This window comes from Anser anser (genome assembly GCF_964211835.1).
Source record: "Anser anser genome assembly, chromosome: 24".
Lineage (NCBI taxonomy): Eukaryota > Metazoa > Chordata > Aves > Anseriformes > Anatidae > Anser > Anser anser.
In genome coordinates, this window is record NC_139745.1 from 4,937,939 (window position 1) to 5,067,816 (window position 129,878).

The following is a 129,878-nucleotide window of genomic DNA, read 5'->3' on the forward strand; positions in this document are numbered from 1 at the left end:
GGCTTTGGCCCCGGCGAAATCAAGCACCGTGAGTCTGCACAAACCGGCAGGGATGCTCCCAATGGCCGCAGCACCTGGTGGGCGTGAGATGCTCCTGGAGAGCACCAGGAGCACGAGGATAACACGGGATGAGCATGGGCAGGGCGCTGTGCTGGGCGCTTCCTGCCCTGGTGCATCAGGAGTTGTGGCTGCGTGACCACCGCCTGCCCACCGGCAGCCCCACCAGCAGCCAGCGGGTGCCGTGGGTGCAGCAGCCCCATGGCTACTTCCTCCCTTTGGCTACTTTCTCCCCTTGGCTGTGGCCACCATGCATGCACCTGCACATGCAGGAATGAGCAGCCCCAGGGGCTTTATCCCCTCCCCGTCTCCCCCTACCCCATTCCCCTGTGCTTTTGGGTGGCCGTGGGCTGCTCCCCGAGGCACCCCCAGCGTGGCTTTTCATAGAAACCATTTTGGGAAGACTTGGCTGCGCCTTCCTGCCCGCTGCACGGCCGGTCTGGCGTTCCAGCAGCCCTGGTTATTAACAGCCGTGTCACTTCTGTGTCCCCTGGGCATCAGTCAGCCCCGTCTCCCCGCTGATGGAGGAGACAGGGGAGGAGCAGCCCTGCTGCAGCCGGCGCTGCGACTGCCGGGAAGCCTGGTGTTAGCAGAGCCGCGCGGGGAGGTGGCAGGAGGAAGAGGACCCTGGCTCCCAGGACTGATTATTGCTAAAGTCTCCGCAGGTTCCTACATCTTCTCTTTTATCCCTTCTTTATATATATTTCAGAATGATATAAATTCTCCGCTATGAACCCCGCTGTGTGAGCACAAAGGAAAAGTTGCAGGCGGGCCCAAGAGAAAGGGAGGATAAAAAAAACCACAGGAGAAAATTAATAAAGCATTTGAGAAAGGGAGGGGGCGCCTCGCTGGGAAAGTGTGTAGCACACAGGGCTCCCCAAAGCACATCAAAGCCTGACTCTGAAATTAGCCCAACTGTTGGGAATGTAAAGCAGGGGATTCTCCCACTGGGCTGTGGATTGAGAGTCCCCCCACGGGCTGCGAGGCACTGACATTTGTATTTATCCAGCCTAGAAGCTCCATCATGGAGCTTTTCAAAGGGCACTGCTGGGACCCAGCAGGCCACCTCCCCAGCACGGCAAACACTGCGCTTTTAATTACTGCTCCGAGACGGCACATGTGCCCGACCCCCACACTAATTCTTGTTGCAATTACAGCGATCTAATTGAGTTTATTCACTCTCGGCAGCTTTTGTGCCTTTCTTCCTTGCACTCCCTGCCGGTGAGAGCTGGGGCCTCCATTGATCCTCTAGGTAGTAATACGGGCAATGTCGGCGAGCCTCCCCTGGGGCTCCCGTGGGGCTTTATTGTGTGCACGGAGCTGGGGAGTGCGGGAGCCTCTGGCGAGCGGAGCCCTGCCCCGCAGCACCCGACCCCTGCGCCGGCTCGGGCCAGCGCCACGCTCGCAGCATTTCACCACGTCAGCGTGCAGCGTGCGCCTGACGTTTTGTTTGGAGAAGCAATTTTACATTTTTATAGGAAAATTACTTCCAATTAGCAAAGAGATGAGGCCTTTGGAAGTTGCAAATAAGGCTTTCCGCGCTCGGGGATGATGAGTTGTCCGACGGGGACAGCGAAGGTCTCCAGCTGCGCTCGTGCAGCGGGCGCGAAGCCGAAGCCCCCGGGCAGTAAGTGGTACTGCTGTCCTCTGTCCTGACCCTCCTGCTCGTCAAGGAGGTCTGAGACCCACCAGATTCCCAGAGGCACAGAAACTGCACCTGCCCCTCAGGGAGGAAAGCACCGAGGTCACCCAGTGCTGCCTCCCTCCCTCCTCCTCCTCGCGAGCATCGCCTCCTCCGCAACCACCTTGCAGGAGGCTGCAAAGAGAGATACCAGTGATGTGGTTACCTGTCAGGTACCCAGAACTCAGTGCCAACTGGATGCAATTCCAGTGCTGAATAATTATCTCGTTACAGCCCCGTGGCTGGGACTTGCACCAAACCCTGGCATGAGTGCTCTGAGCGAGGATGCGGCCGTGAGCTGCAGCGGAGCCGGGTGGTATCAGGCAGTCCCAGGCGTGGTACTGGAAATCAGCCCCCAAATGATGCTCCTCTGGCTATTTTTTATTTATTCATTTTTATTCTGGCAAACGTTGATTTCTGTTGGAGGAAAAAAAAAAAAAAGATTAGAAATCAAACTCTGTTTAGTATTTTTGATAACAGTGATCTGTGCAGCAGTGATGAGACATTTTGAGAGCTGATGTCTCCAAAGGCAGGGGGATAGCTAGGCAAAAAGGCCAGAGATGGAACAGGGCATAGAAAGGCTGACGGCAGCTTGAGCTGGGTCTCCCTGCTTGGCACACCAGTGGCTTGAACGCCCAGTGGAGCTGGGCCAAACTGGGACTGGGGGGAGCAGCACTGCCTGTCCCCCGGGTGCAGGGCAGCATCCTGCTCCTGCTCAGCTGGGAAGGTGCTCAGCTGCAGGGATTTTCTCCTGTCCCTGCCAGCCTTTCTCCGTGGCTGGGCACGGAGGCACGCAGGACGTGCTGGGGGGCAGCCAGCACCCCCAGCACCCAGGGGAGAAGCCCTTCTTGGAGGGCCCTGGTGGAAACATCTGCCCTGGCTTCTGTGGATGCTCTTGAAAAGGGAGCTGAGCAGACACATGGTAACTGGCAAAGGGCCCAATGAGGGAGGAGGGGGAGGAATTAACTCTCATTTAAGTCCACTTTTGTTGTAAATAAACTATAATCACTTCAAACCTTTTGCTTAATCAGAAAGGGATGTTAAACATTAAGCAAACAGTCGGCAGGCTTGTCTTACTGCTGGATTAAAGATATTAAATGCCAGCGATACTTGCTTTTTTTAATCTGTCCTGCAGCTGTATTATTAAAACAAACACATTTGCAGACCTGCAAAAAAACTAAACGAAAACAAAAGATGAGATTGAAGCTTTCCCAAGGGCAATATCTGAAATCTGGACAATTTTAAGATCTACGTTTAGTCTTCATCTTTTGAACCAAATAATGGAGGGAAATGACACATAATAAAATTAACCACTGGAATTAGCAGCACATTCTTTAATGGAGCCAGGTTAAAATCCCTGGGTCACATCCTCGTAACCTCTCTACCGCACCTCCAGTGCCCAAGCACTGCGTCTCTGAGCATGACCCAGGACTCTCAGAATTTTCCTTTCTCTGTTGGGAAAGAGAGCAAATAGCCTTTGACCTTACAAAGACGCAAATTTTTGCAATAACCGATGTTTTTTTCCTTAAAGCTCCAACTTCTGGACTCGAGTGAATGCATCCAGAGACGGGGAGATTCACGAGAGTTCACAAAACTCTTACCTTTATTTGAGAAAAATGAAGGTTTCTAGCTTCCTTGGGAAGAGAATAAAGAGGCTTGAAAATACGATACCATGAAAGACTTAAAATTGCAACTGGAGCTAAGGAGAAGCAAATATCCATTTTTCGAAACTGGGGTTCTGAGCACTGGTAGGGGAGCACCAGCCAGGCTCAATATGCTTGAGAAACCCGAGCAGAGTTGTAGCACGGGCGGGAAAACGTGGCCGGCATCTGCCACGGCTGGAAGCTGAGGTGCAGCCCTGGTGCACCCATGCCGTGCCACGCATCGCCCTGTCGGGGCAGGCAGCCGGGAGCAGCGGTGCCTTGCCCTCGGCCCGGGCTGTGAGCTGTCCCCTCCTCTCCCAGCTGGGATTACACAGCTCCTGCCACCCTGCCCCGAGCGCTGGAGTCCTTTTGTTCCTCCCTCCAGCCCCAGGGACAATAAAACAAGATTTTAAAGGAACCAAAGGAAAATGTCAGCTCGGTGGGGCTGGGTAGGCTGAGACACGCAGCAGTCTCAGGGCAGCAGAGTTAAAGTGAGTGTCCATCGCTGACAGGGATGCCAGCCAGCAATTTATTTTCCACATTAATTTTGATTATGAGTTCTTATATGGTTACGAAGCCCAATTTTCACAAGGGAAATTTACCCCCCCCACGCACAGGACAACAAATCAGATTGACCTAAAGTTGTTCTTTCCTAAATTTCTTGTGGAATCTTGGCTGGACACAAGTTGTCTCAAATGCAATTACACTGTCATAAATAATTTTCCACCTCTTTTTTCTGTCTCAACCATCCTGCTCCCCTGGGGTCAGTGGAAATTTCCCCCTTTTATTAGGTTAGACCAGTTGGCACGGAGAAAAACTCTGCGCTCATGGCATCATTGTCTGCTCTGAGCCAAATCCTCAGAGATCTCCCTCCCACTAACACAAAAGCCGGCTGAGCCGTGGCTGGGCTGGATAACGAAGCTCGTGGCTGGGGGCCAGCCTGCCCCCGAGCATCCCAAGCCCCCCAGGTCTCCTCGCCCTGCCCTGGGAAACACCAATCCATACCATTAAGTTTAAGCACCCGCACCAACCAAAGTGGAGTTCACGACCCTGGAGCATCAGCTCGGCTTGGATGAGGAGGTGCAAGCAAGAGAGAGCTCAGGATTCAAGGCAAGCACGCACTAAGAAATGCCTTGCTGCCTTTAGACATTAGCGAAGGGCTATTATACACGTATTTCTCAAGGTCTGTTGGCTGAAATACTCCATTTTTTTAGCGCCTGCTCAGTTCACAAGCTGTCTCCTGTCCTTTCGTGGTGGCAGAGCCAGGCAGTATGTGACCGAGCCCTTGCAGACAATGGGCTCGGCAATGTGACTAACATCTGCCACATGTGGACACGTCCTCCTGCTATTTAGTACCAGACTGTGCTCTTTTTTACTGTGTCTTTCATACAAGCTGCATCCCCAAACCACTTCACAGAGCAGACTAATTAAAATCATGGGTACAAAGCCATGCAGGGAGAAAAAGCCCTCTTTAAGGCATCCAAAGAGTGAGGGGATCACGTTCAGCCCACAGGCTACTCTGCAGGGTGACCGGCGGGTTCCTCCCTGGTCTCAGTCACACCCATGCGAAATCTGGGCAGATTTCATTAATTTGGCCCCCTCAAGGGCTGGTAAACAATTTTCAAGGGTCATTAGAAGCGTTACTGAACCTAAAATCCCTGGGTTGCCGGTAGGACCAGTGCGCTCGGGCTGCCTGCAAGCCAGCAGGAGCCGGGGCACGTGGCGGAGCAGGACGCTGCCGGTGGATACGGCGGGAGGCTGTGGCTTCCCCCGGCTCCTTTTGCACGTCCTCAAACATTTTGAGATGCTGGGAGGATGCTGCCTCTGCCCGCTGGCCGGCAGAGAGGGAAGGGCTGAGTGTTCCCAGCCTCCCCCAGCCGCATCTGGTGCCTCTTAGCAGTCCACGGGACACGAGCAGGGTGTCTCCGGCCACAGATTCGACCCAGGCCAGTCCTGTAACGTTGTAGGAAAGCCTCAAATGGCTGGACGCATCTTCGGCAGCGAGGAGGAGTTGGTGTCTTGACACTTGCTTCCCTGCCCTCGCAGAGGAGGGCTGTTCTACTCTCCGTCCTTACGTGGGCTCTGGTTTCTGTCCAAACGAAGAGCGCTCATCCTCGTCCCATTCCTGCGACTGCGTGTTTTGAATTAAGTCATATCTGAGGCACTCGGGAAAGTGTGAAGCAATTTTTATTTAGAGGATGAAAAAACGGTGGGAGAGCAGAAAGAAGATGACCCAATGAAATAGCCTGGTCCGTTATTAGTAACTGATTAACAGGAAAATGGAGAGGAGCCTGGAACCATGAGCCACGTCAGAGGGCTGCCAGGACTGCGAGCCACATTACTCAATAAGTGGAAAGTCCAGGTAAAACACATCCCCTGGCTACACATGTGGTAGTGATTTGGGCAGATACGCTGTCAGAGCAACGCTGACATCATAGCGAGAGGTATTTACAGCCGACAAGGAGAGCTTGGAGCAGACCTTGGCCCCGTTACCCCCCCACACTTTTTTTTTTTTGTTTTATTCTGAGCTGTTATTATGAAGAATTATTTATGAAGTGGTGAGAGCATGAGCAGCACAGGCCTGCCAAACTTAAAGCACTTTTCATTTAACAGAATGAAAATTATTTTAACATGAGTATCTAAAGCAAAGATCCACAGATTCTGGACAGCTTTATGGAGGCAGGCTATAAATTCTGAGCTCACAAATGTATTTTCTTCGCTGCAAGTTCATGTCACCAATAGGCTTCTCTTCACCTCTGAGAGTTTATTTTCAATAAACACAAGCTAAATCTCCAGCAGTTTCCAGAGGAGGATGTTAGCAGCTATTACTGTATCTAATCAACTGCGATCCACGGACTGTTCCAGCAGGACACTTAGGAACAGGTTTTAATTCTGTCCCGGCACTGTGGGATTGCACGAGGCTCACCTTGCAGCCTCTGAGGTCAGCGGGGAGCATCACGGAGGGTCTCGTTCATTACAGACCTGGTCCCAGGCCACCAGGACTCCCTCTGTTGGCATCCCCAAGCCCCACTTGGGCTGCAGCAGGATGGAGCTTCTCTGGAGCACCCACCCGGCTCCTCCGCACAAGCTCCCAATGCAGAGGATCCCCAGCCTGGCTCAGCAGCACTGCTCATCGTGATGTCTCTGCCCATGCTCATGCAAAGCACCATCAGAGCACACTCCTGCTCCTCTGTTTATTTAGCAGGATATTTTTCTCTTCCCTGGTTGCCTTTCATCGTTGTCCCTGGGATCGCCGTGGAGCAACAACCCAGCTTTGCGAACACAGAGCCATGCACCAGGCTGCGGGCACACCCCAAGGGGCAGAGAAACCCAGCCAGAGGGTGCCAAGTGCAAACCTCTTCTTTTCATTTGGGGGGGGTGAAAACCACACCAAAGCCCCCTCCGCTTCCTTCCTGCCACCCACTGCAACCTGGCTGCTGCCAGCACCCACGGTCAGTGGAAACATGCGGTGGTTTTCCAACATGCAATCGGGCGCTTTCCGCTCCTGGGAGCCAGCGCTCAGTTGTGGGGCGGTGTGGCTGCAACCCCCCCGGTCCACCCTTGGCCATAATTCACACGTAGATGGAGACCGAGGATCTCGGATGATCTCAGTTTCTGACGGCTCAGAAGCGACCTGCTGACATTGGGATGTTTTGCTCTGCTTCCTTCGTCTGGGCCAAACTCAGCCAGCGGGGTATTTGTATTTCTTTTTCACATAGTTTAGAATGCCAATTGCTGTCATATTATTTTTGTTTGGAATTTCATGTCAGTTCAGTATGCTACTGAAATGTATCCTCCCCACAGACGAAGGCTGTTGGGAAACCACAAGCTTCGTGAAATTCAAAATTGGTAAGCAACAAAATTATGAAACCACAGGAAATGGAATGAGCAATTCCTGCAATTCTTGCTTTTCCCCTCAACTCCTCCATTGCTCTTCGAAAAAAAATAATAAAATAAAATGAAAATGCATTAAATGGGGTGTTAGCAAAGGCTTCCTGTCCTCCAGTAAGATTTCTGGTTTTCTGGGTGCTGAGAAGGATGGAGGGGAAGGGCCGCGGAGGGCAGCCATGACTCACGCTGCCGGCCACCATGGGGCTCGCAGCAGAGGAGATACATCAGGGTCAGCGAAGAAAGGATGACAAAGACCCCACGATGACAATGGGCAGCGGCACGCGGGACCCACCAGCATGCAGAGGGCAGCCTGGAGAGCAGCCTGCCTCTTCGCTTGAAATTTTTTTATGGGTCAGCACTTCATCTTGCTGTTTGTGGGACAGCTGAGTGCTGCCGCTGCCACAGCCAAGGGGCTGCCCAGCGAGCAGCGCACCGTGCCGCTTCTGTGCCTGCCACCAGCCTGCTCGGCCTTGTGGTTGGATGGGGATGTTGGTCTTTCCCCAAATCAGTAACTTTTTCCCCCATGAGCTGTGGACACCAATCACTACCATGGGACCCAAGCCTGTGAGCACAGGTCCCAGCACACCTTGAGCTGTGCCTCACCCCATGACGAGGAGCCCTGGAGTCCTTCAGCCTCTCTCAACCATTTTCTCGTTTCAGTTTCAATTACAGGCTGAGCGGCAACCCGGCTAACGTGACTCTGACTATGGCTGTGCTTCTCCAGTGTAATTTGGTTTGCATTTCACTGTTGACATGTTTATGGGGTGATGATGCTGGGGCAACGGCCCGTGATGGTAAGCGAGAGACATCGGCGTTTTTCCCCCTGTTTGAAGAACGCACAAGTTGCGGGAACAGCCAGAAGCTGGAAGTTGTGGTATGAGTGAATCCAGGACCCTGCGATGCTCCAAGGCATGATTCTCACAGCTTCACTAAAAGGTCTGAGGCCACGGCAGCCCCAGCCCTGCTCTTCTGATCACCAAGGTGCAGACCTAGCCTGGCTTTGGAAAAGTATGCAACAGCCAACCCCTTACAAGCAAGCGAATCAGCAAGGTACTTGCAATAGTTACTCTTCATCTTGGTTTTGGAAAGGGAGGGAGTGATGGTGGGGACTGAGATGAGAATTAAGCTGGACCGGGAGCATCCACATGTCCTTTCCAGACCTAGGGGTGTGCAGAGGGGCTGGGAGGCTGCCCATATTCACGTTCCAGCACGCAGCTCAGTGGCTCACCCTCCCAGGGCAGACTTATTTCACCTCTGGTGAACAATTCCAGCCATGACGTAGATGTCCAAGCGTCTGCTTGCACAATGTGGTGGATGAGATACGGTGTCAGGTATGGTGTCTGCTGGGTACGTGCTGCAGCACATCTCTCCCGCAGCCTCAGGGTGCCATACACCAGCACGTCAAAACCTCAAGCCGATGGATGCTGAGCTCAGTGCACATCACTCCTCTGAGGCTACCAGCTCTGTATGGCCATGGCAGCCCCCATGGGGTGGGACCTACAGGCTTTCCTACAGCCAGAGGAGACCCCAACCCCAGCACAAGGCCAGACTCATTAGCTCAGAGCATCTTCTTTGGTGAAGGTAGATGAGCATCATGCTCCGCGGGACAAAATGGAAATGACAACAAGCCCTGGTCTGCAGTTTCCTCCAAATCCTTTGTCAGCTGGCCCCGTGAGGACCAGCTCCTTTCAGAAACACACTTTTCCTTCAGCAGACTTTCACAGCAAAGCCAACAACCCGCCGGCACCATCAGCTCTTGGTGGCTGTACAGCCTAAAACAGGAGCTGGCAAGCCTTGACCAAGCTGGTAGCACAGACGATGCTGTACCAAGAAACCAGCCGAGATACTGCAGAAATTCATCCCCGTGGCAGCTCTGCTCCAGTGCAGAGCAGCACCAACCGTGGCTCCCGAGCACTCGGCTGCACATCGGGGAGAGCAGCTGCTGCAGCGCTGCTGGCTCCAGCGGGGTGTCCCGGTGTCTCAGACGGGTTACGAGTCTCCAGTATTTCCCCGTGAAATGTCAGGGGACAGTGTAGAAAATGATGCTTTTCAATAACAAGGAAATATTCCTGAATGAAACCAGATCTGTTTATTTTGAGTTCACTGTTGCAAATCATTGCAAAGAGAACCCAGTCCTGCAGAATGGATCCAACGTGGATGTGAACCACATGAGGTGCAGGTTTGATCCAGCACAGAAACATTCTGAATTTGCTTTTTTTTAATCTAATTTCTTATTGAAACAATGTGGTTTGCGTGAAGGTTTTGATGTTTTGTTTTAAAACCACACATCTAATTTTAAATGTTTAAGGCTTATAAATAATACAGTAATTTTGATGCAGCCAAAGAAGATCTCATGCGAGAAACAGATAAATCAGTAAATCAGTACCTCATTTACATGTTTAACATGTGCCACATTTTATTCACTATCCTCCTTGGATGGGACTCAAAGGGACTCTCCAAAGAATTTGCCCCCACATCCCTGCTTCATCCTGAGCTAGAAACAAATTCCACTTTGGAAAACAAAAAACAAAACAAAAGAAACCCTGAGCTTTTATCACAGATGTCAGCAATTAATCCCTCCATTAAATAAAACATTTGCTCACCTTATTTTGCCTTTTTCTCATTTGCTAAGATGAGACGTGTCTCTCTCCAGAGCTGCATCCGACTAGGGAAGCTTCCCGGTGCATCCCTGGGCAGTGGGAGAGCTGCCCTAGGAGAGAAATTCCCCAAGTGAGCCCTGAGTTTCCCTAGGTAAAGGGGATTTTTGCATGTGCAAAACCTTTAGAGAATGAAATAAAATTGCTTTAACACCCCTGCATGCACCTCTGGTCTCTATGCCCCTCTCCCTGGTGGGATGCACAAACTAGCACTGCTGCTCCAAAACTGCTCATTTTCACCTGTTTTTGCACCTGTTATTAGTCATCTGATAATCACTGCAGTAGTCGCTAATTTCCTCCTTGCTACCGTCCAGGATAGCTGCTGTCTCATGCAGAAGGGTTAATCTCAGTCAATTAATTCAGCCTCTCCAGCAGTGCAAATGAAACGTGCCCCAATTACTGCCATCTCCTCCTCTGGTGTAAGAGTGAAATCTCATTAGCACTTGAGTACAACCAAGAATGCACTAATGGGGGTGTTAGATGTGTTAATGGAAAACATTTTCCTTTATCCTTTGGCAAATCAAGCTGTTTCCACCAAGTGTGGGATTTGATCTGGAAGTCTGCATGCAGCTGCATGGCCAGGCTTTGAGGGCATTAAGTCTAAAAAGAACAGAGCACGGAGAAATGCACTAATCCTGGCCTCATTCAGCTTCCCCTGCCTTCGCCTGCCTCTGTCCCTCTCCTCTCCTGGTTTGCACAATCCCATATTTGCAAGGACCTAAATTTTGAGCCAGATGAGCTGCTGATGTGTGCCAACACGAAGCCCTTGGCCTTAGCAGAGTGGCACCTTTAACACCAGCTGAGGATCTGGCCGGTCTGAGGAGGGTCCCACACTCAGAAAATGATATTAGGACTACAAGCGACGCTTTGCGTTGCCAACTTCAGTATGGTGCTGTGAAATGGATAAGAAAAATGTGAAAAGCACAAGTGGAGTGTCTTTACATCCCGCTGAATAATGATTGTCCCATTTTTCTTGACATCTCTGTATGAAAATAATGCCTCTCTGAAGGCTGGATTCAAAATTAGTAGGAAGATTTTAGCTTTAACTTGTCTCTGGGAATGAAAGCTCCTTCCCGGCTGGGACTTCTCACCTGCTGCCCAACCACAGCAGGCGAGGTAGATTATGAAGCCACTTTAATAAGCTTAAAGAATTTTTTGGGAGCAATACTGTGGATTATTATTTTCAGCAGATGCAGCCCTGTGCAGCCTCGGGAAGGGTTAAGTGAAGCCCGCTCACCCAGCAGCATTATTCCCTGCTCTCAGATCTCACACTACAAAACCCAGAGGTTTTCCTCCAAATGGGAATCCCAGCTTGTCGGACACAACCGTGCCAGCCCCAGAGGGCCGAGTGCAGCGGGGGCCCAAACACACTTAGCACACCGCGGGCAGGAGGAGCAGAGCAGTCCTCAGACAGAGAGAAAAAACACAGAGGTGCAATGATATGAGGAAAAAATAAATCTCTTTATATTAATATGACAGCTCAAAATTTTTTCTTGTTGGATAAATCACAGAGCCAGGGCGTACCCGATGATGCAGGCAAAAAAAGCATGCAGAAAACTCCCCGAGGTCTGGGGACTGCAGGTTTAGCTGCACACTTGAATTTTAAGAAACCCAGTAACAAAGAATTTCAGGCAATTCTAAGCCTAAATTACTCTTTTCCTTGTACCTTTGGGCATACATTTCCTTAGCATCTTTCTAAGCCAGGTCCTCCTGCAGCCACGCTGCTGGCCGGGCAGGGGGGGCCCCGCAGAAGTCTGCAGCGCAGCCCCCGCCTGGCTTGCATTTAGGGCTAAAGCTCCTCCAGAGAATTTAAGGCCAATGCAAACAGATTACGATTAATCCCATCTGAAGCCGAAATGCAATTGTTTCCTGGCAGCGCCGCCTGCTCGGGAGCGGGACGGCGCGGTGCGGGGCTCGCGGTAGCAGGGAGCCCTGCGACACGTCTGGTGGCGGCGTGGGGAGCGAGGCGGGGAAAATGAGTTGGTGTTGCAAAAGGGCTTGATGAAAGGCAGGAGAATTAGCGCTGGACTTGAGGGCAGAGCTGTGAGCGCGGCCAGGCTGCGTGTGTGTGTGTGTGTGTGTCCGTGTTGAAAGTCTCTGAGCCGATTGCTGGATATCTGTTTCCAGAATGCTGGTGGATCTTTGTGTTTCATTACAGTTACAAAACTGCATTGTGTTAAATCTCATCATCTCTACCAAGCGCAGCTAATCAGAATTCCAAGAAGAAGAAAAAAAATGCTGCTTTCACAGGGACATCCCAGCTGCTACGCTGCCACACGCTGAAAGGAGCAGCACGGACGTGGTGCGGTGGGACCTCGTGGGGCTGGTGGGACATCGCTGTGTGATGGGGCCAGGCACGGGGACATCCCCACGCGCTGCAGGGTGACAAAGGCAGCTTGGGACCACCTCCTGTGCACCAAGTGTGCCTCCAGCCAGGTTAAAAGCAGTCGTGGTCTGCCTCCAGTGCAGGTCAGCATTAGAAAATGGAAAAGAAAAGAAAAACTATTATTCAGCTTTTATTAAAGTTTCAAGAGGACTACAGGCCGATATAATGCTCTTTTTTATTAATACAGGTGTTGTTAAATGGTATATTGCCCCATCCCCTTCCCCTTTTGCTGCAAGGTGCCTGGCACAGGCACGGAGCTCTCACAGTGGTGTCAGCAGCACGGCCCCGAGGGACAGCGGTGACATTGGTGACATCCCTGCCATGGGGCACGTTGGGGAGTGCAGGCGGACCAGGGGATGGCAGCAGCACCGTGCCCCTTGGTGCTGGTTTCACAGGGATGCTCCAGCCCTAACCAAAAAGACAGCGTTTATGTAGTTTGGCAAGGGAACGTGCTTTTCTTTCGCTGCGTTTATTGATGAGGGACACCCGTGTTTTGGGTGGGAAGGGGCCTTCAAAATCACCTGGTCAAACCCCCTGCCATGGAGCTGGTGTGCTGCATTGTCCTGCACTTCTGACCTTTCGTAAGGATTAAATCAAGATTACGCCTGGCCTGGGTCAAACCCCTCATTTTGGAAAGCCCTGATGGAAGCTGCTGCACCCACGCACCCTTAGGTGATGCGCCTGGGGCCAGCAGCCCAGCTCATCCCCTCCTCGCAGCCAGGAGGACGATGCAGAAAGATCTGGCCGATGCCTTTCCGCTTCTACGTGCCCTTGCACACACTTGCACCTCACCTCCACCCCCTGCTCTGCTTCCCCAGCTAGCAGAATGGCTAGTTTAAAAAAAAAAAAAGAAGCAATTTTTATTATTCAGCATTAATAGACACTTCTAGTCATTATTCTTCATAGCTTGAGAGGTTTTCTTTCCTTTGATCCTGGTATATATAAAATCTTCCCCTTCAGGAAAATTCCCACTGAAATTACTGACCTAAGAGGCTCGCTTGTAAAAATCTCAGAAGCGGCATTCTTTTCTTTTCTAAAGTGGTGGAGTTTCAGGGAGAGTTTGCAATGAGAGTTTTACTTTGAGTGCAAAACCCAGCTTGACCTTAATTATGGAGCTGTCCCTGTTGCTTCATTAAATGAATAAAATAAATAATAATAAAAAGCAGATTTGCTTAATGTCACTGCGGAGCTAGTGGGCCAAGTTCAGTTTGCCTTATGTGCTACATCAGCGTCTATGCTAATAAAGCATAATAAATGCTAATTATTAGTGAATGCAGTGGATGCGATGCTGTCGGAGCAGGTAAAATTGCAGCCGGGATGTTTTGGCCCAGTCCTGTTTGTACTTCGGTCATTTCATCCTTGGGCAGGTCTCAGTGCTTCCTTGGCTTGTCGACTGTCACGGCTGCAGTCCCCATGTGGTCCCCAGCCCCGGTGGCACACGTCACAGCCACCAGGCTGCGGACCCCGGTGGCATCTGTGGCTGGCGGAGCAGGCAGAAGTTTCGCTGTGTTTCTGCAAGGGGATCAAAGAGCAGCCAAACCAACGAGCAATCTGTGAAAGCTGAGCCTGCCCGTGTACAAAAAAGCCTTTTTCTGTGTTACCACGTGTCAGCAGCGAGGTTATCCCTAGCGGGGCTCTTCTGGTACCGCTTGGTACTCATAAACTACTGGAGGAGGTTGGTGAAATCAGGAAAACACCAGATTATAAGCACTGCGCTGGGTCACCGATTAACAGCCTCTTGGCAAGTGGAGCAGTCATCGCAGCATGTATTTCATTTACGAGAGTAGAGCCCCAGGACTGCTGCTCGTAATTCAGCCGGGGGCTGGATGAAGTGAGATCTTTCCCTGCTTCAATCAAATTCATAAAAGCAGAGTGCGCTGGACAGCCCGTCAGCGCGGCTGAGATTGCAGCCCTGGGAATTGGGGCTCGGCTGCCCATCGCCTTGCGCAAAGCCGGGGGTCCCAGCTCATCGCCCACCCTGCCCGCCTGCTGGGGAGCAGCACGAGATGGGCCCGGCTGGGAAAAAATTTGGGGTCTGGAGACTGGGAGAAGGGCCCGGCTTGTTCAGTCTGGGGGTGGGCAGATGCGGTGGACGTCCCTCAAATATGCAATTTTGAAGAGTATGGAAATATTCTGCCCTGTGCACCCCAAGGTTAAGAAGCAAGGGGCTGGTGTGGATGGGACCAGGGGATGGGAGCCCCGTCCCAGAGTAGCACTGCCTTTCCTCCTTCCACCTGCCCAGCTCGCCTGCTCCCTCCCGCAGCCCCGCTGCTGCCCTGCTGCTTCCCCATGAGCCCCCCACTGGGTTTGCTGCTGTGGTGGGACTGGCACAGGACCCCACAGCAGGACTGGCACAGGACCCCACAGCAGGACGGGTACAGGACCCCACAGCAGCCCAGCACCAGCTTTCCCACACCCGGGAAGAGGCTCTGGAGAAACAACTGCAGCCACTGCTGCTCGTCTTTGAGATATTCTGATTAAAACAATGGAGCTGATTAATGCAAACCAGATATGGGATTGGGAAAAGAGGAGGCAGGGGTAGGATTAAACTGCGTGGCCCTCTGGAAGCCTTGCGGGGAGGCTGGGAGACCTGCAGCAGCGTGCCCCCCTGCTGCCCCCAAGGGAAAGGTGAGGCACAAGGTGTGGGAGAAGCCCTCAGAGCTGCCCGGGCACACGGGCCCCGTTCTGGCAGGGCTGCACACATGTTTGGTTTTACAACGGTGAGGGTTTCCCCCGAGGTCTGTGCGTGTCAGCCTGCACGCTAGGGGAACGCGGGGCATGGCCAAGGTGCAGCGAAAAGCACACCAGAAGATGGGTGAAAGAGAGAAAAATACCAGTTTGTGATCTCAGTTTCCGATCTCATTCATTTAGTCATTGTAGGAGCGCTCCAGGACCTCTCCAATCTTAGCATGTGAAGTGACTTATAAATTAAACATGGTTTTTAAGTTGATGACATCCCTTTAAACAAACAACAACATTGGTATCTCGCTACCAATCAGCTCCTGATCAATTATCTGTGTTTTTACAAATGCGCTGTTACCATATAGCACGGAGTTTCCTTCGTATATTGCAGCACCCCGAATCAAAGAAATCTTTCACACGAACATCGCAGCCTGAAAACAATAGAACCGAACACCACTTCTTCAACTTAAATTGCTAACAGACCACAAAATTAAATAGATTTTTTCCATCTGAGAACTCTCCGCGGCAGAGTCAATCACGGAGGACCCGATAATATCTCCGAAGAATTGTGCAGGAAGTGGGTCTCACTAATTGCTGCTGCTTTTGCCCCGGTGTTGCGGAGCTGTGGCGAACAGAAAGACCCGAAACCGTGGCCGGGCACTGAGCTTGCACATCCCGGCTGTACCTCGGTCCTTACCTGAGCGTCCACGGGCTCCTTCCCCACTGCTTCCACACGTGGTGCTCAGGGGCGTTGTGCAGGCGCTGCATTGCTTGTAACGCCCCAAAAGGGCTGCACTGCATCGCTTATAACGCCCTGAGAGGGCTGCACTGCATCACTTATAACGCCCTGAGAGGGATGAACTGCATTGCTTATAACGCCCCGAGAGGGCTGCACTGCATCGCTTATAACGCCCCCTCCCAGCGCTGCAAGTGCTGGGGCTCGCGCCGAGCTCGGCTCATGTCTTAACAGCTCCGAAGGCACAACCCAGAGCTGGTTCACTCGGTCACATTCCTGTCCCAAATCTGAAAATCACGAAGAAAAAAAAAAAAAAAAAAAGAGAGCCAAAATGAATATTTCCCCTCGGAGTTACTTTCTTGGCGAAAAAACAAGCTGTGTGACAGCTGCTACTCCAGACACTAAAAATGTTCATTCATCATAGAAAATAAAAGTCCTTGTTGCTTTTCAGCCGAGAACCCATGTAATCACCATGTAACTAAATTAGAAATGGGTGACTTTGCTTAGTTTCAATTTCACATGATCCAAACAAGACCTGTTTGGTTGACTCATCTGGGAGCTGCACTTTATTATATCTTCAAAAGTTCAATAACGTTCAGAAGAAAGATATCTTTTATGATATCTCGCTAGTGCCTGCCATGCTGGAGCTGAGATTTTTACCGTGATAAGTTTAATAATTTGAATTTCTGACATCAAAATGAGGCTCTTTGAACTCAAGACTTTGCCATTTATCTTGTCACTGGGATTACTTTTCTTTTTCTTATCGGTGAGGCGATGCCCACAACCTGGGGGTGCCCCCGAACCAAGGGTGCGATGCCCAGGACCTGGGGCGCAATGCCAAGGACCAGGAGCTCAACGCCCATGACCTGTGGGTTGCAGTGGCCAGATGTGGGGTTGCAGTGCCCAGCACCCATCGGTGCAGTGCCCAGCACCCATGGGTGCAATGCCTGCAGACCTGCCGGCAGCTGGGCAGGCCCCGGCCCCACGTGCCCGTTGTCCCCCCGTGCGCCCCGTGGGGAGCTTTGCGCAAGGCGATCGGCTGCGAGGATTTGCACATAAGTCACAGGGTTTAACCGAAATCCAATTTGCCGGGGAGGAGTGTTGGTTTAGATTATGGAAGAACAATTCACTCGTGGCCTTGTTTTGAGAGGAGCGAGGGAAGGAGCGGGCAGGGCAGGGCCGGCCTTTCCCTGCCTCAGCCGGGGCTTGCGGGGCGTTCACGAGGCCTGAATGAAAACAAATGTAAAACTGATAGGTACATTTGTAACCTATTACCACATGGGCTTTATGAAACCCTAAACTCGCTGGCAAGGGGAGGGAGGCGGCAGCTTCCAAAATATTTTTTTTTTCTTAAATGAGAAAGCGGCTTCAGATGGAGAGGGTTCTCATGCAGGCGCGCTGGGCTGGGGCCGAGCTGCGTCTGAACGGGAACAGGCGAAGGAAAACAAAGGCTGGGCCGCGGGCTGAGCTCACCGCGCTCACAGCAGGAGCCACGCTGCCCTCCGCCGCAGCCAGCACAGCCCAGCAGCGCCGGCTTGCTGGGGCACTGGGAGCACTGGGGAGCTGGGGACACTGGGGAGTAGACGTGGGGAGCAGCCCAGGCTTCGTCGCCTGGGATAGGGGACTGTCCCCGTGTGGGGTGGGAGGTGGAGGGTATAGGATGCAGGGCTGCAAGGTGCAGGGGGCAGGACAAGGGATGCGGGGTGCAGGATGTGGGGTGCAGGGGGCAGGATACGGGGTGCAGGGGACAGGAAGATGCAGGGTTTGGTTTGCATTGGGCATGGTGCTTTGCGCAAGGTGCAGAGCGCAGGATGGAGGGTGCAGAGTGTAGGGTGCAAGGTGAAGGGTGAGGGATGTAGGATATAGGGTATGGAGTCTAGGGTGCAGGGTGTAGGGTGCAGGATGCATGGTGTAGGGTGCAGGATACAGGGTGCAGGGTACAGGGTATGGAGTGTAGGGTGCAGGACACATGGTGTAAGGTGCCAGATGCATGGTGCGGTGCTCCGGGCATTGCCATCCCATTTCTCCTGGCTGGCTGGGGTCAGGGGCGATGGAGAAATTGGCTCAGCACATGCAGGGAGGAGCTCGGTTTTGCACAGCCCTGCCTGGAACCCAGCAGGCAGCGAATTGAACCCAGACGACAAGTCACCGTGCTCCAGGCAACCAGCGCCAGGCCCCAGCAGCACCCATCAGGGCAGCAGCCGTCACCCTGCGGGTGCTGGGAGGAGCTGGGTGCTGAGCAGGCACCAGGCACAGCCCAGCCTCCAGTGGGAAGAGCGGGGGCTTCTCCTCTGCCCCGCTTCCCCCCGGCAATGCCCAGTGCTGCCCAGGAGCTGCACGATGCTGCTGATGCCGATGGGTGAAGGAGCGGAGGTTGTAGTGGGTCAGTGTGGCAGACGACATCCCTCCGACGAGCGTGTGCGGATATTTTCAGAGGTTTATGCTTTGGCCAAGTATGGGTGTTGTTTTATTTTCCAAAAGGACAGCAAAAACTGCATCCCTGACATGAAGACTGCTCTCTGCCAAATTTCAATCCTCTGGTTCAGGGCATGGAAGTATGAGAGCTTCTCAAGAAAGGGGGGTTGCCAGAATATTTTTTTTTAAGGCGTTGTAAAAATTCTTCCATTAGTATCATTCTCAGATGCAACTGAACCATTTCAGGTGCAACCTTCCAGAAAACAAAGCAAAATGTAATGAAATAAAAAAACAAATCCCGAGGCAGGCATGCAGTCGAGCAAATGTAGCCCAGCTGAGCTGCGTTTTGCAAATTTCAGAGCAACTACATGCGGGTGCTCGTAGTGCAAGGTGCCTGGCAGCCTTGGGATGGCCTCTCTGCCGCTGGCTTTTTATTATAAGGGCCGGGGAAGGGTTTTGAGTTGTCTAGATGTAGAAACAGAATAGAAAAAAATAGAACAGAGAACAGCAGAAAAATTGAAAAGAAGTAAATCTAGTTTTCAGCCAGCACCACCACAGCCTGCGCATTGTCACCGCCGTGTCCCCAGAGCCCAGCTGCTGGCACGGGAGGGGCCGGGCTGGGAGGGATGCGCAGCTTCCAAAAGCAAACCGCGGGCTGCGGCAGCTGGGGAGCTGGCGGGTGATTAGCGGGATGGGGTTTGGTTGGCCAGCCCTTCGGGTCTGGGAACGGAGCCCCGGTGACCTGCTGCTGTGCGCAGGGCCATGGTCGGGGTGCAGGAATGGGAGATGGTGCCAGCAGCATCCTGCCCCAGCGCTGCTAAAGCCCAGCTCCCACCAATTTGTTCACAAACTCCTGCTGGGATGTCGCAGGGCTTGTTATAAGGGATGCAAGGACACGAAGGGAGCCAGAGCCGAGCAGCCCTGCCTGGCCAGCACGTGGATGTGCCAGCAGCACCTGCCAGACCCCGGCTGCGCACACATCTCACCGTCCTGCCCCCGGCGGGGAGCCGCTCCTAATCCCCAGCAACAGCAAACGCTGCTCCCTGAGCGCTGCTGGGGATTAGCAAGCAGCCCCGGAGAAGTTTTAGCCAAGCAAGTTGGAGGAAATGAATCCCTGCACATGCTTCCTTTCCAGAAGGGGCACCATCGTTTTACGGCGTGGAAGCGATGTGTGAGCATCGGTATCCCATTACGGACATCTGCATGATAGCCCCGGCGCTCCCCAGCCCTTGCTGTGCCGGCCAGCTCGCTGCACGTTTGAAAATGGAGACATCAAAGGTGTCTGCTTTATTTATGAGTCATGTTCGAGTGACTCATTCTGGTCAGAGCATGTGTTGGGGGATGTTTTAGCCCTTCTGGTAATGTATTTGTGTAAAAGAAGTACCCGGCTGATACCTAGCACCGTATGTCCCCTGTTCTTGTGGGGACAGGGAGGGTGGCACCAGCAGGGATGGTGGCACTGGCAGGGATGCCGCAGCAGTGCTCCAGGACAGTAGAGTCCATGAGGACGTGACAGCAGGGGCTGGTGTGTCCCATCACTGGGGTGTCCCATCTCTGGTGTGTCCCATCACTGGTGTGTCCTGTCACTGGTTTGTCCCATCACTGGGGTGTCCCCATCACTGGGGTGTCCCATCTCTGGTGTGTCCCATCACTGGGGTGTCCCGTCACTGGTTTGTCCCATCACTGGGCTGTCCCCATCACTGGGGTGTCCCATCACTGGGGTGTCCCATCTCTGGTTTGTCCCATTACTGGTGTGTCCCACCACTGGTGTGTCCCCATCACAGGTGTGTCCCCACCATGGGTGGGTGCCCACCACTGTACAAAGCCCCGAGGTGCTGCAGAACACAAACAGGAGCGAATTCTCCTCCAAGAAGAGCTGCTGCAATGCCGTAACTCGCCTTGCTCGCTGAGCACCAGCACATGTTCTCAGTATCAGGCTCCTAAGTGTAAATGACGCTACCTGCCAGCGCATGAGCTTTTTATGGATGTACTCACGCCTGAAAATTTGACCCTCAAATCCCGTGCAATGCGCATGAATTTTGAAGGGAGAAATATTGGGTTTTATTTCTTGAAGGAAAATAAATGTGATTTCAGAATAAATCAATAGAACATGACTTTGCTCAGTGGAATAAGCCAAGTGGAGACATGGAAAAATAAACTCTTTCTGACAACTCCTGCTGAAAGATTCTCATCTATCCAGGTCATGGGATCAACAGCAAGAATGGCAGCCACTTGAACTTTGGCAGAAAGCCCTCCATGGCTTTGACAGATGTTTCTGGCATGAACCCATGAGGATGCTTTGCTGATTGCTTCTGGTCCTGACAGCGCTCGCTCCTGGACAGAAAGCAAGCCCCAGCGTGCAGGAACCATGGCCATGGGGCTGCAGGAGGCAGTCACAGCCTTCAGAGAGCTCCATCCTTTTGGCAGGCACTGGTTTTGCCAAGAGCATCGCCCTGGGCATCACCCGGGGGGAGATGTCCTAATGTCCCACCCGGTGTGGAGGTGATGGGCAGCGGGGCACAGAGGGCTCCGTGGAGCTCCAGCTTCACCAGCAGCCACCAGAGCACTGCAAAGGCACCCAGGGCTTGTGCCACCTGTCCTACACTCGCCTCCCTTTGTCGGTGGGTGCAGATCCGGATTTCCCAGGAGAGGAGAGCTGCCTGCCTCGGCGCAGAAACACCCAAAGACCCCGGGAGCACCTTGAGGTGCGCTCCCTTGCCCACGGAGGAGGATGGCGTAAAGCAAACAAGGAGCGACCTGGGCAAGGCTGGCAGGACAGAGCTCAGAAGGTGACACCTGGAGTCCCAGGCAAGTCACTAAGAAGGGGAGAAATGCTCATTTAATTTGGTTCATTTGTTATAATGATTCTTCACCGTGGGCCATATTAAACACTTCAGTGATTTTTGCCTCTAAAACCCTCTTGCAGGGATTGTGATGAAAGGTATATTTATTGTACTTCAGCTTGGAAAGTTGTTTCAGATGTTTCCAATTCATCAACCAGTTCAGACATCTGTTCCTGGTTGGGGCAGAAAAGCTTAACTCGCACACACACACCAAAAAGCGTTCATTTTGGAGATTTTTATGACGAGCTTTCTAATTCTAACACGTTGTCAGATAGCGCTAATCGCCAGGTCACCCCAGCCAGGTTGGGGCTGTCCGTCGCCACTCTCTCCCCAGCCACCCCGCGCGGGGTCCCTGGGGACAGGAGGGGACAAACCCTGCTGGTGCTGAGCCACCAGATGCCGGATCAGGAGCTGGGTGTCCGGAGCGATGGGTTCATCCTGAGACTGCAAAATTTGGCTTGAAGTTGGAACGAAACTCAGATATTTAGAAATTCTCCCCTGCAGGAAATAAAACCTTGAAGAAAATTGTGAGGGAGGGGTGACCAAACGCTTCACTGAGGCACAGATCAATCAGTTTGGTTTGGTAACAACATTTCAATAGCTACAACCCATTCCACTCCACCAAAAAAAAAAAAAAAAAAAAGGCAGTGAGGTCATTTCAAATAAAAAAATCAAAATGATTCATTCAGAAAATGTCAAAACAGGATGTTTTGATAGCATCAACAGGCTATTTCCAGATCTCTTTCGAAAGACATTTTGGTTATATCGACCAGGTTGCACAAGGTGCTGTGATTTTGGAAGCCAGGCTGCGTGCTCTGGCAGAATACGGGCAGACGCATTTCCCACTGCTGCGTCTGTTCCAATATTTTCTTCCAACACCCATTAAGACTCGCTGCTGAGCGGGCTCCGGCCTCAACACCTCTCATCCTAAAAGCTGAGTGGGGAAGCCGAGCTGAGGGCAGACACTCAAAATACTCCCCCCCAAAAATCCAAGCAAGTCTCCCGGTTGTTGCCCGAACCCAGCAGCCTAAAAAGAGCGCAGGCTCTTGCTTTGCCTGTGTTATCCCGTGGCTCCTCCACTTCCCAGCACCTTGCTCACCAGGACCTTGACCTGCTGCAGTCTCCCAAGCTGCTATCGCAAAGGGCTGGGGCATAAGGGTAGCCCCGCAGGCTGGCAGGATGCCCCAGGAGCAGCAGCATTGATGCAGCACCGATAAATGGCATTGCCGGATGGTGCAGGAGGGTCGGTCAGCACCGCGCTTGCCCAGCACACCTGCCGAGGAGAGGTGATGGACGAGCTGGAGGTTGGTTTCCAACACACGGCAAAAGCCGTGTCCTATTGGTACAAGGCCAATTAGAGCAGAAACAACTGAAAATGATGAACTGCAGGAGCCTCGTCCTGATGGTGCAGAGAAAGCTGTCCATGCTGCAGCCAAAGAGCAGGTGACAGGTCCCGAGGGTGCCCACAGGTGGGTCCCTCACCTCCTGCCCTGGAGCTAACTGCCCCCAGAAGTTCACCTGGGGAGGTTGGGCACAGATCCAGCCTCTCCCTGGGGCTTTGGACCTTTTCCCTCAGTATTTATCAAGGTCCTGGCACTCCCTGGGGGCTGCAGGTGACGGAGCCCTGGCAGGCGGCAGCTTTGGATGGGTAAAGGATAAGCTGTAGGTTTTGGGGAGCTGGGGAATCCCCACATGGGTGCTCAGGGCAGAGCCTGTCCCCCTCCCTCACGCCCAAAAGTGTCAGGGGACACTGATTTTGGAAGGACCATGTGCAAGACATAGGCAGACAGATTCCCATTTTTGTCTTTATTCCAGTATTTTATTTATGATTTATTCTAGTATTTTCTGGCAGCGGAGGCCTGGAGTGAGCAGGCTCTGTTTGACCTGTAGTATGCCTGCTTTCTCCAGCTGTGCCAGCAAGCCTGATGATGGATGGGATTTTCCAGCACCGTGATGGAGACGGAGGCAGGCGATGGTGGGAGCAGGAGCTGGAGGTGGCTGGGAACCAGCAGCTCCCAGCGCCAGGCGGCTTTCCTGGGAGAGCACGGCCCCGGGAATGTCAGCTCCGTAATTAATCCCCAGCCTCGTCACCTGCCAGGGGTGCGAGCCACCAGACATACCCCACGTCTGGCCCAAAGGGAGAGTGAGAAAAGTTAATTGAACTCTGGCCTTCAAACTCCCACAGAAACTGTCCTGTTTTTCTATGCCAAGCAGCCTGAGAGTTTCCCGGAGCCTAATCCCTAGCGAGAGACAGACTGTCTAGCGGCTCGGCGAGTGCAGCAAATCCTGGCTGGGGTGAATCTGCCCTCTGGTGCAGCGTGGAGATTCTTTAATTAAAGCAAATGTTGCCATGGTGGGGCATAGAAAGCTCTTGACAGATGCAAGCTGGGGAACGACAGACAATGCGCAATCTCATTAGCACCTGCAGCTCCATCTGGTTATTGGATTGGGATGCTTTGAATTTTTATTGTGCGGACCCCTTGGATTCCCCCTGCCTTGTGGGGCGAGGCGCAGGGCTGGGGCAGGTTGCAGGCACCAGCAGGTCTCCCAACATGGCGGAGCTTTTTCTGCAGGATTTAGAGAAACAGGAGCTTTGCTCTGGTCTGGGGAAGCAAGGCAAGCTCTAGCCATGCCCTACAGACAGCCTGGCTGTGCTCTGCTCCGTGCTGTCGTGGACAGACAAGTGGGCAGCTCACCTTCTTCCCCAGGAGCTTCCCAGGCTTGTGCCCCCATCATCAGCCCTGATCCCCCATGCTCCTGCTCGCCCTGCCTGCTGCAACGGAGAGGTGTGATCGCTCACTCCAGCCTCAGCGCCTCTTCACTGCTGTTGGCGAAACAAGGAGGTGCTGCTTGTCACAAGCTAGTGTAGTTCACTGACTGCTGAATGTCTCTGCTACTGTAATTTTCCTGTGCAGATGGGATTTTAGGGCTTTAATCCACGTTTGGGAACTGCCCCCAACGTTCTCCAGCACGTTGCTTCAAAGGAGCAGAAGGTGATGAGGTTATGAAAGCGACAGCTGCCAGCCTGCCTCGACGGAAGTTTGTTAGCTGGGTCTCGGATTGGTATTTATTAATATTATGAGTATTGAATCACTGCAATGAATAATCTGGCAGCTTTAAGACTTGCCCTGACGAATGTAGCTGTGGTACAGCAAATGTTTTCCAGCAGAAAGGAATGCAGAGGGCTGGCTCCTCAGCAGGTCTGAAGATGCAGCGTTTCCAGCAGCCCCAGGGACCTCGCTTTCTGTCACCTGCCCCTTCCTGCTGCTATCAGCTCTGCAGCACAGGGCCGTGCACCGCAGCATCAGCATCAGATCCTCACCATCTTGGCTCATGCAGAAGGGCAGGGGGAGTGAAGGGGCCTGCGTATGGCCCGTCAGCAAAGCCCTGCAGCTCGGGGTGCTGGCGTTGAGCTCTTTTTTTGGGGATCTGGGTGGTTTCCCATGGGAAATGTTGGGGACTCAGCACCTGCTGGACACAAGCAGAGGCCAGGCAGTCACACATGGCCCATAGCGGCGTGGAGGTGCTTAGAGAGTGCCATCTTTGCAGGTGTGAAGGAAAAGGGTCTTTATGCCTATTCCTGGTGTTTTCTGCAAAATCCTTTTGTGGCCTCCAGTGTGAGAAGCAATGAGTCACTCCGGAGGCATGCCTACTGTCCTATCCCATCCCATCCCATCCCATCCCATCCCATCCCATCCCATCCCATCCCATCCCATCCCACCTCATCCCACCCCACACGAGGCAGTGCAGGGGATGTCTCCGTCCAGCAGCACGCTGCCCATCCACCAAAACGCTGCTGAGCGAGGCCCCCGGCTCTGTCTCATCCCCGTCCCAGCAGCAGTGGCAATCAGAAGGGTCTGCTGTCTGCAGCCATTAGCCTATTTGCCTTTGTGCAGCCAGCTTTATTTGTAAACCAAATGGAAATCGGAATGATCCAACTTCAAAGCTGGGCTGAGAAGCCTGCGAGCTGGGCAACACCTGGTGCTCCTCTCGCTTGATGGTGGGCGAGGGTGAGGAGGGCTGAAACACGCGCTGAAGTGCAGAGACTCACTGTTTAGCATCCTCCATCTGACCCTGGCATCTTTTTCCTTTCCCAGTTTCTCCCCACGGCCAGAGTGATTCACAAATAGGGTGTGACAAAGTCTTTGTGGCTGCTCTCAGCCTGCAAAGCGCCATGCGGCACTTGCTGGTGCTGCTGCTGTGCTTCCAATTAGCTCACATCTGTTCCAGCTATCCTTCCCTCCAGCCCCCACCTCGAGCGCCTGCAAGTGATTTTATGCAGTAATAACAGAAATCACGAAACCTGAAATGAATCTAAACAAAAGGAATCATTCAAATTACCCTTAACCCTTTGAAGACCGGGCCCTGCCCCTAACAAAAGCGGCTCAGGTTCGATATACTCCATGACACACATCCAGAGTCTTGGCCGAGTGAGTCATGACCTGCAGGAGAACCCAGCTGCACGGCTGACTCAGGCTCCCGAGCACAATGGATTATTTATGCTAGCAGTATCTGACACAGATGTGTGGTGCAGCGCCCCGTGGCTCGAATGGCATCCAACCTCTAGGCTCCGAGCGCGGTGAACCCGGCCTGTGCAAGCCGGGGGTCCCCCCAGTGACACCTAGCTCCGGTTTCTGTAGGGCTTTTTCCTGCTGGAGGGAGCAGATACGGCTGCTTTGGGAATGCCTTGGGTTGTCCTGTTTTTCTCTTTCATCGTGCATTATGTAATGAAAGAGGATTTCATTTCTCCTTGGCTGAGGTGAGCTGCTTCTCTTATCCTGCTCCACAAAATGGTGCACGGAGGGGTGAGCACCCCGCTGTGCCTTTATCATGACGTGGCTCCCACAGACTGTGAGGTGCTTCTGGGCAGGTGGTTGGAGCATTGAGGGGATTGTCAAGCACAACATGCCAAAAAAAGGACATGGCCTATGGTGAGGGACCAGCGGAGCTACCAGGGCACCGGCAGAAGAAGCACCCACAGCCGGCCTGCGACCAGGCTGCCATGGGGCTGGGAAGAGCTTGGACATCTACTGCTGGAAGCCATGAGGTAAAGGTGCATTTCCAAGCTGTTGTGTCCCCCAAGTTTGGATCCCTTCAGTTCTTTAGCTGCAATTAAAGCCCTCTGCAGCAGCTGCAGGCCAACATGTGGTGGAGATGTTCCTTAAGGACAGCTGTCATGACCTGGGCCTGCGACCAGGCTTGTCTTGGTGTGACCAGATGGTTTTGACACTGGATCTCTTGGTCACCAGAGGGTAGGCAAGGACCAATGTATGTCTGCAACAAAGCGGACGGAGCCCAGCAAACACGACCTCAACCCATGAATGGAGCTCTCCTACCCCATGGCCACCCTTGGATTCCTGGCCTGGAAGGCTCCAGATGTCCACAGCCTTTTTATTACTGTCCTCCAGAATCCTCAGAGGCCCAAATAAATAAATAATAAAGCTTTTTTTTTAATTTATTTTTTTTAAGGACCCACCAGCTTCTTTCAACATGGCCCAGTTCTGAGGCATTTTGCGGGCTGTTGCAAATGACCCCCAAGCAGGAGGTTAATGCTGGTGGTTGTGGTTAGCAGTCACCCACAAGCTGGAGGCTTCTGACACTGCTAATAAGGCCCATGTGTAGGAACGGAGAACGCAGCATGTGGCAGCACCAGGATTTCCTGCGTTCGGGGTTGTCTGGAGCTCTCTGGCACGACGAGCCACAGGGGTCAGGTTTCCCTGACCCGTCGGGCTGCCATCGCCGTGCTTCTCCTCTGCACCTGCACGGAGAGCCAGCTCTGGCGTGGAGGGGCTTGGGTGGCCACCAGCATCTGAAGGCAACCAGATGGGCAGGCAACTGGCCTCCTCTTCCCTGCTGATCTCCAAGGGGCTCAGATTTTGAGCCATCTACATCCCAGGCTGGTTTTCGTTTAGCACTGGTTAATTGCTTTGCAGTGACTTGTGTGCAGGAAGCTGTTTTGCACAACAAAGCGAATCTCTTCTGCCCAAACTCTTCTGTTTTCCCTGTTCCTCTCATTTCTAGACTCCAAAATCCCCAAATAAGCTCAGCCCCAACTTGAGCAATGGAGGGGGAATGCAACTGCACGGCAGAGAATAAAGCCCCAATTCATCAGTGTTGGCATGCTGACCACAACTAACAACTACTTAGCCTTTTGCATCTCCCATACAAATACGGATCCCATGTGAACACCTGGGGAAAAAAAAAAAAAAGCATTAAAGATGATGGATTCAATAAATTAATGTCCACCTCACCGAAGAGTTGTCAGGAGAAGAGGTGGAAAATGCTCCTGAGGATGAAGAGGTGCAAGACGGGGGCAGGAAGATGGCAAGTTCTCATCACACATGGGCAGGTGATGTTTGCTGACCACTGATCTATGTATTTGTAAAGCTAGTTCTCATTTCTGTCAACCAGATAAATTATTCCAAACCCAGAACTCTTAGGAGTTTGTCTGAAAAGCTGTGCAGCATTTTGAAAAGCTGCACTGCTAAAGAAATGCCATGTTCGCAGCAGCAGCACCACATTTTGCTATCACACTGTAACAGTTATTTTTGCAGAGGGTGAATCTACACTCCTCTTACTCTGCAGTCACAGTGTCACAGTAAATGTGTTTTTCACTTTCTTACCATGCTTAAAAATAGCATTAAGTTTTTGCTGATCACATGATATATATATAAAAAAAAGCTAATTGAATGATGCAGGGAGTAAAAACATGTGGCACAGTAAAAACAAATTAGGTTCGCATATGTTTTGTGTAACCCTCAAGACTTGTCTGTATTAGATATCAGTAATGAAAAGAATATTAAACTCTAACAGCACAAAATACCATATGCTTAGGAATTTAAAGAGGAACAATGCATTTGCGTTGGATGCTCCTGAATGGAAAATGCCCACAAATAAGCATTTTTTCCCTAGCTGTGGAAAAAATAAACATTGTTCCTGTACTTTTCGGTAACTTGTTAGTAAATTTGTAGGTGTTTCTGTCAGGTTCACCCCACACAGCAGCCACAAACCCAGGGACATGGGAGGTGGGGGGACACACATAAGGGACAGCCATGTGCCTGGTGGCAGCAGCAATGTGACGGGGGGTGCTGGTCCCCACCTGCATGATGCCTGCAGAGGGTGTGCTGATGGGGTCGGGGCAGTCAGGGACACCAGCTCCTTGACTGGGTTCCTCCTCTGACCCATGGTTTGCTGATGGGCACAGGAAAATAGAATTTGCCCTGGTTGTGCACTGCTTACTGGAGAGAGGTATGGCTGGAGGGGGGAGGCATGTCCAGTCCCCGTTCCCCTTCCTATCCCGGTCCCCATCCCCTTCCCTGTGTCCATCCTAATCCCTATCCCTTTCCCCTGTTCCTTTTCTTGTTCACCATCCCTATCTTTGTCCCCATCCCACTCCACCCCACCCCACCCCATCCCACCCCACCCCACCCCATCCCATCCCATCCCATCCCATCCCATCCCATCCCATCCCACCCCACCCCATCCCATCCCATCCCATCCCATCCCATCCCATCCCATCCCATCCCATCCCATCCCATCCCATCCCATCCCATCCCATCCCATTCCCTTGCTGGGCACCAGGGTGCAGCGAGCCCCCCGGGCAGCCCCCGGGGAGAGCCGGGGGCTGTCATCTCGCAGCCCGGTGCCCGGGGCAGCAGCGTGTGTTTCTCCCTCCTGTTTACGAGCTGCGATGGGGATCCTCGTGTGACTCACTGCCTGCAGCCACCAGGCAGCCGCAGCTGTAACTTTCCAGTGAGTGTCGGAAAAAGGGGGGGAGGGCGGCGAGAAAAGGGAGGAAGAGCTGGAAAACGTTAGGAAAAAGCAGCAAAGGCTCTGAAGGGAGACCAGAGGCAGCTGAGAAAAACAACAAACAGTCTTAGAAGGATATTAACATTTTAACGAGAATTCCTTTAATTTAATCACAATGAGATTCACCGAGAGGAGGAAGAAATGGAAAGCTTCATCTCAGCCCTTAACAAAAAAATCTTCATGCTACAGGCCAGTGCTGCTGCAATTAATTCCCTTTCGTGGAGCGTTTCCATGTGCACCTCCGGAGTCAGAGCCTTCACGCCTTGGCACTAGCCGAGCAGCCGAAGAGATGGCAGAGATTTTTTCACTTTAATCTTTTGCATCGCCTTCTGATGTTTGTGGCATCGCAGGCACTGCCGCAGCCACTGGCTGGGATGTCCCAAGTGGGAACACGCGGGGTGGCGGGTGGCTCTGCCCCACGTCCTTCTGCAAACGCACAGGGCTGCGGCGGGGGTGCCCAGGGGGAGCTGGGGCTCGGCCGTGCCCCTGCAGAGACGGGGCAAAGACCGCTCAGGAAGCTTTCCTGTGGGCAAAGCAGCCGGGTGCCCATGTCCCTGCAGGAGTAGCAGCCACAGGGACATTGCACAGTGGGGGCACGCAGGGCACAGACGTCCCCACTGGGCAGGGTGGCCGTGTCCTCCGCAGCCCAGGGCAGCAGGGTGGCAGGTCGGAGCCAAGGAAGCAGCTCAGTAAGTGCTTCCCTCGCCCTGCCCCAGCAAATAAAATAAACTCATTTGGGTTTTACGTGGAAGCAGGATTTTACTGCCTCTGAGATCAGTCGTGGTGCAAGGGAGCTGAAGTCAGACAATACAAATGACACGTCCTAAACGGCATTTTTAAAAGCTCAAGGCAAGCTTGTAAAGATTTTATTTGTATACGAGGCTGTAATGAATAAAGGAATTGGCATTGCCGCCTCCGCCACCCTCCAAGAGCCCCGTCTGCTTTCCCGAAGCAAACACATCAGGGAGCAGCGGCCGTGACGCCAGGCCCTCGGCGCCCGGGCGGCCGCGGCGCAGGGCACGGCGTGGGATGCGATGCTCGGCACGGGGCCCGGCGTGGGATGTGGGGCTTGGTGCAGGGCACCGGGCACAGCCACGCTCAGGGCGCCGGGGATGGAGGCTCTGAAAGGTGTCGTGCGCCCTCCCCAGCTCGGGGAGCCTCATCCCATCGGCTCTGTTGGTGGCCATAGTGTTGCAATGCTGCTCCCGGTGCTCCTGGTGGGAAGGTGCCCCGGGCTTACTGCTCGAGAAAGTGTTTTAAGGAAAAAAACATTCTGCGTTTGTTAAAAAAAAAGGCATTTAAATGGAAGCATATTCCTTGGGAAAAATAGCATGGTGCGGACGTGCTGAGCAGCCCTGTCCTGGGACAAGGGGCCAGGCCGGTGCCAGCCGGGGCGGCTGCTCGGTGCCCTGCTCGGGGCTCCCCAGGGTGGCTCAGCGCTGCGGGAGCGTCCCCTCCCCGCCGCCTGCCCTGCGGCACTGAATTAAGCCCCGCCGCTTCCCAGAAGCCCTTCCCGGGGCTCCACGGGGTGACTTCACCCAGCTAATCCAGGGCAACTGCTGAACCATTGTCTGCCCAGCGCTGAGCTAGGATATTATGGCTGGAAAAACTTCCTTCCGAATTGCAAGCTGTGTGAGCAGAACTTGTTTAAAATAGCTGCTTTAACAAACAAACAGGGCCGGCTCCATTTTCATCAGCATCTCCCCTCCTGAAACATCAACATTTACATTTCGGTAACAGGAGACCGCTTTTAGAGCAACCACAGCGGTCGCCACGCTGATCGTCAGGGCTCCTGCCTCTGTTCCTGGCAAATGGTGGGAGAGAGGAAGCCGCAGAAGGGCCCATTTGTGCAGCGACACAATCCCAAGCATCTCAGCATCCCTGCTGCCACGGGCAGCCCCCGGCCCGGCCGCCCCCACCTGGGCACCGCGGGGCAGCGAGGGCACCGTGGGCACCTCTGGGAAAGGGACTGGGGCTTTTGGGCTCGTTCTGTGGGTTCGCAAGGAGCGCGCCTTTCGGAAAGCCCGTGAACCGCAAAGCATCCCGAGGACGGACTTTGAAGCCCACATTGTTTTCATTTGGATGTTATTATTAAAAAAAAAAAGTCACTCGCGTGTTTTCTGGTAAAATGGTTTGCTGAAATGTTTCCTCTTCTCCAGCTCGGAGCAGAAAAGCTACGTGCTGCTCTCTGCTCAGGCTGCCGGCGTGCCCTCTGCCTGCTCAGAGCTCCGCAGGCAGGGCTTGGCGTCCTGCACCAAATAAGCAGCTAAAAATCACAGCTTGAATTTCTGCAGCAGCTTCCTCAGCAGCAGCATCAGCCTGCTCCCAGGGGCATGGGCTCCTCTTCCTTTCGATGCTCATGGTAATCGCCCTGTGTATAGACCCGTGTGGAAGCTGGGCTTGCCGTCGTGCTCTCACATTTTGGGTGGAAAGCTCGCACATTTTGGGTGGAAAGCAGCATGGTGATGTGCTGGGCAGGAACCCAGAGGTGCTGCAGCCGCTGCTCTAAACCAGCTCTTGAGCAGAAAGGGTGGCCTGTGCTTTGGAAACCCCTTTTGCCAACTGGCGAACCCAGAGGATCCCTGCTCCTCAGCCAGGAACTACCCCTCCAGCAGAGCAAATTAATTACGGCCCGGAGCCAGGGAGAGGAGCAGCGAGGAGGCCAGCTGGAAGCTGCGCCGAGCCCTCTCGCACCCAGGGCCAAGTTGCACTTCCCATGACATCAGTGGGCACTTTGAGTCCGGTGCCAACAGCACTGGGGCCTGTCCCGGGGTGCAGACAGCTTCCTTCGTGCAGAGGATAAAACCCAGGCATCTGGAGGGTGCTCCCAGCAATCCCCTCCCTGCTCTGCATTTTTGAGAGGGTTTGGAGCGCATCGCCCTGGGGCTATGACGCAGGCCGGCTCTGCTGTGGTCGGGTAGGTGGGAGCACAGCAGGTGAGATGCCTTCACCTCCGTGGCTCTGGGCACAGCGAGCTGTCCCTGGGGCCTCTCCTCCACAAAGACTCTTCCTGGAGAGAGACACGAAGGAAAGGAGAGAGGGAGGTCAGGTCATTGCGGTGTCTCCTGCCTGTGCCGGTGCTTTGCTGGGTGGTGCTGGGTGCTGCAGCCCGGCGGGAGGCACAGCAGTGTGGGAAGGGTCCATGCAGCTTGTGCCTCCCCACATGGCTCTGCAGGAGAGGAGAGGAAGGTGGGAGATGGGGCAGGGGGATGAAGGTGGGAGACGGAGCAGGGGGATGAAGGTGGGAGATGGAGCAGGGGGCAGACAGACCTGGTGCCTTCTCCTTGGGGACACAGCCCAAGCCATCCCCGGTCCCTTTGTGCTTCAGCTTCCCGTGCCCCTCTCTGCTCCCTTCAAGCCCTGCCGGACCCAGGTGATGGGCAGGACGGGGACATCCCTCCTGGTGACAGTCACAGGTGTGACACAGCTCTCCGAGAGCCTCCCTGCGCTGCTCCCGAGCGCTGCAAAGCCCCGGCGAGGCCCCGCGCCGTGCCTCCCGCGCGAGCGATGCTCAGGTTACACTTGACATAGCAAAGTGGCAGCAAAATGGATTTAATTTATTTACTTTTTAAATGTAATGATGGAAAACAAAACATGTTGCAAAAGTTGTTTGTTTCGTACCAGCTCCGCGCGGACCCACTGAGGAAGGAGTGGCTCCTGGCAGCTCCAGCTCTTCAGAGACCGGCGATTGCTGGGCTGTCACGCTGTGCCAAGGACCAAACGACTGCTGCAGACACCCACCCTGCCCGGGGGCCGTGCTGGGCATGGCCGAGCCTGGGCGAGGGACATGGCCCCCCGCGGGACCCCGGGGCGGCCGGGCTGCAGACCAGGTGCTGTATGGCAGCAGGGGTGTAGGAGCCCGGGGAGGGCAGCGGATTCCCTCGTACACCCAGCACCGCTTTGCCCTGTGATTGCTGCAGGGTTTGGTGCCTCTTTATACCGGGCAAGGGGCATGAGGGCAGCAAGCACCCCCGCAGCTCTCAGGAGAGGCACCCGCAGCGTGCGCCCCCAGGCAAGGGGCTCAGTGGCAGCACAACATTTTGGGCACCCAGCCAGGAGGCGCAGGAGGGAAGTTGGGCAGCGCTTCTGCAAGCTCGGCCCCGAGATGCGCCCAGAGCTACCAGCCCCCTTGTTCCAAGCTTCCCCCGTGGCACCGTCAGCCTGAAAATTTACGACGGACCACCAAGCGTGGGCATTGTCGAGTGCCTAATTGAAAACACTGTGAAGGCAACACGGTCCCACTGGCGGCTGGTGGTGCCGGGGGCCCAGGAGCCTGGTGGTGGCGTGGAGCTGGGGGCGCATTCACCCGTCCCTGTCCCCGTCCCGCTCGGGCAAAGCTCCTGCAGAAGGGCTGCGTCCTGCACAGGAGGGTGCTCTTTCACAGAGCTTTGGGTAGGAGATACTCATGAGTTAATTAATCCTTGAGTTTTTAAGCAGAGACATATTTATGAGCCTTGTAAGAGGCTGGGGCCCTGAGAGACATTTCTTTATTCTTCCTCCAGCTCAGCTGAAGGAAACCATAAGGGGAAAGAGCGACTGAGCCACGAAAGCATGGAAGATGGATTTCGGGTTGGTGATGGGGAAATAAAAACCAAGTTGCCTGGGTGGGAACGGTGGCCAAGTGACAGCTCCCTTCCCTTTCCTTTGTCTTCTCATCCTTTGTCTACAGGGTGCTTGCTAGCAGCCTGGCCACTGGATGCAAGGCTATCTGCGGCGTTTGAAGTGCAGATGTGAAGCACACATGGGGCGTGTGTGCCCACCACGAGCCCCCCTGCTCCTTTGGGCTTCAAGGGGCAGCTCTCCTGGTCCTGTTGTCACAGCAGGGTGCTGGGGTGTGCTTTGGGATGAGGATTTGCTCCCGTGAGCTCTCCAGCACCCAGCAGCTGGAGCCACCCAAGGTAAAGGTAATGAGGATGAGGACGGGGATGAGGACATCCTCAGCATGTCCCTCATCCAGCACCCAGCTCCCACCCTACCTGGCTGCTCCAGCCAAGGGGCAGGCTCACCTCTGCTCTCTGTAACCCCTGCCGCTGCCATCCATCCTCACCAAGTCCTGCTCAAATGCCCCCAGACACTTTGCACCTCTCCAATCTGCACCAGCCATGGACTCTGGGACAAGGAAGGTGTGAAAGCAGCTTCTAGTTCCTTGTGATTCCCACTCACAGCCTCCCTGCACCAGTGATCCAGCTCTGTCCCCCAGGAGCCTGGCTGCCCTCACCCAATGAACCCGAAGAGCTTTCCTTTTCGGAGAGCTGGGACACCGCTGTAAGCTGGTGGAAATTGCCATTGATCTCTGGCTGCCAGGGGAGCAGAGTTAATGCAGCGATGCTGATTACATCAGCCAAGAAGCTGATGGAAAATCAAGAGTGGAATAAACATCCACTGTGCTTTTGCCGGGCTTCTCTACTGCATCATGAGCAGCCCAGAGAGTGCGTGTTGGGGACAGAGAGGTCCCTGCTGAGCAGGGCACATCTTTTCCAGGCTTACAGCGTGGAAGTGAGCACTCTTCTTTATCCTTTTCCGTGGAGCGAGCTGCTTATGGCATTCCTTGTCTCCCCACGGTTACCAGTTTATCTCTCCACCTCAGTGATGCTTCCTCGGCTTCGCGGAGCATCTTGGCCAATAGCGGCAGAGAAATGTGGCCACCACATGTTGGCAGCAATTGAATCCTGGGCACATTTTTTCTCTGCACAGCCTTTAAGCTGTGGGAACCATTTCAAAGGAAACCGTTCCCCCTATAACATGCTTGTGATCTGAAGATGTCTATTTAGATGGCAGCCCGGCATTAATTTAGCAATTCACTACAGAGTTTGGCGTGATGTTTAAAGCACTAAAATAAATTGTGGTGAAGTCGTTTCCCTCAAACCAGATTGTGTGGTTTACATTATTTGTCAACCTTAAGTACAACTGGCATGTTTGTATCACTCATGCAAAGCCCCATTGTGCCTCTCTCGAAGGGGGAAGAATCCGCACAGAAACTCGGTCCAAGTTCCTGCCCCGGCAGTCTCATGTCCCTGGGAGATCTGCCCCGGAGGCACGCAGCCCAACTGGCTGGAAGAGTGCCTGGGCTTTCCTCAGGATGATGGGTGTTAAGTGCAGGCTCATATAGGTTATATTACAAAGGGCTCTTTTAATCGAATGCAGATTTGTACTTTCTGCCTGCAGTGCCTGAAATCCACTGAGCCGCGATGATTTAGACACGCACATAGGAGCGCGCACACATGCACGCCGCCAGATGAGCGGGGCTGCACCAGCACCGCTTGCACACGCTGCCTTGCACCACGGCCGTGCTCTGTGCCCTCCACCGTGGGCTCTGTCCCTTGCTCCCCGGCCACGTGCATGTCCCTGCTGCCACCAGGCACTGCCCGGAGGCCACCCTGAGGCTGGCCTTGCCCAGGCCACCGTGGAGCCACCAGACCTGGCTGTCGGGATGCTGCTGGCTCTCGGTGTGTGGTGGGGATGTGTGCGGGGTCAGGCGGGGACAGCGTGCCGGCTCCTGCACTGTGGAGCAGGTCACGGAGATGTGCTGCAGTGCTGTGCTGGTCCCGGGCAAGCGGGCAGCATCCCGCCTGCTATCTCAGTGCTTTATCCCACCCTGCCCTTCCTGCTGATGAGAAATCCCTGGGTGGCTGTCAGGGATCTCCGGCTGGCAGTTCCGAGGCTGTTTCACTCCTCCTCCTCCCAGCATCTTGCCAATGCCAGTGGAACCATCCTGCGGGGAGCGGCCAAGGCTTCGCACCGACAGGGCAGCACGTGCATGCTCCTTTGGTACCCAGCATCTGTTTGCAGCCTCCTAAGGTGCTTCCCACCATACCCAGCCACCTCTTCAGGGAAGATACAGCCACACCGCCTGCCCAAAACCTCCGTGGGTCCCCAGAGCCTGTTCGTTGCAGTTCCTTCAGCAGGCTGTGCGCCCCGTGCTGTCCCCCAACAAGTCCCCGCGCCGCAGCGTGCAGCCGGAGAGCAGGAGCTCATCAGCTGCCCTTCTGCTGAGGCATCTCAGAATTGTAAGAGACACCCAATTTTCTGGAAATTGAATTCAGACAATAAGTAAATCTGCTGCTCTCCAGAGCTGTCCGTGTGTGCTCTGGCCATGTGCATGTTTGTGCTTTCATTGGGTGCTGGCAGAAACTGAGTTACTCGTATGAAAATTCAAAGGGACGGAGCAGAAGCAGGGCCAGGCTGCCCAGACATCTGGCAGTGCCATCCCCTCTCCCTCCCTGTGCCCCAGCAGGGTGGTCAGTGCCCAGGTGGCCCATACAGTGCTGGTCCTCAGCAATGCCCTAAAACATCACCCGGTACGAGCCCATCATCCTAAGGGCAGCACAAAAGCTCCCGGCCACAGCATTAAATAATTGTCACCTTTTTCTTCTGCGCGGATTAACATTCCTGCTAACCTTGCAAAGTGTCATTGAACTACCGTCACCCCCCGAAACGCCACACAATCGCACGGGGATTAGGGTGTCTGCGGAGCAGCCTGTCCTCGCTATTGTGCGACCCCGGCGGGGCGAGGAAATCCTGCGGCATCAGCCGATAAGTCCCCGCGGCGGGGACGCCAAAGTCGCTGCAGGGCCAGGCGCAGCGCAGCCCTGCGGGGACGGGAGCTGAGCGTCTGCGGTGCCACCTGGGAGCCATCCCCGGGGCCAGGCTGGTGGCACCCACGGCTGGGCGAGCACGTTCGTTAATCTGAGCGCCGAGGAAATCCCATAAAACTTTTAACAGGAAAGACGAAGCCATTAAGGGAAGCTCTTGGCAATACTTGCAGGCTCTCAGCAATGCCTGCTGCGAGCGCCTCGCTCAGGCACCTGGCACCGCAGCAGGACGGTGGCTGGGATGGATTTGGTGAGCAGCTCGTGGCGTTCGGTGAGCAGCCAGCTCCCACGGCACTCCCTTCACAGCGGGAGACGGGGATGGCAGCAGCACAAACTGGATGCTGCTGGGAGCAGGACTCCAGTGTCTGGAGAGCTCAGTCTCACATAGACGGCGTAGGCAGAAGCTGAGATGCAAAAATGCAACAGGGAAAAAGGATGCTAAATCAAATACAAGATTTACGCACGTAGGTCCCAGGAGAGACTTAGAGTACTTACAAATGACAATACACATTGTCGTCCCAGCCCCCACGTTCAGTAGCAAAGGAAAAGTGTCTCCAGCTCTGGAGCCGTTGCACAATAACAGAGAATGGAAAACAATTTCATCTGCTCGTCCCCAGCATCTGGGCCCCGCATCCCCACTCCCACGGCGTTTTCCCAAGAGAAAGAGCCATCTCCTCCAGAGCTAAATGGGGAGGATGGAGTCCAAGGAGGGTCCAGAGAGAGAGTGGTGTGTAAGGAGCAGAGCCCAGCATCCTCCCCATGCGCCCCCTCGACTGCTCAACCGGCAAACACGTGGTGCCTTCTCCAGCCCTCTGCTCGTCGTGGATAAGAACTCCCCTAGCAAGGACAGAGTGAAGTCTCCATCAGTCTTTTCTGGGCATTCGTTTCTGGCAGAGGGCTTGGAGATGCGGCTGGACGGGGTCTGGTCTCGTGCAGACCTGCTCAGAGAGGAGCCGTGATGGCAAAAATAGCGCCTGGACCCCACAGCCCAGCAGGATCGGTACTTGCCTGCTCCTTGGCAGGGCACTCGGTGTTTAGAAGCCAGCACTTGCTCATTGTTACTGCTGTGCAATGGGATTTCATGGTAGTTTTTCATCAGCTTTGCACGTGTTTGAACGTATGAATAGGGACTGAACTTCCCCACATGTGACAGCAGCCTGGCTGCCCAGGCTCCACTGGGATTTTGGAGGAATGATGGCCATTCCCGTCTAGATACTCACTGTATTCTTGGTGCATGTGGGGAGAATTTGGCTTCTCTTTTCTGGTGTCATGTCAATGAAACAGCTTCTTCCTCTGCCCTTGGGATGTGCAGGTGGGAAAAAAGCACCCCCCCCCCCCCCCCCCCAAAAAAAAAAAAAAAAAGCCTGGGGGTTCAGGACAAATATACCAGCTTGGATATCAAGAGCAAGAGTCTGGGTGAGCAGAAACCCCAGGGGTACACCGGTGGCACTGTCCCCAGCACCAGTGACACTGTCCTCAACACCTTCTCCCAGGGGGCGCACGTCAGGGCATGTGCCGGGATTTTGGCTGCAGCTGGCCGTGCAGCAGCCATGAGCTTCCCTCCTAAAGCCCATGGCAGGAGCTTTCCCTGGATGCTCTGCCGTAGCAGTTACGTGGGCTTTGCATTTTAATCACTTTTGCTTCATCTGGAGCAGCTTTCAGGAGTAATTCCTGCACTCCACTTGGCTTCTCGTAGTAATCTCATGAAGAGGATATGAGCCCTCGTGGGCAGAGCAGGAATGGCTGGGGGAAGCGGAGCCTCGGAGCTGCTGCAGGGCTGTTTCTCCTTGATCTCTTCCATCAGGAGCCCGTTTCATTGCTCATTAGCAACCCTTCGCCCCCAGCATGCACAACCCCTCCCCAAAATTGGCTGCATTATGCACCCACGTAGGAGGCTGCACCACCAAGGCTGCTGGGGCCCTTCTGCCGAAATACCCTGCAGTGCCCATAGGGGTGTGCATTAAAGCAGGAGGCGATTCAGATCCATCCCAAGATGAAAAGAGGCTGACTTTTAGAGCTACCAGCAGACAAGCTTAGTGCCTGTTGAAAATTAGGCCATTTCTAAACCCTCCTGAAGTTTCTAGTGGGTTCTGACAACGCAAGCGGCTGCAGCAATCCCCGTCCTCCCAGGGCAGAAGGTGGCGATGGCCCCGTCTCGCTCTGCTGGCAGCTGCCCGCGGCGCAGAGCAGCGCTCGGCGGAGCACGCGCGAGTGCTGCGGTGAATCGGGAAAGTTGTCCTGGCTTCATTTGTCACCAGGGAAGGTCAGGAGGTCCAGGGTGGGTGTCCCACACTGGGAGGAGAAGTCAGCTCCTGCCAGCGCAGCCACCAGCGCCGCGGTCCGAGCCGCGGGCGGGAGTCCCCCTTTCGTTTGGCTCCGTGCGACCGATGGCTATTGGCTATTCCGGAGCTGGTTTCCATGATTTTTTTCCCTTTTTTTTTTTTTTTTTGTTCGAAAAGAAAAAAAAGTTGAACAATTCTGGATTCATCCCCATGTGGAACGGGAAAAATTTTGAAATCTTGAACATTTTTGAGGGCTCAAAAACAATTTCCCACCCAGCTATAGCCACCAGTCTCATCAGGATGTGTTTGAAACAACTCCAGCAGGAGCTGAGCAGAGCTGGTCTCAGCTGGATACCACTCTCGACGAGAAATGCAGTGGTCAGGGGTCATGTTTCTTCAGAAAAAAAGTATCTTCAATAGCTCAGGAAGTTATTAGTGTCTGCTAACAATAAGAGCTTTGGGTTGATTCAATAGATACTCATTTTAATTGTAAAATGCCAGTAATGAGAAATGTGCCATCCAATGACTCATTTTTCCCTTGTAAAAATTATTGGACATTTTTATTAGTTTTACAAATGACAGGACCTCGTATTTCTGAGAACACTTTATACAAGCCTTGCACAAGCCCACTCTCATAAAAGCGTGTCTGTGGTGACATCCGGAGCCACAAGAAGGGGAGCGGTAGAAAGGCCCAAAGTGGTGAGGACAGCCCACAAGTGGAACTGGCAGGACCGAACCCCAAGAGGGTGGGAAGGGGTGGATACAGCGTCGGAGACATGAGGTTCGGCGCTGCTTCCCAGCAGAGCCTTTCTGGAGAGGCACGGGACAGGCGGGGATGGGTGCCAGCCGGCGCCCGGCGGTCCGCCCGGCGCAGAGCCCCGTCGTGGGGCAGCGGTGCCGGCGCTGAGCGCCCGTCCGGGTGGGAGATGAGCAGGGACGGCAGGAGCCAGCCCCAGGTAAGAGCCCACCCAGCCCCTCTGCGTGGCCGAGGGGGACCACGAGCGCTCCGCTCCCCTCCGAGCTGCTGCTCTCCACGGTTAACCCCGGCGCCCGGCTTTATCCATCTTGGCTTTATCTCTGCCGCCCGACAGCGCGGACCTGGGGGTGCGCAGCGGGGCTGGCCCCACGCTCGCCTTGGCTTTCCATCAAGCAGATAAGAGGTGGAAGGGGAGGAGGGGGCAGGAAGGCGAGGGGCACCGGGGACAGCCTGCGCCCAGCCCCGCCGCCGCGGCATCGCTGGTGGGGAGCGCTCCCGGGGCGTCTCTCCTCCTCCAGACAAGGCTGCTTTGACCAGACTGTGCTCTTTTATGAAATCCCAGCGATTTCCCATGGAGAATTAATTTGCACGAGGCAGAAAAAAAAAAAAAAGATCGTTTTAGAGAATTTCTCGTTTCAGCGTTTCATTTCTCCTCTCTTGTTGACATTATTTGTATTTTTGTTTACATCTGCTCGTCACGAGCCATCTGTAATCCTGCACAGTGTACCATGAGCTGGCATGATATGACATAATATGAGAGCTGAGATAGCCTATTATTTCTATTTTAGTTTGGAGGATATTTTAAACTTTATGTTATCCAGGAAATTTCTGAAATATTTGTCTTCATTCCAAGCCAGAACGAAAACAATTTTGGAAATGTCGGAAGTGCCCGTGAAACAAGTAGCGAGCGCTTCCAGCTCGGCCGCTGCCTGTGGTGGGGTGGCCGGCGGGGAGGCCCGGGGAGGGCAGTGGGCAGGGGGACAATGGGCACAGGGACTGGGGCTGGCAGCGGGTTGTGACAGCAGTGGAGTCGGCTGGGGGTGTTGGGATGGATAATTCTGCCACGAGCCAGTGCAGCCCTGGCTTTCCCTCCCTATCTGGGTCAGGACGCGCTGGGAGGGGTGCAGGAGTGGGGCCGTATCCGTGGTCAGTGCACTTTGGGGCCTGCCTGCAGGCTCTCGCAGGGTTTTAGTCGGTCCTGAGCCCGAGGGCTTGCGGACACCTTGCAGAGAGGGCACAAGGCTGTGCCGAGCAGAGAAGCCATCCCCAGCAGCCTCCCCGTCTCCTGGGTCAGACAGCTTCCTCGCTCCAGGCCATGCCAGGAGGGACTGGGGCAGCTCTGCAGACCCTCTCTGGTTTGGGAGGCACAAGCCCGGGATGCAGAGATGCTGTGCTCAGCCCAACCCCGGTGCTGTGCCCGCTGTGGGACAGGAGCTGTGGGAAGCCAGGGTCCCGTCTGCGTGCGCCCTGCAGGAAAACACTGTTGTTTCCCCCAAGTAATTGTCTCTGCCTCGCTGCCGAGACGCTCAGAGCTTCGCTTTGTGTGCTCTGGGAACCAGCGATTTGTAAAGACACGCTGCTGGGCTAATCCTCCATCAGCTCCCAGAGCCCAGACCAGCTGGGGTCTGGCAGCTCTTCCCCTTCTCCGTCTCCAGCCTCCTCAAACAGCGAGTGTCTCCGTAACGAGCCGCTTACAGGTTCTGACTTATACGCAGCACAGAGCAGCAGCTCACTGCGGTCGGGAGCCAGGGCTGCATGGGCACGTTGTGCCAGGCAGGCACGCCAGCGGTGCCAGCGTGGTGCCATGCCATGTGCAGAGTCCCGGGGGCGATGCCAGCCCTGGTGGTGAAAGCATCTTGGCACTGTCCCTGCTCCGGAGCCGTTGTTGTGCCCTGGAGACGCTTTTACGGAAGGGAGCTCCTTTCACGGCACGGTTTGCCGTGGCTCCGATCCACGAGCTAATACATTGGGGAAACAATAAAATTAGGCTCTAAAAAAAGATACCTTCCTCTTTGTGCGCAGGAAATCTCACGCTCTGCGTGGAGCTTTTAATAGCGAGCACAGTAGCGCCGCGCGTCTTGAACTGAATTAAAGCTCCCTCGTGCCGTTCCCCAGCGCGCAGCTTTGCCGAGCCGCACGCCCCGTGGCTGGACGAGCATCGGGGGGACTGCTAGGAAGGGGGGGCATGGCCGGTGCCTCCCAGATGAGGTTTGGGAGGGCAGAGAGGGCCTGAAGCTCGAGGCGCTGAGGTTTCTGTAGGCTAGCAGCTGGCACGTCGGTGGGTGCTGGCTGGCATCGGACCCGGGATCTGTTAGCAGGTAGCGTACGCGGAGCTGGAGCCGCGTTAATCTTGGGTCTGCCAAGGAGAAAGGCTGGCACGGTGACATCCTCAGCGAGCCAGCTGTCAGTGCAGAATAAATAGAGCCCTGCAAGCTGTGCTGTGCCCCAGGCTGCTGCAGGCAGCTTGCAGGAGGCAGAGCAGCAGGATGCTGCTGTTAACCACCCGCTGCCCGAGCAGACAGCGGCATCCCCCCAGCCTGGACGGCTTGGTCCAGCCTGAGCCTGGGTTTTGCTCCCCGATTCCAGCCAGCCCCGCTGCAGCTCGGTTTGGGGTTAACCATGATGGTGCTGTGGGAGGGCTGCAAGAACGGTGCTGTTGGGGAGGCTGAGGGGCACCCTGACACCCTCAGTGCCTGTCCTGGGTGGCAGGAGACCCTCCGGGTGCACCATGAGTGGCACCCAAAGGGGTGGCTGGCACAAGAGCCTGGTGGTAAATCTGGGGGTGGCAGGGGGTCTGAGGGGGACTTTGGTGCAGCACACAACGACTTGCCCAAGGCCACTCCAGATGGCGGTGAGACAGGGGCAAGGAGCAAGAATCCCCCACCCATTGCTGCCCACGGTGCACGACCACCACAAGTGCAGAGCGTGGGGACAGGCTGGGGGGCTGCACCCATGGGTGCTGTGCCCCAGGCTGGGCAGCAGTGGGGGCTGCCAGGGTCCCCCCCCCGGTGGTGCAGGAGCCGAGTGTCCGGAGGGGACAGGCACCGTGCTGTGGGGAGGGAGCGGGTTTGTCCCCCCAAAATGCGATCGTCCTGTGGTCCTTGGGGGAAGCACTAACGCCACCGCTCCGCACGTATCGAGGGCCTGTGATTTTTAAGAAAACTCATTTTGAAGCTGACTGGAGTCTGTCAGAGCAAATCAGTTGCAGTTTCAGATAGCCACTTGTTTCTGGTTTAACCCTGGGAAAGCAACTGGGCTACAAATGTTTACCTTATGAGGTAAACCATCAATATCCTTGAAACTTTGATTAAAAAAAAAATACTGGACTGGAGCATCTTGTGGGTTTCTCCCCACCCCCACCCCCCACCCTGATTCGTTTCACAATATGCCAGAAGCATGGCTTGAGTTAGGGCTTTGGCAGGGGCTTTTATCATGATGGATATAGTGGAGGCTAGAAAAGAAATTTGGTTATCAGAGGATGCCAGAACTCAACTTCCTAGCACATACATTTAATAACGCGAAAGTTCTCCTTTAAAGGTCTCCTTAGAACAAGTCCTAGTCATCGCAGAATGCATGCAGATAAATTAAATTACATTTTAATAGCGGAGAAGTCATTTCTGGGCCGGGCGCAACAGTGAAAGTATGTTCTCTCTTAGACAAAAGTAGCCTCATCTCCCATCAAAGTTCTGAATGCTACCATATGAAAAACTTAATTGGAAATGAAACCCCGGAGCTCCCAGGGCAGAGGCTCCATGAGAGGCTGTCACGTCCATGGTAGCTCTTGCTGACACTGCAATCACTGGAGAGTCGCTCTCCCTCGTAGCAAACGAGAAGGCATCTCCAAGAAATAACATCTCCTGCCTTTTGCAGTGCTGGAGAGAGGGGCTGGCCGTGGGTTTTGTGCAGCTCAGCCCCGGCTCTTCCTCGGGGAGCAGAGGCGCGAAGCCGCAGCCTCCTGCCAGCAGCAGCAAGGCGCTTCCCACGCACGCCCCGTGCCCTTCACAGATCCCGCTGCACATGCCTGGGATCTGCATGAGCGGCTTGGAGGAGATTATAAAAGGCACAACGGGGAAATAGATGCTCATTTCCCATTAACTTTAACCAGGAGCGTGGCTCCGACCTGCCCCTCACCCCTCTGTCAGTGCCCCGGGCTGTCAGTGCTGTCTGCAGCACACACGTGGGGTGGAAGCTGGATGAGTCCCTGCGGTGCAGGGCTCCTGGATGGTCCCGTCCCTTTTGGGGTGGCTGTCTCCTATACCGTGTGCCCGAGCATCTCCCTCAGTCACCAAAACCCCCAAACAGAGAATCAGGCAAGCGGCCCTGCGTGGTTTGTGCTTCAAACCTCTTGCCACTGACCGGCAGGAGAGGAGCTGCCCATCACCCGAAGCTTCTGAATATCCAAGCTCCCTGGGCTATCTCACTGATATATTTTTTTTAAATCCACCTTTTCTGAACCTTGTGGCTCAGTGCCATCCGAGCGGCGGGGGGCGTGGGGCCACGCAGGATGGCTGTCCCCGCGGGGAGGGTGGCGGCGGAGGGTTTGGGACATATTTCATGCAGATGAGAAGAGTCTCTCAGTCATTCCCCTGTGCACCCTGGAGGCGTCACTGCATTTTCCCACAGAATGGCTCATCTGAACTTGCACTGACTGTCTAAAACCGCCAAGCCCCAAAGCAGACGTCGCGAGCATCTGCTCTGCCGCCCCGCGCGGCTCTCTGGCTAAGGCCTCGCTGAAGCATTCTTTCCTTTGCCTCAGACCATTGTTTTCAGCTCTGCCATCTTTTCGAGCCATGCACGATCCATTCTCTTCCTCGCGCCGTCATCTTGAAGATATTTAAAATATGCGCAGGCTTTTTCCGTGCAGACGCCGAGCTCGAAGCGGACAGCATGTGCGGAAGTGCCGCGGTGCGGCCGTGGGGTGGCACCGACCATCCCCTACCCCCAGCCCTCCACTTTCTCATCTTCCCCTTCATCCTCCCGATCTCTGCCTCTCCCTTCCCTTTCCCCCAAGACCCCAGGAGCCCCAGTCCCCGCTTTCTGCAACCCCAAGACCCGGCTCCCAGCACAGCCCAGCCTCCTCCCTGCAGCTCCCCGCCGAGCGCGGCGGCGGGGCTGGGCGTTGCTGCTTCTCCATGTTTATAGAATTACCCAAATCCCTAGGCAGAATTAGCTCCTTGCAGAGCATTGCACTCAATTAATTATATAGTTTAAAACACAATACATAGACATATCCCATCCGCACCAGCAAAGCTGAGGGCTCCACTGGAAACCTCTCAAAAGCCAGAGTGCAGCAGAATTAAGGCCGTATGCGCAGCCTTAGCCATGCTCCTTCAGCACACTCACAGCATATAGCCTTTAATTATAATTAAAATAATTATAGATGTGCTGCAAATGTCTCAGGGAACGCAGCGAGCAAGCACATTTCTACAGCTTTTGCTATACTGGTACAGCAAAATACTTTGCTGGTTTTGCTGTACTTTCGTTTTTGCTGTACAAATGATTTATTTCCCCTGATTTCGATACAGCGATATTCCTCGCCGCCTCCACGGGCTTTGGCTGACCCTGGGAAGGGTCCAGGGGCACCCCAGCTCTGCTCGCGCCACCGCAGGTGACTGACACCAGCGCTGGGGACTCCTGAGGTCACCCGCGTGTGTCCCCGTGCCGGGGTGGGAGTCCACAGCAATTACAAGCTTCCTGCGTGGCCTTCCCCTGGGGTTTTTGTCACGCATGATGTCTCACATCTGGGATCCGACCAGTCGGTGAGGATGGCAGTGCTATTTCCACGCCAAGCTGTAGCTTTTTCACCCCTAGCCATTTCAGAGTTTACAGCTATTGTGTTATATATTTTTTTTTAAATGTTGCAAGAATTTATATTGGGAAAAAGTGCCTTTTTTTTTTTTTTTTCTTTTCTCAGTGCCCTGGGAAATGTCATCCAGCAGGAATGTTCCCAAGAGCCGCTCGTGGCCGAGGGGAGGCTGGGCTCCAGCAGCTCTTTGGGGCCCCCCCCTGCCCCACACTCATGGCAGTGCCGAGCCTGGCAGCGGGGCAGAAACCCAGGGAGGGAGAAGCTGCTCGTGGGGCAGCCCCCGCTGCAAACGCTCCGGGTTTCGTGTCCTCCTCGCTGCGCTTCTCCCAGCTCCAGTTCTGGACAGAGTTACGAGACGTGCTGGAAGTCCCAGCCCTGTGGCCTGTCATCGTTTAAGCTTGACTTTAATAGTGTCTCAAAGCAATTTACTTTTCCCGAACATCAAAGCCCCCCGGAGTGATGCTGGGGGAGGCAGGGCTTCCCCGCACCGCTGGCACCAACGCTCAGGAGCAGCAGGATCCCTGCTGCTGGTGCTGGACACGGTCCTGGGTGGTGGTGGTGGCACCACGGGCTGGCTTTCCTCTGGAGCAGACCCTGCTTAAGCCTGAAAGAAAAGCTTGATGTGGCTTGGAAAGGTACACTGGGCGGTAGATGAGGGTTTCTGCAGGTTTGTTAAATAGAAAAATTGACTTTAATCCCGGAGCTACTGGTGTGTCTCACGTAGTGGAGGTCAAGGGGAGGAAGAGCTGAGGTGCTGCGCGCAGGAAGAGAAGCGAAATTCTCCAGGAGAAAGGAAATGACAGCACACGTTAAAGCACAAGTGAGGTTTGTATGATTGCCCTGCCACAAAGGTGCCGGATGCCTTTTCCTGAAGCAAAGCACCACAAAGGTGCGTGGGCGCTGCCCTGGCATGGCGAGCAACCACCCAGGAATCAGCAGCTCCCCATCTCCCTGCGGCACGGGACAGGAGAGGCAGCAGGGAGGAGTGCCCGTGGCTGCCTGCGGTTCTGCTCTGACCGACCCCATGGGGCCGTGTCCTGCGTGTGGGGAAGGAGGGCAGAAAGGAACCGAGCTGGGGCAGAGCTGAGCAGGGTGTTTGGGATCGTGCCTGCCTTCTACAGGCAGAAGGGAAACGATAAATGTGGATAGAGCCAGCAGAGGGCAACGCATGGGGCAACGCAGGGGGCAATGCCTGGGGCGGTGTTGGGGACAACGCACAATCAGGGCAGGGGGAGCCCAATTCTGCCCAGCACTTGGTGCAAGGACCGGGGCAGCTCCAGCAGGGCCAGGGATGGAGCCTTGGCCCACCTTGCAGATGTGAAGAGACGAGACCTGTCTGGGGGAGTGACACAACGATGGGGCAGGTGACGGGTGCTGGGAGCAGGCACAGCTTGGCTGTGGCTTTTCTGTACGACCTGACAACACCACACCTCAAAAACGCAGCTCCAGGAGCATCCAAGGGGGGAAAATAAGGAGGAGAAAGAAATAATGGAGTGATGCCAGCCTGCATCGCCTTCACCTCTGCCCCCTACCCTCCTGTGTGCCCGGGGATGCTGTGGGGTGCAGGGGGAGCAGCTCCCTGGTGGGAGCTCCCCGTGCCTGGGGCTGCCCCACAACCCCGCTGCTGGCCTCCTGAGTTTTGTAGAGGAAATTTTCTGCAAAAAAATGGCAGAGGCTCCTGCCTCCACAAACACAGCGCGCTGCTGTCCCTGCCAGAGCTCAGCGCTGGTTTGCCTCAAGGAATCTGTGAGATCTGTCCTGCTGTGATCTGTAACAATATTGGGATTAAATTAGCTTCCCTGAGCTGCAGAGGGGTCAGCGTGTGAGGCCCCCTGGTTAATCCAGCAGGCCAAAGAGAACAGAAGCCTCCCTGCACCGGGAAAAGGAAAACAACGGGGTCTGTTTGCAATCCGTGGAGCTAATTCAAACAGCATTCCTCAAACAACAGGGGAAAAGGGCCTTCGAAGCGAGCGGGAGGGGAGCGTTTCCCAGCATGCGCGTAACGCCGCTCCAAGGGCGGAGGCGAAGCGCCCAGCCTGCACGCGGTGTCCGGCCCCGAGGCGAGGTGCTGGACGCAGGACGGCTTGCTGGGGGCACGAATTCGCCACCCACACGCTGCCCTCTCCTACATTCTTCCCCCTCTCCTCCGTGCCCGGCGAGCACGGAGCGCACGGGATGCCCCGGTCATTCTGCGGGCACCGGGTAGCCTCGAGGTGCTCGCTCTGCCCTGGGAAAAGAGGCACGTCCCGGCGATGCCCCCCATAGCAGAGCAGCCCCCTTTCCGCTGGCTCCCCCGTGGCCCCGTGGAAGGAATGATCCCGCGTGCCCCCGTGCCTGACCCCCGAGCGGGGCTTGTGCAGGCTGCGATGGGAACTTGATAGTTGTCTTTGCAACCAGAGCGGTTGTTTATGCAAGAAGTTAGGCACTTGGGATAACTGTATTACCGGGGACTGAGGACTGCAGGTGTGCAGATATTATTAAAAACAATTGCCCAGGCTATCAATCATCCTGCGCTAGATAAGCCCCCTGAAAAGCAGACCTTTGTGTCCGAGAAGGGTGCAGAGAAACAGCACGGGGAAGGGCTGGGGCCGCAGTGCTGCAGAGGTTTCAGACCATTCTCCCTTTCCTTCTGGTGTCTCAGCGAGTGTCTTTTCTGCTTTTTGCTTATGCTGAGATATTATCGAAGGCTGATGAGGCACTGGGGATGAGTAATACATCCTCTGTGCCAGCTGAGAACTTGTAGGTGCTGGTATCTGCTCCTGCAGACAGGGTTAATGCCAGAGCCCTGGTCTGCCAGGAGCTGTGCTGCTGGCTACTGGAGCTGCTGGGGAGGGGGGGACCAAAGGGTCCCATCTGGGGTGTCCCCGCAGTCCCCAGGCACTATGGGGTCTCTGTGGGGGGATTGCTGTCACCTGGTAGCTGGGGGCACAAGGGGATGCGGGGCCGGAGCCGCAGCTGGGCGAGCTCCGCCAGATAAAGGCAGGGTTTTAATGGGGAGGGGAACCAAGTGCTCCAGCACTGGGTTTGGGGGTGCGGGAGTCACCGCTTTCTCTGCAGAAACAGGGGGAGGCTCCCCCTCGGAGCAGGCACTGTGATGTTTTGTGTGGAGTGAGGCACGGAGCCCTGTGAGGGAACGGCTGGACCTGGGCAGAGTTATCCAGGCTGGTGTAGGGGAGGATGAGACCTGCAGCTGACTTTTTTACCGAAAGCAACAAAAAAACACTGAATTCAGGTGGCCTACGTCTGCTTGGAAACACCTCCTTCCCTGCACAGACTGTTCATAAGGGTGGGATTTGGGATAGGGATGCATCTGCCCCAGGTTGTGCTGCGCCATCCCCATGGAGGAACATCGCTGCAGCCTGCTCGTGTCCTTGTCCCCGTGACCGGGACCTTTTCAGCTGAAGGTCTGGAGCCAGCTCCAAACCAAGGAGCAACCGGCACATGGAGCGAGGTGCCCTGCTCCTTTCCCTGCTCTGGGTTTAGGCAGGAGCACCAGGTCTGCCACGTGCTGGGCACTGCACAGGCTCTGGATTAGGAGCAGAGGCTTTTCATCTCACCTCAATAACGTGAACAAATGTAAGGATGTTGGAAAACCGGCCGTCAATCCTGTTGGCAACTGCAGGCAGCATCCAAGTCCTGCTGGAGTCAGTGCGGCGCTTCACTGGGCTGATGTCCTGGCTGTTGGAGGAGCAAATCTGGCGAGCTATTTATTCACGAGCCTTTCCTTCTCGATTGCATTCGGGCATCTTGCAAACGAGAGGAGAAGCTGCTGGGAAGGAAGTATTGGGGCAGCCCCTGGGAGCAGAGCACGAGGAGCGGGGACGGCTGGAGCCCACCACGCTGCCCCAGCACCTGCGCGGCCAGGACTTCTGCGGGCTGCAAGGAAAACCTCCTGAGTCAGCGGCTCTGCTTTCAATCTGGAGTGGCTTGGCGTTTTTGCCCTGTGAAAATGTGGAATTTCGTGTCCTTTTGTACAAGAGAGAAACAGCCTGTTTAGGATTAATTTAGGATCAGCCTCAAGAGCCATTAGCTAAAGCAAAACAAAACGGTAAATTAGCTGCCTGTCAGAAGGGGAAGAAATGTGGGACTTGATGCTGGATTTATTGTGGAGGGTGTTAAGGCAGGATTTAGTGTGATTTACTGTCCTCTGCAATGATACCTTCTAACACCAGGGAGCTGGCAAGCACATCGCCTTGCCTTCAGTCGGATACACTGTGCTGCTCGCTAATTATTGATGCGCCCGGTAGCCCTGGTCCTACTGCTGGATTTGTCAGCGTTTCCATTATAAAGCTCTGTCTTCAGGGGTTTATTGCTCGCTTATAAACATTTGCTCCACACTGAAACTTGATCTACAGCTGTCAAATGGAGCTGCAGTGATCCGAGAAAGATTAGAAAGAAAAAGGTTTGGCTATCCAACGCAAGCATAGAATTCAAAATCTTCAGTTCGTGAGATTTTTTGCTCTTCAGTTAATTTCATGACTTTGTCCCAGAGCAATGTCTGATGGCCCCTCAGAACTTCCTAGAACAGAAAGTAGAAAAACTCTAAATATAAATAGAAAAGGTCTTTAATACGAAGACTGACGGCAGTGACCACGTAGCATCTGTGCAATATTCAGACCAAATTCCCTAATGCTCCTACAAGACAGCAACGAGCTCAGAAGATGCTGTTTACAAGTAGGAAACCAGGGACATTTAAAGAGGTGCCGAAGACAATTCAGGACAAATAAAACATCCATATTCACATGCATTAACGCATACACAATGCAAAGAAAAATCTGCATGAAGGGTGAATTTTCTTTGTTGTCTGTTCTTGTTTTGCATTATTGTCCTCATACCTGAAGAACACAGATTCCCAGCGTGTTTGGGGGGCTTCATGCCATGTCCACTATGGCATCCCTCCTCTTCCTCATGGTGAAGAGCTCCAGGACTCCTGCCAGAGGCTGCTGAGGATGCCCAGAGACACATCTTCAGTGGTGGCTCGTGGAGCATCAGCAGGGACCTGCCCTGAACCCGAGCAAGGGATCCAGAGGAGGATTCAGGAGCTCACCATCAGTCCCATGACAGCCTGAGGAAGAGCCTGTGCCTTTTGCCTTTCAGCCAGGAGCTGTGAAAGCTTGGGGAAGATGAAGCGAAGATAATGCAGCTCATTTGTACGAGACTTTTGCTACTCACTGCCTGGTGAGTCACCCTGCTTGGCATCGCTCATATGTCAGCATGCTGTCCTGTAATGTCCCTAGGAAGACTTGGAAGCTGAGACAGAATTTTATTCATTACAGAAGAATTATGGCATCTGCTCGAGTGGATCTTACACCTAAAATAAATGCTGACATGTGTTCAGATGGTTAGAGGAGCTGACCCACTTCCCGGGGGAGCGCAGCCGTCTGGAGCCGGCCGCGGTCACAGCTGGCGGAAGAGGCGCTGGTGGCTGCGTCGCACCGAAAGGCAGGAGCAGGGGCTGTGCTGGAGGAAATCCCTGCTCCTGTGTGCCGCAGAGGGGAGGCACCTCCGGGCACGGGACAGGGCTGGGTATGGGATCCTTCCTGCTGACTCTTTCCTTGTACTGAGGGACGCCAGCCCCAGAGCAGATTGCTCCGTTGCGGTGAGCATCGCAGCGGTCTCTGGGCTGTGGCAAAGGTAAGGCTTTGCTGAAGACGCAGAACAGGAGCAGGAGTGAGCTGGGAGCCTGGAGCTCCTCTCCCTGCTCTGCAGAGCCGGGACTGTTCAGCCGCCAGCCCTGAAGCTCTGCCTCCTTCCACCCCGGTCATAGCACCACGCAGATGGGGCTTCCTCCCCGTAAGGAGCCAGCAGCCTGAGCCTGGGCAAGCTCCACCGGTGGTGGTTTCTGGGGATAATCGCCCGTTTTCTGGTTCAAACCCATGTAGTGCCACAGGAAGGATGGCTGGAGGAGGAGGAATGAGAGACAAAAGGCAAGGATGGAGCATTTTGTGCATCGCCTTCGGCAGCTCCCCAGACTCTGCCCACTGCAAGTCACACGTCTGTGCTTTAAGGGAACCGCTTGGTTGGGTTATCACCAAATAACCCCTAAGTAGAGAGTTCAGAAGATATCACCACCGATTTCTATATCACCCCTCAAAGACTGTGACCTGCAGATTACCTTCAGAGGCAGGCAGAGGCAGTGCCACAAGGAGAGCCTCGGGCAGGAGCAGACTTTGTGCCTGGGATTGCCACCGAGGGGCGAGGAACGTGGAGCAGCCGCAGAGACAGAGCGCAGGAGCAGATGTGCTACATTCTCCTGTGCTGGGGATGATGGTCTCGAATGGTAAGGAAGAAGATGGCATAGCCATTGCTGTCCCTCGCACAGCACCCATGTGTCCTCCCGAACCCACCCGTGGGTGGGAGTGGGCTCAAGACCCTGATTTTTGGCTCCTGGTGCCAATGGAGCAGCACTGGGGGATGAGCTGTTGGGGCTCCCCGCAGGTCCCCGTGTCGCAGGCACTGTGTCTGCCCCCTGGGAGCTGGGATGAGGGTCGGTGACACACGGGGACACTGCTGCCATCCCTCTCCCGAGCCCCTGGTGCAGCAGGCATGCTGCATGCAGCAGCGCATGCTGGTGAGGGTGGTGGCTGCGTGCTGCCGGGGCCAGATCCTGCTCAGCCCCCTGGGCACAGCAGCTCTCGGGGACACCAGCAAGGTGCCCACACCTCGGCTTTCCCCTTCACACCCCACACCCCTTGTGGAGCAGAGTCTGTCCCGGGAGGAGAAGGGGAAGGGGGATGACGATGGTGCAGCAGCGAGGAGGGAGAGGGGAGAGAGCTCGTGGGCTGCCTGGGTGCGACGCAGGGCAGGGAGCAGCAGGGCTCCACCGTGGGGACGTTTTCCCACGCGTGAGCATTTCCTCCTGTTGCACAGCTAGGGATGGAAAAATAACCAGGCTTTAAAGCTCATCGCCTTGGTGCCTTCCTCCCTCCCGAGGATAATAAGCTGCTTTTAATATTTGACATGTTTATTAACAGATGCAGTTGTGACAGCTGATGACTTCATATGCCAGTTACCACTGAAATGTTAGTAATAACTCGGAATTAAGTGTCATAAATAAAAAAGACTACAAAGAGAACGGGATGTTGTGTCACTCTGCAGTAATTTACTGAGACCCCGTTGGCTCTGGATGCAACACTGGAAGGTCCTTTGTTGAGCTCCAGTCCGGGTTTTGCAACAGTCACAATATTTTGGCTGGATATTGTCTTAGGAGGTGGTACTAGTGGGGTGGAATTCCCTCATGCAGGAGTTTGCACTAGATGCCTTTACAAAGCTGGATACTCCGGTAATAACAATAATAAAAAAACCCTACCCGGTGGATGGGGATGGAGTCTACGGCACTGAGACCAGGATTTATTAATGTGCAAATTGCTCTGATATGATCACATACTTTCTGCTTTGCATACAAAGGGAGCAGCGTGGGCTGATGGAGTATGAACTAGCCTGGGCGATCTTTACGAGCTGAAATCCTGCACATCACAGAAGGGTTTGTTTCTCTGCGCAAAACCTGGGAAGCTGTTAGAAACCTGCTTTTAAAAAACAAGTCAACAAAACCCCCAGACCCAAATGCACCAGACTTCTCCATGAACTCGCCATGAAAGTATTTTTCATTTTTTTTGACAGAAACGTGCATGTAACTTTCTCTGGAGGAACCGAGGATTTTTGTAGTTGGTCTTGTAGTGTTTTAAAGCTGGGAAACCAGTAAGAGTCTTTTCAGCAGTGATGAGGGAGTGACAAGTCAGAGGTAAGGGCTTCAGAATGCATGTTTGTTTAGATGAAGCTTTTGCAATGTGGGCTGCTAATGAGGAACGCGAGCCTTGTCAGCATCCGACTTGCGGCTTTGCCTTGTGCAACGCGGATAATGAGTTCAGACAATGAAAGCTGGGAGAAATCACAGCCCGATCTGCCGGGATCCCCGGCTCCCCCACCCCCAAGGTGAGCGGGGCTGTGCAGGGGAGCCGGGCTGCCTCTGTCTCCCGTTCCTGCTGCTTTCCCTTCCCAAAGCTGGCACCGGGGCGTGCAGAGCGAGTCGGTGACACTCATTAGTGCGCGGAGCTCGTTACAGCTCCTGGACCGGCTGCGGCTGCTCGGTGTGCTGCCGTGCACCGGCTCGCGGGGAGAGGAGTGGGCTCGGGCTGCACAATTTGGGGACCGACCCGTTAAGTGGTCCCTGCCTCGATACCGACCCTTAATTCAGCCTCCTGCGGAGGACGGCACCCATGGGGGCACGGCAGGCAGCCGAGGAGCGTGGGGTAAGTGCGTGCTCCCAGGGGTTTTGGACTTGGGATCAGTGGGGAAATGGTTAACGGTGATCATGGGAATAATTACACGGCCGTGTTAACACGCCGGGTGCTGCCGTGTAGGGGAAGTGCTGCCGTGTCTGGGCGCTGGGCGGACGAGCCCGGGGGTTAGCGGGGGCTTGGGCTCTGTGCTGCTGTGATCCCACGGCCAGGCAGGGACCTGGCTCCCTTCTGGGTGTCCCCAACGTGTGCTCGGATCGTGGTGAAGTCTCAGACCCATCCTCGTGGTCCTGTGCACCTACAGAGCTGGGCTGCAGCATGATGCAGGCGCTGGGGGAGTCTCATCCTTGGGCTCCTACGGTTTCTATAGGTTCAGGCACGTGCGTTCCCCTGAACGGCCCTCAAGGTGGGTGTGGGGGTGTGCAGGTGATGCGCTTTGGGTTTAAAGGAGTGTTTTACAGCAAAAGGCATTAAAATAAGGCAGTAGTGGCAGAAGCAAATGTTGCACGGCATGGTAGGGATGGAGCCTTTGCTCTCCTGTGCACAGGTCACTGGCCACCAGTGCAGGAAGCCCTGCAAGGTGAAGGTCCGTGAACTTGAGGCAGTGTTTAAAGGTGCTGTTTGGTGGCCAGGCTTTAGCTGAGATCCCGTGGGGACCCAGCACTTGCAGTGAAACCTCTGCCCGCAGCTCCACCCACTCTGAATTATTTTGCCTGGAGTCCACCTGTGCCCCTGACCTCCTGCCTGCCAGCTCACCTCCGGCCCGGGCCGGGGACGCGGTGGCTCTGCGGGACGCGGGCGCTGTGCCATGCCTGGAAGCCACCCTGGGGAAGAGGCTCCTTCCAGCTGGCTCCGTGCCCCGGCCCCGGCTGCGAGAGCAGCAGCACCACCCTGAGGGACGTGGCGGGGAGCGAGCGCGGGGCGCGGGAGCACCCGCTCTGGTGGCAGAGGGGGCATGGATGCGACCCCGCCAGCACACCCGAAATAAGCCAGCCACAGCCAACCCTGTGGTACCGTTGCCCAAGCTAGACCCGAGCACCTTTCTGCCCCCACCATGGGGCTGGGAGGCTCTGCTGGCAAAGCAAGAGCTGGAGGGGATGGGACAGCCTGTGGGGACAGCCACAGGGTGGGAAAGTGTCATCTCCCCCAAGGATGGAGGCGTTGGCTGGAGACCCTGGTACAGACACAGCTGTCCAGCCATGCCCACAGGCAACCTGTTGCTGCGATGATCCTCTGTGATAGAAAAAAATTCTTGTAAAAAAAAGAAAAAAAAAACTCAAAAGTGTTTGCAGCAACAGCTGGCCAGGAGAAAGCTCGGGCTGCCCTGCTCGCTGCCTCCCACCAGCGCAACTCCTGGCCCTGCCCTGATGCCCAAAGCTGAGGCTCCTGGCTGGTTTTCCTGTTGTGTTTTTCCTTCTGCTCCTGAAATCAGTGCTGCTCGCTGGGCTCTGTGAGGCTTGGGTTTCCCATGCCGTGACATTTCGGTGGCAGAGCCGGCACACGGGGAGTCCTCATGGGGAGCTCCCACCTGGAGGATACTTCTTTTGCGTGTGGCCAAGCAGAAAGCCCCAGGTGCTGCTTAGGGTCTTTGCCCCGGGCTTCATTTCTGCTTGTGCCCGGAGGAGCGGGTTACACGGCAGCTTGTGGCTCACTGGGCTGCTGTCAGCCTGGGAAGTTTGCTTTTAAAACCATGCATTTAGAGTCAATTGTATGATATTGCTGAAAACCCTCGTTTGGCCACATTCGCAGGGAAGTGAGAGGGGAGCTGGGCATTGAACTGAGCTGGTGCGTGCTCACGTAGGACATTGCATTAAACCCCCACACACGTGGGGGCCGTGGGGCTGACACCGTGTGTGTCTGCCCTGCACCCCCCTGGCTGCCAGCGAGCATCCCACTGTGCGGCAGCACGGCCCCTAAGGGTTGTTGAGGATTTTTATTTTTGGTGGGAAGCTCTGGGTTTCAGTCTGCCCGGTCTGCGCTGGTCCAAAACGCTCTGGTTTGAAATCCCTGGCCTGAAATTTGCTCTGGTTGCTACCGTTGCAGTGCATCTCGTCACCAGTTGGCATTTGGTGAGTTACTGAGCTTTAGGGGAGGCTTAAAGCCACGTGAGGTTGTACCTAAAAAACAAAACGGGCTGGATCCTTCTGGGACCCCAGCTGAGCTCCTGCCTTGCAGCTCCTGCCCTGCTCCCGTGGGCACGGCAGAGCCTGCAGCCTGCCGCAGAGCTTCGCTGCTGCTCCTCGTCCCAGTGCTAGCAGCAAGGGCAGTGGAAATCCCCCAGTAAAAAATTTCCTGGTGTTTTACAGTGCCGAGCACAAGCGCTCCCAGAGAGAGGACTGTGGCACTGTTAATCGCAGGAGCACTTGGAGCAGCTGCTGCCGTGCGTGCTGCGCGGGGAGCCCGAGCTCACCGGGGCTGGGGGCTGCTGCTGGGGGCTGGGGCAGGGGGGTGCCCGCCGGCTGGACCCCTCCTCGTCGCGTTCCCCATCTGCAGGGTCACAGCACGGCTCCGCAGATGTGGGGGAATGCAGTGCAGAAGCTGGTGGAAGGAGTCAGACCTCAACAATGCTGCGGAGAGCTCCGCTGCCAGATTGTTTTTTATTATTTTATTATTTTTTTTTCTTTTCAGTGAAGTTTATGGGTTAGGGATTTTGCAGAACTTGGCACTCGGATATAATATCAAATGAAGACCTTCTGGTTCGGAAATTTGACTTAATGCAGCCTTCTTTTATTGCTTCAAGGATTAGGCAGAACAAAGTGGCTCTGCATGTGCTGCACGGGGCCGCTGGCCGGGTGAGACACCCTGCGGCAGCTGCGATGCCCACGCCGGGCACCCATGGGACTCTCCACCACCCAGGGCTTCAAAGAGCTTCTTTTGTAGCGTGTAGCTCTCTCTGCCTTGCTGACTGAGAGCAAGACTCTCCTAGCCGTGAGCACAATGTGCTTTTGGTGGAAACTGTCCTTTCTGTGCCGATTCTGTAGCTTGGGCATCCCACGGGCGAGCCACCCCTGCGTGCGGGGTGACCCTGGGGGTCCCCAGCTGTGCGGGGTGACCCTGCAGGCAGCATGGGGCAGGCAGGGCACAGGCACTGGGTGCAGGGAGCACCCACGGACGTGCGAGGTGGGCACATCTCTGGATCAAGTAGGCGAAACGGTGTGGCACGGCCAAGGAAGATGCCTGGGGGCTTGCAGGCGGATGGGGTGCTTGGTGTTGCCGCTCCTCTTGCAGCTCGCAGTGTTCTTGCAGCCCTCACCCACCTTGTGGGTGCTTGGTGGGCTTCTGCATTCACAGGGGCCACGTGCAGGTGGCTGGCGTTGAGCTGCTCTCTGGTTCTTACCTCTTTGCTCCACTCCCCATCTGTGCTCAGCTCGCCAAGGCCAGCCCTGGGGAAGCCCCTCTGATGTGAGGAGCTCCGAAGGTGCTGGGATGAGGCCCCCTGGGGCTGGATCCTGACACCCGTGGCTCCAGGGCACCCAAAGGGGTGCGTTCGGAGCCCGCCCGGCTCCCAGCCCCACCTCAGACTGCGAGCTTCAGATGTCTCGGGGAGGCTGCCGGAGGCTTTTGCCAAGGGAGGGCAAGGCATGCAGCGAGATAAACGCGTGTGTGGGCTTCTGCTTGTTTGAAAGGTGCCTCCTCTCCTGCTGGCTATGTCCCACCTGGTGGGACTCGGCTCTGCTGCAGCAGCAGGGCTGGACAGGGAAATGGAAATGGAAATGGAAATGGAAATGGAAATGGAAATGGAAATGGAAATGGAAATGGAAATGGAAATGGAAATGGAAATGGAAATGGAAATGGAAATGAGTTAGAAATCGAGAAAAAAAAATGGGAAGAATGAATAAATTTCTGGAGTCCGGTCTCCTAGAGTATTTGCACCACTCCCACCCCCCAAGCAGGCTGCCAAGGTGAAATTCAAGTTTTCTCCCCAGCTCTAGGATGTGGAAACTCCAAATCCTCCGCACTCGGGGCCGGTGTCCAGCCGGGTGCTGGCAGCCGAGCGGACAGGTCCCAGGGTTCATTACCGCTGCTGCTGCACTTGGCCGCTGTCCTGCCTCCAGCCCTCCAGCATCTGGTCCTTCTCTCCCGGCTTCAGTAAACCTTCGGAGAGCCCGTTTACATTACTGATAGCCCGATACATTCGGTGAGAGGCAATATATCAGCAATTTAGTTATTGCGGATTAGGTCTCGAATATCCCAGGGATATAACGTTGGTCTTTCTCACCTTGTGTGTAGGAGGACTAATGGTAAATTATCTGGATGGTTTACATTTTCTGGTTTGTATTGGAGCTCCCAAGGACCAATTTATCCTGATTGAATTGCAAACAAGGCTTACTGTCATCTCAGATGCAGGGGCCAGGTCTCTCCATAAATGAATTCAGAGCAATTCAGGTTACCCCGAATTCTTCCTGTCGATGGGATAATGGCATAAATCCTGCTAATGTTTAGACTGGAAATTGTTTGCAGCAACCTGAGCTTGACTGATGGCTGCAATAGCATCAAGAATCATAATTTGTGTCCTGAGGTGAGAGTGGGAAGAGCTGGGAACCCGGCTCCTCTCCTGGGGGGCAGGCCACAGGCACAAGTCCTGCAGAGAGATTTGGGGGGGGTTGAATGTGGAGAATGTGCTGGGGACCCACCGTGGCATGGGCTTCTCAGCATCCAGTAGCTTTTCTGTGCTGAGTGAGCAGCTGTCGCTGGAGGCTCAGGCTCTTTTTGGGCTAGGCTGCAAGGAAAGAAGGAGGAAAAAGCGTTTGCTGAGTTTGTGTTCTAGGTTTTCCATGGCACATCCCCGCCCCTGCACCGAGCGAGCCCTAAGGGATGGGCTCATACGGCTGAGGTTCGAGCCTCACACTGGCTCTTGGCACGCTGGGGGAGTGTTTGCTCCCTGCGAACATCCCTGCTGCTGTCCCAAAACAGCAGCGGAGGTTTGTCTGAGCTGCGACTGTTGTGTAAACACGGAAGGATGTGGAGCAGGTCCAGCGTGTGTGTCCTGCGGGGCACGTCACCTGCATGAGTGCTGGGATTAGCAACAAGGGGCAGCCAGAGCGGGTGGCGGCGGTGCTCCCACCAGTGCAGCTGCCTTTCAGGGCTAATTTGGGGAGGGTTTGGGCTGTGCTGCGCTGACACGGCCCTGCTCACCTTGGTGAGCATCCCTGGGGTCCTCCTGGCTGTGCCGCGCCATGCTGCGCCGTGTCATGCCACACCACATCATGCCATGCCATGCCAAGGTGTGCTGTGCCGTGCCGTGCCATGCCATGCTGTGCCATGCCACATCACCTTGTGCCATGCCGTGCCGTGCCATGCTGTGCTGCCCAGAGGATGCAGGCAGCTGTGCTGCCTTCACCCCTCCGTGCAGGGGTGCCCCACATGTGTGCCCACGGATGCTGAGCGCAGGGAGGCTGCAGCGGGCCAGGGTTGTGATCTCTGCACAGATCTCCGCTCCGGTAAACACTCCCAACAGCCCAGCTTAAGCACTTGACAGTGTTTATAAAGCAGCTTGCAGCAAACAGGCTTGGAAGTGCAGAACAAGTTGGTGTTTACACAAGTGACTAATTATTTATTTGAAAATCCCCTGGATGATGCTGCGGGCTGTAACGACAAGCACATGGGCAGCGCTGTGCTCTTGCCCCAGCAGCTCTCAGGGGAGTCGCAGCGGGGATACGGTGAAAAGTTCAAAGCTGTTGGGGCGGGAGGATGCCAGCAGCACCCCGCGGTGCCACGTGCCCTCCCGACAGCGTCGGTGCGCTTGAACCAATGCTGCCCCGAGGCTCCCGCTCTGGTGCTCAGCTCAGCATTGAGACGTGCTGCTGCAAGGCCCGGCAACACACGGGTCACATCTTCCTCCAGCTGCTACCTCGAGATGTTGCCAACCTGCTACTGCTGCTACAAGCAGCAGAGTTTCCAAGAGCTTTTCTGCTGCGTGCGTGCCTGCTCAGGGCTCCTGGTGGTGACGCTGGGGTGCAGTCAGCCCCTGGAAGCACCTTCCTGGGTGCAGGGCTTGGTCCCGGCTGGAGCTGGGTGGGCTCCCATGGTTTCTTTGGTCCCTGCATGCCACAGGGATGGAAGGTGTCTCCCCAGGACAGATGAGTGCAAGGTGTGTGCACAGCGGGGTCCTGTACCCCTTTGTGATGCCCGGGTCTGCAGCCGGGCACCGTTCCAGCCCCATCGCCACTGGCCATTGGGGGCACCAGTGACTGCACAGTTATTATAAAGGGATTAAAACCATTTTCTGTTTCATTTGACCTCACAGAGTGAATGTTGTCGCCTTTATTCCCACACAATGGCAGCAGTTGGTGGGGCTGCACTCTGCCAGCTGCATACAGAAGAGCGCGGCCCCGCTGTGCTGTGCCAGGGCTTTCTGCTCAGCCTGGGAGTTGTGCTTCCTCCGCTTCTGGAGCACCCAAATCCACCTCCACAGCCATTCCTCCATTTCCCTGAGCTGCATTTGCTGCCCGGTGTAGGGCTTCCCCCCAGCTGCACGCCGCAGCAGCACTGCATTCTGAAGGACGGGGAGCTCAGGGGGTCGCAATTGCCCTCGGAGCAGAACCACAGCATTTCGGAATGCTCCCAGGACAATCCCTCCCTGTCCCCAGGGACAGCGCTGCACACCCAGCTCGACTCCCAGCCCCCAGAGGTGCCCCCTTGATAGGAAACATCTTGTGTGCTTGGCAGCCCGCAGCGGCCGTCTGCTGCTTGGCGAGCAGGGGCTGAGGAGCACTGGCACTGCAACGAACAAGTTACAGCTGCAGTCAGGTTCAGCATCCACAGATGGCAAGACCACGGCAGGCATTTCCATGTAAAAAAAATGTGTGCAGTTATTAAGGCGAGCAGTGACATGCAGGTGGGGTTGGAGGGTGTTCCCCCTCCACGTGCTTCTCCCCCAAATTTTGCTCTACGCTTGGCACCGTGCTGACCCAATCCGTATGGGAACGATGGAGACCAGTGTTCATTATCTGGTGGAGCTAATCCTTTCTCCTCTTCCTTTCCAGTTCCTGCGTGTGCCCGTGGAAACTACGAGCAGCTAACGCTCACTGCCTGAGCCCCCAGATGGGACTAGACCCAAGCTCCTGCGCTCCATATGGGGATGAAGGCAGAACCATGTTACCTGCTACCTAAGGCCTCTGCTGCTGCGCCGGGAGCTTGTGGATATGGTCCTGCGCCAGGCTTCGCACACAGACTCTCAGCTCTGAGCAAGCCCCAGAGGTTTTAGTGGCAGCAGAGCCCCCCCGGGCGCGGGACGGACTCCGATCACCCTGCGATACAGGGCTGCAGCGCTGGAGAGTTACTATGCAGCTTGGACTGCTTGTGGTGGTGGTTTTTCTGAGCTCGATGGATCTAACAGGCAGCAGCAAAGTGGTGAAGGGCAAGAGGCAAAGACGAAGTACGTATGAAATGGTTTTCTCCTTCTCTGCTCCTCTGCCGTTCGTGCAGACCGGGAATGTTTGTAGATGCGCAGGGCTGGGCAGAGCCTCCTGGTGCCCAGCGAGGTCTCAGTCCTCCCCTGGTCCTGTGCAGCTCTGCTACTCGCAGGATCCTGCCTGCTGTGGTCCCTTTTCCTGTGCCGGGGAGCTGCAACCCAAGGTGCATGGCAAGCACGGGTTTTAATTATCCCCTGCGGCCAGGACTGGCTTCGGCCAGCCCCACCCAGGGACTCAAGCAGCCTGAAACACACAAAAGCAGCCGCATGGGTTTCCCCTCATTTAGGGGAGCTCATTTTAGAACTGGTTTGCGTTCAAACGGGTTTAAATTGAATTATAGAAAAATGATTTTATGTTAAAACTGGGACTGCTGGAGCTCCGTGAGAACGGGGAAAACTCGATGTCGTGGCTAATGCTATTAAGCACAATTCCCAGCGAGTCTCGGTTCGTACCTTTGCCACAGAAGCAAACCTCAGTACTGTGGGGTGCAGGAGGGATGGGGCTGAATCCCTATGAGGATTCCTGCTTCCAGAACCCAAAATACAGCAGGGAGGTTGGCCCACACCTGGCCAGCCCTCCTGGCAGCCGGGCGCTGCGGGTCCCCAGCCTGGGGATCCCTCTTGCTTTCTGTCTCGTTGTCCGAGGCTGCAGCAGCCTCTGCACTGTGCAGACAAGTGGGGACTGGTGACAGGGCAAGGACAAGGAGCAGGGGAGCTGCTGGCAGCCCAGGTCACGGTGGGAGGGAGAGGAAAGCTTCCCCACCTCTCAGGCTGGCATGTGAACACTCCGGTGCTCCGCACTTGCTTTTGAAGTGTAGTAAACACAGATTTTAAAGGAATACGTTTTAAAATACGCAGTCTCTCTATAAACAAGGACACTGCTTGCATAATAAACTAATAAAAATAACCTGCATTCTAGCCTGCAAAGAATGCTATTGGTTTCAAAACAAGCAGCATTTTACATGATAATTAAAAGCAGAAAACTCTCAAGACATGGGATTGAGTATTTTTCTTGGACTGAATCTAGGAGCTGAGAACACATCTCTATTTTGGGGGCAGTGAAATCTCCTACGCTGCCAGATACAGTGAACGTAAGAGGGGTCACAGTGCGATGTAGCTTGGCCTCAGCCCGGCTCAGAGCACAAGGCAGGATTACTCAGAGCGTTTCCCTCCAGCACTGCATGGCTCCGGTCCCTGCTTGCCCCAGAGGTGCCTGGAGCGGCACCGCTGTGTGAACTCTGTTCGGGTGAAGTCCTGCCCTAACAGGACTTTCAGGCAGTGGGGTGCTGTTTGTAGCTGGTGACTGCTTTGGGGTCCTGGACATAGTGGATCCAGAGCTGCAGAGAGTACAGGGGGAGCAAGGCATCCCCTGGGCAAAGCCATGGCAGGGACAGGGCTAATGAATTATTGAGCTGGGTTTGATTTGTTCTCTCCAGGCGGCACTTATGTCAGGACATGAACTCATACTTCGCATCAAATATTTATGGCAGCTTCCCTCAGAGGGGGATTTGTCTCCAGGAAGTTGCTGGCCGCCCTCCAAAGAGCTGGCTCTTACTCGAGTGGCAGTGCTCAGCAGTGATGCCCTGTCTCAAGCTGGCCGTGGTGCCGTGTCCTCCCTCGTGGGACAACCCCGAGCCCTGGGGACCATCAGAAAGGACAAGGCTGGGGGAAAATCACAGAATTGCAGAGCTCTGGTGTCCCGGTGCCCGTGGGGTGGGTGCTCACCGTTGCCTCTCTCCTGCTTTTCCAGTTAGCACCGAGCTGAGTCAGGGCTGTGCCAGGGGCTGCGACCTGTGCTCCGAGTTCAACGGGTGCCTGAGATGTTCCCCCAAGCTCTTCATCCTTCTGGAGAGGAATGATATCCGGCAAATTGGGATCTGCCTACCATCCTGTCCATTGGGATACTTTGGCCTTCGCAATACAGACATGAACAAGTGCATCAGTGAGTATCAGTGGTCTCTCCGTGCTGCGGGCAGGTCGTGGTGCTCCTCTCCTCTGCCCATCCATGGTCACGAAGCAGCTCTCTAAGTGAGAACTTCAGCCTGGGGCTGCCTTGTTCAGCCAGAGCACCAGAAAGAAACTGGACGTGGAAAAATGTGATCACTTCCCTGGCAGTTTCGTGCAAACCACCCTGACAGCCAGGTTTCTGTCCAGCTTGGGTTCTTTGCAGCCCGTACTATAGCTGCAGCTGGAGCGGCTGAGACTGGGCTTTGTTTTTTTCTGCTTTCCCACTTCAGCCAGTTGGTGCTCGGGCTGAACACAAGCCCAGACCTTTTCCACCCTGCCTAATTTCCACCTGGAAGCTGCTGCTGCAACACAGTGGCTCTGTCCTGTAGCAGGGAAAAATGCAAAGAAAACTAACGTCCATTCAAGTAGCACAACCAAGCCTGGCAGGGCACCCAAAGACTCGCCCTGGCTGCCTGCAGCCTCCTTGGAGCCAGGAGCAAACTGGTGAGAGAGGTCAGGAGCTTCCTGAGCCTTTGGGACTCAGCTCTTTTACTGCCCATGCCTGCTCCCTGCCCACTGGCACCCTCCCCAAGCTGTCCTGCCTGCACAGCCACAGCCTCAGCCCCGGCACACGCACACAGCACAAATCACAGCTCCCGTGCGCTGCTCAGGCTAGCCCAGCCTGCCAGCACTTGTGTTCGCGTCAGACTGCGTGATGGCTTTGTGTTTTTGTTTCCCCCAGAATGCAAAATTGAGAACTGTGAGTCCTGTTTCAGCCGAAACTTTTGCACAAAATGTAAGGAAGGTTTGTATTTGCACAAAGGGAGATGTTACGTCACATGCCCTGAAGGCTACTCTGCTGCCAACGGCACCATGGAGTGCAGCAGTCCTGGTAAGCGATGCTCAGGCACCTTCCACTGAGCTTTCTATGCATCTGTCGGGTCCAGCAGCATGTATTGCTTCAGGCTGGCTTAGATGATAAAACAAACTCTTCAGAGATGGTGTTATACTGGTGTCTAGTGGGTGATGGTACAGGTGTCCCTGTACCCAGCCCTTTGGAGCCTGCTTGGCACTGTAGCACCATGGTGTCACTGCAAACTGCTCGTGGAGTGTGTACAGCTCAGAGTTCACCATATGGTAGGAAAGGGGTGCTGTGAAAGCCTAGAAAGCTGCTGGGGAAGCACACACTCCTCCAGCCTCAGGCGGGGAGAGGTGCAATGCTGCGGGAGGGCTCCTGGGAGGACGGAGGCAGCCGTCGAGAGACAAGAGTTACCTCTGGCCTTTCTTGTTTTCTGGCAGCACAATGTGAAATGAGCGAGTGGGGGCCCTGGGGGCCCTGCTCCAAGAAGAGGAAGCTGTGTGGCTTCAAGAAGGGTAATGAGGATCGAACGCGGCGGATCCTGCAGGCTCCCTCTGGAGACGTGTCCTTGTGCCCCGCCACCACGGAGGTGCGGAGGTGCACCGTGCAGAAGAGCCAGTGCCCTGAAGGTGAGCGAGCACCGAGCGTTTCACCACCTCTCCCCAGCACCACTCCACATGTCAGTATTTAGCCTAATGGCCCAGCACCATAAATGTGCTGTGGATCTCAGCACCCCTCTGTGGTACAGGTACTAAAAGACTCGATGTTGCTCTGCATTTTGCACAAACAAAGCTCCCCCAGGGACCCCGGTGTGATAGGGCAGCTGGGCAGACCCTTGGTGGAGCTGGCACAGATCCCCAGCACGGCTTGCTGCCTGTCCTGCAGGCTTCGGGTGTTTTAGCTCCTTTGGGCAAAGAGCAAACAAGGTGGCTGAGCAAGCTCTGTGTGCTGCGCAGATGGGAGTTGTCATCTCCTTTGTAGGAATGCTTAGGTCTGTGCTTTTCCCAGGAATTGCTGTGTCCACAGGATGAATGGTGGCTTGGTCATCCCCTTACGGGATGGACAAGGTTGTGTCTGGGCTGACTGCTTGGAGGGGAACCGGTTCTGAGCAGTGAGTAACAGCACGGGACCAGCGAGCAGGGAGGAGGGGACGAGCCCTGCCTGGCTGCAAGTGGTGCAGGCAGCGAGGTGCGTTAGCAAAGGGGAACAGGCTGCAGCAGCAGGGAAATGCAAGTGTCAAATCTCCTGCCAGAGGCTGGAAACTGCAAAGCTAAATCCAGGTTTGATCCCCCTTCCCTGTGTGTTATTTAGGAACAGCTCGCAGTACAAAGAGCAGGCTGGCAGGTGGGCACCTCTGTGGTTGGAAGGGGCTCAGCTGCCCCTCAAGCCATGCCGGGAGCCCTCAGGACCCTGCTGGGCATGCTCGTCCTGCCAGGAACCTCACTCCTGCCCTTTGCTTTACTGCAGGGAAAAGGAAGAAAAAAGAAGAGCAAGGAAAGCAAGATAACACCAATGGGAACAGAAATCGGAAAGACACCAAAGATGCTAAGTCTGGCACCAAGAAGAGGAAGAGCAAACAGAGAGGGGCCGTGGTCCCCGCCACATCTGCCAGCCCTACCCAATAGCTGCCCCTTTCCGTCACCTGATGGCAAGACTTCATTGCTGCTATGTATATGAAAGCTTTATTGAACCAGAGCACTGCTACACAACATTACACATGTTCCGAAAGACAGACATATACTCCTAGACTAGACCCGACAGAAGCCACATACACGATACTTAAGGAGGCTGCACCCCCAGGACGCGGACGGCACCCCTCTGGGGCGAGGAGCGCGAGTGCTCGCGGAGGGACGTGGCAGTGCGACGCTGCGGGGACAAGAGGTGAGGATGAACCAGAGCAAAGGACAAGGGCACGGGACCTTATGACACAGTGCCTCCACGCCGAGCCAGCCGCCTGGCCCCGGCACAGCACGGTGGCAGCCTGGCAGACACAGCTGGGACTGAATTTCTGCTCTTCCAGACCAGGGAACTGGACTCACACAAAGGCAGTGGCCTCTTTCTCTTCCCCTCCCCTTTATTTTGTGTTTTAAGCTGTATGACTTTATCATTGAGAATAATACATGTTAAACATTTGTGGTAAGAGGTCAGTGGTATCTGCCCTGAATCTGCTTCAAAGAGTTATTTCAAATTAAACAACAACAAAAAAAAAAGATGACAACCAGCTTCCTGAGTGTGTGGTTCATGCCTTGGCCCCTATGGAGGCTGGTGTCCCACAGGACGAGACTCACTTGTGGAAGAGAAACACACAAAAGCTGTAAGAAAACCCCAGAAAATGCTGCCAGCTGCGTTGCAGCCTGAGCTCAGCCCCGCTGCCCGCACAGGACCCACGCTGCTCCCCGCCACCCCCCGAGGAAGTTCCCGTTACAGGACCCAGCTCAAGAAAATGAGAGGTTACAACACACCGCAGGTTGCCGAAACGTTGTGACTTTGCTCATACGGTCACAGCTACCAGACTCCAGGCCGGGCCTGTCCGTTTGGCCCAGCACTGCCCCAACGCACAGTAGGAGGGAATGAAGGCGGGAGGGGGACGGCACGGTTCAGGCCCCATGAAGAAAAGCAAACGTTTAAGTTTGGTAGAAAGCACTGGTCTCCGTGTCACCAATGGGAATGTCCTGGATTGAGCAAAAATGCTCCTGCTCTGCAGGAATTGGCACCTGGGCAGAGGAGCCAGGAGGAGGACGGTGCTGTATGGAGACGTGGTGAGACCGGAGCGGGCGCATGCTTCACACTGCCCTTCTCGGCACGGAGAGCCTTGCCCTTGACATAACATGGCACCTCGCTCAGTTTCCCTTATATTTTAAGTCGTGCTTCCTCGATATAAATAGGGGCAGATATTTAATTCCTCTGCAGTTCAGCAAAACCCCTCTGGTCCCAAGGGATGGAGCCGGGGAGGTCGCCAGTGATGTGCAGTGCTGCACCGCTGAAGCTCCCGGCTCCCCCCGGTAAGACAAGGGGCAGGGAAAAGCCAAGCCCAGAGCTAAAGCTGTCCAACCCAAGTAGCGCTGCCCTTGCTTTTGTACCGCTGCCTCTGCCTCGCAGGGGTTGCCTGTGGTGGAAAGCCCCTGGCACGTGGTTCTGGGTGCCTCCCCGGCGGGGTGCCGGTGCTCTTCCACAAGGGGACGCGGGCGGCGCAGCTCTGGTGGGGACAGCCGAGGCTCCTCTTGCCCCGTTGCACTGCGGCTGCTTTGGCGGAGGTCAGGACGTGGGAGCTGCATAGTTGTTTCAGCCCCAGGGCTGTACCAAGCTCTCCGTGACTGCTCTGCTGGCAGCAAAACCTTTCAGCCCATCATCCACTTTGTGTTTAAGTAAACAAGAAGCCGTTATATCTTTTAAAGGGGATTCCATTTCAGCACAATGATAAACGACCAGCATACCAAGCAGAGAGAGAAAGAGGTTCTTAAAGTCATCCTTTGAGTTGTTTATGGATCATGTTCAGACGACTCCTGAAGGCCTCCCAGCTGAAAGATCAGATCTCACTTTGCTTTCTAGCCTCAGCTAGCCTGTGAGATAAGTATTTTGTTTGTGACATGGCACTGCATGTAAGCAGAATCATTTTTCCCTTCCGCTTTTTAGCAGCAATAATCAGTAACCCTTTCATGAACCTCAGCTTGCTAATTCATAAACCACTCTTTCTTCCCTTCTGCTTCAGTATCTCAATCCAGTTCTCAACAAGGATTAAAGAGAAGAGAGAGTGCATTAGTAAGGTTTTAGACCCTACGGCTCTGTTAACTGACTGGATTCCCTAACTCATGGCAATATTAGTGCAAATATTTCAAAACTAAACTGCATATAATAAATCAACACAACATATCTTGTAGACTTTTCTAGAGGTTTTTTTAGAAAAACTGAAGAACTTCTTTCTGTTGCACTCTTTTCCCTTCTTTCTTCCTTTTTCATAGTGAAATGGGAAGAAAAAGGGAGGAAGGCAAATGAAAGTTTAAAATGTGTATTAAGAAAATCCATGATTTTTCATTATGGATGATTAAAAATGAAACTGTTTTAGAAAAATTAGAAGGAATTTATAAAAAAAAATGATCAATTTCCTTTCTTTAATCAGCTCAAGAATAGTGCTTATGCCCACTCTCAGACAGCTGGTTCATTTCAGAATTTAGAAACCTTTTGCCTTTGACCAACGTGTTTTGCATGCTGAGCTCGACAGTCCAAAACAGAGATCTCCTTAGATAGGTTGATATCATCTCAACTCAAATGCACATGAATGCTCTCTTTCAGCCCACCAAATAAAATCTGTTGTGGTGTTCTCTCCGTGGCATCACTGTAAAATATGCTTCTTTAAACAAATAAATAAAGAAATGGGTTTGCTGAACAAGCTTTGTTTGTTTATTCACCAAAAACGGAGTCAAATTCCAACTGGTCAAAAATACCTAGAATGTGCGACTAAGTCTCTCCTGAAGTAATTTGGCCACCCACTACCACCCAGAAGCCAAATGTACCTCCGTGAGTCACGGCACGGATATGTTAGTGCTGTGGATCCTGCATGTATTCACGTTCTGTACTTTGACGACCTATTTGCTGAACTGGAAAAGTAGTTGCTAGATGTATAGACAGCGAGACAGAACCTTTGTAGGAAACTCCTTTGAATAGAAAAGGTCTTCACGTATACTCATGAGCCAACCAATGTTTATTCACTGGACAGACCAACTCAAAATTTGCAGGACAGTTTCTAGGTAGTTTACTTAGCTTTTGGATAAATATTCCTAGGTAAAGGGGAACAAAGTGCAAGGAATAATGCATTAACAGCTTACTGTTTGGAACTGTTTAATTTCTATCTCATTTGCTGAGATTTAGGAGCTGAGGCAGACAAATTTCACACAGGTTGGTTGCATTACATTCTTATCCTTTCTGTGCAAGACAAATCTGTATTTTTCATCAGCTACAGTCAAGTTAAATGTGTGCACACATATTCCTCAAACAATAATTTTCTAGCTTTATATCCCCATGGAGATGAAGGCAATGTGTAGACTTTTAGTTCATGTTTATGTTAAATTGATTTCTCACACAGAAGAAAGCTTCAATTAAAGGAAATATAGTAGGAAACTGAAAATGGTTATTACTAATATTGTTATTTGGATTACATTGTCTTAAACCATTAGAAGGGCCCTTTTCTATATATATTTACTTGCAGATTTTACTAAGTCAATAGTCTTCACAGGATGAGATGCTAGGCATAACAATTTAAAAACAAAACACAACAAAACAAAAAAACACCTCTATTAAAATGACAGAAATATCAGCTCTGTATAACCAGTCACCATAAATAAATCACACTGATGGCATTTATATACATAATAGCATATTATACCCAACCGAATGCCAAATCATAGTGTAGCTGGAGGTGCATGCCAGAATCTCCATAATTTTTGAAGAACAGCAGGATATTTTTTGGAGAAAAAAAGAGGCAATGAGGTAGATACTATAGCTATTTACAGCACAAGCAGAAATGTTGGGTTCAGACCTTGTTTGCCATTACCGCTGAGGCAGCTTGCAAAAAGGCCAAATCTAGAGACTTACAAGGCTAAAACGTATGGCGCAGCATGTGCAGCTTTCCAGAAAAGAAGCCACTTTTCTTCACCATTAAAATCAAAGAGCAAAAGTAAATTAGTTACATGCAAATGCTTTAACTTCCAGATTGCTAGTAAACACTTAATTCCTGGGAGAGATCTGCAGCCTAAGTTCAGAGAGTAATGCAGAAAGCTCTGTGTGTCTGCGAGAACTGCACAGGATTCAGCACGACTTTTGCTCTGAGGGATTGATTCTGGGTGCACAGAACTGTCTTGGCTCTCCAAGTCCTTTTTCAACTTTTTGACTTTTTTGCTTGATTTCAGTGTTCTCCTCTCTCCTCCCTCTGGCTTTCCCCTATTGCTTGTAGTTGCCGTTTTAGGATCTCTTAAATCCAAGGCAACAATATCTTAAATCCAAGGCAACGATATCTGAGATCACTCTTGTTTTTTTCGGTTAAGGAGACATCAGACCTGGAGCCTTTTGCCAAGGAGCCTTGCCTCCCACTCCTGTAAGTTATATCTTTGAAAACTAACTCCTGAGAAACTGAGTTGGGAAAATGATTGCAGTGATAAATAATCTATGGTATCTTCTGGCAGTGCTCTGGATGATTTTGAAAGATATGAAACTCAATTCTGTCCTTGTATTCTGCAGGGAATCACTGCAACATGGAGAGTAAGATGGCTGGTGTTGCCCTTATCCAATTAAATAACGCAAAGTAGCTCAATAACACACTGAAAAAGTGCTCTGACTACAAGTCCAGTCTTGTTCTTAAGTCTTGGAAATCTATTTTCCTTTCATTTAATTGACAAAATCTGTAGATCATACAAGGAAGACAGTCCCTGCCAAAAATCAAACATCACTAGTTTTTAATAATACAATGGGAATAACCCCTTAGAACATATGCAATTATGGCAATGAGTCATTCTGATGGCATCACATAACCACATTCACTGGGATTTTGACAAGGAAGAGGCCACAGAAAATTCCATATGATTTAAATTCAACAATAGTCAGGCTAGTCTTGTCTATGAAACTAAGGCCGTTTGGCAGCTCTGCCGGGCCTGGCATACATCACCAAGCCCCCTGTCCTGCTCAGTACACCGTATAGACAGCATCCCACTGCAGACAATTTAAAAGAAGAAAAAAAGAAGAAAAAAAAAAAAAAGGAAAGAAATGAAAGCATGCATCAATGGCAAATGAAAAGCTGGTGAATCATGCAGAAAAATAAAATTAGTTTAGCGGAGTAAACTAAGCTGACTCGTATGTTAGCAGATAAGCAATTCCAGCAACCACAGCTACAGAGATGCTGCAAGTTAAATACTAACAGTTAGCCTCAGTAACGTAAGTTTGGTCCAGAAAAAACTTGAGAGAGGTGAGCGCAGCTGAAAAAAAATAATTTATTCTAATTTGAATGCAATTCCCATATGTTATCGGTGTAATCTTTCCTAATGACAGAAAATTCAGGGCTATGGCTCACTCTGATTTGGATGACAGGGCTCACCATAAGCGATGCTGGGAACAAAGCGGTGCTGAGACTTCAGCGTCACAGATTTCAAAGTGGAGATCCAATGATTAACTCAGATGTATTACCAACAAAAGTTCTCCATGACATAACCTAATGTCTAACACTTTTTCTATTCTTACAAAGAAAGAGACAGCAATTTTCTGGATGCATTCCAAGATATTTTGCTAACAATAAAAAGAGTGTTTTCTTAAGGAGAAGGAAGAAAGAGTGGGGGAGAACAGGGCGAGTATTACTCAACTATTTAGTCTAAAAATTTGAAAATCAAAAGGATCTTCTGACAGATTAATATCAACTCTAATAGAAAACACACTTGTCCTGAGAAAAACTCTTCTACATAAGCCTCAAGTCTGATAGCTTAAACACTTATCTACAATTTGGAATTAATTTTTTATGCCCACATCACTGTGTATTTTTCAAATGCCCAAGGCATAGGTAAGTCTATTAAGAGGAGAGAAAAGTAATAAAAAACCAACAAACAAAAAACAAACAAACAAAAAAACAACACCAGAAATCGTAGGCTTAAACAAAATAGACTGAAAATGCAAGACTGCCGTCTTACAAAACATCTCACAAGTCTTGACTAATTACGACTACGTGCAGCAGGGACTATGCACTACCTGAAAGCAAAATGCTGAAAATCATTAAAAGAACAGAATCTCAGAAACTCTGTTATTGCTCTGGATTTAGAAGAGCCTTAGCAGAACTGAAAGGAAATTGAAATAACCATGAATACTCTGCCGCTAATAATCATTTAGAAATGATGGGCCAGGCCTTCATTTTGTCGAATGGCTCCCCAGTGTGCTGAGCAGCCTGGTCCCAGCCCAGTGTCTGGTACAAATTAACACGATTTCACTGGAGTTTTGTTAATTCCTCCTAGGTGAGGATCTTTCCAACTTCTAGTAAAAACTGGCAGTAACATGAATGTAGGCTTAGCCTTCAGACCTATAATTTGCCTAAATTTGATTTAAGTTATTGCGCCGTCCATGCAACTCTTTACATGCAAACAAAAAAGGGAGTGTTGTTATTCCTAAATTTTAAAAGTGGGTGCCAGGAGGCCAGGACAAGGAGCCCCGTGTGCCTATAAACACCCCTCTAACCCAACCCCGCTGCCTGCCAGCCCGCACCCAAGCGCCAGCGCTCCCACCAGCACCAAGGAACCAGTTTGCTGACCACATGCATTCATCTGCAAATGGAAATAAGTACTAATGCCAAGCTCCCAAATGATTCTGATTATGTTTCTGCGAACAACACCATTTCGAAAAAAAAAAGAACCAACACAACAATGAGGATTCTTGTGCCAGCGCCCTTTTTATTACAACGCCTTTGAACGCCTGCAGTCCCCCTCGCTGCCCGGGGCGGACAACGGAGGCCGGCACAACAGAGGGACAACGGGGAGCTCTTGCACTTCTCGGGCACTGCGGGCCGGGCTCCCAGGCACCGGCGGAGCCTGGCGGGCACCGGCCGGGGCCGAGCGGGCCGCGGGGCTGGGGGTAGGCCGCAGCGGGCCGGGCCGCGCCACGCGTTGCCATGGCAACTGCAGCAGGGAGGGGAGGGGGGAGGCAGCGAGTGGTTGTCAAGGCAACGTGCAGGCGCCTGCGCAGTAGGGAGCTGGATCCGGCGGAATGACGTCACGCCGCTGCCCCCCTCACGCCGGAAGTGGTTGTGGCTGCTCTTCCGGCCCGGTGCGTGTGGAGGAGCGGGCGGCGAGAGCGGCCCCGGCACGGCGGCGCCATGGTGAAGCCACGGTACAAGGGCCGCAGCACCATCAACCCCTCCCGCGCCAGCACCAACCCCGGTACGTCTGGGGACGTGGGCAGGGCCTTACCGGGACGGGACGGGCCTTACCGGGACGGGCCCGGCCTTACCCTACTATACCGGGCCGGGCCGGGCCGGGCCTAACGCTGCCTTCTCTCCCCAGATCGCGTTGCTGGCGCGGGAGGCAACAACATGCGGGACCGAGCCACCATCCGGCGCCTCAACATGTACCGGCAGAAGGAGCGGAGGTGAGCAGGGCCCGGTCATATCGGTGCTACCGGTGCGTGGCGCTGAGCCGCCGGGCCCCGCTGTCAGGTGGTGCGGGCCGGGAGCTGTGCGGAGAGGTGCTGGTGCCTCGTCTGGTGACGGAGGGCCCGCCGGTTGGAGCAGAGCCCCTCCTTTGCTCCGTGTCAGGAGCTGGGAGGCTTTATCTCGAGGTCCCACCAGGCCAGCGATGCTATCAGGGAGCGCGGCTCAGCTGGAAAACACGTGGCGTGGAGCAGCTGATATGATCGTGCTGGAATGTCACGAGCCCCAAAATGCCCAGATTTCCATCACGTCCAACTCAAAAGCTCACCTCAGAACATCTGAGGAGCCTGAAGGCCCCAAGGCTCTCTTCCTAAGAGATTCCTTCCCTCTACGTGAGAACCTGTGGCTGCAACGCAGTCCCACCTTATAAACACACGCCTCTGCCATGCTGTGGATGCCGTCGGGGTTACTTAAGGTTCTGGTTCAGATTAGCAGCTTTGTCTTGTTTTGCCAGATTCCTCCTTGTTTTGAGAGAGGACTGGGGAGTACGTATTTTAAAAACTACTCAACTTAAGCCAGGTTTCAATGGGGAGCTTTATCTTATGATCAGCGTTCAGTGCAAGCTGATGGGTTCAGCTGATTAGAAAATCGCATGCGAGCACAAGAGAAGAAAGTGTTTTTTGTTAGGAAATCGTACTTCAGTGCTTTTTGCACCCCAGTATGGCATTCATGTGCAGCCTTCATGAAGAGTTCAGTCAAGCTGGAGTGAGAACGAGGAGTTTTGAGATGTTTTGTAGGGAATTGGCATTCTATTTTGCTCTGCGTATCGCATGCTAACTTTTATCCCTTGTTCTTAACTTGTCCCCAGGCCAATCTTATAAATGCGTGTAGTTACTTGTACTCTTGTGGAAAAGTACAGAGTTCAAATTACAGAAACTCTTAGCGAGGTGTTTTTCAGAGACATTGCCGTGTGGTTTGACACAGAAAAATATTAGGACAGGGTCGTTTGTGGCCTTTGAACTGCAGCGACAGGGGAACCTTCTAGTCTGATGTCAAGCTACCCGGGGTACCAGTTCGAAAGGAAGGGTCTTTCTGGATTTTATGGATGCACTTTACTCTAGTAAACAAAAGTGCTAGAGGGGTGTATGCTTCATTGTGAATTTACGTGCATTCTCATTTTTCACTTAGAAACAAACGTGGCAAAGTGATTAAACCCCTGCAGTATCAGTCAACAGTGGCACCAGGCACAGTTGCAAGAGTGGAACCAAATATTAAATGGTTTGGTAAGTTTGTTTTTTTCTTTCAGACTCAACAGGCTCAGAAGCTGTTGGACTTTGTGTTTTTAGAGTGTGAGTATTTAGGAATTGTCATCTCAGTGCTGTGTGGGACAGATACTGGAAAGGCGGGCAAAAAAACTGCTGCTGTAGGCAAGGGCATTGGCTCACACCTTGCCCGTACCTGTACTTGGGGTGTTTGCTTCCCATACACTGCTGACAAGCGTGGGTTTTTGTCTCCTTTGGTTATTTTGTGGGATTTATCCATGTGTACCTACATCGTAGCTTGGATGTGTTAAGTATCCTAGGGATACTTGTAAAAGTTTCTTTAAATTATGGAAAAGAAAGGGATTGGCTTATATATGCCAAATGTTGGGGTTGTCTCAAGTAAAGTCTCCTATTTCTTGTCACTAGTATTTTGATTCCAGATGGAGTGTTAATATTTTATTAATATTCCCTGTGTCTATGAAGCGGTTAACGTGGGGAACCTTGATTTTCACCTGCAGGAAATACTCGTGTGATCAAGCAATCATCCCTACAGAAATTTCAAGAGGAAATGGAAACAGTCATGAAAGATCCGTACAGAGTGGTGATGAAGCAAACCAAGCTACCGATGTCCCTTTTCCACGACCGGATTAAACCTCACGTAGGTATCGTTCCTCTGCACCTTATGAAGGCTGGGCTGTGTGCACAGATGTCGTGAATATTATTTACCTGTGGGAGATCTGATGCGTTTGTAGGAGCATCGGAAGGAATTAGGGCAGATGACTGGGGGAGGGATGTTTTTGAAAACATACCGCTGTAATGCTTCTAATTCCTCATGTGAAAGATAGACTTTTTTTTTGAGGATGCATCATGCTGCCAGCACGCTCTTGTGCCATGACTTTGAGCTCAAATATGTGCTTTTTATCTTGAACCAGACATTCTTGCGCATGCAGCCGCCTTTTCAAGTAGAATCAAGTTTCAAGTACATAATTTTAGTTATTACCAGGCTTCTTTCCTAAAGTCTGCAATATTATTTTGGATTATTGTTGGGTATTTTTTCGTGTGGAAATCTGCCAGGTTTGTGTCATAAAAATGTTTCCTAAATTGAAGAAAAGGTTACCGCAAACTAAAATGTGCGTTATAAAAACAAATGACTTCTTTCAGCTCTGAGTTGTGTGCTGTTCCAATAAAAGTTGGCATTCACTACAGGCTTTAAAATCTATGATTTTGACTGTAATTGTCCCTGACAAAAATCTGTGAATTTGGCGAGATCTGTGCACTTGTTAGAAAAATAAGAAATGATCAAAGATAGCAGCTAAATTTTTATCATTGTAGCCTTAATTACTTTTGACATCATTTATGCAGAGAGAACCGAAGCATAGTTCTTTGGCAAGTGCAGTGTGTTTTGTTGCTTATTAAATATCCACTCTTATGTTTCTCAGAGATTAAGCTGCAAAACTCAAACATTGTTAGGGAAGTGCCTGTAAATCTTGTCACAGGTTGCAGAGTTGCATTGAACTAAGGCCTTGTACGCTGCGTGTCACGAGAGATGGAAAACAGTTTTTGGTTTTGTTTTCATTTTACCAACCCATCTTTCCTTAGACCTCCAGAGTTCACATTCTTGACACAGAAACGTTTGAAACAACATTTGGCCCCAAAGCACAAAGAAAAAGGCCAAATCTCTCTGCAAGCGATGTGCAGTCCCTGCTGGAGAATGCTGAGGCCTCATCGGAATCTTACGATCAGGGCAAGGACCGGGACCTGGTCACAGAAGACACCGGTGTAAGGTAAATGGAAAGGAGAAATTATTCTTTGTTTACATACCTTGAAAGTCAGCTTTATTTAAAAAAAAAAAAAAAGTGCATCTAGTTCTTCCATCAGTGCTGCTACTGTCTGATGAGTAAGCAAAGTGAAATCAGTTGAATTTGGCTGGGACTTGTTTTAGTTCTGTTTTGTCCCAGTATATTTAACTGAACTATTGCTCCCGTGGGACCCTTCTGTATTCATTCATAATTAATTTCCTGTTGCATGTCTGAAAATCTGCAAACTCAGTTTTTGGGTTAAACAGGGGGCTGGGCCTCCTCTCCTTTTTTGTCTGTAAACAGCCAAATGGCTGTAGAGGAGAGAGCACTATAACCGTGTTATTGTGGTTGCTGATGTCTGTGGTAATCTGCTTCCAGGGATGAAGCACAAGAGGATATATATAAGAAAGGACAGTCCAAAAGAATCTGGGGTGAGCTTTACAAGGTCAGTAACATTTATAATTTGCAGCAGTTTTTTTTCTGTCTTTCAGTCTTTTCAAAGGCCAGTGCTTCAGCACAGCATTGGAAATCTTGTACAGCAGTAATCAGAAAAGCTCTGAAAACCCTTCATTTATAGATCTTGCCATGTTAGGGAAGCTTTGATGACAACTGAATTTGCTGTGAAGTTTCTTAGTTAAGACAGTTTCTTAGTTTCTTAGTTAAGACTGTCTTCGTTCATGCGGAGATGTCCTGAGTATGTAATTTGCCTCCTCATTTTCCTGTTAACCTAACTGTACTGAGTGACTTGACACCATACACCCTTTTCTGACATCGGTCTGGTACTGATCCAGTACATCAACTGGAACAGAAAAAAAACAGCTGTAGAAGAGAGTAGAGTTTCATTTTCACATCTGTGCTTGACTGAGCTTGATCCTTGAGCTCTTGTCCCAGTGGGACAAACATCTGTGAAGTACATGATCTAAAGATGGACTGGCAGAGCCAAAGGTGTAAGCTTCGCTTGGATTCCTGGGGCTTTACCACAAATAAAGCAGTCAGATGCCCTTATGTTTCATTAGACTGAAAACATCTGGCATGTTGATAGGGTCTTCTTTGGAGTGCTCTGCCGTTCATGTTGCAGTGAGTCACCTTGACTGCTAGAGGAGTGGAGCTGAGAATGAGTTAGGGTTGTAAGAGCACTTTGTGCTCTCAGTGACTGTTAAGTGTGAAATTGCTTGACTTCTTGTTCTGAACTTCTGAATGTAGCTTAAAACTTTCTCACTTAGATCTAAAAGCAGCGGGAATGATAGAGCAAAACAGATTTCAGTAAGGTGCTGCCAAAAATCCAGGAAATAGCTGTGAAACAAATTCACTTGGCTTGAAGCAAGTCATAAACTGACAGCTCCCTGCTGTAGATGCTTAGTGGACTAACAGCAGGTTCCTACTTGGTTGTGTTTCATATTGATCCAGAAAACACTTTTTATACACCAATCCTTTATGAAACGGTGGAATTGAATTGCTGCAGAATGGATGGAGAACATTGTTTCTGTCTGCTAAAGCAATTCATTTTCCCGTTTGGTTGCAGTGTTTACTTTTCCAAGTGCCGCAAACATCTTTCTAGTGCGTAGGGAGCTATAGTGCATAAAAGCTACAGGGCTGTCCAGCCTGAATTTGGAGGGGAGTATGGGAAGAGAGAGTGGAGGATCAATGGGTATTAGTCTGAGGTTCTGTCACAGGAAAGTAACAATTGTTCATGAAGGATACAAGGTTTTTAAATTAATGACGCAGATTATAAAATTACTAACATTCATTTTGGAGGTTTATGTCTAACCCTTTCCTTCTGCATGATTTTTTTTCCAGGTGATAGACTCATCAGATGTTGTTGTTCAAGTTCTTGATGCCAGAGACCCCATGGGCACTCGCTCCCCTCATGTGGAATCTTTCCTGAAAAAAGAGAAACACTGGAAACATCTCATTTTTGTCCTGAACAAATGTGATCTTGTTCCTACCTGGGCTACTGTAAGTACGGTCCTGCCTGTTGTGCTCTGGACCTTCTTTGTTCCTTTTGTAGCCTCAGCTTTAATTCTGTTACCAGTCCTCAGGCTGGTCTCAAAGGGCGTAATGTAACTGGGATAATGGGAACTCTCTGCTTGTTTGCTATAAAAGTAACAATTACCATTTAAACCCGTCCAAGTTTGGCTCAGTTGAGCAACAGTCACCAGCCACAAATTCTCTACTTCCTCTGTCTGGATTTAACAGTTCAGCTGATATCTCCAGAGTGTGCTAAATGTTAGTCCGCTTAAGATCCATATCCACCACAGCTGGTCTGTTTTACATTGTTAAACTAATTAGTTTTAGCTAGCAGTGAAGGCGTTTTTGGGAAATTGTCTTTTTATAAAAACAATAGCCAGTGCTTTTAGCTATTGGGTTGGTGAAATGCTTCAAAGGTTCTTACAAAGCAATTTTCGTAGACAGCTGCATTTGTGACCCAAGCGAAGATGCTGTGTTCTTCTCATAAGCAGATTGTTTCACTGCCTCTGCAGCACAGAATCCCTAACTGAGCAGTATTTTCCTTTTCAGAAGCGCTGGGTTGCTGTCCTTTCCCAGGAGTATCCAACACTTGCTTTTCATGCCAGCCTCACAAACCCTTTTGGCAAAGGTGCCTTCATACAGCTTTTAAGGCAGTTTGGAAAGGTACAGAACAATCTGGGGGCTTTGTACTGGGGATTTGTTTTTGTTGGGGGGGAGGAGGGTGGGGAATGCCCGTTTAGTGTGGGATTTTTAGTGTTTGAGGTTCAATACGCTTTCTTGTGGCCATCATTCTGTGGTGAGCAAATGGAAAATACTCCTTCAAACATGTTCTAAATGTACATCAAACTGAGGAGATCCCAAAGAGTTGGTTTAACTGTCACTGTTTGGCCTCAGTTTCTTGTAGACAGAGTATTCCATTGATACTCTGACTTGAATGTGTAGAAGAAGGGAACATGTTTCAGGCTTGTTAACATCATGCATCTATGGATAATCTGTTAAGATATTCTCATTTTAAGTGTCTTCATTTTCCCAAGAAAGATGGTTTTTCTTGTCTTGAGATTAGTGCTATATGCTGTCCCCAGCTGCTGCTTGTTATTTGCTTTAAGTATTAAAAGAAATGTTGTTTCTTTACAGTTACACTCTGACAAGAAACAGATCAGCGTGGGTTTCATTGGTTATCCCAACGTTGGCAAAAGCTCAGTGATCAATACGTTACGGTCTAAGAAGGTCTGCAATGTGGCTCCTATTGCAGGTGAAACTAAGGTAGGAAGAGATTCCTGCATTAAAGAGGCGCAAGGTGCAAAATTTCTTGGCTATCTAACAAGAATGCCAAGTTAAATTTTGTTTCTGTGTGCTAATACCAAGTTTCTAAGATGACTCCTATAGTTTAGAACTGTCTATTTAAAAGCAGAACAAAGGGCTGTTCATGGAAGGAGGTAACACAGATGACTGCCGATCTTTTTCAGGTGTGGCAATACATTACCCTGATGAGGAGGATTTTTCTCATAGACTGCCCAGGTGTAGTTTATCCATCTGGAGACTCAGAAACAGACATTGTGCTGAAGGGAGTGGTATGTATCTGTGCTAAACGCTGGAAAATTCTCGCTGTGTGGTGGGTTGAAATAAGTGAATGCACACTTTCCAGAGGGTTGATACTCTGACATTCATTTTCAGGTTCAAGTTGAAAAGATTAAAAGCCCTGAAGATCATATTAGTGCGGTGCTGGAAAGGGCCAAACCAGAGTACATCAGAAAGACGTACAAAATTGATTCCTGGAAAGATGCGGAAGACTTTCTCGAGAAGCTTGCTGCTAGGACTGGAAAACTGCTAAAGGTGTGACAACTTTAGGACGAGAGAGAATGGCCTCAAGTTGTGCCAGGGGAGGTTCAGGCTGGAAATGAGGAGACATTTCTTCTCAGAAAGAGCGGTCAGGCGTTGGGACGGGTTGCCCAGGGAGGTGGTGGAGTCACCATCCCTGGGGGTGTTCAAGGAGAGGTTGGACGTGGGGCTTAGGGGCATGGTTAGTGGGTGATGGTGGCGGTAGGGGGTGGTTGTACCAAGTAATCTTGGAGGGCTTTTCCAACCTTAATGATTTTAGGATTCTGCGATCTTCCTGCATTTGCAGGTTGGAAGAGTGTGTGGGTCAGTTTCTGCACTGAACCTGGGAAATAGGAATGTTTCATTTGCAAAGGTAATATAAAGGTGGTATGCCCTGCAGACGTGGACAGAAACTGTTACTGGATTCTTTCAGGGTGGTGAGCCTGATGTGCAAACAGTCAGCAAGATGGTTCTCAATGACTGGCAGAGGGGCAGAATTCCATTCTTTGTGAAGCCACCAAATGCAGAAACAGGTCCCCAGGTGAGGATGTGACGCTCGTGCCTTTTCTTCTTGCATATTACTCAGTTTTCCTAATGGTATTCACTGGTGCTTTTCCTGGAGTACCTTGGGCAGGGCATGTCTTTGGGCTCTGACTAGTGATTAAAGTGGCACTCAATTAAAGTTGGTAAGTACGTGGAGAGGATGAGGTGGCAGTGCTCTTCCACAGAACTGTCTGAGCTGTTTTGCAATCATCTACTAGCAGAAATGCCAGTAATTAATTGTCTTAGGTTTCTTCCAAAGAGATCATTTGGACAGACTGACTCTGTGGATAATGTTATTTTATCTGTTACACCCTTTCTTGTAGCCTCCTGCGTCGGAAGGAGAAGGAGCGATGACATCAAGCCAAGATAATGACAAGCCGGAAATCTCTGAGTTGGCAGCATCAAGTGTGGAGCCAGTAGAAGAGAAGAATAATACAGACAATGAAATTAAGCAACTCATGTCACACGTTCGGCAAAACTTTGGGAGGATTAATGTGGCACCGCAGTTCTCAGAAGAAGACCTGGTTCCTGTAGATGTGCCAGGCTTTGATGAAACAGACAGTGATTCTCCTGCAGAGGAGGAGGAAGAAGAAAATGAGCAACATCAAGATTTGGTAGAGAATGAATCACAGGTGGCTGCACAAGGTGCCAGGGAGAGCTCTAAGTCAGTTCTTAAGGCTTTGGAGGAGAAGATTGCAAAATGCAAGAAATTTCTGGATAGAGCCAAAGCCAAGAGATTCTCAGCAATAAGGTATCTGAATGCTCAGCGATTCGTGTATTTTCACAGGGGGACAAGAGGGTTAATGTGTTTCTGCTGCAGTTTCACTCCATTTTTGACTTGTTGCCATGGCTTCTCTAGTTTAGTCATAAATACTTGAAATTTGGCTGAGCAGCAGTTTGTTTTTGAAAGAATATTCCAAGTCCTGTTGGCCATCATAACTAGAAATGTTCTCACTTTTGGGAAGTTGCCTCTTACAGTATGGTTTAGAAACCTGTGGATATTCTGGGTAGCAATATTTCTTTCTTCGATCTCTCCTTAATGTTCAGCTCTTTCTTGAGCAATACCAAGGCTGATGTCCTACCTGAATATGCTAATCGGGTCTCTGTGTATGTACGAGAGTATCCTAGCTCATACAGCAGGCCCAGTTTTAGCAGAGCTCATCTACCAGCTTCTTGAGGACGAAGATGTCAGTGTTAATTTTTGTCCCTTTGTGCCAAGCACAAGTCCAGTAACCCCAGAGATAAGACTATTGGAATCTCTCTTCCATGTGAAGACTGTGGCTTTGCTGATGTCAGACCACTGGGACGTGCTGGAGATTGATCACTCCTTGCGGGTGGCTACATCTTGTATTATGACAGTCTTCTATTCCCTGTTTTATCTCTTGTAGAATCCCTAAGCAGCTGAGTGAAAAAGTGTTTGCAAAATCAATGCAGAAGTGTGAAGAACCCAAAGAAAATGAAGACAGAGGTAAAACAAGATTAGTGGATGTTCCTAATCCACATTTGGAAATCCACTAAGCAAGAGGGGGGAGATAAGGGGAGAGTGTTCATTAGTTCCTGACCGCAAGTTCTTCTTTCCCTTAACTTATTTAAATCTTTCCATAGCGAACGTAAGGGCTGCCTCATGACCTTGCTTTAGCTTTTCTGTAGGGCTGGATGGTCTGTGTAGTAACATGTCCTCTACTAGTGAATGAAGATAAAGCGAAGACAAATGTTGTGTTCAGAGCAGGGTGCTGCTGCGGGCAGATTTCAGTCTGAGCAACATCCGTTCCACATGGTACAGCATTACACAGGCGGGGATGGAAGTGTTTTATGACACTGTAAAAGCACAGAGCTACTTCAGGCTATAGGTTTTACTGCGGTCGCTTTTGAGAGTCTGTGTCTTCAGTTTCCAAAGCAAGTTTGATTAAAGGCAAAATAATGTGGGAGAACCTTATTCTGACAAGGCTGTGAAATATTTCTAGACTTACATGTTGCTTCAAGCAATCTGCTTATCAAGAGTGGTTTTTCACCATAACAGGGAGTGATTTTCTGGTAAGGGACATGCATGGGTTTTTAGTAAAAACTGTTAAAGCATGACCAAAGGATTGCTTTGCCAAAGTAGATGGTGCAGTGACTCCAGCCTTAAGTTCTGCGAGCAGATGGGTGTTTTGGAAGATGCTTGAGTACGTGATCATTGCTGTTTGCAGGCAGCACGGAGAATAAAAGAAAAAGGAAAGCAGAAGAGGAAGATGACGATGACCATTTGGCTGAAGAGCCTTGCAAGAAACTTACATCCAAAGAAGTGAGTGAGATCCCCTGTAGTATAACAGACAGGCGGAGTAATAGAGCTGGCTTTTTTCCTACTTAGCTTGCTCAGTATCAATGTAAGAGGTTTGAGACCTGGCGCTATTAGCAGGAAGAGAGTGCAAGGCCTGTAGGTGAGGCGGGGGGAATGTGAAGACGGTGACCTGCTGCTGACACAAGATGTGACAATAGTGTTCCAGCTGAGCATGGGCCCCTAGGAGGGACAAGCTGGTGACAGTGACAGAAAGAGTGTTGAAAGGGAGAATCCTTTGTAGAGAACTGTTCTGCTTTCAGTGTTAGCTTGCCTACTGGTGCTGGTAAGAGAGGAGGGATCTAAATGCTGAGGTGCGAAAATGAGGACCTAGATGGGCAAAAAGTCATTGGCAGTTCTGTTTTCAAAGGGAAATGCCGCTGCTGTTTCCTTTTCTTGTTAATCAAGTCTGAACAATTCTTCCAGTGTAACTTAAATACTAAGAGAGAGAGACTGTTTGTAGGACTTTAAATAGGATTTGTAAGCAAATCTTGTACAGCAAGGGGGTTTTTAGAGCACTGCTAGGACTGTCAAAGGGGAATGGAAGACTGAATTCTATTCATGTGTGTTTGGTCACATCTTCTGTTAAAGTTCTCTAACGTGACCGTGCACATCAGTAATGTTTCCTATTAAGTTATTTATTTCACTTAAGGTATTGGAATACAAAGCAAACACCATTTGAAAGAATGCAAACAAATTGAGGCTATGGATACTGTGGACTTGCTAATATGTTTTGTGTGTATTTACAGAGGAGACGAGCTGAGAGGCAGCAGCGCTCCAAGAAAGTCGGAGTCCGGTATTATGAAACCCACAACGTGAAAAATAAGAATAAGAACAAGAAAAAAACTGGCTTGGAGGCACAAAGATCAAAGCACAAAAAATATAAACATAAGCAATAACTGCTTATTCTATTAAATTTTACATAAAACAGCTCTAGTATGCAGTGCCTTTTTTTAATATAAAACTTGCAGTTCCTAGTCAAAGCTCTTTGCCTTGTCTGTCTTGTTCCCAGGAGTAACATCTCGCTCTTTTTCTGCATCATCTGAAAGTTCTTTATGCAACTGGAGATCGTGGTGTTTCCACATCACCATCTAAGGCCAGTAAACATTGCATTTTCAAAACACATCCTGAAACACTCTTCAGATTTTCCTTTTCTGGAAGCTAGCTTTTACAGTGCTGTTCAAATGACTACAGTGAAGTTTTTCCTATGTCTGCTTACTATATATAACCAACGAGTTATACAGGTACCTCAACTCCAGTTTTCGTTTGCTTTCACTGAGTAGTGGTGCTTAGAACGGCATTGTACCTCTTTGTTTCATTAGAAATAAGCATTTGGAAAGCTTGGGTATTGTTCGTCCTAGGTTACACCACTTCTGAAAACGGATTTTGATGTACAGTTAACACCAACTTACACATACTCAGGGAAATACCCACCAAAACACCAGGAGATATCTAAAAATTGATTAATAATGAATGTGACACAGTAGTTGTAGACACTTCATATATGATTTCAAAATTTTCTACATTTTCAGAATGATAACATCAGAGATGCTTGTTTGTAAAAGCATTTATTAGTTTATTGCTTTGAAGGTCATTAGCATATTACCAACAAGCAAGTCTCAGACATGTTCACTATTCAAGGAGCTACATGCTGAGATGGCACTGAAAGAGCGTACAGTAACTAGTGGAGCTTTTGAATTTCAACTCTTCAAGAGAAAAAGGGACAAATAATACAATTACACCGCCTTCAGTTACCGGTAAGTGAAAATTCAGTATTGTTTTTTTGAAGACAGATCTTTGTCACTAATTGCAAACTTCTTGCTCTGACAGCTCTTTTGAGCACTGCCTGGAGGGCACCAAAAAAAAATCTACTTATTCGGTGCAATGATGCTTTCAAGTTGAGCCTGAAAAACAAATGAGACAGTAAGTCAAATTAGATTCAATCTAAAAAATAAACCCACGTTGATGAAAAGTGATAAATTGTCTGTTAGATATTCAAAGCGAGGAGCTGAGGGATGCTGCAATACTTCAAGAGGAACAGGCCAGGGTTTTTCCCTAGCTATTCCATTCCTTACTACATGTTTTATAAATTAGCTTTTCATTCTTGGCATACACACTTTTTGCATTCTGAGAAGAAAAGAGCTGGCCTTGGTTCCATACAATGAAAGGCTCATTTTATAATGTAAAGCATTGAAGAGGAAATTAAATAAAAGCTGTTGAAACAGTGGTCTGAATTCTCTGATTTCAGGCTGGACTATGTTAGCTAAATTAAATATTTGGCTCTCTAGGGTTTGGAACACAAACTGACTCTGGGACAAAAGTAGCTGGGAACAGCAAGTTTTTCAGTTGCTGAGACAACTTGACGCCCAGTTAAAGAGATTGATCAGAGTGCTACCCGTGCTTGGGGAGCGTGTAGTGTGTGAAGCTTCCAGGACTCCTAGGTTGTCCTCTTCCTAGAGCTGCCATAAAAATAAACTACAACGGTGGTATATACACAGCTGTTAAAATACTTGTACTTAAAGGAAGAAACATGGGTCCGGTGGCAGCACGCATTTGCTCTAACAGTTACTCTATGTCGTGCCCTAAAATACTTCAAGATGGCCTGAGGATGTTAATGGTTTAGAAAGGAAAACTAGGAATAGTGGAGATAAGGAAAGCAGCTGGGTGTAAAGGAAGTATTTTAGCTCTAGCCAGAGAAGTTTACAGTTGTTTATGATTCCTTCCAAAAGCAAAGTAATTAACAGAACCTCTCCTTTCATTAAAGTAGCATGCACAAAATTACTCCTGTCAGATCCAAAACAATTTCAGTGATCCAGTCAAATCACCATAGGACAAATCGCTTCAGTGTTTTCCATGAGAGCCTGTTAGCAAGCAAGAAGTGAACAGAAGAGTGCTTTTACTTATAATATAGTAGCTACACTTCAGATGTGACGTAACAGACATTTAGAGGCCTAGAAATCCAGTCAGCAATATGTGCTTGCCCTTCCTAGGTTTTCTTTTGCATTGTCTATAGCTCTGTTATCTTAGATGGAGATAGGAAGTTCCAAGAAAATGTGATGGCGCTGCCACCACACTTCAACTCTGCTGCCAAATAGTTCCATTAAGAAGGCACAAGTACAATAAATCCTTGCTATCTTCCCACTTCCTCGAGAATTTAAAGAAAGTGGGACATTAATACAAGCGCATCATAAATGTAACTACTATAAACGGGAAGGAGAAAGTTTTTCATCTTTCTAATTAAAAATGCCAAAGTTTACCATTGCTATTTAGAATTGCATTTCTGTGCTAACCTTCAGCTGTTGATTCGTTCGCTTCAGGAACTGAACCTCTTCAGTGTGTTTCTTTTCCTCTATCTGCCGCCTTTCGTTTTCACGCTTTTCAATAGCCTCACATTTAGCTTTCTGTTCGCTCACCTGCCTTTCCAGCTCCTGCTTTTCCTCTTCTAGCTCTGCAATCTTAGAAAATAGTACAGATCTCTCAAGTTTTGATTGTTAACAGTCAATTTTTATTTGATTTCTCAATTTTACACTATGTTGTACAGTCTTTAAAATGCTACAGGTATAATAGCTTATGAAATGCAACTAAAAGCAGCAAGACAGTTATTTTGATGATCTTTACTGCCACCCAGTGGAAGCAGAAATAATTGATTTTTATATAAAACTAATTCTTATGCCATATCACATGTAGAAAACTATTATTGGTTTAACAGACCGACTTACTCTCTTTTCCATGTCTTGTTTGCCTTGCTCAGCTTGCAGCGCCTTCCGCATGCCGAACGCAGTGCTGCTCTCATACAGCGTCTGGTAAGCAGCAATTGTCATTTGGATTTCATCCCTGACTCGAAGCAGCAATAGTCCTCGCTCTGCACAGTTAATTGTAATTTCACGGATCAATTCATCTTTAAAGAAAAGGTACAAAAATATTGAGTAACTTCCTGACATTTATCTGGGAATGCTGGAGATGCACAGGGTCTAGAAGTTCTTGGTTTTTACCTGTTCTTTGCACTACGAGAGCAACATTGGTTTACGGGAGATGGTCGTAATTTCGGTTTTGTTACTTTACAACTACAGCATGAAGTGCTATCAAATAAATCCATTAACATGCAGCAGTGTGCTGTATAGAAACTCTGGTAACAACAGTGTTTCTGTCCCAGGGAAAGCATAACAGCAAAACCCTTAAAACTTCTAATGATTTTATGCAGTTGTCAGAAGAGGCAAGAGCCTGCAGAAGAATTCTGCTCAAACAGCAGTCTCTTGCATTTGGGAAGATCAGAGAAGTAAGGGAATTTAACACTTTTGCAGAGGATATAAGAGTATTTAAGAATTAAGCTGTGTTTTAGGTTAGTTTAAATTAACTATTCGGGTGATGAACAACTAAACCAAGATTAAGTTACTTTGTATCTTTTACATATACATAAGATTACTGTCACAACATGTCATTTTTGTGGCAGCTTTGTGGATAATGGGACACTTAAAATGCTACATGTCTAACAGCTCCCAGCGTGGGTAGGTAAGTGTTACATTCACACAGTCTGAGCTGCAGGCCACTGATGCAGGGAAGGCAGGTGTAGTGTGGCTGCTGGAAAGGCAACCCTGGCCTTGTATCCCTTCTTGTGGGGTTCAAGGCTGTGCGAAACGTGGAAAGAGCAGCAGTGAGGCAGACAAGGACTGAGGCAGAGGAGCGGTGTTTTTGTGACTGCTGGTACTGACCGAAGCACTGCGAGTAGAGCTCCCTGCGCACGGGGCAGATGCCGGTCTCCCGCGCCTGCCGCTGCTGCAGCCTCAGGTCCAGCTGCTCCTGGAGGTGCACGACGTCCAGGCGGGTGCTGGGCACGCTGGACACCTGCTGCACCCACAGCTTCTTGTCCTCCTCCCACTCCCTGCACCCAAAAGCACGGGGAGGGCGGTGATGGATGGGGACCGCCGGGAGGCCCACCTGGGCCCTCTCGGCGGCTCCCCCCCCCAGGGTCTCACCGCGGCGGCAGGATGGCGTTCAGCAGCTCCTGGGGCTGCCTGCACTCGGCGGCGGCCGCGGCGGCAGCGGGCCGGGGACGGGGCTGCGGGACGGGGCCGGGCTGCGACGGCGGCTGCGGGGTCCCCTTCAGCGGGCGGGCCTGCGGGGGAGTGCGGGAGAGAGCAACGTGGGGCCGGGACAGGCCTCGGGCAGGCCCCGGCCGTGCCCCCGGGCCCCGCTCACCTCCGGGGAGCGCTTCTCGGCGCGGCGGCTGACCAGCACCGGCGGCTCGTAGCGCAGCAGCGAGTCCGGCGGCGGGATCATGGCGGCGCCCTTCTTGCCGTGGCGGCGGCGCCCTTGTTGCTATGGAGGCGGCGCTGTTGCTATGGGAGGGGTGGCGCTGTTGCTACGGCGACAGCGCTACCGCCCTGTTGGCGCCGTTGTTGCTATGGAGACTCCGCCCCTCGCTTTTCCCTAAAGCGCATGCGCCGCGCGGAGCAACCGGACGCCCCGGCGGAAGCACTCCGGGGCAGGGCCGGAAGCGGCGCCCACTTCCGGCGGTGGCGGCCGGCGGCGGCGGCCATGGAGGAGGCGGCGGAGCAGCGGCGGCGGGGCGAGCAGCGGCAACACCGGGCCGAGCAGCAGCGGCGGCGGTGCGGGGAGGTGGTGGTGAAGGTCGAGAAGCGCAGCCCGCGGCGCTCGGCTTCCCGCTCGGCGCGGGGGGGCAGCCAGTCGCCGCCGGCCGACGAGCGGCGGGGAGGCCGCGGGGGCAGCAGCAGGTAGGCCCGGGCGGTGGCTGCGGGCCCGGCGCTGTGCCCGGCCTGGTTCCCGCCTCTCACTGCTCCTCCTCTCCTTGCCTTAAAGGTCGCCCAAGCGGCGGAGCCGGGCCGGCCGCCGGAGCAGGTCCCCGCGCGGCAGGCGGAGCCGCAGCCCGCACCACGGCGCGGTGAAGGTGAAGCAGGTAAAGGGAGGCGTTAACGGACGGGCACGGTCCTGTGCGCTGCCCGCGGCTCGGCTCGGCTCGCGGGGCTCGTAGTGGGGCTCCTCCTGCGGCTTCTGAGAGGCTCGGCTGGGGGAGGTCCGGAAACCAGCCTCTGGCCCGGCAGTTTTCTTCCTCAAATCCTTGTAAAATGCCTTGGGAATTAAAAGAGTCTCATAGGGTAACGTCTTACCGCTCCGCGCTTCGAGTGTTGCTGTAAGTAGCTCAGTGTTCCTGCCTGCCCGTGAGCCCAGCCTCGGTCACCTTTGCCGAAGTACATTTCCTGCGTCTTTGTTCTAATTCTGAATACCTCACCCTAAGAGGTTCTTCCTTACAGGAGCGAGATGAACATCCTCGTAGAGGAAACGAGGAGCGAAAGCAGAAATACCCCTCGGAGCAGGAACACAGGCGAGACAGAAGCGGTGACAGAGACAGACACAGAGATCACGCAGACAGAAGGAAAAATCCCGGTGAAAGACCTGGAGGTCGAGGCCACGAGCGAGAGAGGGATGCTCAGAACATGCGTGAGCAGCAAGCAGAAAGAGAGTTTTATAACGAGAGGAGGCGAGAGCACCGGCAAAACAACGAAGGGAGCGGTGGTGACCAGAATCCAGAACTCGGGCAGTCTGATAACAAACCAAAAGATAAAGCTGCTGTAAAGAAAGAAAAACCAAGCTTTGAACTGTCTGGGGCTCTTCTGGAGGACACCAACACCTTCCGAGGGGTTGTGATCAAGTACAGCGAGCCCCCCGAGGCTCGGATTCCGAAGAAGCGGTGGCGCCTCTACCCTTTTAAAAACGACGAGTTCCTCCCGGTCATGTACATTCACAGGCAGAGCGCTTACCTCCTGGGCAGGCACCGCAGGATTGCGGATATTCCCATCGACCACCCCTCCTGCTCAAAGCAGCACGCTGTGTTCCAGTACCGGTAGGTATTCCTCTGCCTGCCTGCTGGTGGAACGGGGTTATTCAGTAATTTGTGAAAAATAAAATAAATGGGGAAAAAAAATAAGTAGCTACGCATGGTTTAGAAGTATGTGTTTGTAGTAAGTTGTTTTTTTTTTTTATGACTGCTGCACATCATCCTAGCAGTAATCAAAACTATTTGCAATTCCTCTCATTTAACCACAAGCAGCCTTTTACTAAGACAAACAACCCAGCAGGGTTAAACGCAGAACTGCGCGTACGTCTGAGCTGGAATAAGTAGCAGGTGTAATTGGCAGTAAAAGCGTTTCAAGGAGAGGTTTGCATTTGGGTTTTCACAGCAAAGACTGCTGAGCTCCTTTTGAAGCAGCAGGGGTTGCGTGCTTTGGAAGACAGAGCTGCTCTCTTAAGGAAGAGCCATCTGTTGTGTGTTAGGAATTACTGCCGTAGATCACAGTAAGTTACGGGAGGTGATGGCTGTCGGAATGTTTCGGGGATTTTCCCGTTCTCATCCCGTCTCTCACTTCTCACATTTTGCTTGTTCAGATCTCTGAAGTACAGTTAACACCTAACTGCACTGGGGCCGATGTGATCCAAAATCCATCTGCGTGTGGAGTAGGGGAATTTTCTGTTTCGCTGCCTTGACTGGAATGGTGTTTTTTTGTCTCGCTAGGCTTGTGGAGTACACTCGTGCCGACGGTACGGTCGGCCGGAGGGTCAGGCCGTACATCATTGACCTCGGCTCTGGCAACGGCACTTTCCTCAACAACCAGCGGATTGAACCTCAGCGTTACTATGAACTGAAAGAGAAGGATGTGCTGAAGTTCGGGTTCAGCAGCAGGGAGTACGTCCTCCTCCATGAATCTTCAGATAAATCTGAGGCCAACACAAAGGACGATGATGAGGAGGAGGAGAAGGAGGAAGAGTCTGACAGTTAACAGATGAGGAGGAAACTGGGGGGCGGGAGCAGGGGAGAGAAACTTTTCCAAGAGAACATACATTGGGATGTAAACATGGGAGCATCAAAGCACTGATGCCTCTTACTGCCTTAAAGTCCTTCTGTTGCTGATCAGTTGTCATGCTTTATTTTGGGGGACTTCGCTGATTATTCATCTTTGATAGTTCTGCGTATCAGGAAATCCAGCTTTGTGTTTTCTTTTTTTGTTTTTTTTTTTTTTGTTTGTTTGTTTGTTTGTTTTTTCCCTGACAAGCAAAAAGAGCACCTGGATGTGAATGTTGTGATGCTGGAAATATTCAGCAAACGTTAAAAGACTTCTCTTTTAGAAAATGATGTAAAACACAGCGAGCCTATTTAAAACTATTTTTATTACCTGTTTTGTCATAACCCTTTGGAAATGCTACTTAACTGAAATCTTAGTTAGAAGGTGACCCGATACCCTTTGTAACGTGTCTCGTTTGGTAGAGTTTGCCAAATTTCTTGCCAGGTTAGTTCTAGACAGGACAATTTACCAGCCTTCCTACTAAAAAGGCGGAAGTGTTGCGAAGCCCCCCTTGTATCTGTATGTTTTGGGTAGTTAGATTGCATTACGATAACTTTCAGCCATGGGCATTTTACCAGACTACTACCTGGAAATTATAAGGTAAATGGAAACTGAAGGAAGCGCTTCCTAGAATTTTAGGTTACAGTAACTTGATTTGGGAGGGCTGAGGCCCAAGTCGGTGTATGCCCAGCGTGTGTTGCAGCAGAGGATGCTGAAACTATTACTGGGTGTTGAATATCTAGTTCTGAAGGTAGGGCCTGTATCTCCGACAGCACCGCTGCCCCGCGAGTAACTTCTTGGTTTTGTTTGTATTACATATAGTACCTGTTCTGTGGTGGCACGTTTTAACCAGTTTGCACTATTTAAGTTTTTTTTTATATATATAAAAAGTTAAACCGCCATTTGTTTAAAATATTCTTCTACCCCCCCCTGTAAATGAAAACAATACTTTAGGAAGAGAAAAACCAATTCTACTTACTGCAAGTACTTGCATCTTGCATATTTTTGGATGTCGACTTCCCATGGTTTGCTTTACGATGTGAGAAATGTAATGTTTTCCACACTGTTTCCTAATTTGCCTGGATGTTTGTTCTGTGGTCACACATGCTACTCCTACGTGCGGTGTATATACTTGGTGTATGCAGGGGCTGCATACTGTATACACAGGCTAGAGCATTGATGGTGTAAATATGGGGCATTGGTGTAGGTTTTCAAGCAGTAGGCAGAATGAGTTTTGACTAGGAGGATCTCCTTTATATATACTCTAGGGGTTTTTAAATAAAGAATTTGTAAATTTAGCCCTAATTCTTTTTAGTTATAAGATTATTCTAGTGTCCCTCTCTTCCTTTATATTCCTTGAAATAGGTGCATTACGTGTTTTGACAAGCCTGGAAAGGTGAGAGAGATGCTGAAGGTATAAATTACCACAGCTGTGACGTTCAACAAAGTGGTTCAGCAGTTGGAAAGTGTAGAATTAACGAATATCACCCTGTTGTAACTCATGCAACTTTTTTGTTACTTAAGCATTGTCTTTTAGTAAAAGCAGGACTCAATAGATGGTGCCGCGTTACCTCAGGACTGGTAAGGTTGCAGCTGCCTCAGTTACAGGTCCCAGGTCAATACCCTGAAGAACCACGGTGTGTGTGTTTGCTCTGTCGGACTGTGTGCACCGTGGGCACACTACCACCGATTGCCACTTCCCCGGCACCTCTGACTTTGACCCTGCAGCACCCACAGCAATTGCAGTCTGGTACCTGTGTGTCTTTCGTCCCATGCTATCAAAGTATTCATTTCCGTGTTAAGAACATGAAAGAAGTTTGAAAAAGAAAAGTTTGCATGGTTTGTGTGCTGCAGATGCTGTGAGGTTGGGGGACGGTAAGGGCTTGTAGCGCTTTCCTTTGCTCAGACCTTTCTGAGCTGAGTGTGCAGCAGGTAGCTTAGTGCTGTGTCAGGGCTGCTTGCCCTTGGATGCAGACAGGCTCATGCTAGGAAACAGCTGGGGTTTAAGCCAGGGATATCAGTAGCACGCAAGGGCAAGCCAGCCCATCAAGTCACACTTATTTCAGAGCATTTAAATAAACTAGCATAGTTTACTAGAGACTTGAACCCAGCTAAAAAGTTCAAATTAGATGAAAATGTGTGCAAAGTATGCTCAGCTACTCCTAGAACATGTTGAAACGATCTACTTGGGGTTATTTCTTCACAAAGGGAAGTCACGAAGATGGAATCCTTACAGCTGAGACAGAGAAGAGAGATGATATTGTCTTGCTTAAATTAAACTTTTTTACTTTTTCAGATTGGTTCAGTTTTTTTACATGACCCTGCTGGGTTGCCACTTGTGACCCTTTCACACCTTGCTAGGAAATGGCCTCGGCTGGTTTCAGGCTCAAGTCCTGTTTAGTCCTTGGGCTGGAAACACAAAAAGAGACGAGTGAAATCCCCCAATACTCTACAACTTACTGCATCTATTTTGCAAATTAATCTTTGCAAACCTGAATATGTTATAATAGCACATCCATGCTCTTGATTTCTGCTGTACCATTTTTACTAATTGGTCTTATAAGCAGCCTGTTTTCCTCCAGAATGATGGGATTCAAGGAGCTGCAGTGCACCAAGTGGCGATGAACACAGAAGTAACTCTCTTTTACAAATGGTGCAGCATTTGAATGCCAGGTCTCATATTTTATTGCCTTATTTTCAGTGTAAAGTTTCCTTATGTTCTGAAGATACCTGAGTTCTCAGCATGTTTACACAGAAGTGCACGCTGAAGATTGCTGAGGGATGTTATACAGCTGAGGCACAGGCATGCTGGCTGGGGGTCTCTGTGGGCTGAGCAGGAAAGTTCAGGATCACTTCTGTGCTTTCTCCATGCCCTTCTTCTGTGAACTCGGCTCAGCCTGACCAGGCTGTTTGCCTGCATCTACCGATGAATGCTCATCTGTGGTTTCAAACGAGCAGCTGCTGCTGCAGTCAAAGAATCGGGTCGAGCGTTGTACATTCGCACTGAGTGGCACCAAACCTTTGAGAACTCCCTGGAGGCCGTTCAAGCTGCTCTGTACAGACCTCTGTACTTTGTGATTGTTTTTCCCTTAGTAATGGGGAAAACCCCTCAGTCAGGGACTTTCACCTGCCTGTCCCTACCCCATCCCTGCAGCACGGGGCACAGTGCAGACACCCTTCCCGCACATTTGCATGCAGCAAACCCTCACGAAGCCTCTTTTAAACGAAAACCCCGAATATAACCCGCGGGGCGGGGCGGGGACCCCCATCCCGGCGGGGTCGCACCGGGGGGACCCGGCCCCGCTTTTTCCCGTCGGGAGCAGCGGGCGGGGACCGAAGCCGGCACCGGGGGCGGACCCGGGGCCGGGACGGGAGCGGGAACCGGGGCGGATCCGTGGCCTCGGCCGGGCTCAGCGCTGCCCCCGGCGGCACCACCGGGCACCGCAGCCTCCGTCCCCGCCGCCGCCCGCCCGCCTCAGGCCGCCATGGCCGCGCTGCACGCCAAGGCCGGCGGCCCCCCGCAGATCCCCGACACCCGGCGGGAGCTGGCCGAGCTGGTGAAGCGCAAGCAGGAGCTGGCGGTGAGGCGGCGGGGACGGCTCCCGGGCCGGGAGGGGACCGGGGGGCGCCGGGCAGGGCCGGGCCGGGCCTAGGCCGCGGGGCTGGAGGCGGGCGGCGGGGCCTAGGCCGCGGGGGCCGGTCCCGCTCCATGCCCCGCGCTGTGCCCGGCAGGAGACGCTGGCCAACCTGGAGCGGCAGATCTACGCCTTCGAGGGCAGCTACCTGGAGGACACGCAGATGTACGGCAACATCATCCGCGGCTGGGACCGCTACCTCACCAACCAGAAGTGAGTCCCGGCCCGGCCCCTGCCCCTGCCCCGGCCCCGGCCCCGGCCCGCCCCGCCGGGCCCCCCCCGCGATGCTGGTTTTCTCCGTTTTTAGGAACTCCAACAGCAAAAACGACCGGAGGAACCGCAAGTTCAAGGAGGCCGAGAGGCTCTTCAGCAAGTCCTCGGTCACCTCGGCGGCGGTGAGTGTCGGTCCTGGCGGGTCCCGCGGTGGTCACCGCTGCGGGACCACCTTTCTGTATAATATCCTCTACCTTCCCTACCTCCCCGTCCCAAGCATCTTCATTCCCACCTTGCAGTCTCTTTCAGAAACTCTTTTCCTGGCGCCTGGAGAGGTGAAGGGTAACCACAGCCAACAAACACCCATGCTGTGCACTTGTTGTTGCCGTTCTCATCTTCTTTTTGCTCCTAACCCCTTCCTGCTGTGCCGTGCTGGTGCTTGGTTGCAAGTTCTCTGAGGCAAAGACCTGATGTGTCTTGCTCTGTGAGGCAGTTTGCCGCGCTTTTTGAGCGTGTGAAAAGTGGAGAGTGAGTTACTGCTGTCATTAACGTCCCTTTCAATTTTCTAGGCGGTCAGTGCATTAGCTGGAGTTCAAGACCAGCTCATTGAGAAGCGTAAGTCACCTCTTCATTTCTCTCTGAACTGGCAGAATTGGAAAGCGCTCAGGTTCTCACTGCAACTGAGCTTCGTCCTCGGTTCTCTGGATTCCTGCCCTCCTCACTGCCCCCCTGGAGCTCTCCCCTTCAGGGGTCTGACGCTGGTCTGCTCAGGCCAGCTCCTGAGCGCTCAGATTCAAGTAAATTCAACAGTGACACTGTAAGAAACAGGAGTAAAGTTGAGCCCAATTTGTTGCGTGAACTTTTATGTTTTGTAAGAGCTTGCTGTGCATAAAATATAGTTATATGGATTTGGTGCTCTTTGGAGAAAAAGGCTAGAAGAACTGAAGCAATCCGTTTCTGTATGTGTCTTTCAGTCAGTTGCAAGTGATTTTAGGAGGAGCTGGGAGCTCCACTTTCGGAAACTACTTGTGAGCTCTCAATGTTTAGACCTTTCCTCCTGAGTTAGTCTTGCTGCTACTGTAACTTACGTGTTATGTGCTGATGAAGAAGCAGTGCTGCATTTCCAGTGCTTGGTACTAGAAATTTTAATTTTCATACTTCTTCCCCTTATTTTTTGAGGATATTTGCCACTTACGATTAGTTTGATTTTTTTTTTTTTAATATTTATGTAATTAATAGCAAATCAGATGCAATTCTAGCACGCTTCAGTCACTGGCGAGGTAGCTTGTTGTACTTCAGAACGATTTTTCAGGTTCTCTTATTTATCTCCTGGTCTAAAGCTCAGTATACCTCTGCTGCCTTATGTATTGTTGCCAGGTGTTTGACTTCTGTGCGGGGCTGCACAGGAGCAGCCTGGGATGTGAGCTGTGGGGAGGTAACCACTGGACTCTTCTGTGTTTGTCCCACTCTAGGGGAGCCAGGCAGTGGGACAGAGAGTGACACTTCTCCAGACTTTCACAATCAGGAGAATGAGCCCAGCCAGGAAGATGCTGAAGAGCTGGATGGATCCGTGCAGGGGGTGAAACCCCAGAAAGCTGCTTCTTCCACTTCTGGGAGCCACCATAGCAGCCACAAAAAACGGAAGAACAAAAATCGACACAGGTTAGTGATACCGGCAGCCTTCTAGGAATGCCTGGTGAATGGCTAGCTGTTGTTGAATAGACTTTACTATGTGAAAGGAACTAGTAACTTGTTAGAATAATGAACAGCTCGGGTCATTTGTTTTGGTAATTCCACTTGTTTTTAAGTTGTGTGCACCATGTAGTATTCATCAGGATCCCATTGCACCCATTGTGTCACAGAGGAGAACATGCTGAGGTAGCTACACAAGCAGTCAGCACAGGGTACTAATTGCAGCTCTGGTACAGCTCTGCTTTTGACAAGGCCTTATCAATTCTCTTCTCTGTCAAGGAGAGTAAAGCTTTCTTCCCTCCAGTAGAGGAAGATTACATTGTGGCTTCCTGTGTGTGCTTCTTGATTTCTCTAGAACCGAGGAAGATAGGAATGTCAGTGCTTTCTTTGGAGAAGGAGGATGGAAAAAACAACAAAATGTTTTGGGGGTTGTGGACACTTGAGTATCTTTGCTACAATTTCCACTCCAAACCTTTCCAGTTGTCATGTTCCAAGCTGAGAGTTTTTGATTATGACATGCACGAGTTGCTTTCTCAACCTTTTTTAACTTCAGAGTGTTACTAAACTGGCCTGAAATTCATGCGAAACACATTTCCTGAACTCTGTATGGTTGAATTTAGATGACCGGTTCTGGCCCTTAAGGCATGATGCAGCGTAGGCTGATGGCTCAGAAATCAGAAATAATCTAACTGCTTTATAGTGATGCTCTCCCAGGGCCAACATACCCTGCTTCTTACCGTGCCTCAGAACCCCCTTGGTATAGCCCAAGGATTTCTGTGGAGTGCAATAGTGCTGTGCCCTTGGGGGAGAAAGTCTGTGGAAATCCATGGTTTTGGAAAGAAAGAGACAGAGACATAACTGCAGAGCTACACTTCTCTAGAAATGATTGCTGGAACTGATACCTAAAGATTATTAGAAGCAAAGAAGCTTTAAATAATTAAGTAAAGGAGTTTTTAAGATATTAAGTGTTGCTACCTTTGAGCTTGCTCGCATTGTGTGTGGATGGATTTCCCTCTTTGAGGGACCTTCCCGTACAATTGCAAGAGAAATGTTTTAAAGAAAAGTGGTAAAGATTCCCAAGGATTGCTGGGGGAAGGTTGGTCTGCGAGATATGGAGGTAGGTGTAGTGCTTGAATACTGTTTAACTACTTCTTCATTAGGTTTTGAGTCATTAGCATGTCTTTAATTCTTAGATCAGGATTCTCCTCCTACAGCAGTCTGAATCAGGCAAACATCCTCGAGTATTGGATGTCCTCTTTGGTTCCTTATGATCTAGGAATCAAAAGCAGTTCAGAGGTCTTTTTTTTGCCTGTAGATAATTGGAAAGAAGGTCAGCAGTAACACAAGAAACTACGTTTATAAACCAGTTCAGAGAAACAACCTGTAGAACTGAAGTACAGCATAAGAAAATTGCTATTTCAAACAAATTTTATGATTATATTCTGCACTTATATGGACAACAAACCAATCCACTGCAGATACAGTGGGGTCCAGTACAAATGCCGTAAATAATATAAATTCTTTTGCTCCATTACATAACCCAAACTTTAGTGCCAAGAGTTAGGAAGAAACTGCCCTACTGAAAGGTTGTGTTGCTTTGGGGTTTCTTCTGCATTCCTTCCACTGAAGCAGCTCGTACTGGCTACTGTCGGAGACAGAATATTGGACATGAGGAGCCCTGGTCTGATCTGGTATGGCACTTCTTATCATCCTAAGAGATACATCAGTCACATCTAAATTACAGAAGGGTTTTTGCAAGTAGTAATTGACTATTCTGTGATACTTAGCATGGCCAGATAATGAAGATAATTCAATTTGTCTGTAGCACAAACTCTGTTAAACTTGTGATTGCTGTTAATGACTATCCCCTAAATTTCAGCAGAAGAGACCAAACAATTTTCAAGTATATCTAGGTTTTAACAAAACAAAAACCAGTCCCAACCTTTTTATGGCAGATCTTGTTCAGAAGCTCTTTCATTTGCCAGCATACATTTGAGTTCTGCTCACCTGTTCCTGAAGAATTGGCCGGTGCTGGGAACAGACACCCTGGAGGTGCACTGACTCCACTTGCAAAGCTTAGGTTTTTCTAATTTAATTGCCATCAAGAGCAGTAGGGAAAGCTGGATTCAGATTGGGCAGAACTCCTGTGAATAGGCGGTTAAATTTCTAACAGTTAAAAGAGGGAATCAGATGGAAGTGTTTCTGTTGAAGCTGTCCTCTCTTCCCTCAGACCACAAAAAGGCCAAGATGATTATTTTCTGCATTCAGCAATTTTCCTGGCTACAAAGTGTTTCAGGAGAAAATAATACTGCAACCTCTTAGAAATTTGATGCTGAGAAGCTTCTGAGTTACAGATGAGTTGATGATGAGTCCTCTCTGACCAACACAGCTATTAGCTCTGGGACAGAACTGCTTTTAGAGATAGTGCTGCGGTGTCAGGGTGAATGCTGAGACAAGGGGTGGGAATGTAACCAAACTGTAATTAGATTCGGCCAATTCACCGTGTTATCTTTTTAGCTCTCTAAAGGAAGTGAGTGTAAGAGGATGTGTGTGTGTGTGTGCATTTTGAGAACATATGAATGCATAGTTGGACACATAATTTTATGGTTGTTGCCACCTCTCTGCCTGAACAAGCTTTGCTTTGCTTAGTAATCTAGACAAAGCCACTGCTTTCTGACCACCCATTTGTTTGTTTTTGCAAGCAAATCAGTTTTTTTCTTTGCCTGTGAGCTAGCACGCACTCTTAAGTACCTGATAGTTTCCTTTTTCAGCACTTAATATTCCCTCCTTAAAACTACTCTGCCTCTGTTTTAACACCTCTTTTTCCCAGAAATCCAATTGGGGAGGGGGACTCTGGATTGTCAAATCTGGAGTGCTTTTTGTGCCCAATTCTGTTTAAGATATCTTAAGAACTTTATGGCATTTGAACACTGGCTTTATTTTTTTCTTTATTTTTTTTTAGTAATCTCGCTAGGGTGGCTAATCAACTAATTTATTTAATTCATTAGTATATTAATTTCTATTGCTTTCTTCCTTTCAAATGCTGCCCCTCAGCCCGTCTGGCATGTTTGATTATGACTTTGAGTAAGTTTGACTTGAATTAGTACTTGTGCTGTGTTGTTAGTGTGTAGACACCAATGTGCCTTTTGAGACCTTTCTAACCCATAGTTTATCTGTTTAATTGTAGGTATGTATATTAGGTTAGGCTGGGAAGTTTTTTTTAAAAACAGAAAAGCGTGATGGAGGTAACATTTTATTTAATAACTTCAGCAAAATTAAATTAACTTCACTCTTCTTTACCTCTCTATTTCATTTTTAAATAGATAAACTTTTTAACTTTAAAACTTAGTTTAAAAACTGATTCTTCTGGCTTTGCTTCTTAAGGAGTTTAGTGTAGACTTGGATATTTCTTTCTGGAAAATGTAATAAACTCAGTACCTTTGACTCGTGTTATTCCTGTCATCTTAAACTCCTATCTCTATTCAAAGTAAATAACCATTACCACTATGTCTGAATAATTACCTATGGCATAGTTACACATCTAACAAATTAACATAGAGCATGCGTATTTAACCTTATTTCTTTATGCTGCGTAACTTCCCTGTGACTTTTTATTATGAACCTTTATTAACTCTTTTTTTGAATGGAACGGATTATGCATTTTGGCAAAGAATAAAGAATCCACTCTCCCTCTCTTTGCTGCTCTTTTGTCCAGTAATATTGGGACAGTGATTTGGCTCAGCCGAATTGAGAATGTGGATTGAATTAACCAAATAGTCTTTGTTGTAGCCTGTGCCATATGCAGTAGCTGGTTCTTTGAACTCTAGAGTTTGTTTAATGTATTGAAATGGACATTTCTCTTATCTTTCCAACCACAGGATTGATCTCAAGTTAAACAAAAAGCCAAGAGCCGTAAGTATCAGTGCTCTGTCATTGTTTTCATTGCTCATCCATAGACTTGAGTGGCTGACTGATCCCTAATCGTAAAAAGCCTCCTTCTGCTGTAATTTAGGATGTTGTTTTTCTTATTATGAAGTAATCGTTGTCTTGTGGATTTAACAGTAAATAAGTCCAGGCAGGCTTGTTATGAAGCTAGGTCAGAATTAAGTCACATGCACCTCTTATGAAAACAGCTGGTTTGCGTCCTTCTGTCTTGTCATGAAGTGCAATATTAAAAGCACCTGGGTTTGGTCGATGCATTCTTGAACTAAGGTTTTGAAGGGTCCTTTCTTTTAAATGTTCAGCTACAAGAAAAAATAAATCTCTTTTCTGTTTTGCCTTCAGCTAATGGTATGTAGAAATGAGAGGAAACTAAGAATCCCAGCTCTGCAAGCAGAGTTGGAAGTAGAAGGGTCTTAATGTGCCCGTCTTTTCCTTTCTCTGCAGGACTACTAGACTCATCAGTGATGAAGCCTCTGGGATTTAGGTCTACATGAATCCCCACCAAGAAAAATGCCAGTCAACTGAATGAGCACGATGGCAGCTCTCTGGCCAAGTATATGCAGAAGGGAGTGGTTCACTCTAAAGAACTCAGATTGGGGGAGAAAGTCTTGGACCATGTACTTTGCATCATTTTTAAATCACCTGACTTACAGGAAGACAAAGGTGTAGTAGTAGTAGTCTTGAATTCCTGACTATTCTGTGCTTCCAGCTCAGTTGGGAACTTCCTACAATTGGCTGATCTTGCTGCTGCCACCCCTGTCATCTGTAAAACCATGGAGAGGCATTTTCTTTTCTGCTGGAGTTGGGGTATGATTCAGTTTGTCCCATCCATGTTGTAAGACTTAGGTTACTTTTTGTTACTGATACTTAGCTTCATGTGGTTTTTTTTTGTTGTTTATATTTTTTGTTTTTTTGGTTGTAGCTGGGAGGTTTTTTTGGTTGTTTTTGTTTTGTTTTCAACCAAAGTGTGTAGTTAATAAATTGGCTTTTGGTTTGTTTGTTTTAATCCATGTAGAGAAGGTACTTCATTTTGTGGAACATCTCAGTTTGATTCTTACGCAAGCAGAGAACAAGGTGGCTAACCATTTTCTCTAACTTTTGTTTTGAACACCATCCCCTGAAGTTTACACACTGCTTTTAGATGCAGGGAAGGCAGGAGCTCAAAGCCAACTTGCTGTTTGCTATCTTTGAGGTTGGGTGGATTCTCTTTTTAATACAAACTTCTGTCATTTGTACATAAACAATAAAAGTTACATTTGTCTCTCTTCTCATGTTTTGTTCAGTCAAAATTTTGACTCCTAGTGCTTTTTATTCTCCATCTGATCGTGAGGCCTTTGCTGAAGTTCTTCCATTTTCACATAGTAGCTGTTCCTTGTCTCATGACCCTCTGGAGGTATCCCTTGTGCTTTCTTTCCTGCGGTAGACATAACACTGAATACTTGAAAGGATTGCCAGGCACTAATCTCCAACGGTGTTCAACTAATCCTGCTTCAAGGTAGGACTTGGGTGTAAGTCAGTTCTTGCTGCTATTGGAAGAATGCCCACAGATAAGGGATGAGCAGTTTTAATTGCCACTGGAAAAATACACGGAGGGATGAACGTTAGGTGCTTCTCACAGCAGCCAAGTCAAGATACCAATGCTATTGTTGAAGTAGGCTGTGCTTTCTCAAGACGGTATATTACCAGTTACCTGTGCTGTAATGCCTTAGTTTGCTTAAACATTGCCAATGGAGAAAGTACCGTGCATAAAGCTGGGTCACTTGCTTTCCAGCCCCCCGGGTACTTGCATGTGCACTCGTTACAGCTGGGTGTTAATTCTGCTCTGTTATCCCTGCTTTCCTGGTGTCTTGTGTCTTACTGTTAGTAGTAGAGACTTAACTCCTACACACAACCACCCAGTCAGGGCAGTACCTGAGGGTGAAGGTAAACGCATAGGAGCAAAGTTCTCCCTTGGTCTGTTTCCTGGTTCGGCAGCTGAGGGAGCTCTGTCTTTGCTCGTGGTGGGAGCTGGCTTATCCCACAGCAGAGTGAGTGGCCGGCGCTCCTGTCAGGCTGACTGCTGCTTGTCTGCGGGGAAGTTGGGATGTAATGGCTTAATGGGAGAGCAGCAAAGCTGTCCTACTTTTTTTGTGTTTTAAGTTGTTCCTCTTAAGAAGTTATATACAGTGGGATGGAAGATGTGGAAATGCCATAAACTCCTAAAAGGCCTTACTTTTCTGCAGTTACAGGAAAAAGATGACTTATCTGATGGTTTCTGACTACTTGGCCTTGGTACAAAAAATGCTTTTCTCACACTGATACTGCTGTTCCAAAGCAAGGCTTACAAGAGGGCCTGAACTCAAGAGGGTCCTTGCTCCACCTCTTTGACCTCAAGGAAAGCTGTTTTTGACCAGAACATTTCCCTGCAGAGAAACAGCAAAAGGGCTCACGTATCTTGGAGCCCTAGATGTACGAGCACTTTATACAGGAAAGTGTCAATCAGCTCTGCTTTCCCTGGGGTACCTATCGGTGCTGCAGGGACAAGGTGAAAATGCAACCTTTCCCGCCTCCCAGCAGTGTTTGTCCCTAAAAGAAGGGGACAGTGACTGCTCATTAGGACAGGCTCTAATGCTAGCAGCCCTGGGGAGCAAGCAGGGCTAGAAGGCTACGTGGCTACGTGGAAGGCTACTGTTTGTAGATAAAGGAACCCAGATCTGCTGATAGGCAGCTCTTCCCTCCTGTGCCCTGCTGACGGGCAGCAGCTCTTTGGCTGCCACAAGAGGCGAGATTAAAAGGCTGCGGTGCCCACTGGGTCTATTCCAGCAGAGGGAGCAGATTTGCTTGTCCCAGAGCAAGAACTGCTTGTGACGGCTCTGCAGCTGTGGTGCCAATGTAACGGGTGCTCTGATCATGCCTGGGGACACGAGCACTGTCACCTACAAAGTGGTGGGAGACAGAGCCTGAAGTCTGACTCTGGCAGTTATGCCTAAACCTTCTTTTTTATTTCATAAGACTTCTATTTTTCTTCTTAAACAGCCTGGGGGACTAAAGATTCCTAGGATAGCCAGTGACTTGCCTTGAAATTGGAGTCAGAGAGCTGCACAGGCTCTTACCTGAATGCTAATGAAAGCTGAAAATAGTTAAATGAAGTCTCAAGTCCTTTGCTTGCTGAAGGTGAATCCTGAACAGAGTAAATGCAGGGTGGCTGACCAGCTGCTGTCCTTATGGCGACTGGAGGTAGAGCAGGAGAAACGCTAATCCCCTGCACAGCCTCATCACCAAGAGGATTAGGCAGGCATTTGTCGATCCCAAGCTAGCAGCCGAGAGGCTACAAACAGGCAGGAGGAGCAGCAGCCTCCATGGCCGCGTTCGGCTTGCTTGCAGGGCACGGCTGAGCTCTCCCTGCAGCCTCCTGCCTGCAGCACCGGGCTGGGCTGGGCTGCTTTGCCGGGTAAGTGGGCATAGCCAGGGGGGAGCAGGACCCCCCAGGTGCTGACCCTTCTTTTTGTGAGCCTGGCACAGGGCGAGCAGAGCCTGGTGCCGACACACACAGCACTGCAGCCACCACGTGTCCCATCGGTGCATGGTGCGTGGCAGGTGAGCGAGGCAGCGGCTCCCAGGGCTGCAGCACGTCACCTCGCCACCTCTGGGTCCACAGGGTCCCCATGGGGAAGCGGCGCAGCCCGTCGGTGCTGTGGTGGAGGCAGCTCCTGTGCACTGGGTGCTGGTGGCTCCTGTCGCTCTCCAGGACGGCTCTCGAGGGGCTGCGGCGGCTCTGGAGGCTGGTGTGGGTCGGTACCGTGGGGCTCCTTCCCTAAGGGCTTTCCATGCATGTGTGGGCTCCAAACACACCGTGGGGCCAGGGCGCAGGGTGGGGGCCCATCCTGTGGGATGATAGCACCTGTTTGTTTTGGGGGGCTGTGGTCTTGGTGCTGCTGAGGTCACTGCCCTATTCAGCCGCATCGCTGCGGGACTCAGACCCTGGTCCCTGAGGCAGGAGGTGCCAGTTCTCAGCACTGTATGGTTTATAGCCCTGGGGATGTGGGGCCTTTGCTCCCTGCTCCAGGATCTGCCCCGCCAGAGGTGGGTTTGAACCCGCTGCCCTCTCCCTCCAGTACCTGCTGATCTGCTACAAGAGCTGCTGGGACTTCGCCTTCCAGTTCACCGAGGAGGTAAATCCCCAGACGTGCCCCAACACTTGCAGGGCCCCTCCTGGGTGCTGCGGTGAGACATCAGACTTCAGGTGTCATGGTCTGCCAGGTGGCTCTCTGGGGTTCCTCACTCGGGGGTCAGTGCTGAAGGCCGTGGGGCTCAGCTGCCCACAGCTGTGTCACTCCCTGCTGTCCATGTGGGGGCTTTCAGCTCGGCTCGGTGCTGCTGCTGAGGCTGGAAAACAGTGGCGAGGGGAGCGAGGAGGAGGAGGAGGTGGACAGAGCCTCTGCTGCTGCGCTGGAGCCCAGGGAGGCAGGTGGGTCCCTGGGGGCTGTGACCAGGGCGGGCAGGAGGGTCCCTGGTGCTGGATCAGGCACGGTGGGCGCTGGTGGAGCAAAGCTGTGGTGCCAGGGCAGTGGTGGAGCTGCAGCGGCTGCGTGAGGCCAGCGAGGCCGCTCTGGGGAGGCTGGAGGCGCTGGAGGCCGACGTCCGCTTCCTCTGCACCGAGCTGGGTGCCGAGAAACTGCTGTGGAGCAGCCGGTTCCTGGAGCTGCTGCGGGAGCAGCAAGGCCTACGGCAGCGGGTGAGTGCCCCCCGGGGAGGGTCCCCTGGTCCCTGGGCACCCCCAGCCACTCATGCCCTGTCCCAGCTGCAGGAGCACCCGCTGCAATGGGACAGCCCCGAGCTGCCCGGAGACGTGGAGGAGCCAAACGCCAGCAGGAGCAAGGGAGAGGGCCCAGCAGGTATGAGTGGGGACTCCGGGTCATGGAGACAGTGCTTGGGGCAGAACAAGGCCCCCACAATGTGGCTGCCACCCCAAGACATCCTCAGTGCCTGTGTGCTGCTCCTGGCCCCTGCGCTGGTGGCTGGGCACCGCTGGGAGCCTGGCTCGGTGCTCCCACAGCGCCAGCTCACCCTTGTGCTCTGTTAAAGGACGGCAGTGGATGGAGCAGCCCTGACAGCCCATCCCATGCCCAGGCAACTTTTTGGGACCAGGGGTCTGTGACAGGCAGGAGCTGTAAATGCCGACGGGAGCTGGGTACCTCGGGGTCTGCTCAGCGCTGGGGACCCTGCCCAGGCACCCCAGCGGAGCCAGGACAGCGCCAGCCCCTCGGGTTCCCGTGTCCCTGTACACACCCATGTCATCAGCCTCCATCCCACAGCACGTGGTGCCAGCCGGGCCCTGCCCCGTCCTGCCCAGCCCTGCCTTGCCCTGCCCATTTAGCAGAACTGCAACCATTTCCCAAAAACATGGAAACGCCAGGAGGCTGCCCACACCTGGCATCGGGACGGTGCCTTGGGGACAGGATGGTGCCCTGGCCACGTGCGGCTCCTGCCGTACACACCACAGCCAGTACCAGCAAGGAAATGGGGGGCTGAGCACCACCCCAGGCCACGCACTGCCTCCTGCTCTGCCCCAGGGCAGGTCCCCACCGTTCCAAGGGCCAGGGCCACCCACTGAATGTGACTGCAGCATGGGTAGGTGCTCCCCGGGGAGCCCAGCTCGGAGCATCTCCCTTATCTGTTGCAACTCACTGGAAGCATCCAGGAACAAGGAGAACAATCACCAAAAGCCCCCACCGGCGCCTTTCACAAGCTGAAGATGCTGGAGCAATAGAGGGATTGCAAAAGCCAAGCACTGCCCCGTTTACTTCCTCCTTGGACAAATCCATCGGCTCCGTCAGCGTCCCCCGTGCGTGTTGCAACCCAGCCAGGGCCCTGCTGGAAGGGACCCAGCGCCCAGGGAGGGGCCGAGGGGCTCAGCCTAGGGGTGGGACGAGCTTCTTGGGGTGAGATGAGCTGCTTGGGGTGGGACAGGGCCCTGAGGGGCTCGATCCTGAGTGATGCTGAGCCACACCGATGCCAACCCACCTCCACCCCTTCCCAAATGCCAGACTTGGTCCCACAGCCCTGGAACCTCAGCCTGAAATGGGGGAGAGGAACCCCACTGCTCCCCCCCCCCCCAGCCTTTCTTCCACCCCTACAAAATAAAGGCAGCAGCCTCCTGCTTCGTCTCCTTTACTCAGCTTTTTGACTCCACCAGGTAAGGACGGGTCTCAGCACCACCCCAGCACCACGCAGCAAAGCCCCCGCTGCTGACAAGGGGTCCCTGCTCCAGGTGCCCCCCGAAGCACGGCACAGCCCGGCTCCAACACGTGGCGCCGGGTGCCAGGAGGGGACCCGCGTGTGCCGGCACCGTGATTCACTCACGGAAGTGTTCAGGGCAAATTCGTAGCTGGGCTCCTGTTGTTCAAAGGAGCATGTGGCAGCGGCGCTTCCTGCTGCCGAGATAATCCTGCCTGCTGAGAAGGCTATGCAAACCAGCCGCTCCTTGCCAGGAGATGGGCAAACTCCCTCCGTGGATGTTCCCACTGCTCACGCCACATCTCCAGCCCCACGTGCTCAGCCCTTCCCGGCAGGCACAGCACCGGCTGCCACCACCAGCTACCTGCACCCTTGGCACTTGACAACCCCAACAATACCCAGATAAAGGGTATCTGGGATGGGCCAGAAAAAAAGAGGGGAAAAAAAAAGGAAAAAAAAAAACCACCTTTTATCTGTTTTCTCTCCAGCTGCTGCTTGCTACGGGCTGGAGTTTACCTGGCCTGAGCACAGAGCTCTGCCTTGGCTCCCCTCTGAAGGTCAGCCAGTGAGCGTGTGACCCTGCTTGTCTCCATCCTGCAGCCACGAGACCTGGCCTCCAGCACAGAGGCTTTTTCGGGAGTATTTCCATACTGCTTTTGGTGCCAGCACCAGGCAGATTTGTTTGCTGCTGCTCGTGAATTAACGCGGTGCTGTGCAATGGCTGCCATGAGCCCGATCCTGCACCGGTCCCGGGGTTCCGGGAAGCCCACGGGACCCATTGCACAGCCCCTCTGCAGCCCCTGCTCCCCCGGGGCTGGTGGGGTGCAGGGGACAGCAGCGAGCAGGGCTCCTCCCGACATGCCCATGCAGCGCCCCGCACCCAGGGCCCTGATGCAATGCACATAGCAGCAGCCTGACTCAGCCTGCGCTGACCTGGCTCCTGCACCCTGCCTCAGGTGGGATGGCCCCACGCTTCTCAGAAGCACCAGAAGCAGTGGGGCCCCGGGAATGAGCCACGCCTGAGGCTCTGCTGCGGCACAATGCCAGCCCCAAAGCAGCCACCTCCACCGGGATCAAAGCTGCAGCCACTGGAAGGACCTCTGGGCAAAGACCTCGCGTTTGCTTGGTCACTTCAGGCAGCTCTCACAGGGCCAGCACCTGCAAACGTGGGTGCAGCAGACCCTGCCTCTCCCTCATCCTCTTTCTGAGCTGGAAAAGCAACAAAACATTGAGAAACAGTCAATTCTCAGGCACTGCCCCTTCTCTAGTGCTTCACCTCCCAGGTTACCAGTACCCACTGCAAAGAGGCACGAAATCATAGAGGTCCACCTGCCCAGAAACGTTATTGACCGTCCTGCAGTCCCTGCAGCCACTCTGGGCACTCTGAGAAGTGCTGAAAGGAATCTGAAAGCCCCCTGAGATCCCACTGCACCGATGGGGAAACTGGGGCAGCACCGAGCAGCTTGGCCACAGCCCTGTGGTCAGCAGCAAGCCCCAGGACAGACGTCTGCTTCCCCAGCTGGGCTGTGGGCTGCTCCCAACCTGCTCATCGCGGGGTCTTTGTACCAGGGCTGCTTCCACAGGTGCAGGAGCTCCCAGCACACGGGTCCCCAGCTCTTCCTTGGGGCCAAAGTAACACAAACACCGCAGGCAGAGCAAGAAAATGCGTGGCACGTCGCCACCGATGGGGCTGTGCTGGAAATCCCCTGCCAGCTCCATGTGGAGAGCAGCTCCCTGCCTCTGCCACGGGCAGGAGCGAAACCAGCTGGCACCAGCCCTGCTCGCACAGCGCTCCCTCCCCAGCCGTCCTCGCAGCGCCTTCGCCGGCTGAGCAGGAGCTGGGAAACCTTTCCCCAGGGCCCCTGCGCCATGCAAATCCTCCTGACCTATTGCTCAACCAGATGCTGAATTTACTCCAAAGCACTTGTGCAATGCGGGCCTTCAGGGGAGCGGGGGAGGCACCCGGGGGGGAGCATGGGGCTGCTCCTCGCTGCTTGTCTGCGGCTTCCCCGCAGGGGCTGCGTTGGCTGCTGCTTCCCTCCGCTGCTGCAGCCACGGGCTGAGCTCTGCCTCCTGCTCTGGGCGGTTTGCTCTGGGAGCAGCTGGGATGGAGAAAGGATAGAGAAAGTGCTGCTGCTGCCCTGATGCAACTCCCTAAAGGGAACATTTCTCACTTGCAAACCCTGGCCCGAAGGAGCGCAGGGATATTCAGGGCTCAGACCCCAAGGCATCGAGGAGCACGAGGCGCGGTGAGAAATGCGCAGCCAGAGGGGTGAGCCCTGGCAGGTACCTGCACAGGCATCCCCAGCACCCAGCAGCCTCCCAGCCTTGCTTCCCTTCCCTCTCGCAGCACCCAGACCCTCCCCAGCTGGTTGCTGCAGGGCTGGGGAGCTGCTTCCTGCATCGCTTTCCCCCCTCTGCCCTTGTGCTGTAAATGCTTCCCTGTGACACAGCCTGCCCCAGACGGGCAGGATCATCACACGCGAGGGTGCAGCCCCTTTCCCACGGCCCAGGCTGGAGTCTTAGGTCAGATTCCTGCCTCTGAAGATGCCTTAAAATGTTAGAGCTGAGACAGCCACATCCTGGAAATCCCCCAGTGGGAGGGAGCCAGGCGGGTTCAGGGGGAAGTTCAGCAAGAAGGGCCCAGGGCAGCTGGAGCAGGGGCGAGGAGAGCAGAGCCCCCGAGACCACGCTGGGTCCCCTGCACATGGGAAGGCAAGGCAGGAATGCAGCAGTCTCTGCCCTGACCTCTGCCACAGCACAGCTCTTTTTTTTTTTTTAAATACTAAAGAAGAAAGGGAAAGTTGAATTATCCTGCAGCACCGACTTCCAAATGAGGGCTCTTCCCCTTCCTTTCATCACACAGTGGAAGCAAAGCTTTGACTTTGATATTCAACTACCTTTGCACCTATTTCTAATGCAACGTGGAAGGCAAAGAGATGGCTCTCCTCCTCTACCCCCAAAGCATATCAGTGAACTCCTCTTCACAAGCACCCCCAGCTCAGCCTCCTCACTTTCACAAGGGGATTGTCCTACCCCGACCCCTCTCATTGGCAGGGCCACCCCGCCCAAGCACAGAAAACTTTCAAGCAGGGTGCCTGTGTGTGACCTTACCTGCGTGTGAGAGATCAGTAAGCTGATGAGAAGATTTAACCTATTTTAGACCAGGAAGCGGTGAGCCACAGGATGTCTTTGCAATTCCACAATAACAGCGGAGCCGAGGGCCAGCCACCCCCTGCACAGGTAGGCAGGCGTCTGTAACCTGACGTGGACGATTGTGCAAGGAGAAAAGATACCCAAATACCCACCAGTGACAACTCTGACCAGCGTTCCCTGCGATTCACGACCATCTCAGCACCACAGTGAACATAACCACGGGCATGTCGAGCAGAAGCTGTACTTACGCTCAAGCAGGGGCAGGAACCCTACACAGGAACCTCACGAGAGAATTCAGAAGAACAGTGGCTGGATTTCAGCTGGGTTTTCCAGGGGGCATTGCAACATACACAGCAGCAGTTTGTGGGTATGGGTTTGATCAGATTTGTGTTATGGAGAGATTTGGGAGGGTCAGTCCCTACGCCACCAGGACGACCTCTGCAATGGAAACGAGGTGTTAACATCACAGCCAAACCAAGCCTGCACCAGCTCTTCCCCTCCTGGTTACAGCAGTGGAACTATTTCTGTAAAGATCATTTAGTTGTATCAGTTCCAGTTTAACAAATAAAAACAGGAATTTCCCCCACATGTACACATCCCGAAGAACTAACATTTATTAGGATTTTACAGGAAGACCCAGCCCTGAAATCCTGTAACATTTTTCAGCTGTACAGATTTCATTCTGGGTTACAAGAAATGTCACTGCCAGGAACGCCTCTAGAGAGGAAGTAATTTAGGGGCAAGAAGGTTTAACTGGCTGTCAGCTAACACCAAACACCTCACCTTATCCCCAACAACTCATAGCAGATACAAACCCCACTGCAAAGAGGTCTTTACCCGGTTAAAAGGTCAGCTCCAATCTGACCCATCACTTAATTCCCCCTCACCACGGCCCATCACATGCACACAGAGCCACACAGGCTTACTTCACATGCAACATCCTTCCAAGGATTCCTCTGCAACAGATAATGACCTTTCAGATAATGAGGCTCAGACTTCAGATTTGTTTTCTGAAGCGGAACAATATTCCCAGGAGCACCTGCTCTCCTTGTTTTTATTAACTAGAAATAGTCATTGCCCTGTATTAAATTAAGAGCACAAATTTGAATAAGGACCATAAAATTATTTGCCAAGTCAGATAAGAACATGCTGTACTACAATATAGCAGGTGGGAGGGGAAGATTCATCTCCTGAAATGCAAGCACTTACGTTCTTATTGCTTTTCCTTCCCAGCTCATAACAAAGCTTTAGAGCAAAGTCTTGACACGTTACGATGAGCACACCATCACGCTCACATCTGGCACAGATGTGCTGCATAACCAGAGAAAATGTGCATTTGTTTCTGTACTTTAGAACTACTAAATTTTAGATTAACTAAAATTGATCCACAGCCCACACTTTCCTCCGTAATAATCAGGAGCGTACTGTGTGTTATCACCCGAGATACCCAACACTGCAGTTTTCATACTGCCAAGTCAGAGTCACATACCACTGCGTTGCTGCCTCATCACACCTTAATTGCCAGTGCATCCCCCTGTGCCATGGGTTGACTTCAGTAATGCCATAGTAAACAAGTAATTGGACATGCTGTTATCTACTATAGCAATTTGAAACAATTTTTTTTAACCTGTTGTACTGCATCAATTAAGCCTGTCAACATCCAGCCAGACTGCTGCTGCTGATCACCTATGTGTGGAGATCTGAGACTGCCAGAGGATCCCCAGGGAGGCAGGACATCTTCTGCCTTCCCTGGAAAGCAAGCTACATGTTGAATGGTCTTCCAAAAAGCCACCGGAGCCCAAAAAATTCAACTCAGCAGTTTTTATTTATATAACACAAGTTCTTACTTTGCCATGGCTTTCACACGGCTGCCTCCATTCAGTACATAAACTATATACTGCGTAAGGATACAGAAAGTTCAGTAAAATGTCAACTTTTGAGTATAAATTGTTAGTCTTCTGATTGCAAGAGAAGCATATATCAGCATTCTGCCAGAAAAACAAAAACACTATGCCAAGTAACACAATGGCTGAGTCGAGAATAGTACTAATTAAAACCAGCATCAAGCAGCAAGTTGCTGACAATAACATTAAAAACCATTTTTCCTGTAATTTACAAATATGCAAAGTATCAGGTTACTTAAAATTAAGAAGCATTTTGCTTACTAACATGAAACATTACTAATTTGTAATGTATCATAATTAACCAGGTATACAGGTTTCTGTGTCCCTGTGGTTTTTATGGCACATGGTGCCAGTTTGGGTAGGTCACTCCTTAGACAGAGGGAAGAACAGTAATAGATAAAACCATTCCTCAGGAGTTCTCAGCAATAGCTGTATTCCACTCTCCCCTTCATAATTTGCCACTCAACAACCTTGGTTTAACCACAAGATGGACATTAAAAAAACAAAACAAAACACAGATACAATGTGTATCAACAAATCAACTGCTTCTGGCCTGCAGTGCAAGAAACCGCTTTGCACTCTAAGCACAATGAAATTCCAGGACCAGAACCAATTACTACAGCAATTGTTTTTGCATATTTAAAATCTGTTACAGTATCTACAGTAAAAAAAACAAAACATCTTACAGAGTAACAGGGAACGAAAGGGGAACAGTCTTACCAAGTAAGTCTCATTCTACATTTCTGGATGCCGTTACAGTTTGACAAAGCTTAAGGGGACAGGAAAATAGTGAGAAGGAAGATGAAGCAACAGCTTTACAGAGAATATTAAGGAATCCTCAGGAACAGTATTGGCAGCAGTCCAGACGTGACTACAGCTGTTTTACTGAATGCTCAAAACTATTGCTGTCTCAAGACAAAAGGCACAGTATCATAAATCCTCTTTGTCAGTGTTACACAGAGAAAAGCCAAAGACAGGATACCAGGCAAGGTCAATGTTTTAGAGCAGCATCAACAGCGTGGTCAGCCACACATTTTGACTAATGCCTTTTCCAGCAAATGCCAAACACAACTCACATGCAGCTTTGGAGCAGTGTCAGGTGTTTCATCCTGAGAAAGGAAGGATTATATTCCTAGCTCCTCTTATTTCTGGGAGCTGAGCAGCTTGCTGAGCACTTGTGGTACAGACCATAGAATTACCTTGTCTCAGGAAGGTAAGCTTAAGTGGGAGGGCCATGGAAAGTATCATTAAAGAATTGCACCAATAAAGCCAAATTAAAGTCAGCTAAACCTAGCTTCATACTAGATTTATAACCCAACATTTTCCGCAGATCTGCATAGTACAGTTTAGTAAAGATGCTCAGTAAAGGGCTCGGAACAGCCTTGACAATGCATTTCAGTTTTCACATAAAGCCTCACTCCACTACAGAGTATAGTATCCCCTTATCTTTCACAGGCCCCACAAAGTCCTCCCTCTGCACGCCTGATCATACACTGAGCCATCTCAAAACTTGAGCTACTGGGAGGAGTAAAGCCATGCTCAGTTCTGAACTGCAGGAATTTAGGGTGTACCTGACTCACCATGTAACCCCCAGGGGAAAAACCCTGCTCCGAAACAGCAGCCTCTCCTCCTGCCCAGTACCCAGACTCTCTTCAGCATCATCTGGGGAGGACAGGACAACTGACTGCTCTCACACCTTTAAGGGGCACACTGTCATGACTACACCAGAAATCACTGTGAGCATACCACATCTGGTATCCAGCCTCCAGCTGGAGCCTAGGACTTCCAAGGAACAAGGAGGAGCCCTCAAAAGGCATCTATGGCAGCTACAGGGTGCAAACACTGCCCTGCAAGCTTGGCATGCCAGCTGCCCTTGGCATCTGCCTCATATACCTGGATTCTGAGACTTGTACGTTAGTATCTCTGCAGCTAGCCTTTGGGGATCCAAAAGTAGAGGGAAACGGCTCATCACAGCATCGACTAAATGGGGATGAAATATGCCACACAGCTTGACGTGCACGTTGGCCCTCTCCTCTACAAACTGGTCAGACACCCACTGGCAGGAGTCCCCGTATGCTGGCCCCGGGGCTCTCTGCACTGACCGAGGATCTTGCACACTGGCAGATCTCACCTGAGGAGGAGGCATCTGGTATGGTTCAGACCAGTACTCACGAGAATGAGACGGAGGGGCGTTATACTCATTGGGCAGGCTGTACTGCCCTGCATTAGTTGGGTGTACGGGTACTCCATAGCCTGAGAAAGAGTGAGGTGGTCCTGAGTGAGATATCTCAGGGTTGTACTGCAAGAAGCTAGCACCAGAGGCAGAAGATTTATGGGAACCATGCTTATAAGGGACCAGACCATTTTGCTCTAAGCTGGAAGAGTGTGGGTAGACAGATCTCTGCCTACCGCAGGTGCAGACCGCCACCTGCTCAGCATGGGAGTGATCACAGTGACTGGTAGATCTGTAAGGCCACATGTCAGACATTTGGTTCTCCAGAGACCCAATGCCTGAGTCAAGATGCTCCTGAGAGATATAAGGCAGAGAGTCCATGTGAGGATGCTGGTACCTTTCAGAGGACCTATGGCTCCCACTGGTAGGAGGAACACTGCCTGACACACAGCCTTTGACCTGAAGTGGAACATCACCGGGCTTTGTTTTATGGGTCAAGCTTTTCCTCTCTGCAGAGACCTTCTGCAAAGAGCTTTTATCACTCTCTGCCTGGGAACTTCTTTTGCCCTTTTTCTCCTCCTTGACAGCACTGGTACTTCTGGTAGGAGACAGCCTTGCATTGGCTCGGAGTTCATCAGCTAACGAGCGCTGGGGTTGATTGATCCTTTCAGGGTGGTAGAATTTACACTTAATTCCATAAGTGCATTTCTTCCCTGCAAGGAAAAGGCATAGCATGGAATGACAGCTGAATTTTACTAAACACACAAATTATACTTGTACAGACACTGGTCTTCATGTTTAGAAGGCAGGTCTTACCATAAGGGCACTGCTGCTTCTTGTGTTCTGGCACCACAGGTTTCTTTCTCAGAAAGTTATCCAGGCTGGGACCATGTCGTCCTAGGGGATCATCTGGAGGCATAAACCTAGGAAAAATAAATCTCAGTCAGGAGCAGTTCACTTTCCTGGGTCAAGATTTCTTTTTTTGTAGAAATCTTCCATTTCACTGGATATTAAGAGCTATCTGAGCCCTAAAAATCTCTCATTTCACTGCAGAGACAACTCCAGTCACCTGCTAACCTCTGCCAAGAAGCACTTCTCTGCACAGAAGAGGCTTTGTGTTCTGCTGCTGACCAGAAGCGGTACTTGTAGCTGGGCCTGCTAATGATTGTGCTGTGAGGAAATCAAGCCCTTGAGCTTTCCCAGGAAGTCCTCTAGAGCACAGCTCCTAGCTGCAAACCACAAACAGCTCTGAAAGACTACTCCAATTCTTCACACCTTTGTACCTCACCACAGTTGGGTAGGAGTTCTTCCTGTCACTCCTCCTTCTACAAAAACATCTCTGTGGGACTGCTGTTTTCATTCTTCAGCCCAATTTTGCTCTTTTCGTGTCTCACTTGTTACTGCTTCGTAAAAACAAGTTGCATGCTCACATTTTTAAAGCAAAGGAAGATTGGGAACGTACTTGTCATTTACAAAGGAATACATCAGCAGACGCTCCTCAATGAATTTCTTCCACTCAGGACGCTCATTCTGCAGGTCCCGATAAGTATCGTTGGAAACCACAATGCCATCAGACTCATGTGCCAGTTTCACAATGAACCGATCATCATAACAGACAATACGCTTGCCTCCAACCCGCCTGGAAGGAGTGAAGACCAGAATTTTCTTCTTTTCAAGGTCACGGAGAATGTACTGGTCTAGAACAAACACAACAGTGAACACACACAAATGTGCACAGCCCAAAGGCCCTCCCACAGATAAAGAAAATACATGAAAATTAATTTAATCTCTCTGCAACCCAGCCTGTACTCTCATCTTTTTTCGTACCAGCTGTTAGGTTCGTCTGAGGTGGATTCCCAGACCCAGTGCCTATGTGGCACCTGAGAACACTCAGGAACTAGAGGCCACTGGAATACAGTGAGTCCCATCCACCTAATCCTTTGCATACATTGAACTATTGATTTGCATTTAAGATTGGCAGGCTAGTATCTTTTATAGTGCCACACCACATGCATAGTAAGTTCCTTTTGAGTCAATTCACTCAAATCCCTGCTGTTCATAAGTTCAGAGTAAACTCCCCTCAATTTGAAAAAAATGACCACACTGTCAAGGTTTTACTTTTCGCCTGTAGAAACTGTACAGTCTACAGTGTTGTGTCAAACACGTTAGTCAAATATATAGCATGAAGGTGTGTCTCTGAAAGGAGAATAATTCAATAATTATGAAAGAAGTTAAGCTGAGTAGTATTACATTCTTTGTTCTCTGAATTATTCCAGCTGATCCAAGCAAGAACTTGCTTAGGGGAGAATTTAATGACTTTAAATCTCGCTGGTCAGCACTGCTTATTGGATCTCCTGCTACTCAGATCTTCCATTCATAAGTTAATTACTAACTAGCCAGAACTTTGCAAGCTCATTAAGCAACAGAGCAGTAAGCCTGAAAAGCTGCTTTTGGTTTTCATATTTCCACACCTGTTATAAGCACATCTGGTCGTGGCTGCTCCTTCCTCCAAGACGGCACAAAGACTGTGATATCCTTGTGGCCCCTGTCCCAGAACCACTGCACAGCCAGCAGGATACCTCTGCAGGAGAACACTTCTTTATTCCCATGGCTGCATTAAAGAAAAAAACGAGGATTTCAATATTCAGGTTAGTACCGCTTAGTCAGGAAACACTAAACAAATGGATCCAGCAATTCAGACAACCTTAAATGAGTGTCAGAGTAGCAGACTCAGTATTTGTTGCTTATCTCAAATAGCAGCACCAAGATCTTCATTTTCACTATTGCTTTTAGCACCTCAGTATATGAATAAATAGCCAAATCCTCAACGGGAGAGGCAAAGCAGCAGTAATTCAGTAATTGCTTCTTTGAAGCAGAGCCTTTTGCTTTAATTCTAGACCCTAGATCTTTATTTTTAGCCCTGAGCACAATGTGATCTTGAACTTCCTTTGTCCTTTTCTGCTAGCTACTGCCAGTGGCCAACCTCTGCCATGGCAAACTGCACCTTCACAAGGCGCTTTGCTTATGTTATTCTGCACCTCAAGGACATCAGCACCAAGGCAAGATGTTTCATTACATTATGGCCCAAAGAGTCAGCTATAAACATGCTATTTCCATGAAACAGCAATGCTTCCCTTAACATAATCAGTGCCAAATGTCGTTAACAGCACTTGGCAGCTAAGGAACAAAGTTTGACAACAGCGTCAGAAACTACCTACCAATATAAAAACTTGCTGCTTCATTATTCATTCATATCAGTAAGTTTCCAGAACTTCGAAGAGGAAACTACCAGTCCTGTTCTATGAGTGCCAGTATTTACAGTGTTATCAGCTCTTCTGTTGATAATGGTTCTGGCAGCCTTTCAATATCTCTGTTACAGCCTGATTTGTCATTCTGGGGATCTGAGAGGCTGCATTTTGGGATGACACTCTGACATGGGTTGTGCTGAAGATAACTGGTCTCACAGTTCAGAAAGATTTTCCCTATCTGGGCACTACTCCTTCCTCAAATCTTATTCTATCTACACTTGAATGACGTTTCCAATCCCAACACCATTTATCCTGCCAGCGAACAGATGTCAGCCTTGTGTGGAAGGTGACACTGCCTGATCTCAGTGGCCACCTGCGTGAGCAGCTGGGGAGCCAGCAGCAGAAGAGCCTCTATGCAACACAAGATGTAACAACAAGTTAGGGGCATTGGTGGCAACTGTTCATAAGCCTTCACTTCTGTAAGTGAAATTTCTTGCATAGTATTAAACAGGACAGATGCTTAGTTATGCCTCTGGATGTTTACACAGACTTCCAGTATTCAAAGACTCATTACAAACAGGGCCCATAGCTCTGGGGCATGGCAGGATCAGTGCTGAAGACTAAATCCTAGACAAGCACGTGCTATTACAGAGGTCCATCAACTCCATGACTGCCCAGTGCAGTATGTAGAGCAAAGCAGCAAGCACACTACAATCAGATATTGTCTGAATGCACACAGAGAGCCTCAAGGGAAATGTTTCAAGTGCAGAAGGGGAGAGGGAGGGAAAGATGACCATAAGTACTAGGGGAAAGTTAAAACAGCATCATGTAGCAGAGTAAAGCAGGGTGTACACAGGCTTACAGCAGAGAAACTGTCCTATAATCAGAGAGGCACTGCCCTCAAATGTGGAAACTTAACAGCCAGCAGGTTACACTTACCCCTAAAGAGCACAAATAAAACCAATCAACTGTAAAAGAAAAGCTGAAGCACAGCTATGTGAAAGGGCTGAAGCATCTTCACACAATGTCAGCGAGGGAAAGACCACAGGGGACATCACCAGTAGTTCCTACCCCATACAACAAAGCACTACTGCTGAGCTCCACTCATGCCCAGCTCTCAAGAACACATCAACATCACTGGTTTTCAAAGGTGTTTAGCCTGTACTAGTTTGCTGACAAATTTGCATTTAAACTCTCCCACTTTCTGAAATGTCAAACCTCTTATGTCATCATGAAAAATACTTAAGACCAGTACGTATCAAAGGCAATGGAAACAAAAGACACTAGACACACAATGCTATGCATTTGGATAAAAAGAGGGCTGTTATCCTATTAATGGATTAAAAACATGCAAGTATCTCCCAGGCCTATGAACATACACTGTTGCTTCTTTGCTTTCAAGACAAAGGAATTATGGATCTAATATATTATTTTCCAACTGTCACCACGTTGTGCTGTATTATATTCCAGCAAATACACAAGGCTTCTTAAATATAACCCAGATTTGTTTTGCATATGCAAAAAGCCACTTCCTAGGTGAATAAGTTTAGTGTTTTCCCCCACCCACCTCTACAGCAACCAAAGCCAGCAGTTTGTTTTCTAGAGGGCTTGGGAAGCCAAACCCAACCAACACTGCATGCTCTACTTCCAAAACCCAGCAAGATGCCTTTTTCAGGGACAAACTTCCTTATAAACTACTAACAGCTTACATCCCAGAGGCATTGAGAAGTGCTGTTACTGCTAGTACGACTGTGCCATTAGAAAAAAATTCGCTTCTTCTCCTGTCCTCACCCTTCTCTGAAGCTATTAAGAAAATTGAAAAGTTTTTTGAAGAGTTTTACCAAAAGAATTATTCTAGAAGAGCTAGGCATTCAACAACAGAACTAACACCTACTGAAAAGTGTTCAGTGTCTCCTTAAGAATCCCAAGTTACAGAAAGGCTGACATTAACAATCGGAAAACAGATTATCTAGAGCTGTTCCAATATCAGATTGTTTTTCTATAAGTTAACTGATTATAATAAAAAAATCTCTGCTTATTTCTTATTTATTGAGTCCCTGCTACCGCTCTAGAGTCTACAGAAGGTAACTAATTGGGCTGATCTGATTTGGCAGCAGCCAAGAAAAAATTCCCTTAGAAGGAAGTAAAAGCTAATTTCCACTATGATTTGCATATGTTTGTCAAGAGCTGTTCAGGGAGGCCGCTGTACACACTGCAAATGAATCAGCAGGGAACATCACACACCATCAATACAGGAAGTTTCAGAATGGAATTCCCCTTCTAGCAAATTGCTTAAAAAAGCCAGACTATGTTTCTCATGTCAAACTGTCCTATCGCCGCTGTTATTACCGCCCGGCCTGCCCTGAGTCACATTTGCTGTAATCTCTCCTGCGCTTTATGGGGTAACACTCATGGGTAAGAGCCTCCTCATTCAATAAATGAAACCATTTCTGTTGTTTAAGCCAAACTACTTAACCAAGGTAAACATCACCACAAGAATCATACTTATCAGCCCACATCTCTCAATAGGCCTTTTTTCTCAATTGACCACGCAGCTGCTGAGGTCAGTACTTTCCTGAAGACTCCGAAGTCAAATGTTTCACTCCCTGGCCCCAGCCTACTGTCACCAGAACACACGGGGACTCACAGGATCTGTCAGCTGGTCACACAGACCGTCTCCTATCTTTTCTCAGTTCTATTTTGAGAACTGTCAGCCATGGCTGACAGGCTTAGGGAAAACCACACCTGCAATCAAGTCTCTGTTCAGTACTTTCACCTTACAAAAGGTCTCTGGAGTACAAAACTGCTCTACGCACCCATTTTTAATAAGTAAGCACGTGCACGCAAACATACAAGACCTATAAAACTAAAGCAGTGAAAAAGCCCGTTTTAACTGCAGAACCCAACTTCAAAACCTGGTACAAAAAGTAAACGGAACCCAGAACCCATCTGTGCACTGGGGGAAAGTTCAACATCAGGAGCTGGGGTGGTGGCAGATAACTCTCACTGACGGGAAACCAAAAGCCAAGGTGAAAGGAGAATCAACACGGACAAACCAATAACTAACCAGCACAAGGACTCCAGGTGCTCAATAAATATTAGGGTTTTTGTATCCCCAAATTACTGTTCCAACCCAAGGGGCTCCACAGGCCTTCTTTGTTTGTAGTGCCTGACAGAACCTCTCTACCAACACCAGAATGCCAGAGACACCAAGGATGAGTCGCAGCACTGCCCTGATGTCAGTGTCACCAGTTGGCAGGATTGCCCATTCCGGACATTTTTGCCAGATTGTCCCTTTGCAGACTCCTGCATTCTCTCTACTTTATAGAAATTCAATGAAAATACAAGACTGCCAATTTGGAGACTGGCCTTCAGCGCAGGAGACGGCTCCATATTACAAAGCCTTCTCTAATTAACCTGTACTTATTTATTGAGCAACTTCCTGCTAGAGAAACTTATATAAAGCCATTAGGTAAGAGGACAACGTATCTTCAGTTATTCTCCTCAGCAGCTAGAATACAGAAGGGAGCTTCTGTTTCCCCATGAGGTAACTAACATCTGTTGTCAGAATGGGCACCCTCTGACCACTGCTGAGTGCTGGCAGAGACCAGCAGGACAGACTGCATCTGCAAACGTGACATTCATCCTCCAGAGAGAACTACACACGCTAGTGAGGTATCTCGGAAAATATTACCAGCCAAAACCAAAACATCCAGTTGTAGTTTTTGTGAAAAACCCTGAGTTTTATCGGACTCTAAGCTCATAGATCTTGGCACACCTCACAGCTAGAGGGTCATAGAAAATCACCACCTTACAGGGTCACTTTAGGACAGCATTGAGGACAAGCAGCATCAATTTGTACCCACTACTGTCCCCACTTCAAAACCCCAAACACACCTCATTGCCACATTGCTTCCATCAATAACAATGGGCTTCAGGTTATCACTCTCCTTCTCCTCTGGAGGCGGCACAGGTGCAGGGGTCTTGTTGGCAGCTCCTCCCCGAGGGACCAGAGGAGCCTCCTTGGTCTCCTGCGGGGCCTCCATAGGGTCCCGCTCGGCCGGGCCATGCTTCACCAGCTCCCCGAGGACGGTGTTGGTGTCAGCATTGAGGCCAAGCTTCTGGAGGACAACGTAGATCTCCTCCGAGGAGTAGCCCAGCTTGCGGAAGAAGTCCACCTTCAGCTGCATCTCCAGGCTGTCGGGGGGCTCCTGCGTGGGGCTCCCCGCTGCCTCGGGAGGCTCGGCGCCCAGCATGGCGGGCTGGCCTCCCTCCTCACGGCTCACAGCCCGGGCGGGCAGCGGGACGCCCAGGCTGAGGTACCCGCTCTCATACGGATCTCTGGAGCTCATCCTCTCATCCAGCCGAGAGCCCTGCTGTCTGCCCACCGGGAACGCCTCACGCCAGCCGGGGCAGCCCAGCAGGGAGGAGACGCTGCCTGCGCTCATGCTTGCCCTCGGCTGCCTCCCGGCCTCCGCTCACCCCCGGGACCTGCGGGACAACAACGGCGGCGTTAAAGGATCCCGGCGGCCCTCGCCACAGCCTCCTCCCCCCCCATCCCGGGCCTCCGTCCGGGGCCGCCTCCCCGAGGCCCCGAGCACCCGGCCCGGCCTCCCCGCGTGCCCTTCCTCAGCCCCGGCCCTTCTCCCCTTACCGGCCTCCCCCCCTCGGGCCTCCGCAGCGTCTCCATAAGGCCGGAGCGGGACCGGGCGGCGGCCGCCGCCGCTGCCTGCTGCTTTATACCGGGGCTCCGGGAGCGCTGCGCCAACGCGGAAGGGCAGAGCGGGCCGGGGCGGAGCGGAGGCCGCTTCCCGGTCCGCCCCGCGCCCCGCCCGGCCGCGGCCCCGGGGAGAGGCCGGGAGGCGGCGGGGCCAGGCCCGGCCCGGGCGTGCGGCCTCCCCTGGGGCCTCGCCAGCGGCCCCGCCGAGCCCCCGGGCCCCGCCGCCTGGTGGGGGAGGCCCGGCCCTGTCCCCGCCGCTTTGCCCCGGCCCCTTCTGTTCCCTTTGGTCTCCTTCCAGCCCCCGCCGAGTGCCTCCTCGCGGAATGAACCCCGGTGGATGTAGAGACAGGTCCTTTTCTGCAAACACCTGGTTTTTATGCAAATCGTGTTGCAATAAAGGCAGATTTGCCCCGACAAGTGCGCTCGTTAGGTAAATTCATTCATCTTCTTCCTGGTCTGCTTGCGGAGACAGCCTTTACTCTCGATTTTGCGATCTGCTGCACTTTCACCTGGCTGATTCGGGGTTGCGAGTGGAGCGGGAGACCCGGCAAAACCCCGAGTTAGCACACGCGGGTAAAACCCCGGATCAAAGAGGTCGATGTGGTAGAGCAGCTGGTATCTCAGATAGCTTTCCAGCTTGTCCTTGGCTGCTGCTGTTCTGAGGTGAAAACCATCAAAAGGTGTGTTTCACAAGGACTCCAACCCTAGCTCTTTCTTCCTTCCTCCCCCCAGCTCAGGTGAGGTACAGCTGCAGTTTTAGAGGTGGATATCAAGTGGCGATCGAGTCCCAGAGCTCGAAACGTGTGCTCAGTGCCTGCTGAGCAAGCGTATGTCTCCTGACCTGTACATCAGGCAGGATCAAGCCGGCTGATCCTCACCACGGCAAAGAGCAGTCTTTGACCTAGCTGTCAGGAAAACGTCACTCCAAGCCTCGGTGCACTTCAGTGCGAAGGAAAGCACAGGAAGCCCGCAGGCTGTAACCGGAAAGGGAGAGAAACGGGACAGAGGGCAGGGAACGGTAGGTTGTAAATTTTCAAGTGCAAACTCACCCAGGGTACTACTGAAAATGCAAAAACGGTGTTCAAGCTAAGCCCAGGCAGTGGCCAGCTTTGCACAAAATGAATGCGTGAATGTGCAGCCACGTGCTTCAGGCATATCAGCAAGGGTACTCGATGTATTTGCGTGTTCTTTATGAGCAGCTGGTGCGTGGGCACAGCACATATTGACACTGCCGTCACCCGATGGACGGACGCTGCCGAGGCGGTCAGGGTTGGTGGCAGCAGCTCTGGCTGTGGTGGCCCACCTTGGTCAGCAGTGACCATCCATAGGATGCCCACACACGCCACACGCAGGGTGTGCACCCTGCAGCTGGCAGGGCTGACAGACATGGGTTTGTCACGTTGAGCTGCTGCTTTGATCCCTGCGTGCTGCAGGTAGCGGTGACTCAGCCAGTGGAGATTTATCAACCCCAGCTTTTGGAGGAGATAAGAGCGGGCGGGAAGCACCTAGCAACAGGCAGTACTGAGTCCCCGACTATTGGTTAAAGCCACTCTTACGGACCATACGTAACTGCAGGAATTGAACTACCATTTCACAACGTGCAAAAATTGTACAACTCTGACTTCTGATTAATCATTCCTAAACAATTTAATGAAGGTAGTTGCAAATTTGCTTCCCTGAGGCCATGTGCCGGAGCCCAACTTAAGAGCAAGGGAACTCTCCCAGTTACAGGAATACATTTGCATTCATCTTCCTTGTGGTTACCCTGAAACAATCATTTTTTCTTGTCTCTGGCCATGTCTGAAACCGCACTGTGTACTCAACAGTAACACACACACACAGGCTAGATTCAGATCAGAGATAATATCCTTAGTCAGTACTTAAGTAGGTGCTTTCCCAACTCTTCTTTCCCTTGGAATCTACTCCAGTCAGCATGAATTTAGCATTTGTTTGTGTGCTTTTGCTTCCAGGCTAAAGTCTATTGCACCAAAAAGTATGGCCACAGATGTGCTTTTTATAGGAAATACCCCACGCAAGATCCACAAAGCTGGATCTTTTGATTTATGCAAAGCAGTGACAGCAGCCGCATGCTGCCTTTTTTCATTGAAAGAGAAGCCAGGATAGGGAGAGGGTATGTTGGCTTCTCCACCCTAAAAGTCGAAAGGGTTCATACAGTGGCCACACCCCAGAACACTTGGTGGTTACTTTTGATTTTTTTTTTCACATTTGCAAATTGCTTTGAAGAGAAAGTTTACTGCAGTTGGCATTGCAAAGACTCTTGGGGAAGCTGCAGCTTCTGAGGACATGAAGATTTGCAGACCAAAGCCACCGATGGAATCACTGATGGACAGAAGCCCTTCACTGTCATATATAATTTAAGAGAGTTTGTTTCTACACAAAAGAACACAAAGACTCCTCTGAGCGGAGTGAGCAGCAGGAACAGCTGTCCTGCAACACTGCCTCCTCTCTAGCTTCTCGTCAGAAAGGCTTGTGCAGCTTCTCAGTCCCACAGCAAAAGCTGCCTCTTTTTAAAGTGGTGTTGAAATATATTGACCCACTCCACAACATGGAGGAGGAGGAACTACAGTTAAACTCCTTGTGCAAACAAGCCTGCAGCTTCTTCAGCAATGCCACAGCAGGGACAGTCACGTCTCTCCTTCTCCGTCCCCTAGACCTCATGCTGTAAGGTTCTGCTTTACTGCCTTTCAGCGTGTCGTTTCCAGAAACTTGCTTGTCTTGCTTTCTCCAGACAAGCCTCTCTGTTCGCTTTGGGGTGTAACATCCAGCAGGACTTCAGTGAAGTCATTGCCTTGTGAACAATACCTTGCAGCCAACGCTGATAGCAGCAGCCCACAAACATCGGTTTTTGAGCAGCGACTTGTCCCAGGCCGGGGAATGCCGGAGGAGTTGCACAACAGAGAACTTGTCCAAGAGAAGCGAAGGGAGGCATACTTGGAGGAGCCTGAAGCACCAAGTCTGCCAGAGACACGCTAATAACCATTCAGTGGATTTCATAAAGGGACCTGCGTACCTCCAACAGCATTTTGCTGAAGTGCATTCTGTCTTGCACACCCAGCTTCCCTGTCCAGAGGCCAACAAACACCACTGTGTTTTAGGGAAGTGGTCTTGCACAACCCAAGATGCTGAGTTGTGCCCCAGCCTGTCCCAAAAGGTCAGGTCCTCAGCGCTCTGACATCACTTCGACTTTCTTTCTGCTAGGCTGGCAGGGCTAGACGCAGTGCTGGGACACGCAGGCCCAGTCCCAGAGGGGCAGGAGGCTTACCCGGGGGGGCTGGAGCCTTTGGGCAGCGGTGCGTGACCGCGCCGGAGCGGTGCTGAGCAGAAGGCAGAGCGCTGAGCCAGCAGCCTCGTGTCTGCATCATCCTCTTTCTGTCGAGGGAAGGCCTGTGCGGGGAGAGGGCAGTCCCTTCGGCACCGCCGGCTGCTATTTCGGGTTGAGTCGGGCTGTGCTGGTGGCTCAGTCCCGTTGCTAGAGATGTGCGTTCACAGGAAGGCGGCGCGGAAATCCCCTCCCGAGCACGCATGCACGGGGCCTTCCCTGACAAGGAACTTGTGAGAGCGGAGGGGGAGGGCAGCGGGCAGGCCAAGCCAGATGCGAGACCACACGACACGCCGGATCTGGCCATCGCGGGTGGCCAGCGGCGTGTTTCCTGCCGCGGAAGGGTTATCTTTTCAGAATCAGTGCTTCTGCTAAGCCCAAAAGAGGCAAAAGCAGCCGGAGGCAGTCGTGGTGGCTGGGTAGCCTGAAATAGCAGGAGCCCTGACCCAGGGATGGGCTCCGTCCCTCCCGGTCCTCCATCTCCTTTCAGTTCCTCGCTGACTCCATGCAAAGCAGTGCTTTTCTCCTGGCTTGTTTCGTGCTCGCGAACAAGTCCCAGAAAGTCCTGACATCACACTTTTCTAGGGATTTTTCTAGGGATTACCACTCCCTTGTCCTGGATTTATAGGAAGAGCTCATCCCCTTGCAAAGCCTTTCATCTCCCACTCGTACACTTAATACAGTCAAAATAGGTGGTATGCGAGGATTTTATTATCTGCTGGTGGGAAGGAAGCTGGTCTCGTGCCAGTTCCTGGTGAAGAGATGCCAGCTCTACAAAACTATTGCTAACTAGCCTCAATCAGGAGCCTTGTCAGCAAAGTGGCCGCAGACCTGGCTTGCCTACCTGCAGAAACTCAAGACAGCTCACTCAGATCTAGCTTTTTTAAATGGGCTAATTAAACCTCATTTATAAATGCCTACACGGGAACACTTATGTTAATTAAGGACAATTTAGATGGCCTTATTTAGTAGCATTTGGGAGTAAATTAAACTGAATTAAGGCCACTTTAATTCTGAATGAGAGTTTTATGCAGAATTTTAATGCTCTTTAATCCACTTTGGATTAGTTACTTCACGTTAACTTTCTTAAAAATCCTGTGTAGACAAGCCCCGAGCAATTAGGGGAAGGCACATCCGTATCTGCTCAGAGCTTGAGCTCAGCCAACAGCTGCTCTGGGAGGGGAAGGGGCAGAGCCTGGCTGTCTTGGGAGCTGTGCATTCTCCACAGCTTCAGAGTCCTAAATCCCTTTTGCCTGTGGAGCAGGAAATAGGGCAGACAGCATGGCAAGAGCAAACACTGCACTGCGTGAGCTTGTAAACTATTTGTGCCTTCAGCCACGGAGCTGCGGGCACTCCGAGGTCTGGCTTTGGAGGTGGAGGTGTTCACTAGGGAGGTCTGATCAGTGCCGATGGGCTAAAACTCCATCAACTCCTCGTGCCAGTGCATTCATCCAGGAGCAGAAGGGTCCTGGTTTACTATAGCTGAAGCCCAAATAAACAGGTGACCTGCTGGTTGGTCTCCCCGTTTATCAACACGTGTTCCTGTGTGATGAGAGCAATACCAGGCAGTTTAACTGAGTCCTCCCATGACCTGCAATGTAGGGATTCAGAAGCTGGCAGGGCTGCATCTGGATTTTCTTTTAAAGTGAGCAGTGTAATTTATTACGTAGTCCTCAGCACACCCAGGAATTAAAGGGGGAAGCAAGTGCTGATTTACGCCCTTTCTTTGGAGGAGGGTCACCATGCCTCGCGAGGAAAGCTGAGCAATAACGCTGGAAGGAAAGCTTAGCAACATCTCTTTATAGCAGCTTGCTTTTATAGCCACGAGCACTCACATTTATGGTGGTGCTGACTGAGAGACCATCTGCTCCTCTTGCTTGCTTCGATAAAGACGTCTCTGATGGCAGCATCGGAGCTGGTTGCCAGAGTGCGACTCCATCAGCTGACGCATGGCTCCGGCTTGGAACTGAGCCCGGAGCAGGCACCAGCAGAGGCTCGCTCCCTTCTCACTGCCCAGCTCCACGCCGGTGCACGCGAGCCGAGCCAGGAGTCCTGGCCTCCCAGCCCCGGCGCTATGCCACGGAGATTCGAAAGGGCAAAGGTACCTTGAGTCTGCTGTGCAAAAAGGAAAGTGCGGCACTAAAAGGAGAAGCTAAATACGGATTTGCAGAACTTGCTGACTTGTGTTTTGAGCCTGTGTGCCCACGGTGCTTGTGGTATTGCTAGCTGTCTTCCCAGGGCTGCTGCCTTCATCCACGAGTGTGGGATTCCTTTGCAGCTGCAGAAAAATAGATTTGTTTTTCTCTGAAATATTCTCTCTTGAACTTATTTCCTGGATTATAAGGAGATCTTTGTAAATGCTCTGCATGGTAACTTACACCCTGCGTATCCCGAGGGCTCCTCACAGAGCAGACCCGTTATGGGGATGAACACTTGCTCTGGGAGAGAGCACACACAGCAAACCACTCCGGAGGGACCGCAATGGAGAAATTTATTAGGCTGTCACCACGACTCCTGTTTGCCTGAGTAGACATGGCCTTAGGTACTACTCTGAGTAGGCAGCCTTGATCTCTACCTTTGGTCTTGGTGAATGATGGTGTTAAGTTAGAGGAGGATGGGCGTGTTTCCTCAGTGACAGATGGAGCAGGCACACCCTGACCATTTATTTCTCTTGAGCTTCCATCAAGCAATTGAGCCATCCTTCTGAGGTCTTTTTCACTCTGTAAACCTATGTTATTGCTGAAGGTTGAGGAGATGGAGACAGCAGAAGCCTTACCATCACCCTGGCTGTCCCAGTGGCTGCTGGTGTGGGATCTCGGCTGAGCGGCCGGGATGCTGAGACAGGTGCCCTCCAAGGGGACTGTGACATGAATCCTCCTGCTCCGTCCCACCAAGGACCCCAAGGGCTGAGCAGCTCTGAGTGTGTCCCCCAAAACCTTCCATGGGAGGTGGAGACAGCCAGCAGCCAGGCACTGGCACAGCACCGCTGGGGGCAGGATAGCTCCCCCAAAACCCTGTTGCCGGCTGTCCTGGCAGCACCAAAAGGCCTTGGCTGGGCCTGGGAGAGTGATTCAGCCACATCCCCATGCCAAATCCTGCCCAGGATGCATCAGTGATTGATTATCTGGGTGATTCCTTCCAGCAATCAACTTGTCCCAGAAAATATATTTAACAGAAATACCCGGAGCTCTTGCACTCAGGCAGCAGCCTCTCCTCAAGCAGTGCTCTGGACTTACTGGGTAACCTCGGGTTTACCACAGCAGAGTCAGAAGGGGAGAGAAGCAACAGACTCAACTAATAAATAATGGTGGGGAAAACCGAGTGGTTACGCAAGTGTCTGTGACAGCAGCTAGTTACCGTTTCGCTAAGCCCTTCCCAGTCTCTGCCCCTCTGCTGGAAAACATCAGCTGTCCCCTTCTCCAGAAACGTCCCCTTCTCTGGAAATATCCCTGCCCATGCAGCCTGAGGTTTTGTTTAGGAGCAGCATCGGTAGCCATGGATTTGCTGTACTCTGATGTGCCCGGGAGCGTTTACTACTTCAGAGCTAAAAGAATAATGTATGTCGAACAAACATTTCATGGAAGCAATGTGAGATGTTTAAATAGACAGTCGCAGAGTATTTTAGCCCACCCAGAGCATGTGAGGAGCAGAGGATTTGTACCTATAGCAGAGCAAATGCCTCCTGAAGAGGTCACATCCAACTGGGAAACACATTTTTGGTGAGGGACCGAGCGCAGCACGCCGGCACAGGAGGGGGTGGCAGCGCAGGGAGCCCTCCTGCACCTCCTTGCGGAGAGCCCATGCTCAAAAACAGAGCACAGGACCCCGCAGCAGACCCGTCCTGCCCTCAGCCTTGTGTCCGTGTGTCCACCACGTGCCTCCCAGTGTGCGGGCACGCGGTGGCATCGCGCCCTGCCTCTGCACGAGGGCTCTGGGTGAGTCAGGTCGCAGCGAGGAGCTGAGGCAGCAGCGTCATGGCTCGGAGCTGTTAGTCAGCTCTGGGCACGGCTCGGGGATGAATGGAGACGTATCAGAAGTGGCAAGCGCTTCCTGAGCAAATGGACACACGTGCCAGCGCTGTCTGTGCCGTGGTTTGCTGGTGTGTGTCCGGCCCCGAGAGCAGGAGCTCTCCCCGGGTCAGGGAGAGGTGCTCTCACCCGGCAGCACCCAGAGCTTGGGGGAGCATAGAGGGGGCACCCTGTGATGCTGTGAGCATCCCTGTGATGCTCATCCCGGCTTGGGGTCTGTCCTTTTGGGAATCACCCCACCCAGGAGCACAGCTCTGTGCGCCCAGAGTGCCAGGACAGGGAACCTCCACACTCCTTCCCTTCTAAAACCCAAGAGGTTAATTCCTTTGGGACCTCTTGTGCCGATGGCACCGGCTTTGGGACGCAGGCTGCATCTCACCCCACGGCCCGGAGGTTCCCGGCAGAGCTGTGTGTAAGGGGGCACCCCGCTCTGCCCGGCACAGCACCGCAGCACGCGGCGCAGCTCAGGAAGCTCTCAGAGCTCTCATTTCCTCCTGCTCCTGGCAAGGTGCTCGGGGCCGGCGGCTCGCTCCGGACACGGGGCTGGCCTTCGCCATCGGGGCTGTGCCGGTGGGTGCCTGCGCAATGCGGGACAGCGCTGGCTACCCCAGAGCCCTCCCACAAGACGGATGTGTGTCAGCCGGGGCAGAAAGACAAACAGCCTGCACGGCTCTCCCCTCGGCTCCCATGATGTCAGTGGCGGCAGGAGCCGCTCCGCTCACCGATCTGATCTGACTCAGTGTGTGTCAGCGTGGCAGCCCGGGGATCCGGCCGGCAGGGTCCAGGGGGTGCTTTCCTACCTGCGCAGGCTAAAAAAGCAGAGAAGGTGTTATTAAATCAGCCCGCCTAGCTGTGCCAAAGCTTGTTCGTGATGTTTGGCGGGCGGCCACGAGCGCGGCCGGGGATGGAGCCGGCTGGTTTCGGAGCAAAGGCTCCACGCTTCGTGCAGCTCGTAGCCGTTGTGCAACGGGCACAATGCAGAAGTGCAAACAGGGCTGGCCTGTCCCTGCGCTTACGGTGGTGTTCAGCGGTCTGCCTCTGTGGGGCAAGGCCGTGCTTTCGCTGCCTTTGGCTGGGGATTTCCCTGCACCAGGAGTGCTGTGGTGGAGCCGGAGCAGCCCCAGGCTCTGCCTGCTCTGGGCAGTGGGGAATTTCTGCATGAGGAGCTGCCCAGCACAGCCCTGCTCCCAGCAGGCTGCTGCAGCCCCTGCCACATCCTGCGCCGCCCAGCACCAACCCAGCTCT

At 51.5% G+C, this 129,878-nt stretch overlaps 6 protein-coding genes and 1 long non-coding RNA gene across 20 annotated transcripts in view; 4 read left to right on the plus strand and 3 right to left on the minus strand.

Annotated features, from left to right (window-relative positions):
* Positions 1–10,159, minus strand: part of LOC310886130 — a 14,817-nt gene extending 4,658 nt beyond the window's left edge. Inside the window, exons 1-2 of one of the 2 annotated variants that reach the window (XR_014575191.1) lie at positions 9,876–10,159; positions 1,905–2,155 (exon numbers count right to left, since the gene is read on the minus strand). This is a non-coding gene — a long non-coding RNA (uncharacterized lncRNA). Of the gene's footprint in view, positions 1–554; positions 2,156–9,875 lie in introns of those variants that run through there. The other variant, XR_014575192.1, reaches the window with a different exon arrangement.
* A 29,246-nt stretch (positions 10,160–39,405) lies between these two features.
* Positions 39,406–68,116, plus strand: RSPO1 (R-spondin 1). Of its 6 annotated transcripts, XM_083810348.1 has the most exons (9): positions 39,406–39,630; positions 50,079–51,517; positions 52,645–52,720; positions 52,858–52,978; positions 60,461–60,852; positions 62,639–62,830; positions 63,578–63,727; positions 64,135–64,323; positions 65,162–68,116. In XM_083810348.1, exons 5-9 carry the CDS (start codon positions 60,759–60,761, stop codon positions 65,317–65,319), a joined length of 783 nt encoding a protein of 260 aa, XP_083666474.1. In that variant the 5' UTR covers positions 39,406–39,630; positions 50,079–51,517; positions 52,645–52,720; positions 52,858–52,978; positions 60,461–60,758; the 3' UTR covers positions 65,320–68,116. The 6 variants fall into 6 exon arrangements, with proteins under 6 accessions (XP_083666474.1, XP_083666472.1, XP_083666475.1 ...); XM_083810346.1 differs by having other exon boundaries at positions 52,645–52,978; XM_083810349.1 differs by lacking the exon at positions 50,079–51,517.
* A 4,317-nt stretch (positions 68,117–72,433) lies between these two features.
* Positions 72,434–83,440, plus strand: GNL2 (G protein nucleolar 2). The gene is made up of 16 exons (XM_083810368.1): positions 72,434–72,594; positions 72,718–72,802; positions 73,992–74,086; positions 74,584–74,723; positions 75,665–75,849; positions 76,243–76,309; positions 77,662–77,820; positions 78,382–78,495; positions 78,967–79,095; positions 79,299–79,403; positions 79,507–79,665; positions 80,084–80,191; positions 80,517–80,944; positions 81,582–81,661; positions 82,383–82,477; positions 83,260–83,440. Exons 1-16 carry the CDS (start codon positions 72,531–72,533, stop codon positions 83,407–83,409), a joined length of 2,163 nt encoding a protein of 720 aa, XP_083666494.1. The 5' UTR covers positions 72,434–72,530; the 3' UTR covers positions 83,410–83,440.
* Positions 83,441–84,062: 622 nt separating this feature from the next.
* DNALI1 (dynein axonemal light intermediate chain 1) lies at positions 84,063–87,843 on the minus strand. 3 transcript variants are annotated; one of them, XM_083810378.1, is made up of 6 exons: positions 87,707–87,843; positions 87,484–87,623; positions 87,220–87,389; positions 86,230–86,372; positions 85,801–85,965; positions 84,063–84,414 (listed from the first exon to the last, which is right to left on the minus strand). In XM_083810378.1, exons 1-6 carry the CDS (start codon positions 87,785–87,787, stop codon positions 84,379–84,381), a joined length of 735 nt encoding a protein of 244 aa, XP_083666504.1. In that variant the 5' UTR covers positions 87,788–87,843; the 3' UTR covers positions 84,063–84,378. The 3 variants fall into 3 exon arrangements, with proteins under 3 accessions (XP_083666504.1, XP_083666505.1, XP_083666503.1); XM_083810379.1 differs by having other exon boundaries at positions 85,924–85,965; positions 86,230–86,408; XM_083810377.1 differs by having other exon boundaries at positions 86,230–86,408.
* Positions 87,819–91,671, plus strand: SNIP1 (Smad nuclear interacting protein 1). Its single transcript, XM_083810376.1, has 4 exons — positions 87,819–88,242; positions 88,328–88,424; positions 88,780–89,369; positions 90,039–91,671. The coding sequence occupies exons 1-4, from the start codon at positions 87,947–87,949 to the stop codon at positions 90,301–90,303; spliced, it is 1,248 nt and encodes a 415-aa protein (XP_083666502.1). The 5' UTR covers positions 87,819–87,946; the 3' UTR covers positions 90,304–91,671.
* A 2,115-nt stretch (positions 91,672–93,786) lies between these two features.
* MEAF6 (MYST/Esa1 associated factor 6) lies at positions 93,787–101,119 on the plus strand. 6 transcript variants are annotated; one of them, XR_014575201.1, is made up of 8 exons: positions 93,787–93,947; positions 94,099–94,214; positions 94,309–94,396; positions 94,784–94,829; positions 95,687–95,876; positions 99,094–99,151; positions 99,785–99,818; positions 100,293–101,119. XR_014575201.1 is itself a non-coding variant. In XM_083810381.1 (7 exons), exons 1-7 carry the CDS (start codon positions 93,852–93,854, stop codon positions 100,299–100,301), a joined length of 579 nt encoding a protein of 192 aa, XP_083666507.1. In that variant the 5' UTR covers positions 93,787–93,851; the 3' UTR covers positions 100,302–101,119. The 6 variants fall into 6 exon arrangements, 4 of the variants coding, with proteins under 4 accessions (XP_083666507.1, XP_083666508.1, XP_083666509.1 ...); XR_014575202.1 differs by lacking the exon at positions 100,293–101,119 and adding an exon at positions 97,458–97,597 and having other exon boundaries at positions 99,785–99,800; XM_083810381.1 differs by lacking the exon at positions 99,094–99,151.
* A 9,907-nt stretch (positions 101,120–111,026) lies between these two features.
* ZC3H12A (zinc finger CCCH-type containing 12A) lies at positions 111,027–121,367 on the minus strand. The gene is made up of 6 exons (XM_083810369.1): positions 121,200–121,367; positions 120,443–121,036; positions 115,769–115,908; positions 114,760–114,994; positions 114,114–114,220; positions 111,027–114,010 (listed from the first exon to the last, which is right to left on the minus strand). Exons 2-6 carry the CDS (start codon positions 120,991–120,993, stop codon positions 113,010–113,012), a joined length of 2,034 nt encoding a protein of 677 aa, XP_083666495.1. The 5' UTR covers positions 120,994–121,036; positions 121,200–121,367; the 3' UTR covers positions 111,027–113,009.
* Positions 121,368–129,878: the final 8,511 nt, after the last annotated feature.

Coding starts and splice junctions, on each gene's coding strand:
- RSPO1 (XM_083810346.1), top strand. CDS start 60,759: ATGCAGCTTGGACTGCTTGTGGTGGTGGTTTTTCTGAGCTCGATGGAT. Junction 62,831..63,577: donor AGACATGAACAAGTGCATCA/GTGAGTATCAGT, acceptor TGTTTCCCCCAG/AATGCAAAATTGAGAACTGT. Junction 63,728..64,134: donor CATGGAGTGCAGCAGTCCTG/GTAAGCGATGCT, acceptor GTTTTCTGGCAG/CACAATGTGAAATGAGCGAG.
- GNL2 (XM_083810368.1), top strand. CDS start 72,531: ATGGTGAAGCCACGGTACAAGGGCCGCAGCACCATCAACCCCTCCCGC. Junction 72,803..73,991: donor TACCGGCAGAAGGAGCGGAG/GTGAGCAGGGCC, acceptor TTTTTCACTTAG/AAACAAACGTGGCAAAGTGA. Junction 78,496..78,966: donor TTTTAAGGCAGTTTGGAAAG/GTACAGAACAAT, acceptor GTTTCTTTACAG/TTACACTCTGACAAGAAACA.
- DNALI1 (XM_083810377.1), bottom strand. CDS start 87,787: ATGATCCCGCCGCCGGACTCGCTGCTGCGCTACGAGCCGCCGGTGCTG. Junction 87,624..87,706: donor CCGAGAAGCGCTCCCCGGAG/GTGAGCGGGGCC, acceptor ACTCCCCCGCAG/GCCCGCCCGCTGAAGGGGAC. Junction 87,390..87,483: donor AACGCCATCCTGCCGCCGCG/GTGAGACCCTGG, acceptor TTTTGGGTGCAG/GGAGTGGGAGGAGGACAAGA.
- SNIP1 (XM_083810376.1), top strand. CDS start 87,947: ATGCGCCGCGCGGAGCAACCGGACGCCCCGGCGGAAGCACTCCGGGGC. Junction 88,243..88,327: donor GGCCGCGGGGGCAGCAGCAG/GTAGGCCCGGGC, acceptor CTTGCCTTAAAG/GTCGCCCAAGCGGCGGAGCC. Junction 88,425..88,779: donor GCGCGGTGAAGGTGAAGCAG/GTAAAGGGAGGC, acceptor TCTTCCTTACAG/GAGCGAGATGAACATCCTCG.
- MEAF6 (XM_083810381.1), top strand. CDS start 93,852: ATGGCCGCGCTGCACGCCAAGGCCGGCGGCCCCCCGCAGATCCCCGAC. Junction 94,397..94,783: donor CCTCGGTCACCTCGGCGGCG/GTGAGTGTCGGT, acceptor TCAATTTTCTAG/GCGGTCAGTGCATTAGCTGG. Junction 95,877..99,784: donor AAGAACAAAAATCGACACAG/GTTAGTGATACC, acceptor TTCCAACCACAG/GATTGATCTCAAGTTAAACA.
- ZC3H12A (XM_083810369.1), bottom strand. CDS start 120,993: ATGAGCGCAGGCAGCGTCTCCTCCCTGCTGGGCTGCCCCGGCTGGCGT. Junction 115,909..120,442: donor GGAAGCAATGTGGCAATGAG/GTGTGTTTGGGG, acceptor TCTTTAATGCAG/CCATGGGAATAAAGAAGTGT. Junction 114,221..114,759: donor TATTCCTTTGTAAATGACAA/GTACGTTCCCAA, acceptor TATTTTTCCTAG/GTTTATGCCTCCAGATGATC.